Source organism: Panthera leo, chromosome B1 (genome assembly GCF_018350215.1).
Source record: "Panthera leo isolate Ple1 chromosome B1, P.leo_Ple1_pat1.1, whole genome shotgun sequence".
NCBI lineage: Eukaryota > Metazoa > Chordata > Mammalia > Carnivora > Felidae > Panthera > Panthera leo.
Window position 1 is genome coordinate 144,331,761 of NC_056682.1, and position 144,179 is coordinate 144,475,939.

Genomic DNA, 144,179 nt, shown 5'->3' on the forward strand with positions numbered 1-144,179 from the left:
GCCCTCCCAGCCTCCCCCACTGCCCCACCGCACGCTCACTCGCACACACGCTCCCCCTTTCTCTCCGATAACTAAACTCATGTCACAGCCCTCTCCCACGGAGAGCCTGGGGGCCGCGATCCCAGCCGCAGCCGACTAGAATGAGCATCCTTAGCAGAGATGGGTGGCCTGGAGGGGAGAACAGATAGAGGGCACGCTGAGCTCTGACAGCAACATGCTACTGTGCTTCGGCTTGCTGGCCTCCTCCAGGTCACCTTCTAGTTTCCTCTTCCATTAATGAGGCAGTGAAGAAGCCGGGATCCAGCTTGTAGAGCCAAGCAGGCATCCTGTCAGCTACAACTAGGTAAAAACAGATTAAAAAGGAATCCGAGCAGCCCCTGCTTCCTCACCTGCGGGGCGAAATCCTCCCAGTACTCATTTCCTTGCCCCTCACTGAGATTTAATAGAATTTCCTAAATAAAAGTATAAGAAACGCCACAAACAAAAAGTCCCTCCCAAAGTAACCCCCCCCCCCCCCCCCCAGACACAAAACAACTCAATCCCTGGCCCTCCGTCCCTCTTCCAGTGGATCCTGTGGTGGGTCCAGAAGCCTCCACCACGGTGGTCTGGCCTGTGGCTCCGGCTCCAGGCTGGCCCATTTTGGCTGCAGATAAGCCTCCACTCACCTTAAAACAAAGATTCTTTTTGTACCAGAAAGGGGAAGTTACAGCAGCCAGAGGAGAGGGAGGAAAACAAAACAACCAAACCAACAAAACAGGGCTTAAGATTGTCGCGCGATGCGCATCAGGTACTTGTATTAATTCTACTGGGAAAGCACTTATAAATAAAGAACAGTTATTTCTCATCCCAGCCACGTTCCTTCGTTAGGAGTCGTCGTACAGAGGGTTGTTGTAGTTTCCCCAGGATCCGTAGTCGTGATCATCCAGAAGCCTTCCGTAGGAGGAATGCCTGGTGGGAGGAGGAGAGGGCTGTGGTTATTTGGAGAAGTTGGCCGTCTGGGGCTAGCCGACGGCGGCCCGACAGCCTGAGCAGGGGAGGCCTCCAGGGCCCTCACGAGGGGGACAGGATGCTTGCACCCACCAGCCCTGGAAGCCTCAGTCCACAAAGCCCTGGAAGTTACCACCTGGGAACTGCTCACCTGGGAACCCAGCTGGCACCTTCCACTGAGACCAGCTGGGTCCTTGTCCCTCTCCTTGACCTCCAGTGCTAGAGAAGGAGGGGGACCCATTCCTATGGCTACTTAATAAGAAGTAATGGCAAAGGGAATGTTGCATTCGGGCATTTCACTTAAGTCCTGGACTCAGTTTCCCCGGAAATAATGACACCACTGTTCCTCTCTCCACCCCTCCTGACCAGCATATAGTGTTTTACAATCTACAAAATGCTTCTGTGTTCCATTAGTACTTGAGGGTCCTCAAAATAAGGCCAGGGACCAGGTATTGCTTATTTTTCTGCTGGGGAAAATTTCTCCCTCAGAGCTGTTGACTGACGTGCACAAAGTCACCCAACTGAGCTATGAATCAGATTCCTACCTCCTGGATCCCGAGCTCTGAGCTCAGCTTCCCAGAGTCCGATTAGCACCCCTCAGTTCAATGGCAATATGCGCTTAACAGGCTTTGATGAGTCATTCTGGGAACCTGTCTCACAATCAATATTATTTCTACAAGAAACTGAAATCAGATAGTGATCACTCATCTGTTTAAAACCTCAGAGTGGCGGGGCACCTGTGTGGCTAAATTGGTTAAGCTTCTGACTTTGGCTCAAGTCATGATCTTGAGGTTCACGAGTTCGAGCCCCGCATCAGGCTGTCTGCTGTCTGTTGTTGGCACAGAGCCTGCTTTGGATCCTCTGTCTCCCTCTCTCTCTGCCTCACTCTGTCCCTCCCCAGCTTGTGCTCTCAAACAAAAATAAATATTTAAAAAACAAAAAACCAACAACCTTGGAGTGGGTCCTCATCTCATAGAGTAAAAGCCAAAGTTATTACAACGGTGTTCAAAGCCCTTCGGGATCTGTCCCCTGTTACTTTTCTGACCACATCAGCTACTACTCCAGTCCTTCTCACTCTTTCTGCTCCAACCATGCCTCCCTGCTCCTTCCCATCATGTCTGGCACCCTCTTGCCTCAGGGCCTTTGCATGTACCATTCCCTCAGCTTGGAACAGCTGTCCTCCAGGTGTCCACACAGTTCATTCCTTCATCTCTATCAAGTCTTTGCACAAATGTCACCTTTCCAGTGAGGCCTTCCTTAAGAGCTCTATTTAACTTGCAATTCCCACCCCCCCAGCACCCCTGGCTTGATTTTCTCATAGGACTCATCACCTTCTCACACACTATATAATTTACTTGTTTATTTTGTTATTGCCGCCTCCCTTGACGAAACTGTAAATACGGATGATTTGCCTACTTTGTTTGTTCTTAGCACCGTCTCCAAAGCCTCGAAGAATATCCAGCACATAATAAGTCCTTAATAACTGTTTGTGGAAGAAACAGTGATTGGAAATAAACTACATCCCGAAAAGCCAATCTGTTCCCAAGACAGAAGCTTCCCAGGGAGGATTATCATCATTTTACGGCTAAAACTAATGTCAGGACTGGGAGAACAGCACAAAATGAAACATAGAGTGGTTCTGAGGTTCATGCTAGTGTGCGAATTATCACACCTGGCCACTGGAAATCATGTCTGCTATATACAGGACACACAAATGTGGCCCCCCCCCACCTCCCTCCCCCCAATTTTTTTCTCGGCTCAACATGAAAACTGAACAAAATGAAAATACAGTCTGAAAGGCACAGAAAGCGTGCATTACACTTAACATATCTGGCTACCATAATTGCTGTCGCTCTTCTATATGGTGTTTACATATACCAGGGATTTGAAAAGAGAAGATCAGCAGCAAAGAGCCAGGCCCTTGCTGAATTCGTTTTGAGATTCTTAGACCTCAAAATTCTGAGAGCTGGCTCAGCTCACCCAGCCGATGCACCTGGAAATTTGAGAATGTTCCACCATGTGCTTTGGTTTCCCCTAACGACCCACACTCATTTCTGTAGGTGTGAGAAGGAAAGAGACCAGAAATAACACACCGTTGGATCTGATGGACGGGGATTAAGGGAGGCCAGTTTTGGTAAACAAGGTCACAGGCCATGCATTGCCAACACCTCCCCCACACTTAACACCTCCAGCCTCAAACAAATCCTTCAATGGGACGGTTGAGAAATGGAAGCTATAGAATGAACTAGTAAAAACCTCAGGATTATAGGACTGGAGCTCAGCCTAGATTTCAGCATGACTTACTGTTGCACGCCTGGCCAACATCTACCTAATAAACTTGCTCTGATATTGATAGGGTACTCCTGCCTCGCCTTTGTATGGTAATATAACGTCTCGCAGCATTTTACATCTACCATATAATTTTATTCCCATAAAGTATCAGTTGGGTCAATAGATGCATGTCCTTGAATATGTTTTTAAACCCCTGTTTATTCATCTATAAAATGGAGAAACTTAAAATGTGTTCGAGCTGGTGGGAGGACTAAATGAGGTAATGCATATAAAAGGCCTGGCACATAGTAAATGCACAGTAAATGTTGGCCAGTATCGCTGTTTAATTTTTATTATAATGAAACTTACACAAGCACACGGCAAATAGTGGAAAAGGGCACTGAGTGAAAAGCAAGCTTCCTTCCCACCAAGAACTCCTGAAACTACACTCCAGGCATAGTTAAAAAACCCGTTTCTGGTATTATTGTTATTTGAATTAAAAAAAAAAAATATTGTGCTGGAGTGGGGCCAGAGGATTAAAACTCTCTCGGTCATCAGGTTTTACTGCTTATCGTTATTTTCAGGCAAGACTATTTGATCAGAGCCTCCCTGAATCTGCTGTTTTATAAGAGACATTCACGACATCAATACTAGGAAAATAAAAGCAAAAGACAGATCTTTACTTTCATTTTTCTTTGCTTTCTCATTTGAATGAACAGGGAGTTGAATAAATTACCAATAAATGAGGAAAGTGAAGCAAGAGATAGAGATAAGCCATAAGTGGGAATGTACTGAACTTGTAGCTTGTTTTAATATATTAACAAGGCTAAACAAGAAGAATTGGGTGTGCTGGGATCCCAGCCAGGTTTGGATAAATCGTATAATACTGTAGAGAGAGAAAGACAAACACATTTGTGTGTGTGTGTGTGTGAGAGAGAGACAGAGAGAGAGAGAGAGGGGAAAGAGGAGAACAATGACCCTTTTAAATTATCTCTCTAGGTCAGAACTTCTTAGATCATGCACATTTTAGATGGAAATCAGGAGGCTTCAGATCGGTACTCGTGGTGTCTAAGAGGTGAAAACAATCTCACTTTCAAGATTAGGAAGATGAGGCTTAAGAAACCTACGTGACTCTATCCACGTGATTTAATGGTAGAGCTGGTATTGAAACCTGGTCTCCTGGCCCTGTTCTGCAACACCGCTTCACCTAATTTCACTCCGAATAGCAGTCTGTACGAATGTCACCGCTGTCAGGTCGAGGCGGTTTTCTTTACTCAACTTCATGAGACTGGTACCATTCAACATAGCTGCATTTTCTAACTGCTGTGCCTTGGCTCCCTTAGATGGTAAACCTCTTGGGGGCAGCCTACGTCTTACCTTCCTTTGAATTTTCTGGACATCTAGTATGTTGCTCTTACTGTGGTGGCTCTTTCATAAATATTTGATGACGAGTGCTTACATCAGGTACAGATAAATAGTATATATGGAGTTTGTTTGGTCGATACCAGCGGGGATTAGTCTGGCCCGTGGCAATTCATCGTGCAGTGTAACCGCAGCAAACTGAAAATATTATTAAAGAATACAAAGGGTCAAAGCCATCACTTTGACCTTAATTGTAGGGAGAGGAAAGAGAAGTATAGCTAAATTTCTCTCATGCAGTGATGTGGCTTCAAAGCACCCAGCACCGTGCTCACAGGCCCTGTGAATCAACAGCACTCTGCTGTCAGTGCCCTTCTGCGGTACCGTATGGTTTAGGGAGCTAACAGCAGAACCCGGGGAGGACAAAACAGGGAGTGATTTATGTTAAGCCCTGGCTTCGTGGCTTCCTTCTCAAATGGCTTGGCTCTAACAGGAAGCAGCCCTTCCTACTCCCCTCCTCCCTAACTGCTGATGCCTTGTGACAACTGGTACCTGTGGTGGTGACGTTTGTGGTTTGAGGCCTTTTCCACAACTGCAAAATGGTACCTATTTTAAGACCACCGTAGCATCAGTACTTAACGGAACTCCATTGTCTTTGAAAATGAATGAGGTGTTTTACTTGTGCTGAAACAAACTTATTTTAGATCTACCCTATGACCCAGCAATAGCACTGCTAGGAATTTACCCAAGGGATACAGGAGTACTGATGCATAGGGGCACTTGCACCCCAATGTTTATAGAAGCACTTTCAACAAAAGTCAAATTATAGAAAGCCTAAATGTCCATCAACTGATGAATGGAAAAAGAAATTGTGGTTTATATACACAATGGAGTACTATGTGGCAATGAGAAAGAATGAAATATGGCCTTTTGTAGCAATGTGGATGGAACTGGAGAGTGTTATGCTAAGTGAAATAAGTCATACAGAGAAAGACAGATACTGTATGTTTTCACTTTTATGTGGATCCTGAGAAACTTAACAGAAGACTGTGGAAGAGGGGAAGGAAAAAAAAAAGAGAGGGAGGGAGGCAAACCATAACAGACTCTTAAAAACTGAGAACAAACTGAGGGTTGATGGGGGGTGGGAGGGAGGGGAGGGTGGGTGATGGGTATTGAGGAGGGCACCTGTTGGGATGAGCACTGGGTGCCGTATGGAAACCAATTTGACAATAAATTTCACATTAAAAAAAAAGGAAAGAAAACACCTTCCCCTTTGTAAGAATCAACCCCAGTTCTCAGTGAAGGCTCCAGCTTTGCTTATTGTGACACCTCCCAAAGTTCTCACCTCTTTAGTCGAGGAGTGAGTCTTGCCATTCAATTGTTAGCTCTTATTATGTGCTAAGAAGAAGAGATATAAAGATGAAAAAGATACGGCTTAGTGCTGGGAAAACACAGCCTAACCTGCAGCTCATTAGTCATTGGTAATTAAGCCTTCAGACTCTTATCGTCCATTTGCAAAGCCAGTTCGGTGGTGCAGCTGCCACTGTCTCCTTTGTTTCTGTTGGTGGCTTTCTCTGATTGTCATTTCCCTGGCTGGCTCCTTTGGTTTCAGTAGTCACTGAAACCTTACGATCTATTAGGCCCGATTCTGGAGCTGGGAGAATGGCCACGATCCCTGTCCTAAGGGACTTTACAATCTCCTGGGGGCCGACACAATAAATAAGACATGAAAAATAATAGGACGAATGGTAATATGTGCAACAGAAGACAACAAAGCAATGAAGGGGAATGAGGAGTTCCAAATGTGAGGTGGGGACTGTAACCACGAATATGGTTGGTGATCAGAAAAGGTCTCACTAAAATGACATTTGAAAGGATAGGTAAATCAGGTGTGGGATGGGCCATGTGAAGGCCCGCCAGGAACTGCACAGGCAGAGAGAACAGGAGTGCAGAGGCTCTGAGGAAGGAGCAAACAACACATCTGTGTGGTAGCTACTGAACTACGATTATTTCAAAATAAATTATTTATTGGAATGATTTTGGATTTATAGAAAAAATGCAAGGATGGTACAAAGAATTCACATATGGCCCCCACCCATCTTCCCTTGATATTGACCTCTTATTTAGCCATGGTGCATTTGTCGAAACTAGGGAATTAACATTGTCAGCTATAGTTTTGGAGCCGAGAAAAACTGTGACTCTTAGGGGTAGATTTATTTGCCCACAGTTCCTGAAGCAAGTTAGTGGCAGAATGAGTATTCTAATTTAGGAATCAGTTTCTGCCTTTCTACTAAAATCCCAATAATGGAAACATTCCAAACATTGATTTTCAAGGTGTTCTTCCCATGGTCTGGGTTTCTTTTAAAGAGCAGCTGTTTTAAATTTATCTTTAAGTAACGACCTCTACTGGGGCGCATGGGTGGCTCAGTCAGTTGAGTGTTCAACTCTGGTCATGAGCTCAGAGTAGTGGGATCCAGCCCCACATCGGGCTCCACACTGAGCGTGGAACCCACTTGGGATTCTCTCTCTCTCTCTCTCTCTCTCTCTCTCTCTCTCTCTGCCCCCACCACTTGCAAGTGCTCTCTCTAAGATAAATTTTTTTAAAAAATAACCTTTACTTTGAAGGAGTGGATGAAATTTATTTTTTATTTTAAAATTATCTGCCAGTATCATACTGGCAGGCTCTCATCACTTGTTTATTTGTAAACAAGTTCAGAGTCAGGAGGTCACTACCGAAAGTGTATGGTTTAATAGATTCCCAGAGCTTCCCCTCCTCTAAATTTAGTTTCCCTTTATTTGGAATAAATGAACACTGCCCACTGCACCCTAAACTTTCCTACCCAGAATTATTCACTCAGCCAGGAACTGTTTATAAAACAATTATTACATGTCAAGTACTGCCAGGGGCTTTCTATCCTTCTAGTGGAGGAGCCCAACCAAGAATACAATGATTCCAGGACAGGGAACAGAGTGGTACAAAGGAAAGGTGTGCAGCTAGGAACTCACCCTGGAGAGGGTGGGAGGGAGGCTTCCCAGAGAGGGTCTCTTTTGAGATAGACAACCTGGAATTAGGCAGATAAAAAAGAGGTGAGCCAAACACCTGTGACCGAGGGATCAACTTGTCCAAAGTAGCCAAGACATGAACCAGCGGGGGCACTGTATCTAGAATGTGTGTGTCTGGTGTGTTGGGAGATGGGGGTAGATCAGGGTCACTCAAAGTATGGTTCTCACACCCAGCGGCACTGGCCTCACCTGTGAGCTGCCACACGGAATCAGAACCTATGGGGACCAGCCCCAGGAAACCACGGTGGTGTTTTTTGTTTTTGTTTTGGGAGGCAATGTCTTGAAATTTATTTATTCTAAAGACCCATGAATAACAGATATAGGAACGGGGACAATGGTCACAAGGAAGACACTTGAAGAAGAAAAAGCGATGAAACGATTATATAAATGAGTTCAGATAGGAATACAAATTTTTCCAATCATAAACATTTTTATAGATTGGTAATTTCTTTTCTTTTTTTTTTAAGTTTATTTGTTTTGAGATAAAGAGAGACAGCAAGCATGAGTGGGGGAGGGACAGAGAGAGGAGAGAGAGAATCCCAAGGAGGCTCCACACTATCAGTGTGGAGTATCTAACTTTGCTTAGATAAGCCATGGACACATCCTGGGGATAAAATACAGGGTACTAAATTAATTTTCATTTTCATTTAAGACCCACTTCCTTCATGAAGAGTCTGTCTAGTATCACCTCTGAACATCTTCCCCTTTTTTGAACTTCCGTCAAATAAGGTTGAACATTACTAAACTGGGTTTAGGGGAACATTTAGGAGGTGTTGCTAACATTGCCGGGCGATCACATGAAAAGGAACCGTGTTTTTAATTACCCCCCTGCCCCCATTGATTCTTATGCACATTAAAGTCTCAGAACCACCGAAGTACAGAATCAAGTCAGTCAGACTTACGGAATGCCAAAAGCTGATCCGAAAAAAGTCAACTCGCAAGTAACAGATTCTAGAAGACCTTAGACTTTATGGCTGGGCCCTACTCTTCAAACCTACCAACATCCAAAAGGAATCCCGTTGTATAAAATATGGTCACTGAAAGACTTCAAGCAAGACAGGTGACTTCTAAGAGAATGCCCTGTCGTGTCTCTAAATCAAGATCACATTTATTTTTGTGACGGGAACAGCCCCTGTTGTCCGTGTGGGTTACCCACACCTAATTATAGCAGCATCCACATTGCTGGCGATAGCAGATACGGCCTCCTGCACAGGGGATTATCTCGTGGCAGAACAGCTTTGAGCCAATTTAAACACAGCAAACCCGACTTACCTCGTTCTTCAATCATCACTAATTAAAGCCACCCTTCTGCAAGAGGCAGGCAGGGCTCTTGCTTCCTTTTAAAGTTGCAAACAGGCCCTGAGATCAAGAGTGCTCAGAGATGGTTTCTGTTTATGAACATGTAACGTGGATGCAACCGCACGGGTGTTTAGAAGAAGCACAACTGAAACCGCCAAGTGGAACACGGAAGTCTGTACATCGGCGTGTAATTGGAAAACGGAGCTGCTGTGTCATCTTCCCCCCTCTCCTCTCCCCTCTCCTTTGAATCCCTGCCTACCCAACGGGACTGTTGGCCGCTACCGTTCTACCGAGCACCTAAGTAGTAAGCGCTGCGTTAACAACCATTACAGTGACAGGACGTCGTCCTTCCATCGTGCTCACCTTGAACCCGGTGCTGAAGGTTTCTCTCTGGTACAATTTAATCCTCATACCAATTCCGAGCTAGGTATTAGGTATTAGTAGTAGTTAGGTAGTTGTATTACCTAACCTGAGTTAGGTATTAGTACTATAATACTGATATAAATATAACTATATACAGTTATAGAACACAAAACTGATCACAAAGTGCATAATACATTTGCCCTAGAACACATGTTCTTAACCACCCTGCTGCACGGTCTTTGCAGGTGCCGTACGTTCATCACTCTATTTCATCTTCAAAAGAACCTTGAAAGAAGGGTGTTACCCACTCGATGTTTGCAGATGAAGAAATTCAGGATCAGGGAGGTTATCATTTGTCCAAGGCCACTTAAATAGTAAGTAAAAGGGTCAGTGCTGAACTTGACCGCAAAGCCCACGTTCCTCCCTCCGCATGATGCCACTGCAAGCTAAAATGCGGGGTCGGTAATAGAGGAGAGCCCTGGAAGGTTCAGGGCAGCTCATTTTTACGTCGCTTCCAAAAGTGGCTTAGATTACAGAAAGAGATGGTTCCCTAGGCGGGGGGTATTGTGACAAAACTAGAGGTCATGGGTCCCTGAAGAACAGGAGTGTGGAAAGAGATGGCTGAATTTACCAACGCCTTCAGAGAGAATTAAGATTTAGGAAAAGGGGCAACTACTGAGCCAGCACTGGCAGAGCTGACAGGACGTGTCCCTCGTCTGGTTGTGAGGCTGCCCTTTGAAGCAGACACTTCTTTTGCATTTGCAGGGACACTGGCTGAGCCAGGGTGATAGCCCGTGGTCACACGCCAGCAACTAATGGTTCCCTCACGGGCTGTGATTTCAGTCACTTTCTGCCCAAGCCAAGTGAGCTGAAAGACCACAGAAAACAGACCGCTTGTCATGTTCGATTTCTCAGAAATCGGGGATGATAGAAATGGAATAAACTTCCAGCCAAGGAAAAACCCGCCCTTAGGTATACACACACACATGCATGCACACAGGCAGGCCCCCATGCACACACGCACACGTACGTACACACACACATTTGTCGATTTAGCCAAATGTATTTTTGATGAATGATCAGTGGGGCTTTCCAAGAATCTGGCAAAAACAACACTTGAAGCGCTTTTAGCCCAGCCTTAAGATGCACGAGGGCTCTTTAACCTCCTTATGTTATCGTTTTGCCAAAATAATTAACAGAGCAGCAGAAAGGGGTTTTCCTTAGGGGGTTTCTAAAGAGGGGTCTGATCACTTTACCCATCCTTAAATGTGTAGTCCCAAAGATAAATAACAACCTCAAACCTATACCACTGGGGCCTTTCTACATTTAAGACGGAGGGCCTACATGGGGAGGGAAGCCATGACGAATTCAGTGTAATCATTCACTGAGTTCACCTCGTGTTGAGAATGCCCAGAGAAGATACACTTTAAATTTTTAAAATAAAACGTGATGCAATTTTAATCAGCACTCATTAGAACCAATTTTTATGACCTGCTAGCAAAATATTCCAAACACAGTACATTCTGCGATGGGAGCACTGTGTCTCATCACTGATGGGACCCCAGTGCTAGAAGGGTAACTGGCACACCGCTAATGCTCACGAACTAGAATGCACCTGTACTGCTGAGAGCCCTTCCCGCTTCCCGCTGACAACTTTGATGATGATGGTGATGATGATGGCAGTGCTAGGTACCTGGGAGGCAAGGTCCATTAATTTTCCCAACAATGCTACCAAGTAGTTAATACCGTGGCCCTTATTTTTATGGGGGAGGGAGAAGTGAGGGCTCATGAAGCTCCGTGACATTTTCAGGTCACACCAGAGCCTGCTCAGAAGTGGCAGAGTGTGGATTCAAACCGAGGTCTCCCTGCTTCTGGAGTCTGAATTTTTTTTTTAAGGTTATTTATTGATTTTGAGAGAGAGAGAGAGAGACAGAGGACATGAGTGGGGAAGGGGCAGAGAGAGAGAAAGAGAGAGATTCCCAAGCAGGCTGCACACTGTCAGCACAGAGGCCGATGTGGGGCTCGAACCCATGAACTGTGAAATCATGACCTGAGCCGAGGTCAAGAGTCAGACCCCTAACCGACTGAGCCACCCAGGAGCCCCTGGAGTCTAATTTTTAATCATGGTTCTAGACTGCCTGTCTGTAGTCAGTGGTTTGAGACAGTAATCTTGAATTCTCGCCTGGAGTCAAGATGAAGAGTCCTTAGATTCTTTCAAGATCCTTTTTGGCAAGTGCATGGCGAGAGGAGAGTGTTTTATTTCACTCCACATTCCAGTGGACGTCACACTTTTTGTGACACAGCCCTTAAGAAACTCACCACTGTGACAACAGAATGGTTCTCAAATTTACCCGTAAGTTCCTTTTCTGCCTCCTCCCACCCCAACACGGAGAAACTGGCTACAAAGAGGGAATGAGGTCCCCAGACTAGTTCATAAAAGCCAACTTAACTCAGAATTAAAATGGTGTATCTGCAGTGATAAACTAGTAAGGAAACCAGCTGGAAAAGAGTACCATTTAGGAAGATATAATTCATAAAATTAAGTTTTCTGGTCAAGGAAATACAAACTTAATGGAGAAAAAGATTTTTTAAACTACGAAGGAGACAAAGATGCTTTTATAAAGGCTTTTAGACACAGGTGACGCTGGCCCTTTAATTCCAATTTCTCTTTGAAACCTGGCTTTCCTGTGCTTTGTACCTTAGATACAGGTGATAGTACCAGGCGCTCTCATATTTAACACCATCGTTTGATTCATCCTGTGCACAATTTAGAACAAAAGATGGAGGGAGATAGCAGGGCAAGAGAAGCGGAAGGGCACCTGGGTGGCTCAGTCGGTTAAGTGTCCTGAGTTTGGCTCAGGTCACGATCTCAGTTTGTGAGTTTGAGCCCCACACTGGGCTCTGTGCTGACTGCGTGGAGCCTGCTTGGGATGCCGTCTCCCTCTCTCTCTCTCTGCCCCCCCCCCCCCCCATGCTCTCTCTTTCTCTCTCAAAAATGAATAAATTAACATTTAAAAAAAAAAGGGAAAGAGGCGGGAGAGTTGGTGAGTGTTGGTTTGGGCTGGGGTGGCCAGGGGAAATGAGACAGGGCAGCCACGGAGACGTGTGAAGTGTGATAGAGATGATAAATGAAGTCCGTGAGATCCACGGAGGCAAGCAGGCCAGGAGGGAAGCACCGGATGTGCACCTCTTGAGGAAGAAGCGCAGCTGAGGAGAAGAAAAACCAGTGAGGAGTGTACATGTGTGTGCACGGCAGTGCCTGAGTGACTAGGTATTCTTTTTTATTTTTTTTTAAATTTTTTAACATTTGTTTATTATTGAGAGACAGAGAGAGACAGAGCATGAGCATGGGAGGGGCGGAGAGAGGGGGAGACACAGGATCCGAAGCAGGCTCCAGGCTCTGAGCTGTCAGCACAGAGCCTGACGCGGGGCGTGAACTCACAAACTGCGAGATCGTGACCCGAGCCGAAGTCGGACGCTCAACAGTGCGTCTAGACAGTGATTAACAGCCAGGACAAAAGCAATGAGGCACTTAGATAGTAAAGAACAAGGGCACCAAACTGGAAAGGAAGCCTTCTGGAAGATGTGATGTGAAAGCTTTGCGTGAGAGGCAGCTAGAAGAAAAGCCTTCAGGGAGGGGGACCAGCCAGAGCCAAGGACCTGGAGAGAAAAAGAGCCTGGCATAGTCTATAAGAATTGGGCAGACAGCCAGCGAGCGCACCTGTGGCTCTGTGGTTAGGAGGGAGACGTGTGATGAGCGAGAAGAGGTAAGGCAGGCCCCGCGAATGACCTTGAAGGTCAAGCTGAAGGGTTAGAACTGAACTCTCAGGGCAGGGGGAAGCCACTGGGGGCTTTTAAGGGAGGGAGCACCAGGGCCACCATAAAGATGGCTCCAGCTGTTGAGAAGAGAATGGGTTGGAGGTCAGAGAGGGGCTGTTCTCACCATGGCCGCACATGCCCTTCTGTCCCTTATCGGAGGCACCGCACAGACTGGCATGGCGAATAAGACTGCTGCTTGCCATGAGGCATGTTTTCGCCGTGAGGACCCTCGGTGTAAGTCACGTGGTTTTGAGCCGTTGGGATTTCACAAAGCAGGAGACAACAAAAGTGGGCGCTCATAGTCTACTGCAAGTTTCTATTTGACTAGGGCAAGTAAAACCTCAGCTACCATCTGTGACCACCTTCATTTCATAAAAGAGGAGATATTTCGAAACCAAAGATAGAAAGGCATAATCTCAGAGGGGAAAACCCCATTTTGTAGAGAATACACTACACGTTCCGTGTATTTTCAACATTTTTGCTTTAGAACCCGTGAAAACCTCCTTATCGACCGGGTACACAGCCACACATCAGTGTTCCGTACGTCGGTATTCAGGAACCACTGAGCTCATGCCTCTACCCACTTCACAAGTGAGGAACCTGAGGTCCAGGAAGCAGGTGGCCTTCTCAGGGTAAAGGGGGTAGTTAAGGGCAGAGGGCCAAGGCTTCAGCCTCCTGACTACAGGTTCATTCTTGTCCCGTTACGTCATCGTGCCGCGTATTTATTCTGCTTATTTATTCTGCTTTGCCAACATTCAGATACTGTACCATCTATTCCGGTCCAATGTTTAGTGTACCAGCCGTTTTTACTTCCCTGCCAGGATTTCCAAGAACTAAGTACGTATCAGGAAACAAGCACTCAGCAATCCAGCTCTAATGGAATCCTTCTCTTCATAAAGAAGAAAGTGTGGTGCGTCTCACCTGATCTTCAGATACGCTGCGACTCCGAACACCAACAATACGACGGCAATGACAGTCACCGTAATGGCGGCGATGCTGCCTGTGGAGGAGGAGAGGCACAGAGAGAGATGAAGGAAGGGTATTCGTTTCAGATCAGTCTGCACAGAAGTCAGAGCTAGCATGAAACCCAGGATCTTAATTCTGTCACCAAAATGCTTCTCATTCTAGGAGAGATTTGTTAAATGACCAACAGTATTAAGACCTTTTGGCTGGTCCGGAGTTCCGGAAACAAGCCAACAGTAACATTTTTTGCTTTAAGGATGACACAACCTGTTGCTGTTGCTATTGGTGTTTGCGGGGATTTTCGGGGACTCTTGTCTCAAATCTCCTGACACCTTGTTTCCTTCTTCTATAGGCTCGGGCTCCTCTTTCTATCCCTTGTGAAATCTTGGGAGGCTTAGGATGTTTTATTCAAGGGTCACTACAAAGTAATGTGGTTGGTTTTTAAATAAACCAGACCCACACAGCCGGATCAGTAGTGTCTACTTCAAAAGGATCACCTTGGTAGGAGAAGCGCTCATTTTAACGATGCCATCAGATCATGTTTTAAAACTCCTTCTTGGAAAGTGTGTCGAACTTTCATCCTTGAAAGGTGAATTCGGTTTTGTGGAGAGTAAAGTCAAGTTTGGTGTAAAAATAAGGTCAAGTCTGATAGGTAACACCACTTTCTGTGTATAGAAATAACCAGGTGTAATTATAAAGTAACATGAACGTTTCATTGTGTAGTTTGAAATCTGGCTCCAAAGGCAACTATTAATGAGCAGCTAAAAAGCCCTTTGAGCACGTAGCCTTATGAGAATAGCCACACTGCTTCCAAGTATTACGACTTTGGAGCACAATGCTCTTTTTGTGTGAGCTTTGGATTGTGATGTATATACTTCAGTTTTGTTTCACCTGGGAAATGCCAAGAATCAATTGGGCTCTTGTCCCCTAATAATTAAAGTGACTTTTTTTCGATGCTAAAGCTGGTGCTAGGGAACCCATCAGTCCACTGAGAAACTATTTACCACTGCAACCAACGCACGGGGCCCTTCGTCACACTGGAAAGAGCATCAGGGATCTGGAGTCCGAATATGTAGATCCAAGCGTGGCTCCATCGCGGTTAGCTGCGTATGTAGCACGGGTTATTTAGGTAACACCGACTTGGCATGCCCGTCACCTGCAGCAACCGAGAGAGAAGAGCTGCTCCACCCCCCACACAACTTGAGGAGGGATGAAATGAGGAGCCATGCGCGGCAAGCCCAAGTCTTATCCGAAGCGTACCGTCCTGCACCGGTGCCCATCTGTTGTGTACTGGACCTCAAAGGTGATGGATCTGCCCCACGCTTTTGGAGATTTACCGTTTGTAGGTTATTTTGCCATTTCTCCTTTTATTCCTTTCCCTCTCTTATGAATGCCTTTTGTATATTGTTCTTATTAGACCTTTCCACCAAAGGAATTAGAGCAGAGCTAAGAGGCAAATCAGTCTACTTACTTATTAACTCTTTACTAACTCCCCAAAAGCTCTGGGTGAAAGAAGGCTACATCAAACATCCACGCGCTGCTGGTTATGTTTCTCAAAGGGAGCCAAGGAGGTCCGCTGCTAACCCTGAGGCTAAGACCAGAGCTTGACGGGTCTACACAGACTGACCACATTCCACCGTTTCAGAGTTGCCACACGTGTGGACGCTCACATGCCTACCTCCTTGCTCCTGGAATCCTTCAGAGCCAGCTTAGTACAATTTATCAGGTTAATCCTTTTCCCCTTGTTACTACTGTGAAGATAGAATTGTGGCACAGAATGGTCCAATGTACACATCGGATCAAGTAGAGAGAGTTCAAGGTCAGATCCCCTTATGGAAAACTTCCACTCCTCCTCTGAAAGGCTGCACTTGGCTTTGTGGCCTCCAAACTGTGCTGAAATTAGAACAATTCAAAGTTCATGGAAGCCTCTTAACAGCTCTTTTAAAAGAGCTTGTGAAATGAGGATTATGACTGCAAGGTAAGGTGCTGGGGGCCTTTCAAGACTCACAGAGATACAGTGGTTGCAATTAGGAGCAGTTGAAACACTGACCTTTAAATTTAATTTGCCCCTTTCAAAAAAATGGGAAAAGAGACAAAATAGAGTTGATTTCTTTCTGAGACGACTCTTTCTTGCTCCCGCAGAGTTTAATGCAGGAAACTGTAGGTTTGACCTTTTTCAAAGTTTCTTTCCTAACCTTAGGCAGTTGGATCTCCTCCAAATCCGTGATTTACTGGATATATTTATGTATCGCCTCTCTCCAGAGATAAATCAGGCAGTTCCCCAAGTCAAGTGCCGTTCACAAAAAAATGGCAAGCGATAGAGTGACCCGCTGCCCCTCTAAGTGGCTGCTGGCCGTCTAGCTCTCGATGAAGCCCCGATCCTCAAATGGGGCTCTCAAGGTCATCCTACCTTGTTCACAAGAGGGCAGCCCCTGCAACCAGAGCTGGGATTAGCAGGTGATATTCCCCCTGCTGGGCTCTTGAGGGCAGCTGGGCAAAAGGGCCCTTCTGAGGGTTGGTCCTGCTCCACATGAGGTAGAATAGGTCGTACTTAAATATCTGGACCACTTATGAACTATTCCGCCACCCGCTGGCTCTCCTCACAGGGTGCCAGCCAAGGGAGCAAGGGTCCTCTGGAAGTCGATCTCTATCAGGCCCCAAGCCTAGGAGGTCTTGTGTGGCAAGCCTGCTCTGCCCCCCACAGCAGCTACCTTCAGAAGCAGCAGGGGGGCGGCGGGGGGGGGAACCTCATCCTGGGAAGTTCCGCACCTCGGGGCATCATGGTTCCAGCATAATGGGTTGCTGAGCCAACATTAGCATAACTTTTATGGTAACTGAAAAGGCTTGATTTCCTCCTGGTGAAAACAAATGTCACTTCCCCCAGAGTTCTGTTTAAACTAAACTGGAATTTCCCTTCTCCTCCTACTTACTCTTTTTTCAAGGAGGGGCAGGGAGAGAGAAAAGGAGGAAGGTGTGGCCGGCCAGGGAAGGTTTTGCCCCGTGAGGAAGGTATGGACACTTGTGGGCAGGGTGCTGTGAGTGGGGGATGGGGAAGAGGCTGGCATTTCACTTCCTCCTTACTGGGGTTTGCCAGTTACTGACTGGGTGTGACTCATGCTGAAAAGCCCTGGAGCCAGAAGGAATTAGAATTGGAGGAAACTTATCTGTATATTTTACAAGCTGAGACGCAAGAATATTCCACTGTGCTAGCACATTCCACTGTGCCAACATGTTCGGCCTGACCGGAGGGTTGCTGAAGATCCACGCAAAGCCTCCTTGAAAACTGGGCCTCTCTGGAGGCTGGGATTTCTCAGGGTGCCATTTTGCCACTTTCACAACTCAGAACAAAAATAAACAAGCTAAAGGACAACCATAGTTGTCTCTGCACGCGGGTACTTTGGGCCAGTACATGCCCAGAGCCTTACGGCCATCAGGTCACTGAAGTCTCTTTAGGAGATGAGTGGAATTATCCCCACTTTATGGATGAGAAAGTTAGGGCTCAGGGAAATGAAGAGCTTGGTTCAGATCTTACAGTCTGATAAATGGTTACGCTAACATCTGAACCCGGACTATTTCATCGCACGCTTTGTATTTGTAATCACTAATACACATGTTACGTCCACTGGCCCTTCTCTTAGCTTGGCCAGCTCCTTCTCTTTCCTCATGACCTAACTAAATAACCCTTCCGAGCGGCTTTCTTGACACCCCCACACCAATTACCATGTTACTGTGGGTTCTCAACTCTTCGTGTCTGCTTCTTTCAAATGCTGTGTGTTGCGTTTATAAGCTTCCCCAGGCAGGTTCTAACCATATTCATCTCTTCCTCTTCTTCCTGCCCTCTCAACCCCAGATGCAGTCTCTAGTCCATAGTGGGTACTTGACTCATTTATTTAATGCTGAATGACAAAATGTAATGTTGGCAAAAAAAGAGAGAGAGAGAACTGGCAGTTTTGGAGCCCCATCACTGTGCTGAGAAAGTTCCCAAGCAGCAGGTTTTCCGTCTACCCATCTTGGAATCCCCTGCCCCAGGTCTTACCTGATTATCTACACGAATGACTCTATAGCCATGGTCCAACCCCTGCATCATGAGCTTGTGAGTGTCCATGGAGGACAGAGCTGGAGGAGTTATTTGGGGAACAGCCATCCAAACAGAGTCAGATGACATCCTTGAAGTAGGCAGAGCAAACTCCCAGAAGGCCATGCTCCTGGTCAGACCTGGCACTCCAGGAGGCAGGCTGTTCCGGAGGTCATCACTTGCCCTGCTTTGAGTCTGTTCTGTGCCCTGTGCTGTCCTGTTATAAACTATGGCATCATTTTAAGGGGTCTTTCTTCTCACACCTGATACTCATGCAACAGGCATGTCCCTTTCTTGATCACACTCCTACTGGTCCTTCACGGACATGGAAGTCTTCATACTCCAAAGGGACTCTGCTCCTATCCCAACTAACCCCTCGCCCCACTTGACCTGAAGAGGCCCGCCTGTCTTAAATGTTCCTCTGGGGACTTTTCTTGTTGAAGGATTTTCTCTTTTCCCCACTTTAAACGTGGAAGAAATGTTTCATATGAAATATTCAGCAGGATACTTGTCAATCCTATGGAGGATGGGAATATTAGGATATGGCAGGGCAAACCCGAACAACCTCTCGAAGAGCCTTCCCAGGCTCTTTAAAGGAGCTGCCATCGCTCTGAGAGCACAGGAGGTGACAACGGGCAGTTCCTGGGTGACGAAGGTGAGCTGTCCACAGGCGACTCCTGAACAATGTTTTCCTTGGAAATGCAACAACCGGCTTATTTAGAATGCACTCGTAAGTATTTTGACCAACTTCCTGGGTATGTGTGTGCACGTCTGATCTATTTTGAGAAGTCTGTAACAGACCTTTGGCTGTTTTTAAATATTCTTGCTCTTCTCTTTCCTTTTCCTGGTCCAGAGGGTAGGTAAGACATGGAGAAGAGGAGCAGGTGACCACTTCAGAGTGTGGCGGCCTCTCCAGTCAGGGTCACCAGAGGAAAGGAACATCTTTTCTCAAAGGAATTCTTCCTCTATAAACGCAGGTGTCTGCGCATGTGCTGGAGGAGGGGCGTGGGTAGTGAGTGGGGGAGAGGCTGCAGTGCAAGACCTCCGTGTGTGCCCGATTATACTAGGAAAAGTTCCTCCAGCAATAGTCTCCTATCACACCTCTATCCTCCCAACAACAACGATAACAGTAATAAACAACGCTAAAAATGATTGCGACTGACACTGTCTTGTTATTGGCTCTGGGCCGGGCACTGTTCTATGAGCTTCACTTACTCGAATTCATGTCATTCTCGTGAGAACTTCGTAAGGCAGGTGCTCTCATTATTTTCTTCTTACAGATGGGGAAACCAAGGCACAGAGAAACTAAGGGCGGGGAGGCGCAGAGTTGATCATTAAAATTGCTGGGACCCCAGCACAGGTTGCGGAGTCCATGTTGCTTGGGGCTGGGCTCTCCTGACACCCCGGGCTGCAGCAGTTAAGTGTGAGTCCACCTGGGGGTTAACTGGTGCCCCTGGCACCTCCTCTGCCCGCTGTCGCTGTCCGGGAACCAGGTCCTAACTCACGGCTGTGTGGCGTTTTGCGTCCTCCCGTAGGTACTGGTGAAGTTGGTCAAAGCTCTACAATTCAGAATACTTGTAGGCAGGACTAGTTAGAAGCAGACAGTAGTCACAGAACAGCGACCTAATAAGGCCATGTCCTTGGTTTCCAGCATGTGTCGGGGTCCAGAAGAATCGCCGAGATCACTGCCCAGTGCTATTCACCGCAGCATACCAAGTCACCAAGGGTAGCTGGCAACTGCAATTCACGCTGGTGTGTGTGTGTGTGTGTGTGTGTGTGTGTGTGGGCGCGCCTGTGTGTGTAGGATGTGCTATGGGGAAGAGAAGGGAAAAAGAAAATCTCAGTTTTTGGATACTCTCACCCCAGTGGGTCCTAACTTTACCATTACTGAAGGTCACTTGGACTTCGGACCTTGAGTCCTGCTTGGATTTCACTTCTGTTTTTTTCCCTCGTTCACTCTGTCCCACAACAAGGGAAGCTAAGCTTATCTCACTCTGATCCCAAATCAATCCCATGAGTTTCTCCTGAATGAGCTGCATGGGTTCCTCTGAGCTAAGGCAGTTGCCGGGTGTGGAGAAGCAACAGGCAAGGCTGTGAGGTTTCACTTCCCAGTTGCAGAGACATGTGTCAGGCTCGGGAACCACACTGGGAAGCGTAGGATTGGATGGATAGGCAGGTAGGTAGTTATGGGGGGAGGTGTATGGTACCGAGCTCTGTATTTCTGTCTCTAACTTGGGGACGTCTATAAAAATTGGAACCTTGGGGAGACACGGGAATGAGGCTGTTCTTTGAAGGATGGACAGGACTCGAATAGACAGCGATGAAGGTTTGAGTCTGGGGCCAGGTAGAGGGAGAATAGACACCTAACATTTCTAGGCTGAACATTTAGCACTGAGTCTGGAGACAGAAGCACCTCAACTGGTGTCCTTAAGTAAAAAATGGCATATTCCTTGTCTTGTCCATTTCATAGGAATATTGAGATGGGGGTGCTTTGTAAATCAGCACAAATGAAGGGGACTGTTGTGATCTTTGCAGAGCCCAGCCCCTTGACTTTAGGGTTCAGGAGTCCTAAGTACTGAGGGATTCACTGAGTAACTTACCCAAGGTCACCCAATTTACAGTGGTGACAAAACCAAAGTCACACTCTACGTAAAAGGATATAATGGAAATTAATAGGGATCATGAAATGGTTGGTATTTGGGACCAAATCATGGAGTATTCTCAAAGTCAGACATGGTATTTGGGGACACCGTGACAATATGGGGAATGGGGACCATGGAAGCGTTTTGGGCAGAGGGATGATTTGCAATAACCTTCTCAAAAATCCAGTCTTCTCTTAGAACTCATCCCCAATGACGTCTGTTCATCTTGAGCCCTCTTTTTCTAGATATTTGCCCTTTTACTTAGCATGGCACCATTTTTTAAAGTTTATTTATTTATTTTGAGAGAAAGAGAGAGCACAAGTGGGGGAGGAACAGAGAGAGAGGGAGAGAGAGAGAATCCCAAGCAAGCTCCACACTGTCAGTGCAGAGCCCAACGCGGGGCTCGAACCCACAAACCGTGAGATCATGACCTGAACCGAAATCAAGAGTTGGACGCTTCACCGACTGAGCCACCCAAGTGCCCCAGCATGGCACCATTTAATAAACTTATTCTAGTATATAGCTAATACTGACACGTGTGGTTACGGGTAGTTATGCACACACACACAAGATAAAGACGAGATATGGTATTATACTAATGGTTTTATGTGAGCACGTTCTTTCTGCTCTCTCTAGACTGAAAATCCCTTAAAGCCAGAGATACCAAATACATTTCGTTATTTGTCTAGGCCCAAAGTAAGAAATTCATAAAATATACAATTGCTTCTGAAAAGCGTAGCTGTTTTTAAAATTGGACTTTATTAGCAGCTATGATGCAAATATGGAGCTCCCTTATAAGGCATACAGCTTGCACATGAATATGCTACAGAACTGTTTTTAATTAGCAAAACCTAAATTTGCCTCCGTAAGTTAGTCCTGCTCCCCCATGCCCCATGCCCCCAAACCTTTAAGTCATTAAATTATTGCTTACTCATTTCTTCAGAATGGCAGGAGGTAAACTTTATCAAATTTAGTCAAATATGACCGCAACTGGCATCTTTTATTTCACATTTCTACTCTTATTTAAATGATAGTTAATGAGCAGAATTGCTTAATGGGCAGATGTGGGATTCAAATTTCGGGGCAGAATCCCGAATACCTATCTTTTTCTTCTTCTGGTAATCAGAAGACCTGGTTTGGGGCCTGGTTCCACTTTCATCTAAATATTTTACCTACGTGGGTAGCATATAGAGATGTATACTGGAAATACTAATCTCTTCAAAGATGTATATTGGAAATGTCAGTATCAGGCAAATGCTTATTTCCTCTTCCTCAGTTCCCTTTCATGTGAGCACATCAGCTGTACTTCAAGGATGCAGGGAGCACAGGTTTGCAATGAATACAAGTGGGCACGGTCCCTGGTTATCATGGTTTTAAGGTTTTGTCATTTCGGGGCACCAGGGTGGCTCCGTTGGTGAAGTGTCTGACTCTTGATTTTGTCTCAGGTCATGATCTCACGGTTCGTGAGTTCAAGCCCTGCACTGGGCTCCGTGCTGACTGGGCAGAGCCTGCTTGGGATTCTCTCTCCCTCTCTCTCTGCCCCTCCCCTGCTTGTGCTCTCTAAACAAACAAGCAAACAAACAACATGTAAAAATTCTCCATTTCATTTAACATTGACAGTCTTTCCCAACGCAAATGAAGCCTCTTTCCCACGAGGAATTTCTTCGGGCTATGTGTTCAGATCCCCTGATCCCAACTCTTCTTCGACACTTGTAATGTGAACTAGCTTGGGTTTCTACAAACAGCAAACAGTGCTCCCCAGCCCCTTTGTCCATGGCCAGTTTTGCAGCCTCCAGTCAACGTCAGGGGGCGTTCCTCTCACTCGGCACTCCCTAGACTAAAGGAGCCCTGGGGAATGAGAACGCCCTCCTGAAACGTGGGTGAGCCCTCCGTCTGAACTCTATTACAGAGTCTCCTCCAGGACTGCTCTGAGTTCAGTCTTGGCGTGGCAACCGTTCTCAGGGGACATCTGTAGTATTATGCTAAGAACAGTAATAACAACAGAAAGGAAAGCAAAGTCATAGCTGCCATCATTTACCGTGGCTACCCTGTGCCAGGCCCTGAGCTGGGCACAGCGGGGGAGTATCTCCACTTTGGTGGTTAGGAACTGGAGGCTCCAAAAGAAGTTACCAAAAACCTGCTCCACTGGTTAGTGGGAAGGAACGGGATTCAAGCTTTAAAGCTGCATCCCCCAAACCTATGCTCTTCTAGTTTGTCATCAGGAGACCCGGCATACAGACCTGCCTTACAGATGCACCCACGAGCTGAGTAACCATGGGCAAGCCACTTTACCCCTCCCTGTCTGTGTTCATGACCTCATTTGTGTCTCTGTCTCTACTTGTAAACTGAGGATTCTTTCAATCATTCACACAGCTGCTGTTTATTGTTTACGATGTGTCAAACTTTGATGAAACACACCCTGCCTCTCAGCGCCTCTCTACAAATTAAATCGTTCATTTCAAATGCTTTGTCCATCACGAAGTGCAACACAAAGGTCTCACGGGCTCTGGGCACCTTCTACCCATAAAACTCTAAAAAGCCAGTAAGGAACTTTGGTTCCATAGGAGATGTGAGCCAACCTGGGTATTTTAGAAATGACCACAGATCTCAAGTTCAGGTTTTGCTTCCAGTGAGGTCATGACCAAAGGAATAATGCAATTTTACCATTCAACGGAAATTCTAAGAAGGTTCACTGAATCTAACCTCTTCATTTTACAGAACGGAAGGTGATAGAAATTAAGGGATTTGGTCGAGATCAGACTCCATCAGTTGCAGAGCTGGGACGAGATACCTTTTGATTTCTGGTTTGCATTCTTTTAAATTCTCTAATTCTGGGACTCATCCCAAGTGAAGCCTTCAAGGACTGATAGCTGAGACAACAGATAGGGATAAGATCCTGGCCTCTACTTCACAGCCATGTTTCCAAAAATCATATGGAGTCATGAATTCAACATGCTGTTTTATTCTTTTCTCAAATTCAGATGAAGACAAAAACCAGTCTTTATTATGACAAAAAGGGTTCGCCACCTTGCATGCTATCCACCCAGAGTAGGGACCACACTCTGGGAACATAGCTCCCAGGAACATCAGTTTCTCAAAGGGGTTGGGAGAGGAGATGCTGGGCTGGGGGGGTGAGGCACCGGCCCTCAGGGCCCCGAAAGAGGCCAAAAAGAACAGAGGGCAGAGAGCTGGGGCCAGCAGCGTCTGCCCTGTCAACTCCTGTCCCTGCCCCTGGGAATGCAGCAGCTTTATGAATACTGCTTCTTAGTGAAGGCCCAAGTTGGTAGAAATGTGACGTAGGAGTGACAACTGTCTCACCCTGCCTCACCCACTCCCAGGAGCAGTGCAGACACGAGGGAGGACTTCACTTCTGGGTCCATCAAGCTAAGCCCTGTGTCTGCCCCTTCACATGCGCTATGCCAGTTTCTGCCCTTCTCAGCTCTCTCCTGCAGGACAAATTTGCAGTGCCTGGCTTTATAGCCTAGCATAATTAGTTTTAAATTACTTTATACAAGGTATATAATTCAGCCTAGACTGAATTATAACTTCTTTACAAAAATGTTTTTTAATGTTTATTTATTTTTAAGGAGTGGGGGGAGAGGCAGAGAGAGAGGGAGACATAGAATCCGAAGCAGGCTCTAGGCTCTGAGCTGTCAGCACAGAGCCCCATGCGAGGCTTGAACTCATAAACTGGGAGATCGTGACCTGAGCTGGAGTCGGACGCTTAACCCAGGCACCCCTGGACTGAGTTATAACTTCTAATGAGCTAAGAGAACTACAACTTGCCATGGGGTGAGGAGGGGGGGATTTCAGCTCAGATTCCTGGGGCAGAGGGAAGGCGGGCAGGGTCGGAGAACAGAGAATCCCCTCTATGGTTTGCCCGGATGAAGGAGAATTTTCTTTCCTCTTCTGAAAATTCTGATCTCTAAGTGTGAGCGGGTCAGCTGTGTCATGTCAGGTCACCTAATTCCTTGACTGGGGGACAGATATTTCTATTCACGAGTCAAGTCAGAAAGAGGAAAAGAAATCCCTAAATCACTCTGCTACCTGAGTATCCTTAATGCAATTCGCATTGAAATTATGGAAAAGAATTCCCTGGGGTTCTTTCAGGTGGGAATAACTAACTCCATGGCAGTGGGGAGGAGGAGGAGTGTGGGGGCTGAGAAGTCAGCCTTTTGTGGCCCCTGACTTTCAACAGTAAGGGACCAGGTTGAGAATCTCAACTTGGAAGTCATCCCTTTGTGAATTCCACGGAGGGGGTGAATAATGGATGGCACTGCTTGCTTAAAAGCTGTCACTGATCTCCATGGACTCCATGGACGGGGAGGTTTTTGTTATTGTTCCTTCAGTATTTCAATGAGGACAATGAGGCATGACCATGGATAAATCAATTCTGGGTAAAATAAACCAGAAAAGTTGGCCCAGGCTCTTTTTGAGACTCACCCAGTCTGCAAGGCAAGGCTCAGGGTCCTTTGGGGTTCACCAGCCTTAGCACGTGAAACCTTCCACACTGGTGTTCCCTTGAGAACATAAGCAAGAAGGAAGGGAGGAACCTCTCAGAGCCCGAGATAGAGACTTGACCCTATTTGCCAAGCGGTGTGCAAATGTATGACTTTTATCATGGAATATGGGTGGAGAGCAGAGAGTTTCAGGACACCTGTTCCAATACTTACCTTGGCCAATGGCAGTGACACTAGTGTAATTAATGCAGCCCAAGGACTCAGGGATCTCTGCAGAACCATTAATTAATTTAGCCTTGCCTCCATGTATTTAGTCACCTAGGCCAGGTAGAAATCTGCTTTTGGATATTATTATTTTACCAAATTTTAATTTTTCCCAGACTCAGGCCCCCAAGGTTTTAGCGTTAAAAACTTTGGAAAGAAAATAATTTCCAGGGCGCCTGGGTAGCTCAGTTGGTTAAGTGTCTGACTTTGGCTCAGGTCATGATCTCACGGTTCCTGAGTTCAAGCCCCGCAGCAGGTTCTGTGCTGACAGCTCAGAGCCTGGAGCCTGCTTCAAATTCTGTGTCTCCTCCTCTCTCTGCCCCTCCCCTGCTTGTGCTCTGTCTCTCTCTCTCAAAAATATATAAACATTAAAAAAATAAAGGAAAATAATTTCTAAACTTTGATGCCAGTAAAGAGGAGTGAAACCCTAGCTCCTAACTGGCCACACTCAGGGGCCAGTGGGTCCTTGGCAAAATCCTAGCTCGGCTTTTGTATCCCCGTCTCCCCACAAGATTTCTTTTCTCCCCACTAGAAATCTCCAGTTGTTGGAGATTTCTTTACCCTTTCCCTCTGCGTTTCCCAAGTTCCACAAAAGAGTTACTATTTCAAATGTGAACCTTTTTATTTCTCCTTTACACGCTCTTCTGATTATCCTTTTCTGTACTGTGTTACAGATGGGTACTTAAATGGATCCTTATTACCTAATATTTACAGTAATAATCCTTTTGGGAGTCTTAAAGTGTTTTACAAACATTCCATTTTTTTCAAGTTGAGAAAATCAAAGTCGAGAAGAGTCAGACTCTTGTTGGTATCCACACAGAGAGCTCGAAACCCACTGTAATAATAATAATAGCTAACATTTACTTGGTGTGAACTGTGCAAAAGACACTTTATATATACTTGTCTCAGTTAATGCTAATAAGCACCCTATAAGGCAAGTACTGCAATTCTGTTGTCCTTGTTTCATAGATGAGCAAAACGTGATACTCAACGACAAACAAACTTGTGCCCGTCTCCTCTCCAACGAGTGGCGTCGGTGGAATCTGAACCAGGCAGTCTCGTGCCAAAGTTTGTAATTCTTACCCCTCTTAGAGCCTGTCTTTAAAGTGACCCCACAATTTCTCCAAACAGAAATACGGCAAAGTGTTTTTGATGGCCCACCTCCATGGACTCACTGAGATTTTATGATTTTAACCTAAATTCACCTTCAGTTTTGAGATTGTGGTTCCCCCCCCCCCCCAAAGGTTGGGAGTCTGATGATAAAAGGAAGGTACCGTGACCTAAGATGCTGGTTCTTATTGGCCAATATTTTCCTTTCGTACGACCAGAGAAACAAGGCATGCTGAGGGCAATATCAATTAAGCATCCAGCATGCGTTCTAGAACACGCTGGGGTGGGATTTCTACATTCTTATCTGATAAAGATGATGGATTGGTGCTGATCCGTTTTCACTTTCCTGTTATTATTTTATGATGAAAAAGACATGATCTTTGCAGTGCAAAGATTACGGTAAAGGGTCTGGATATAGAACTGGTTCTATTCCAACCAGTTTCCCCAGTGAGACAGTAAGCCACAGATTCATTAATGATATCAGCTGTGCTTATAAGCTAAATCCCACTCTCTCAGTGAAGCATTTCCAGAATCACTTTAGTCATATACGACTGGTGAAATTATTTGAAACAGAAAGTAAGAAAGTGTTCCATGGAGACAGAAACTCTCCAAATGTAATGAAAGGTGACGCTAAGACTATTAAAATACGGGATGGAGTTGCACCCCTACCAGGTAACAACATAAATGGTAACTAGCTGGTTTCATTACCTTGACATGTATTTTTTAAAGGATATTTTGGAAATATCTCAAAACCAGATTAAGGTTTAGGTAGTAAAAGTAAACCAAAGGAGAAATAAAAGTCATAGAGACAAGACTGCAGAATAATTTTTACCCAAAATGAAATCTGATCTTTGGAGTTCCTTTGGGCAATTTACTTGGAGTTAACAAACTTTGAGGTTTAGCCTAAGCTTCAAAAATTAGGCACAAAATAAAAAAAAATAAATGTGAGTGAGGGTTTTACAGCAATCCATAATCTCATCAGCTCTGAAGTCCATTGGAACCAAAGGCAGGAGGCAGTCAGCAGGTTAGGAAGGAGGTGTGGTGGGAAGGGGCAGTGGGAACCCACAGTGGCAGCACAGAGCCCTTTAGGTCGTCTATAATGATCGCAATGTATTACAGGGGTATCTGTGTGCATGGGTGTTATGAACTAAATGTTTATGCCCAACCCCCAACTCATATGTTGAAATCCTACCCCCAGTATGATAGTATCTGGAGGTGGGGCCTTTGGGAAGTGACTAGGTCATGAGGTGGAGCCCTCATGAACGGGATTAGTGCCCTTATAAAAGAGTCCCCAGAGAGCTCCTATGCCCCTTCTGCCACGTGAGGACACAGTGAGAAGATAGCCATGTGTGAACCAAGAAGTAGGAGGTCTCATCAGACACTGAATCTGCAGGTGATTTGATTCTGGATATCCCAGCCTCCAGAACGGTGAGAAATAAATTGTTTAAGCCACCCAGCCTGTGGTATTTTTGTCGTACTAGCTTGAACTGATTAAGACAGTACGTGAAAGTGTTTTTCTTCATCCTCAATCCAAAGGTCAGGGTTTACGAGGCTAAGAAAACACGTGGACTTATTATGTGAAATTTGATATTTAGTCATTAAACTATACACTGTCGGGTGCTAGGAATTTCTTTGTGAGCCCAAACAGACAAGGCCCCACCCATAGTTACCTGGAAATGCAGGGTAAACGATGAACAAAGAGCCACAAGCATAAATGTGAAGAAGAGATACAACTGAACTGTGACAGTGTAACTGAAGACCAGAGCTAGACTGGGGGGCCCAAGAGAGACTTCCTGAACAGGTGATCTGAGCTGCTGAGACCCCAGGAATGAGTTAGAATTAACTGGTGAAGGGATGTGTTTTGGGTTCCCAGGAGAAGGTGTGTCAAGAGGGAGATCAGCATGTTCATGAAACGGACAGACGTCAGCGTGGGAGGGGCAGAGAGCAAGGAGTAGGGGGTGGGATGAGGCAGGGATGGCAGGGCTCTGTGGCCTTATGGATTCCATCCTAAGGGCAGTGGGATGTCCCAGAGGGGCTGGGATGCGGGGAGGAGCAAGGGGTGTGTGACCTGATCAGATCTGTGTGTGATCCTCACTCTGGCTGCTCTTTGGTGAATGGGCAGGATGGGGAGATGGGTGCAGGGGAGCACAAAGAGGGGCCATGGCGGTGGAATTATGGGAGCTCGGACATGAGAGCAAGAATGAAGTGAAGCGGATGCATTTGGCAGCTACGAAGATTTAGAAATCAACAGTGTTCGGTACTGAGAGGACACAGGGAGCAAAGAAGAACAACCTGAAAAGATGGTGGCACCTGTTATGGAAAGAGGCCAGGCTTGGGCATGCACAAAGATAGGACGTCTGTACCACTGAGCCTGAGACGGATATAATACACTTCAGGATTATCACTTCCTGACACATTGTGGGCATTCCAAAAGGATGTGATCGGCAAATTTGACATTCGTTTAGATGATGCTCTCACTATGTGTTCTTATTAAATCACCATTTTCTCCCTTTAACATATTTTTAATCATCTAAATATGATGGTAATTAACTTACTACAACACACATTTTTTATTCCTAAAAGTTTTCCATGTGTCCTTTAAAAAATATTCTTCCATAATTCGCCTATTTTTGAATGATATGGAAAATTTTAACACTTCAGTGTGACTGTCAACTATTCAAGATTACATAGACCTTGCAAAATAGTGATATTTTGGTTAAATAAGTAAGTAAATAAATATATTCTTCCATCTTTTTAAGGACTTAATTCTTTCTCAAATCTATACTCATCGTTATGAGTTAATCATGGAGTAAGGAGCTGTCGTGTAGAGCTAAAAGTCCCCTGCAGGTATGGATGTAGAGATGTCTAGATGCCCATGCCTGCCAAGTGCCCTTTATTTAAGGGTATTTATTAGCACAGTTTGTACTGAATAAAGACGGGGGTTCAGACAAGCAATTTAAAGTTCGAAGGCCTGCGGCACCTGGGTGGCTCAGTCGGTTAAGCTCCTGACTCTTGATTTAGGCTCAGGTCATGATCTCGTGGTTCATGAGCTCTAGCCCCGCGGCAGGCTCTGTGCCGACAGCGTGGAGCTTGCTTGGGATTCTTTGTCTCCCTCTCCCTCTCTGCCCTTCTCCTGCTCACTCTCTCTCTCTCTCTCTCAAAATAAATAAATGAACATTAAAAAAAAAAATAAAGTTCAAAGGCCTTCATCGATTTTCACAATATGTCCTCTTTGTAACAGGAAGTATAAGATAGCATAAAGAAGGCCAGTGGACGCTTGGATTTTATAGACAAAAGAGAATATCCCCTTTGCATCAAGCAAAGTGACTGTAATTTTAGTTTTCATTTGCATGAATTGAAGACATTTTGAATATAACTTGGAGCGCGATGTCAGTTTATCTCTCAAGCATTTGCTGAGCACCAAATCGTGCACGACACCGTTTAATTTAGTTTATGGGTCAAAACCTATCATAGTCATAGTTTCCGCCCTTTTAGAGTTCTGATTCAATAACACAAGAGGATCCAAATTTAACATATCGTGCATCTCTTTCTTTCTTAAAAACAAAACAGATACAAACATCAGAACTCATTTGCCCTGCAGAGCCGCTCTGGGATGGCCGTGACTACCACCTCCCTCTCCTTCCATCAGGCAGCCCCACCGCCCCTTGGACTTGGCTGGCCACACTCCATCCACGGGGCTTATTTCCACAGTGGTGCTGGAGGCCATCAGTCCTCCCCTGACTTTTCACTTCTGTGATTTCAGGTAGGATGGCTCTAGTGGAATAAACTCTTGACTCAGGGCCAGTTAGGAGAACTGAATGGCAATCCTGGTCTGGGTGCTCAAGTGAAAACTTGAGTAAGTTACTGAATCTCTTTGGTTGAACACATACCATCGAGATCACATCACTGGAATGTTCTGAACATCACACAAGGGGCTTACCTGTGTCAACTGCTAGCCTGACTCTTAGAACACGTATATTCTCAGTCAGCTTCATATGAATATGGATCTCATTCTTCTGCATCGGACAATTATAATACACAATTTCATGGCAGATAAGCCAAAAGGACCTGAAAGATTGTCTCTCTTATATTTAGTTTATAGCTAAGAGCCCTTAAAGTCAAAGTAGTTAAGTGACATGGTTTATCAGTGGCAACAGCAAACTGGAAACCACGTAGAAACTGGTCTTTGTGTTTCTAGCACTGAACTTCCTGCAACTTAACCATACGTGTTCCTGACAACTGAATATTCTTAAAATATAATTCTCAGCATTTTCTTCTCCTGATCAAAAGCTCTTGATGACTCTTAATGGTCTGGCAAGTAACGTAAACCACCTTATCCTGCTACTCAGGGTCCTCTAACACTTGCTCTGAAATCTTGTTTCCTGCTTCTTCGAGTTTCCTCTCCATGCAGTCTGGGATCCACTAAACTAGGTTACTTGCCATGTTGTGTTCATGCTACATTGTAAGCTCCATGAGAACAGTGATGTCTCATTCATGGCCAAATCCCCAGTACCTAGTCAGATGCCTGACTCATAGTTAAAGCTCAATGAAAGTTTGTTGAAAATGGTGGACATTCTTCATTACAATAAATGTAACAGCAACAGAAATAATAATAACAATAGTAAAATGGCAATAATAATGATGATAAATCATAGTAAAATAATAATCATAGATATTGACTGGGCCATTGATCAACAGTCACTAAGCTATAAATTTCTTTTTTTAAAGTTTATTTTATTTATTTGGGGGGGGGTGGGGCACAGAAAGAGGGAGAGAATCCCAAGCAGGCTCTGCATCCTCAGCGCAGAGCTGGGATGGGGGTCAATCCCACAGACCGTGAGATCGTGACCTGGGCTGAAATCAAGAGTTTGATGCTAAACTGACCGAGTCACCCAGGCGCCCCTAAGCTGTAACTTTCTTAATTAAACCTTATAATAATCCAGTCATGTAGATACTGTTCTTATCCAACTGATGACATGACCAATGCTCAGGGAGATGAAACAACTTCTCTGGTGTTGGTTGACTGACTCTTTCATTCACATGTTCAACAAATGTTACTGAGGGGCTACCCTGTGTCAGGCTCTGTTCTAGGGATTGGGGACACAGCCTACATATTCCTCTTCGTGAACAAGCTCTTTGCTTTCAGGAAGCTGACATTCTAATGGCAGAAGACACACACCCACTCACTAAATAAATGAGATAGAAAGTGGTAAGAGATCATGATGGGATGACGGTTTCATACAGGGCTAAGGTTAAAGGCTCTCTGAGGGGATGACCGCCGAAGTCTTGACTGATGGAAAGGAGTGAGCCGTGAAAGACCTAGAGGTTTTTAAAATATCTCAGGCAAAGGGAACAGCAAGTACAAAGGACCTGAGGTAAGAGTGTCTCTGGTATCTTCCAGAAAATGGTAGGCTGCCGGTGTGTCTGCAGGTGAAGGTGGAAGAGAGCAGAAAGACCGCACAGATTAGATCACATGAACACTGCAGGTGCCTCACAAACTTGGCTTTGGCTCTGATTCAGAAGGTAAGCAACAGGAGAGTCAGAGCCGGGGAGTGACAGGTTCTATCCTGGGTTCTAAAGGGATCTCTCTGGCAAGGATGTAGCTAGTGGGGATCAATTACAGGAATATTAAAATCGTATCTGTGACCGAAGTCAGAGGAGCCTGGGTTCTGATGGGCTGCATGAGGAGTCTCTGAGGAAAGGAGTCCAGGATTAGCCCAAGGTTTCTGGAAGGTGAGGGAGGAGCAGGTCAGGGGCTGAGGATTTCAGGACCTTACCACATACATATTCAGTGCAAGACGCCTACGAGCCACGCACGTGGAAATACGAGTTAGCTGACAGCTGGATGTACACGTCTTTAGTTCACTGAAATGAAACAGGGATAGAACTTTCTGTCTCAAAGTTATCAGCATGTGGATGGCATGGTGAGTCCTGTGGTGGGATGAGATCATCTCAGGAATGAGTGTGGAGAGGTCAGCAGAGAGGAGGGCAGGACTGGCCCTGGGTTGCTCTGGTGTGGGAGGGGGTGAGAGGCAGGGACTTTGGAGGAGTGGTCAGCGAGGCAGGTGAAGGAATGAGAGATGTGTCCTCGACGTCAGATGGAGACTGCGCTTTAAAGACCAGGGCAGTGACCATCCCTGTCAAATGCTGTGGAAAGGTCAGGTCAAGCCAGGCCTCAACCCCTAGACTCGGCAGACGTGGAGGGCATTGGAAAACTCACCAAGAGCAATTCTGGGGCTTGCAGCTGCTGGGTAGATTCTGAACTACTTTGCCACTGCTTCCCTACTTTGCACGCAGGTGCTTGGATCTCCTTTGCCCTGTCTCTCTTTAGGTCCAAATTCCCTTCCGCTCCTAGGACCCCGCTCCTGTGCCCCCTCCGTCACAGAACCTTCCCTGATCCCCTAGTCAAATTTCACTGCCGTGGCATTTACCTTGTTTTAGCATTATTCGTTGGTGACTGTATCTAGATATTTGTTGAATGGATGAGTCCCTGGGCCAATAAAAATATGCCATGTGAACTTCATGCAGAATAAGACAAAATGCTAAACAAAAGTGTGGTATTATTACTGCCACAATTAGGGCAGCTCACGCATCTGAACACGAACACCCCCAAACGGTAACCTGCCAGCACGGTCTCTGGGTGCTGCTGGGCCTGCGGGGCTGGGGGAGGAGGGAGCGCAGAGACACCGGCTGTTGAAAGAAGACTTGATTGTGGTTTTAAGGATCTGGGCTCTGGGCCCAGCTCTGCCACTGGGTGGTGTGACCTTGGGTGAGGCCCTCCAAACTTCTGGGACATAATTTCTTCACCTTTGAAACGAATGAACAGATTGTACCCCATCTGCTCAAAGATCCTTCCACACACTTCAGTTTATACTCAGGTTAGAAAGTAATGTGGTCACTCTAATGGTATTAAGAGTTACTTGCGCCCTTTCTCTCTACTCAAACTGCAAAGATTCAAAGACAGGTCTCCCACGTCTCTGCCTCAAGCACAGTATACTGGTGGATGCAGAGGAAATGTTTTTTGATTTAATAGATCACAAGAATAAATCCTTTCTGGTCTATGAAATGTACACTGGCCCGATCTCTCTTCACCCTGCCACCCATCTCTCTTCTCAAATCAGTCCCTCCTTCCTTCCTTAATTCACCTCGGAGTTGCTACTGGGTGTAATATTCCCTAGAGCTATAAAGGTTCATGACCCAGCTCTGTCACTAATTTTGCACCTCTTGACTCTGTTGGCTTAGAGTTGAGGACATCGAGACACAGGTTCTACAACACAGGCCAGAGCACTGGAACTGGACGGTCTCAGATAATCCAGCCCATGGAACTACGGTACTTGTAGAAAGTGGTAGGTTGTGTCTGATTCTGGAGATTTATGCATGGCAGGCTCAGAATCTGTGCTCAGGAATCTTAATCCACCATGTCTGAGTATCCCGGAGGGGACAGAACTCGGGAGAGAGGGCCATCAGCCAGAAAGCCGAAGACACGGCGTCACGGGGGTGGTGTCGTGGCCTGAACTAGGGAAGAGAGAAGAGATGAAGGCCACTTCAAGCCAGTACTCTGCTGGCACCTTTGACAGGGACAGTCCTTCAGACACTGAGTCAACACCCACCCTGTTCCAGGAACTGGGTCCGCGTTACAGAGGTCACCTGCAGGCTGGGAGCACAGCATCCTACAACACCACACCGAAAGGCACTGTGATGAGTGCTGGCCGGAGGTGTAAACAGGGTGCCAATGGGGACGGGGGCTGCACAGACGAATCAGCCTTTCAACTGGGTGTGCCACTCTCTACTGTACCCTTCTCCACTTTGCTCTCTGATGGGCCCTCCGGGAGGCTGACCTGTATGGACGACGTCCATGGGCTTCCCCGTTCTTGGCTTCTGGCTGTATATCTAAGGGAAGGGAGACGGGGAGGGCAGAAGGTTTATTTATTTCACTCTCAGGGTTAGCTGTGTCTCTCAACCAAGAGTTGGTGCTTCTGTCAAGGTGGTCTGTTCTACAAGACTCTCCTTGTGGGTTCTGGTGACTGTTCCCTCCTCCAAGGCCTGACTCACGATAGCTCTGCTATTATGCTCCCCTGTGGTTACCCTGGACCTTCGTAATTAATTCCTTTACCCCCGTTTGACTGCATCGCTGTCTCTTTTGGGACTCTCACGGATGTATTAGGCCTTCGGCATCAGAACGTGTAATTCTTCGGGACTTCATCCCCTAGTGAACTCATCTTCTGTGAGGAATCATGTCTTGTTAATCTTAGCCCTCTCTCCCCACCTCCACTGCTTACTGGAGTTTCTGTTCGTAGAGGTTTTCATCGTTAAACGGGAGTTCAATTCTCCTCGGTCACAGCCATTCCTTTGACTCCACCTGGTCATGTGTGGCTCTATTCTGAATACTCCCAGGGCAGCCCACAGCTCTGGCAGGACTGTCCCAGCGAAGGGGCCACAGAGCCATTTCCTCCTTCACCTTCTGGCTGCTCTCACCTTATTGTTTCTTGCTCAGGAGGCCAAACGCTCCCACTAAAGCCTATTCCTGCTCAATACCCTCAAGTTTACCATTTTTACGTCAATGTCACACACATGGGACCTTCGAAGAGACCCTAAATCTCCCTCCACTGTAATTTCCGAGATTGGAAAATCAAGATAAAAATAATACTGACTTCACAGGGCTGCTGGGAGAATAAAAACAAATCCAATGTCCTGTAAAATTTATTGTCTTTCCCATGAACTCTAGCAGTGACTATAAAGAATCAGCCAAGTTCTCGACACACACCCCCCACCCCCTCCCTACTTTGCTTTACTGGTTTCCATGAAGTAAGCACTTCGTTAATACACTGAGAAAAATACTAATAACTGACACGTCCTGAGCACTTACACAGGCATCTCATAGAATCTCCCCAAGGATCATGTACAATAGAACCCCTTGTGTCCCCATTTTACAGATAAGGAAAAATAAGGGCACAAAAAGATGAAGTCACTTGCCCAAGGTCAGGAGCCGGAACTAAAACCCAGGAAGCTGCCCAAAAGCCACACCCCCCTTTGCTTATACTGTCTCATTACCCCCTTTGCTTATACTGTCTCATCTGCTGCCATTGTCTGTGACATCTGTGAAGACAAATTGTAAAGACTGGTTGTAATAATGAGATATCCTGTAGAAATTATCACGTGACTAAAGGCAAAGTTTGCACTTCTGTGGACATTCTTGTGAATTCAGCTCAGGCACTGCACCCCCAAATTCAAATGTAACCTACTGTGCTGGGTTAGCGGAACCGCATTCTTAACATCTCCGTGGTCTAGTGACTGAGACTCACCTGAACTTAGAGCATGCTCCACTTCCTGCATGATCACCCCGGGGGAGGCAGTGGTCTCGACGTCGATCAGCATACAGGTCACTTTGGTCGGCACTGTCGCTTGGGGCGTCGTCTCCGTGGGCACGGGCTCTGCCGTGGCATGCGAAGTGGGTGTGTGGTCAGAGCTGTGCTCTTCTGCTGGGGACTCTGGTGTGGCTGGGGCTCCTGTGGGCTTGAGGCTGGTCTCAGCAGAGCTGTGGTTGGTGCTGGCAGAGGAGGCAGACGAAACCTCGGGGGGTGAGGTTGACAGGGGTGGAGGTGATGAGGCTGGAGCCTGAGGGGAGGTGAGTGCAGGAGACTCGGTGGGGGACTCAGCGGGGGACTGAGCTGGGGTCTCAGAGGGGGACTGCGACCCTGTGGGTGGCACGCTTGCCTTGGGAGTGCCTGAGCTGTGTTCTGAGGGCGTGGGTGTCAAGTGCTCCCCGCTTGTTGCAGAGGGGTCTGTGTTCTTGTGCTCCCAGTGAGAGGCCGGGAGGCTGGTGTCCTCCTCTCTGGGCTCTATGGAAACGTTCTTGGGGAGTGTAGGTGTTGGAGCCGAGGTCGTAACTGGGAAGACGGATGTGCCAGTGGTCGGGGAGGCAGGGGGGCTTTGCGGAGAGCTTGTCCAGATGCCGGTCGACGAGATGTTTGTCGGAAGAGAAAGAGGCAAGGGGCCTGATGTAGGCAGACTCTGGACCCTCAGCCCTGTGGAAAAGCCAGTACGAACGTGGTGAATGCGTGGAAACCCGGGAGGCAAGGCTGCTTTATAGCACGTTCACAGATCTTTCTCATTTTGCATTGCGCCTCCCCAGTTGTGCAGGTGACTTTTAAATGTTTTCTTCCCGCTAACCGCTCCCTCCTCCCTTTGTGACTTATCAGTAGGAACCAGCCCGAAGGCTCCGTAAGAATAATTAGTGGGTCAGGCAACACGAGCCCGGCCAACACACTGAATGAACCCATCTCGTCTCCTGCTTGCTTAGAAGTGTGCCCTTAAAATAGTGAGACTCTCTGAGGAACTGACCTTTATGGGGATTTGTCCAGACTGCTGAGAGGCTGGTTCCCCAATGCCTGCAGTGATACCCAGGGTATGTGCTGAGGGTGGGGAAGGCGTGGTTGGTGAGCGCACAGCTGGAGGAGCTTACTGATTGGCTGGTCCCTCTGAGGGGAGCTCACTGATTGGCTGTTCCCTGTCCCAGGATTGTGGGCTCTGCATTTATGCACAGGGATGCTGGCGCTATGGGCTTGTCGGCTGGCATGAGTCAAGATGTGGACACATCCCTTGTGAAGGAGGAAAGGGGGGGAAAATCCCAGAATAAAAGCTGAGAGGAGGAATTTGAGGTTTGGAAATATCATCTGAGACTGGAACCCAGTTCTTTCAAATTCTAGCTGGGGTCTTTACAATCGTACCATCTTGCAAAATGTTCTCCTTCACATTTTGTAAAACTTAGAATTAGTTTCTTTTCTTCCTTCCTTCCTTCCTCCCTCCATTTACACATTCCGTTTAATTAACTAATTAATTCTTTCATTCAAGTACTTAATAAATGGCTTCTATGTGCTATCACTCTGCTAGTACTGGGTTTTGATTTTTTTTTTAAATTTTAATGTTTATTTTTGAGAGAGAGAGAGAGAGACCATGAATAGAGGACGGGCAGAGAGAGAGGGAGACACAGAATCTGAAGCAGGCTCTAGGCTCTGAGCTGCCAGCACAGAGCCTGATGTGGGGCTCAAACTCAGGAACTGCAAGATTGTGACCTGAGCTGAAGTAGGTCGCTTAACTGACTGAACCACTCAGGCGCCCCTTGATTTCGCTTTTTATGTAAACCATCTTTTGATTGACTCCCATGCCCCTTATCATCCCCCCAACTAGCTTTTCCCCTAGTCGCTGGCACCCTCTCTCACTCAGCTGCTCACTTAAAAACCGAGTCAACCTTAAGTCAAAACCTTAAGTCATCTCTTTCCCTCATACTGCACATCAAATTCATTGGCAAATTATAATGGCCCAACCTTGAAAACATCCCAACTTAATCACTTTTCACCACCTCCCCCATTATCTCAACATCACCTGAGCCACCAGTCACTTGCTAGACTATTGCCATAGTCTCTTCATTGGTCTTCTGCTTTTCAGATTTTCTCCCTTTCAGTTACTTTTCACATAGCAGCCAGCATATTTTAAAGTGATCAGTCAGATCATGTTCGTCAACTGGTCAAAACCCTCCAAAGCCATCTATCTGCTGCACCTAGAACAAAATCCCAAACTAATCCCCCATTGTCTCCCCATGCTCTCTTCATCATTCCAGTTGGTCTCTACTCAAATGGCCACCTCCTTCTCAGAGGAGCCTTCCCAGATGATCCTAACTATAATCATTCCTACTCCAGCTAGCTCCTTGCTTATTTTTTTAAAAGATTACTTTTTTAATTGTTAAAATATACACAGCATTTACCATTTTCACCATCTTTAAGGGTACAGTTCAGTGGCATTAAGTACCTTCCCATTATTGTTCAACCATCACCACTAACCCATCTCCAGAACTTTCTTATCTTTCCAAACTGAAACTCTGCACCATTAAATAATAGTACTCTCCTTTCTTCCCTCTCCCCAGTCCTGGAAACCACTATTCTACTTTCTGTCTCTATGAATTTGATTGCTGCAGGTAATGCAAGCAAGTAGAATCATATTATAATTGTCCTTTTATGATTGGCTTATTTCACTTAGCATAATGTCTTCATGGGTCACTCATATTGCAGCAGGTGTCAGAATTTCCTTACTTTAAAAAAATGTTTATTTTTGAGAGAGAGGGAGAGAGAGAGAGAGAGCGCGCGTGCACAAGCAGGGGAGGGGCAGAGAGGGGGGACAGAAGATCTGCTGTGTTGACAGCAGAGACCCCCGATGAAGGGCTCCAACTCATGAACTGCAAGATCATGACCTGAGCCAAAGTCAGATGCTTAACCAACTGAGCCACCCAAGAGTTTCCTTCCCAGAAAATTCCACCCAGAATTTCCTTCCTTTTTAAGGTTGAATAATATTCCATTGTATATATAGACCACATTGTATTCATCCATGCATTCATTGATGGACTTCGATGGGTTGCTTCTACCTTTTGGCTACCGTGAATAATGCTACGAATCTGAATGTACAAATATCCATTTGAGACCCTGCCTTCAATTCGTCATATACCCAGAAGTGGACGTGGTGGGTCATATAGTAATTTTATGCTTGATTGCTTGAGGAACCACCATACCCTCTGGTCATTTTTGTGTTTCGTAAAATAAAATAGTTTCTTCCTGAAATCATTTTATTTATTTATTTATTTATTTATTTCTCTCTCTCTCTCTCTCTTCTATCAGAATATAAGTTCCATGAGGGTATAGGGACATGATCTTATTCATTGCTGTTTGCCTCAGACAGTGGCTAGGTATAGTAAGTGCTCAGTATGTACTTGCAGAAGGAAGGGAGGAAGGGAGGAAAATGAATTAACTTAAGAACTTCATTCAAAAATACCCCAGAATCTCTCTATTCTCTTCTATATATCCCTTAGTATGGCCACACCCATCATAGCTACCTCAGCAATGGCTGCCTACCGGGTGTAACATGAGGGAAGGAACCTTGCTTTGAAAGTCAGCCTCACTCTATGTCACTCTACCATGACATATACCTATCCCGGATGTCATGTTGGGTCTTCAGCTATTTAACCCTCCATACTCTGAGGAGATTTCCTTGGGGGTAGCATATAGGTAATGGTCAACCATGATCAAAATTCATAAGGAATAAAACATGGGCTAGATTCCAGCACAGAGGAAGGGGGGGAAAGATGTATATGGATGCATTCAGGCACTCGGGATAAAACTGCTTACTTCTTCATTCTTGTGCATAGTAGCCTCAGCAACTGATGAAAAGTTGTGCAACAGAATCTATCCTGAAAACATAATTTTCTCATGCTTAACCAAATTTAACATTTGGATTATTATCAAAGCACTTGGTTTTATCTTACAGAAAAGGAGTTGGTCAAGACCGTAAACCATACGAGGGCGACTGTCCTAGGAAACAGGAGGGCAGACCTCCTAAGTTAGCCACATAATAGTCCATGTTGCTAGGGCAGACTTTTGGCAGTTCTGAAGTGTCAATGGTTTCAGGATGGATACAGATCAAGAGATCTTTCAAATATAGACAAAACAACAGTTGGGAGAAAGATTATTAAAACACTAGACCTTCATATGTGATCTTTGGAGCTTACTAGCTCTGCCTCCTGGTAGCTCCCATGGCTCATTATTCTGTGGCCACAAAAAAAAAATGGTAATGTTTACTGTTGACAGTATCATTGAACAGACTGGCAGAGGGAGGGAGAAACAGTCTCAGTCTGGTAGCCGAGTCAGAATCTTTGGAAACCTGGGATAAACTAGGAATAAGTCATATACAAAGAAACACTCATTCATTCATTCATTCATTCTTTCATTGAGTAGCTTCTATGTCTATAGCTTTGTCCTCAGGGAGTTCAATATCCAGCAGGACGGAAATGACACCTGACTTCCTGAAATATGATGTGGTAACTGCCTCGCTGAAGCAAAAGCAGGTTAGAGTGGGACCCCTGAAGTACAATGAATCCAATCTGCATAGGGACCATGGAATGCAAAAATATACAAATGTCATTTTCAGAGGACATTTAGAGAAGTCACAGAAGAGATGACATTTGAGTTGGTTCTGAAAGGATGAGAACATACAAGATGCCACTTAAGGCATGTGATGTTCAGGGTGACACTTGCATTGTCATTTCCAGTGGAGCTAAAAGCTGTACCATGGAAATCGTTACAGTGCTAAAAATAACATGCTCCAGTAATGGTTTTGTTGCTAGAAATGTCCATTTTCTTGTTTAACCCTGACTAATGTACTTTAATAACCCCTACCCTTCCTGCTTCCAAAGAAGACTGGAGGCGGTCATTTCCCATGGCTACCTTCTGAATACTTATTTAAGGTTCTTTTAAATGTTTATTTTTTGAGAGACAGAGACAGAGAGGGAGAGAGAGAGAAAACATGAGTGGGGGAGGGACAGAGTTGGGGGGGCAGAGTGTAGGGAGGGACAGAGGATCTGTGCCCCATATCTTCTGAATACTTACTTAAAATACATTCCAGTCTAATTCAAGCAATTCCTACTCCTAACGAAATAACAATGCAGGAAGTTGTGACTGTGCTGGTTATCTTCCCTTGAACAAGGCATCAGAAGCCTCTGATTTGCCTTATTTGATGGTACACACACCATACTGCTCTGATTGCATGGTGGTGGGTATCTTCAGTGTGAAGATATCCAAGGTTTATTCTGACTGTCCTTGGGAGTGCCTGCTGTCTTCATCCGCTCAGGCTGCCAGAACAAAATACCATGTCGACTGGACGGCTCTAAGAACAGAAATCTATTTCTCACAGTTTGAAGCCTGGGAAGTCCAAGCAAGGTGTGGGCCTATGCAGTTTCTGGTGAGAGCTCTATTCCACACTTATAGATGGCCACCTTCTGTGTCCTCACAGGGTCTTGCCCCCTGGAGAGAGAGAGAGCTCCTTGCTATCTCTTCTCACAAAGGCACTAATCCCATCCTGAGGGCCCCACCCTCATGATCTCATCTAATCGTAATCACTTCCCCAAAGCCCCATCTCCAAATACCATTACATTGGGGTTAAGACTTCAATGTTCAGAACCACGGAGAGAGTCTGAGGAAGTATCATTTCTGCTTTCTTACATGTTGGCCTTGTGTTTCCCAAGGGCTACCAAACTGAGTAAGTCAAACAGATAAGGATGTATACTTTCTCAGATTAAAAAAAAATTTTTAGAGCTGAGAGGGCCTACGTGGTGAATGAGTACAGCTCCTCATTTGACAGACGGGGGGCAGACTCAGAGTGGAAGTGGTGTCAGTGACCTCAGACTTCTAGGAGGAGGATCTGGGCCACGTTGCCTGGAAAGAATCATTTAGGGACAGAATCGGAAGTAGACCTTCCATCCTCAGCTCCCCCTACTCCACACATACACACACACACACACACACACACACACACACACACACCACACACTGCCCTCGACATGAAAATAGTGGTAGAATGTACTGTAGTAACCGCCATTACAGAGTAAGCAAGGAGGCGTCCACAGGAGACGGGGCAGTTGAGTCAGTTAAAGTAATGCAGTGCCCCATACACCTTCCCACCCAAAGCAGAGTCCCTTTGCCTTGAGGAAAACAATTAGTTCTAATATTTCCTTGAGAAAATGGCAGAACAAACAGGATGAAGAAATCCAACCCATTAATCTCTAAATTAGAGGTGAATTGTGCATTGTTCCAAAAAACAGTGACCCACGTTGTCAGATACGATGTGCGCTGCTTGGGCAGTGACAGGCCTCCATGCCTGAAACAGACTGACTCAAGGATTGACTCTCTCAGACTTGGCCCGCATGAGAATACTAGGGGTATGATGACCAACCGAACGCGATCGGAGATTCCTCCTCATAGGCTAACAAACGGCAGTCTTTCCTGAAGTGTGGGCAGCTTGAGGCTTTTACGTTGCGAGAGCAGTTGGCAGGCTGATGCTCAGAAGAAAAGCAGATTCTCAGTTGGATCGAAAAGGACTCACGTCCACGTCCATTGGGCTGCATGGGAGAGACCGATATCCCAGTTTGTGTCACTTGGATGGATGAAAGAAAGGTGTCTGGCTCCAGCCCCGGTTTCTTGCCTTGCTAGGAGAAGGGACTTGGCAGCTGATAGCTGGGGCGGGTAGGTGAGTTCTCCCAGTGCCGAGAGGAGTCACAGGATATTCCGGGGAAGGGAGTCCGCACTGTGCACATGTGTTTGCGTCTCCCCGCCCGACTGGCCGTCAGCAGCAGTCGGGAGCATTGGCAGCCGGTGGACAACGAGTGCCCTGAACTGGCACCTTTTCCCGGGCTTCGTGAGCAGCAGCCTGGGTCAGTGCCAGAGTCCCAGGTAGCCTGATTACCTGTGCTGCTTGCCTATCCCCCACCCCCACCGCCGGCATGTCCTTTCCTGCCCTTGCCTCATCAAGTACCTGAGGAAACATGTGACAGAGCTTTGGCACAATCAGTGAAACTCGATCAAAACGCAGTCAGGCTCTTCCTCATTGCTGCCAAGTCAGCGTGAGCATTGCCTTTGACTGTGGTCTCGAGGATCACGCCAGGCCTGCCTGGCAGAGGCCCCGTGGCTGCTAAGTGATTGCTAAGGTTAGCCAGACAGCCACGACAGTGAGCTTCCTAAAAGGCCGACTGGACCCTATCACACAGCTCTGACGGTTGAGAGGAAGAAAGGAAGCCCGCACTGGCTTCTCCCTCCTGAGGATAAAACTTCAAATCCCCAGCAAGGCCTGGAAGGCTCTCCGTGATCCCAGTCTGCCCCTCCAGCCTTGCACCCAACAGGCCCTCAAAACACACCAGGCTTTTCCCTTAATTCTATTCCTTCTGCCTAAACAGTGCTCTCTCTTTTCTCTGCCTGACTTCCTCCTATTCATCATTCCAGTGTTAGCTTAAGGGCCTTCGCTGATTCTCCTGCTACATCTCTCCCTCGCCTGCTCCCAATCTCTCATGTGCTCCGAGCACCCAGTCCCTTAATGTCAGAGAACTGCGATCCACGTGTTAGCTATGTAATTGCTTACAAGAAGCTTGGTTTAATGCGTGCCTCCCTCTTTAGCCTCCAGAATGCACGTGGAACAGGAACTCTAGTGGATTTGCTCACCACGTATACCTCACTGCCTGGCCCATAATAGGAATTCAATCCCTAGAATGACAATATTTTGGCAATCTGAAATATTGCCTCCTGTCTACCTCTCTGCCTTTGCATTTGTTGTTCTTCCCACCCTGAATCCCCTCTTCCCATCCCAATTCCGAGAACTCCAGAGCCTCCCCTCCTCTGTGAAGTTGCCGCAGCACTTCACACAGATTTCAACTGAAGCACACTGAGCCATGATTTCTCTCCACGTTTGTCTTCCATCCGTTGGGAGCCCTAATAATAGAGACTGCGGCTTGTTTTGTGTGTGTGTGTGTGTGTGTGTGTGTCTTAGTGCCTGGCACAGAGAAGGGACTCAATAAATATTCATTGAGTACAAACATGGATCCTCTACCCTCTGAAAGACAGAAATGTTCTCTGGCTGATAGGCTGGGCCCTGATAGCTACAAATGCATTTTCCCTCTGATTTGTCTGTAAGTTCCATAAAAACCATTGGCTAATATGAAATTGTAGACGGGTCTTGAAACAGACGTTTGCTATTTTTGCTTGCTTGTTTCCACTTTGAAGACTGCAGGAATTTCCCCTCTGTGAGCATGATATAGACCAGAGTTACCAGCTCTTGAAATGCTGGCCATCGATCAGTTGGCCCAAACACAGGCCAGCCCTACCAACTCTTTACAGAATGGACTACCCTTCTGTTAAACAGACAGGAAAAGAGAGAATAAAACTCATCTTAACATGACATATAATTTTCAATATCAAAGCTAGGTCCTAGTGTCCTTTAGTTTGAGTGAAGTCACCATTAGGGACATTCACACTTACAAAAATTGCCCAACCGAGGGCACCCAACACTTCAGAACGTTCATCTAACATCTGCAAAACCATTACTAATCAGAGTCTGGTCCAACCATATGGTATTTGAAGGCTATCGTATGTCTAGACAGAATGTGTATGCCCCAAAGCCATCAAACTGTGCTAAGAAGACACTTGTTTGAAGTAGAAAAGCCATATTCTCCTGAGTGTTTTGTTTATGGAAATGAGATGCAATTCTAGTCCAAAAACAGGAAAAATGTTTCTGTTTTTCAGCCACCGAATCAGAACCTGCAAACCTGGAGTATGACTCAATTTCTCTATCCATAAAATCAGGACTAATGATATCACCAGGCTCCCCGTGGGTGCTATGAATGCCAACGAGGGAATAACACTTGTGAAGAATGTTGTACTTCCTGGAGAAAAAAAGTAACATTTTCTTCCTTTTCCCCAGAAGCCACATCTGTCTTTGGTCAGTCAGATGTCCCCCAAAACTCATTCTCTTTGGTTGAGTGGGGGTTGTGGTGGTCTGTCTCCAGGAGGAGGCTATGCTGAGCAAGGATGCCAACAGATACCCAAAATTCCAAAGTACCATATTGGGGTTTCTCAGGATAGAGCAATGGAGAGAAAGAGACAATGTAGGGAGGGAGAGAACCTTCTCATCAGCTGTTCTGTGGTTGAGGGGGATATGGGCGTGTACAGTGGGTGGTAATAGGATGGAAGAAGAAGAAAATCTAACACCTCCAAGGGGATGTCCAAAGGCTCAAACCCACGAACTGTGAGATCATGACCTGAGACAAAATCAGGAGTCAGACACTTAACTGAGGGCACCACCCAGGTGTCCCAGGGAATCTTCTTTTAGGTTTCAAATGGCCCCCGTGGCCAAGGCAGCCCTGGTGGAGGTCACCACTGTCTTTTCAGCCTAAATGCACTTGCCCACTTTTTCCCCCAGGTTGTGCCTAGTTCAGGGTGCCATCCATGACCCCTTGTTCCACACAAAGAGCTGGAGCTCTTTAGATGGCCAGCTCCACATCAGTCTGCCTTTGAAAGGACAGTTCTCAAGGGCATCCCAGACTGACGCATCCTGGCATTCTTCTTGGTGAATTAGTAGGCAATCTGGCTAATTACAGGATAATGCCCCAAAATGCAATCAGATATTGTATTCCTGTTTGACTCACCACTAAAGTTCACCAATGATCACCCAGAGGTCATGGCTCCAGTGCAAACATATTTCCATGACCGGGCTAATGACTCAGAGGAAGTTTCCTCTGAAGGGACAGGACAGCAGATCTTTCTGAGAGAAGACAAATAACCCTTGACATTGGTGGGCCCCCTTCTTCTTCCTACCACCAGTTTTTTTCTAAGAGTTTCCTCCAGAAATGGCAGTCAGCATAAATGGTACGCTTCATAGTTTCTTTCTTTTACTTTTTATGTACTTTTAAAATCAAAATATAACATACCTGTGGTATGATGTACACACCTTAAGGGTACAAATCAATGCATTTTTACACGTGTATTTCCTGGCATAACCACCACTCAGACAAAGATACCCTCTCCAGCGGCCCAGAACGTTCCCTCATCCCCTCTCACAGACTTAACTCTCCAACGGTAACTCTTACTCTGACTTATCACAAAATATTAGTTTTGTCTGCTTTTGAACTTCACATACATGGAATCAGTGTGTACTTTTATGTCTGGATCTTTCACTCACTGTAATAACACTGTCTTGTGTTTTATGTTTAATAACCCATCATTTTTCATTGCTGGACAGTATTCGATTGTATGAATACACCACAATCTATTTATCCCCTCTTCCAGTGGCAGACATTTGGGCTCTTTCCAGTTTAGGGCTGTTATAAATGAGCTGCTTGCTTCCTATCTTCTTAGTTAACACTTTTCTAGTGCTTACTCCAAGCCAAATTTTCTGGGGACTTTATAAGCATTAAGGTGAGCCATCTAAGGTGAAAAGAGGTTAAATAACCTCTCAAGACATATAACTCAAAGGTGGTGCAGCTTGGATTCAGTCTAGAAGGCAATCTATCTCAGCGACTTGCCTTCTTAGCCACCTTGCTAGATGGCTGCCTTCTATGGTGAAAGCTATAAGCCCAACCACTTATTAGCTGATCGATCTCGGGCAAGTCTCTTGATTATCGTCTTCTCATCTTCAGACTGGGGATAACTACAGTATTCCTTTTGTACATCTATCGTGAGGATGACATAAATAATATGTACAAGGCAGACACTGTTGCTTGACTAAGCTAACATCCATTCCAAATCCCCTCTTGCCTGCCTCCCTACGAGGCTGTGAAAGCTCGATGCACTTTTCCTAGTCTCCTCTGCAGCTAGAAGAACCTGTGGACCCCAGTTCTGCACAGTGAGATTGATGGGATGTAGGTTAACAGGCTCCTGGAAAAATTTTGCTTTCTAATGAAAGGCATATATAAGAAAGGGAAATTCCCTTCATACCTATTCTTTCCCCCTCCTTCCTGTCTTAATTTTTTTTAATGTTTATTTTATTTATTTTGAGAGAGAGAGAGAGAGAGCAGGGGAGGGGCAGAGAGAGAGGGAGAGAGAGGATTCCAAGCAGGCTCTGCACTGTCAGCACAGAGCCGGACACAGAGCTCGAACTCACAAACCATGAGACCACGACCTGAGCAGAAATCAAGAGTCGGTCGCTTCACTGACTGAGCCCCCAGGTGTCCCCACTCATCCCCTGCCTCCTTCCTGTCTTTAATGCAGATGTGATGTCTGGCACAGTGGTAGCCATCTTGTGAAGCTAAGAGTGAAAGTCAATCCACTAGGGAGGATGAAGGCGTAAGAGAGAAAGAGCCTTTTTCCTTGATAATACTGTTGATCTTGCCAAGCCAGGACTGGTTTGCCTTGTCTCCAGACTTCCTGTTAAATAAACAATAAATGCTGCTGGGGATTAAAGCACTATTGGTCAGGTTTCTCATGACTTGCAATTGAGATGAGAGACTATGTAAAAAAGCTCATCCCAATGCCTTGCACAAAGTAAGAGCTCAGTAAATATTAGGCCATTGTGTTGACCACTATCTAATCGGAAACTGAGCCCTATTGCCTTCACCTCCTTTAATCTGCTAATAATTTGCAGAAGGCACTTTTTAGGTACAATCAGAGAGAGACTATTACTCCCCATGGCATCAGCTGTGAGCCTCGGAGATGGAGTGCCCCCACATCCTTGAACGAAGCCACAGGCAACAAGGCCTGTCAGCGTTTCTGGGGGTGTTCACTAGGCTGATGCTTCTGGACGCTGAGCCACCTCACACACCCACAACATGCCTCAGAAAGGAAAAAAAAACAGCTAAAGGTGATTTGTATTTTTCCACTTTATTAAAAAAAAAAAACATTCAGAGAGTCCTGGGCGGTTTCATCATGAATCTTGATATGACATGAATGAGGCTGAGTGGCTTCAGTAGGCTGAGCAAGCTGAGGAAACAGCACTTAACTAACCACCAAGGACCTGCCTCTCATTATTCTCAGGCAAGAACACCCTCACGAGAATGGCATCCTCCCACTATTTTTAAATTTTAAGCTTTGCTTCGCAGCTTACTTTTTAAAAATTCAATTAGACTTTTGTTTGTTTAGGTCCAATGTGACCAATCCCTATTGCGCGCCTGCTATGGAAGAAGGCATACTGGGGGAGATAGATTTGTTTCATATTTCATATAGCCTTTCCACTCACCGCGGCAATTTGACTCTAGTTTCCCCCCGTGTATGTTGATGCTTTATGCCTTTTGCACCTGACGCTTCTGAGTAAAGACCTCTGACACTGGAGCAGTCATGACTCCTCCTCTCCCACTCTTCCCCCACACAAATCATCTGTTTTGTCAAGTGTGCTGAAAGGTGGGTGCTATAGTATGAATGTTTGTGCCCCCCCCGCAATTCATATGTTGAAGTACTAACCCCCAATGTGACAGCATTAGGAGGTGGGGCCTTTGGGAGGTACTTAGATCATGAGTGTGGAGCCTTCATGAACATGATTAGTGTTTATTTTTTTTAAGATAGAGGGAGAGAGGGAGAGAGCTGGGGAGAGGACCAGAGGGAGAGAGAGAGAATCTCAAGCAGGGGCAACACACAGCGTGGAGCCCTACTGGGGGCTCGATCCCACAACCCTGGGATCGTGATCTGTGCTGAAATCAAGAGTTGCACACTCAACACACTCAGCCACCCAGGTGCTCCGGATTTGTGCTTTTATAAAAGAGACCCCACAGGACTTCCAGCCCCTTCCACCTTGCGAGGATGCAGAGACGATACCAGCTATGCCGGGAAGAGGGCTTTCCACAGAACTCAACAGTGCTGGTGCCTTGATCTTGGACCCTCCAGCCTCCAGAACTGTGAGAAATAAATTTCTGTTGTTTCTAAGCTACCCGGTCTGCGGAATTTTGTTACAGCAGCCTGAACAGAGTAAGACAGAAGCAGATAAACAAGCAGATAAACAACCAGGTGAAAGGGATTGGTAGGCTATGAAATAACACACTGAATTAATTAATTATAATTTCTGTGCTTTTGCTCTCTTTCTGCCTTTTAAACTGTCTCCTAAATAACAGGTTTAAAAGCTCAGAGTGTTGGCATGAAAAGGTGCTTAACATCACTCATCGTCAGGGAAATGCAAATCAAAACCACAATGAGATACCACCTCACACCTGTCAGAATGGCTAAAATAAACAACTCAGGCAACAACAGATGTTGGTGAGGATTTGGAGAAAGAGGGTGTCTTTTGCATTGCTGGTGGGAATACAAACTGGTACAGCCACTCTGGAAAAACAGTATGGAAGTTCCTCAAAAAGTTAAAATTAGAACCACCCTAGGATCCAGCAACTGCTCTACTAGGTATTTACCCAAAGAATGCAAAAACACTAATTCAGAGGGATACATGCACTCCGATGTTTACAGCAGTGCTATCAACAATAGCCAAACTATGGAAACAGCCCAGTGTCCACTGACTGATGAATGGATAAAGAAAGGGTGATGTATATACATATATACATGTATGTGTGTGTGTGTGTGTATATATATATGCATATACATGCATGTATATATACATATATATATACATGCATGTATATGCATATATACATATATGCACATGTATATATGTATATATATACATGCATATATATGTATACATACATATATACGTATATGTGTATACATATATATACATGCATGTATATATGTATACATATATATACATGCATGTATATATGCGTATATATGCATATATATGCATGTATATATATGTATACATATATATGTATATATAAAAATATGGAATATTACTCAGCCATCAAAAAGAATGAAATCTTGCCATTTACAACAACATGGATGGAGCTAGATAGAGTATTATGGTAAGTGAAATAAATCTGTTGGAGAAAGACAAATACCATATGATTTCACTCATATGTGGAATTTAAGAAACAAAACAAAGAGGGGAAAAAAAAGAGGCAAACCAAGGGAAAAAAAAAGACAGAGACAGGCAAACCAAGAAACGGACTCTTCACTGTAGAGAAAAACTGATGGTTACCAGAGGGCAGGTGGGTGGGGGGTTGGGGCAAATAGGGGGTCGGCAGTGCATCTGTCGTGATGAGCACTGGGTAACGTATAGAAAGAAGTGTTGAATCACACTATATTGTGTACCTGAAACTAATGCTACATGGTGTGTTAATTCAAATAACAAGTTAAAAAAAAAAACACCTTCCAGTGTCAGGACATAGCCCTAGGATCGGAGGATCTCTCTCCTCTATAAACATCTGAGTGAGAATGCGGTCTGTTACTCATTTGAGTGTTCTAGGCGGGAAGCGCTTTGCGGGTGTCAAGGCCACGCACGGTGCCATGGACATGCTGCTTCTCCTCTCTGAGAGTCGAGTCTCCAGTCATTAACCCCTTTTCTGGTGAGGGGGCCTCAGTGCTGCACTTGGTCTCTCGGCTGAGAGGTGTCACTTTTCAGAACTAACCCTGGGTGGGGGCTGACAACTGTGTGGATGGAAACACCGCATGGGAAGACCTCATTCCTCACCAGACACTCCAGGAGAAGACTCTGTGTTTTATCTTCTCGTGGAATGTGGTCCGAGTCCTGCTATGTTGTCCAAGATAGGCACAGCATCCTACGGGAACAGAGAACCATGTACCCATTATTTCCCTGAATAAAGAGGGGGGGACTCGGTCTCTAGGCGCCTCCAGTCACATGTGCAGGCTCACAGCTCACACGAAGGGGTGAAGGGCAAAAGCTCAGTGGCGGCAAAGCTTATTTCCAGTTTATGTGCTATCAGGGTACCCGGTTAATTTCGGAGGAGTGACTCTTCTCCGCAGAAACGTTCCCTATAATGAACTAAATCAGTAGAAATCAGTATGAGGAACCACGCTTTATAGAGGAGATGTTGTGGGGTAATGAATTTTAATCAAATACGTTAAGTGATGAGGGGAACTGGCTGTGTGAAGAGATTCCATGGTGAATCCTCATTTGATGTGATTAATTACTTCCTAATTTGTCGCTTGTGGAAAGCAGCTTTCTGATTTCTAATTTGCCTAGAAACCCAGACTCTCTCATGCTCTTGCTCCTGAACGCATTCACCACTCCAGAAAGAATTAGCCTGCTCTCCCTAATCGCCGAGTTTACGTCGCTGCTTAAAACACCGTAAATCACTAGTTGGGTACACACAACCGCATAAACATCGTCTCCAGGGTTTCATTGGTTAACCACCACCCCCCCCCCCCCCGCCCCCGACTGGCGCTCCTCTCAGTGTCTCTGCCGCAAGGCCACCTCTGCTAGGAAAAGTGTCAGCAAAACCATCGGTGGGGATACTGGAGTACAGCGTATTCTGATGAAAATCTTCAGGATCCAAGAAAATGCTGCTCTGCAGCCCCTGCTGACGGATGCTATTAAACGCATCAATCTGGGAGGACAGAGGCCGGCGGCGTGAGCTAATTTGGATGGATTGACGGGAGAGATACAGAAATTGGTAGCTCAACTCGAAGAGTAATTTTTTTGCTTCGGTACACTTAGAGTAAATTGATAAGTGTTGCTCCTGAGAGAAAGTTTATGCAAAAAGTAACTCTGCCCATTTGATACCTTCTGAACCACTTCTTTAACATATTCCTAAATTCCCTCCGGTAACGCTGGGATGGATGACACAGTGACACCGAATGCACGTGTGCTTAATTTGAGGCCGAGGCAGGTTTAGCTCATGGCTGCATTTTAGGTTTTTATTTAGTTATTTGTTTGGTGTGGAGGGGCAAAGAGAGAGAGAGAAAGAGGAAGAGAGAGAGTGAGAGGGAGAGAATCCTAAGCAGACAGCTGTCAGTGCAGAGTCCATCACGGGGCTCAATTCCACGAAGTGTGAGATCGTGACCTCAGCTGACATCAAGAGCCAGATGCTTAACCGACTGAGCCACCCAGGCACCCCCTCATGGCTTTATTTTATTTTATTTTATTTTATTTTATTTTATTTTATTTTATTATTTTACTTTTTTAAAGTTGATTTATTTTGAGGTGCCTGGGTGCCTCAGTCGGTTAAGCGTCCGACTTCAGCTCAAGTCATGATCTCAGGGGTTGTTGAGTTCGAGCCCCGCGTCGGGCTCTGTGCTGACAGCTCAGAGCCTGGAACCTGCTTCAGATTCCGTGTCTCTCTCCCTCTCTCTCTGGCCCTCCCCTGCTCACACTCTGTCTCTGTCTCTCTCAAAAATACATAAACATTAAAAAATTTTTGGAATATATTTATTTTGAGAGAGAGAGAGAAAGAGAGAGAGAAAGTGTGAGTGGGGGAGGGTCAGAGAGAGAAAATACCAGGCAGGGTCTACACTGTCAGTGCAGAGACAGATGTGGACTTGAACCCGCAAACCGCGAGATCGTGACCTAAGCCTGAGTTAGATGCTTAGCTGACTGAGCCACCCAGGCACCCTACTCATGGCTTTAATTTAAAAGCAATTCCCAGGCCAACCTATCCAGCCTCCTGGGTTCCAGTGCTCTATCTCCAAATGCCATTTGGGCTTTGCACTCAAACTCAGTAAGTCCAGCAACTGGTCACCTTTCCTCCTCTCCATCTTCTCCACCAGCTCCTTCCCTTATTTCTGGCATTACCTTCCCTTATCCAAGTTCCTTTTATTTTATTTTTAATAAAGACTATATATTTAAGGAGTACAACATGATGATTATACATATACACATAAAGTGAAATGACTTATGTGAGTCAAGCTAACTCACATATCATCTCCTCACGTAAGTGCCCCTTTTTTGTGTGTGTGATGAGAGCACCTGAAATCTACTCTTAGCACACTTCCAGTATTCAGCACAGTATTATTCACGGCAGTCCCGGTGCCATACATTAGATCTCTAGACTTAGTCATCCTGTGTATCCGCAACTTTGTATCATTTGACCAGTCTCTCCCCATTTCCCCACCTCCAGCCCCTTGGTGACCACAGTTCTACTCTCTGCTTCTATGTATTCGACTTTTTAAAATTCTACATATGGGTGAGATCACAGTTTTGTTTTTTTTTTTTTTTTTTCCTTTCTGTGTTGGTTTGCTTCACTTAGCAGAATGTCCTCCAGGTTTATCCATGTTGTTGCAAATGGCAGGATCTCTTTGTTTTTTTAAGGCTGAATTAATATACATAGAGATAGAGATAGATATATAGATATAGATAGATATAGGTGCCATGATTTCTTCATCCGTCCATCCAAAGTCACCCAGCCCACAAGAGGCAAACCTGGGGTTTGTTTCAGATAAATCTAACTATTTCAGCAATTCTGCAAGTCCTTTTGTAAGGAGGATCTTATTCCTGTAGATATGGAAGCCATAAAGGCAAGTGTTTACACTATGGTTAAATATTAAGCTACAAATGAATGCACATGTGCACATGAGTGCGTGCACACACACACACACACACACACACACACACACACACACATATACACAGTCAAGCCAAACGTACAAATTCCTCATATATCCGGTCAGAAAGAAATGGGTGGGTCATTCTTTAGACTATAGGACAGGCACCCACATATCCTTTGGCAGGGATTATCTCCCAGCCAGACTACTGACACGCCTCTTGTCCAGCTCAGAGGCTATTTTTAGCATGACAGCATCACATCTCACCCTAAAAGCACTTATCAACTGTTAGTTGGGTCTCTGCAGACTGAAGCAGAAGGTCTCTGCTTGCTTGGTATGGCTATGGGGCTGGAATCGCATTCACAAGTCTTCATCCAGAAAATCTACCTTTTATTAAGTCCTTATCAAATAATGATACACAGAAAAGCCAAATTCTTTGCAAGATCAGGAATAGCATTTCTATTTGCTGTGTAATTGAATCAAGAGCATTTCGGCTTTGGCTTCTCTCTCTGAAATCCGTCCTTTCATTTATGACCTAAGCAAAGGACAGCAGAATAAAAAAGATACAAGCAACCTTTCCGAACCATTCAGACAAAATTAATTCTCCTTTCTATGTAAGGTTGCACACACACCCTGGAGAGGAATGTGTTTGATGATAACTTCAATTTCCGTTTCACTCTAATAAAGCTACACTTTATTAAAGTAAACACTACCGAGCGAAGAAAGGAAAGCAAGGTTCTCTTTAAAGAAAAAAAAGTTTGGGGCGCCTGGGTGGCTCAGTCGGTTAAGCGTCCGACTTCGGCTCAGGTCATGATCTCCCAGTCCGTGAGTTCGTGCCCCGCATCGGGCTCTGTGCTGACAGCTCAGAGCCTGGAGCCTGCTTCGGATTCTGTCTCTTCCTCTCTCTCTGCCCCTTCTCTGCTCGTGCTGTGTCTCTCTCGGTCTCAAAAATAAATACACATTAAAAAAAACTTTAAAAAAGGTGGTATAATTTTAAGAGGGTAACATTAGCAAGTCTGAATCTCCAGCTTCACAAATGAGCCCGCAGTTCCATCATTCCAGCGGCACACAGGGCATTCCTTAGATGACATTTCATCACCAAACTCAACAGGTCCCAATGTAACCTGAACAATTCCAAAACAGTTCTAAATGCTCCCTTGATGTTGCCCAATGGCACTAGCTAGTCCCAGTGAATTAGAAGGAAATTTGATTTCTTCCTCACTTTTGTTTTCTGTATCCCATCAAACTCAATCCTTGTTTATCCTTCAATTAAAACAACTATTTAGAGCCCACTCTGTGCTAGGTACCATGCTAAGTGTTGGGGACAGAATGATGAACAAGGTCACTGCCCTCGCAGAGCTTAATATTCAGTGGAGTGAGCCAATTAGCAAGTGTGAGGTTAGACTGCTGTGTAATTAGCGAGGGCACAGGGCACTGGGTAGGCACATCAGAGGGAGGGCTGCAGGCGTATGCAGGTCAGGGGGTCAGTGTGGAATTTCTGAGTGAAGTGACCTCTCAGATTGGATGTGAGGGATGTGTGGAAGTTAGTCCATGGAGAACAGGGAGGGTGGGAAGAAGGGGGAACAGTATTTTTTTTTAATTTTTTAACTTTTTAATGTGTATTTATTTTGAGTGAGAGACAGAGAGCAAGCAGAGGAAAGGCAGAGAGAGAGAGGGAGACACAGAATCTGAAGCAGGCTCCAGGCTCCGAGCTGTCCGCACGGAGCCTGATGCAGGGCTCGAACCCACGAACTGTGAGATTATGACTTGAGCCGAAATCAGATGCTTAACCACCTGAGCCACCCAGGGCCCTGGGGGAACCGTATTTTAAATAGAAAGAGCATCATGTATGGAATCCCAGAAATGAGACAGCATGAAGTCTCATGTCATGTCTGGAACCTAGAATGCCAGAAAATCTGGGACCAGACCAGGTAGGGCCTCAGAAAACACAGATGAGCTTTGGACTTCATCCCAGTAATTCTGAACAGGGGGTGATGTGATCAGCTTTCAGCTTCTGGAAGATCGCTCTGGGGAAGGTAGAGAACTGGCCAGAGCCTGGTGAGTCTGGAGCTGGGGAAGGCAGCTGGAGGCTGTTTCAGAGAGGAGAAGCTACTGTCCTGGATGAAGGCAGGGGCCATGGGCTCCTTTTATGTCACTTTCTGTACTCGCATGGGGGCCGCACAGAGAGAACACTCGTGGGTCTGCAGAGCAAACATACCACTCTGGGGCCAGAACAAGATCTTCAAACCCCGACGCTGCTCCTCATTAGCTCTGTGACCATGCAGAAGTTACTTAATCTCTTGGTGCCTCGGTTTTCTCAAATGTAAAATAGGGATAATAATAGTGTATACCCCGTAGTAAATACACAGTAGATGCAGAACTCCTACATCTAAGCACTTAGAAAAGTGCCAGGCACAGAGGAAGCAATCAATATTAATTATTATTATTAAATGTGTTTGGCATTACGCTGCCACCTGCTTTATTCATTCTCATCACGCTTTACTTGGTCTACCCCATGGTGACATGTCCAGCCCTCCCGCCTCACTCCTTCCTTGCTTAATTCTACTCTGCTCATGCCTTCTACGTCATTGTCAGCACACCTTTCATCACGTCCCTCTCCTTTTCCAGATAGCAGAGGCCTCCCAATCAAGCCCCACATCCTTAATCTAACAATAAAACCCTTCTTTAACCTGGTCCTATTCGCTCTTCTCCAAGCTTATTTCCCAGGTATACCCCAGAGTATGCCCTTCTGGCTTACAAGAATTTAAATTTGCAAGGAGTTTCATGTAATATCGGCTTTAGCTTATGATGATGCTTTTATTCACATTTATGAGAACTGCTTTGGTGTGTGCTTCCCAAGTATTCGAGTGCCAGGAAACAAGAGCCCCTATGAAGTCATCTTCCCAGTGGTGAAATATTCCCAGCGTTTTTTGGTTCATAAGTCTATAGCAGTGACAATCTGATGCTCCATTTACATTGCTTTTATTGATTTCTGTTGTCTTCTGTTGGCTAAAGCAGAATAGTAAGTGTTTAAATGTATGGTATGCAATAGCCATAAATAAGCTGAACAAAGGCATTCAGCCTTATCACAGAGTAATTAACGAAGGGAAATTGCCTTGGAAGGCCATGCCATGACAACTAATGCCATTTAGTTAAGTGACAGTGTCCGTTTGAAGGGGATTTGATGTTGTCTTAGAATAAGTAGATTAATTTCAGGGCTCAGGAAGTATCAACATCTCTTGAAATTAATAGTAATTATGTCTCAGACATACAGGAATTTGCCTTCTGGAGGTTTTCAGGAACAAATTACCCTTGAAAGACTGAAGAAGGCTGTTTTCTCAAAAGATACCTTCTGCTCAGTGTTGGGCACTGGCTTATTCTTCCTGTCCACACACCAATCCCAACTCCTGCTTCTTGGTCTTGACATTCTACCCTCTGCCTTAGTTCCCTCCCTGCTTTCCTTCTACCACTTTACCAAAGCCCGACTCTGTGGCTAGGTCCTCTGTCCTTTGTGAAGTCTTTTGTGATCATTACAATTTACAACCGCTTCTCCCCTCTCTAAACTATCGTTTATTTTTTATTCTTTTATTCCCATCTTTTTCGAGTATACAAATAATGTATAATTAATGCACAATGGGATTTAACCCAAGTATACTCCTATGAAACCATCACCACAGTCAAGAGAATGAATGTACGTATCACCTCCAAAAGTTTCCCTGTGCCCCCTTGAAATCCCATCCTTCGCCACACCTAGCCCTGTTTCTAAACCACTGATCTGCTTTCCGTCACCACTCAAAAAAATTCTCATGCATTTAACTTCTTCATTTGCTATAAAATCAGTTTTGCCTTAAACACTCAGTTATCTTATAGAGATACGTAACGAACAGGGCAAAAGTATTTTATATCTATCCCCATATATATTCCATTTCTCTTCTCCTGGCATACCAGTTGCTGCCTAACAAATTATTCCAAAAATGAGTAGCTTAAAACAACATGTATCATTTTGCAGTTCCTGTGGGACAGGAATTAGTATGCAACTTAATTGGGTCCCCTGTCTCCAGGTGTCTCACAAAGCTGCAAACAAGGTATCTAGAGCATCAGTCAGCTCAAGATTCAACTGGGGAAGGAGCTGCTTCTAAATTAATTCATGTGGTGGCAGGATTCAAGTCCTGGTGAGTTTTTGGATGGAACACTTCAATTTCATCATGGCTATTGGCTAGAGTTCACCCTCAGTTCTCTGCCACCTGGGCTTTTCTATAATACAGCACACAACATGGTGGTTTGCTTCATCTGAGTGGGCAAGCAAGAAGAAACAGAGAGAGAGTGTGAGCAAGATGGAAACCACAGCCTTTTATAACCTAATCTTGGAAGTGAGATTCCAGCACTCTTGCTAGATTCCATTCCCCAGAAGCAAGTCTTCAGATCTATCTCACACACAGGGAAGGGAATTAAACCTGGAAGTGGGGATCACTGGGAACTACTTTAGAATCAGACTACTGCTGTTTTGTTCTTGTTTTTGTTTTTGGTACATATATCATAAAGAGCACAACACACTGTTTTCATTTCTGCTTTAAAAAGATAATTCCTGGAGCTCTTCATTCTTTGGTTAGATCTAGATTTCCACCTGGCATCATTTTCCTTCTGGATTTCCTTTAATATTTCTTACACTGCTTGTCTGTTGAGACACAGTCTTTCAGCTTTTATATGTCTGAAAGAATCTTTACTTTGCCTTTGTAAAAGTTAGTTAGTTTAGTTTAATTCACTGACTTTTTTATTTTTGTGGGATACAGAATTCTTGACTGACAGTATTTTTTTCAAGTATTTTAATGCTGTCACTTCACTTTCTTATGACTTGTATTGTTTCCAATGAGGAATCTGCTATGATTTTTATATTTGTTCTTAATTGTCTTTTTTTTTTTCCTGGTTGCTTTAGAGACTTTCTCTTTTTCATTGGTATTAAAACAATTCGATTAACATGTGGCTTGATGTAGTTTTTCTCCATGTTTCTTTTGTTTGGAGTTAGTTAGAATTGCTTATATTTCTAAGTTTATAGTTTCCATCAAGTTTGGAAACATTTCAGCCATAAGGTCCTCAAATATTTTTTTCTGAACTCCCCATTTCCCTTGAAGACATGTATATGAGGCCACATGAAGTCATCCCACAACTCATTGCTGCCTTTTTCAATTATTTTTTAAATCTTTTTTTATCTTATTTCAGAAAATCGTCTTTAAATTTACTAACTTATCTTATGTTGCATGTAGGTCCTGTTAGTCCCATTCAATGTTTTTTTGTTTTGTTTTGAATTTGGGTCTTTTTGGTTTTGTTGATGTTTAAACATTGTAATTTTCTTCTTTATACCTTTGTTTTGGCTCTTTTAAAAATCTTCTACATCTCAGAGTGCCTAGGTGGCACAGTTGGTTAAGTGTCCAGCTCTTGGTTTCAGCTCAAGTCATGATCTCATGGTTTGTGAGTTCAAGCCCTGCATTGGGCTCTGTGCTGACAGCAGAGAGCCTGCTTGGGATTCTCTCTCTCCGTCTCTCCCTGTCTCTCCCTTGCTGTCTCTCAAAATAAAGAAACTTAAAAAAAACCTTCCACATCTCTCCTTAAAATGCTTTTCATTAATTTTTCTTTTCACTGTGAGTTGTATTTTATTGCTTCTTTACATGTCTGGTAATTTTTGATTAGGTGATAGGCAGTGTGTATTTTCATGTTGGGTTATTTATTTATTTATCTTTTTAGCTATCTATTTATTTTTGCATTACTTAAACTGTTTTTGAACTTTGTTTTAGGACATGGTTATTTGGAATCATTTTGATTCTTTCATGGCTTACATTTAGGCTTTGTTAAGTGGGACCACAGCAGGCTTTAGAATAAGGTTAATTTGGCCCCTGTACTTAGGCAATATCCTTCTGAGTACTAAACCTGATGCCCCATATATTATTAAATTTCTCTCTTGTTGCTGCTGGGAACTTGAATTACTCCCAGTCTTGAATGAATGTCAGAAATTTTTCTGTCAAATCATGTCTGATGATTCTTTCTTCAGCTCTAAGAAGTTTTCACACAAGCATGCACGAATCAGTACCCAGCTTAGGCCTTGAAAAGAAACTTCTTCAGGTTCCGGAGCTCTCTCTGTGTATAGTTCTGGTAGGGTACCTTAGGAATTTTAGCTTCTTTGTCCTCCTCTAAAATTCTCAATTCCATTTCTTCAACTCAGGGAGACTGCCTGGCTCTACCTAAATTCTTTTTCTCTGTACCCCAGACTGGCACTCTAAGTATCAGACTGAGACAACTGTAGGGCTCATCTTGATTGCTTCCCTTCTCTTAGAGATTACTCCCTATTGTCCAATATTGGAAAACCAATGATTCATATAGTTCGTCTGTTTTTTTTTTTTAGTTGTTTAAGGTTAAAAAAGTTAAAACTGGTCTCTGTTACTCCATTATGTTCAGAAGCAGAAATCTATTCCATATGCTTTAGTAAGCTATAACACAGTTTACCCTCCTCCCCTCAATTTTCATATATCCCTTATGCTCATGAAAAAGTGCTCCTGGAGGGAGACACGTATCATTTTCCTTCTTTTTCACCTAACACAGTGCTGTACATATATTGAAAAATATATGTTTCTTTTTACATGGTCTCTTAGAAGGGCTGGCTGTGAACTATCTTCTGTTTGCTCTGTAATAGTGTTCTTTCTCTTATCTCTGTTTTCTCCATATTTAGTTCTTCTTGTCACCCCCTGAATATAAGAGCTTTTTTGCACAATGTCACCAAATCTGATGGCTTCAGCTCTCATCTTTGTTAAATCCTGGGTGGCAACTTTACTACACCAGAGGACTTCAAAGTGGAATTTATGTGTCAAATATTTTAAAGAGGAACACAGGCAAAAAAACAAAAAAACAAAAAACAAAAAAATCCAAAACCTGCCATTTGGAAAAATTAGTCTAATGATCTTAATTATTATACTTGGTTGAATCCCATTAGTTTAGTTATCTTCCCGCCTTCTGATCCCGAGCTCCAGCTCTCTGTTGTGATTTTCAATGTCTTCTCAACTCAGATGGCAGCATCCTACCTGTGACTTACCAAGACTTTCCCTGGATGATCCTAAGTCCCTGTCTCTTGGATCACAGACAGAACCTAAGCTCCATTTGCTGTTTCTGGTACTGTCCTAAATTTCATCTTTCGCTAGATCTGTGTTGTTCTGAGGCCAACAGTATTCTGGAGGAGCTCAATAATCCCTATTTATACTACAGTTGCAAAATTCTTCTTCCTCCAGCTGGAAAAACTGGTTTTGTAGATGAAGATATCAATGAAATTACTATCTCATAGGTGAAATTCATTGCCTTAAGCACCTACTGCAGTGGCTCCAAGGCCTTGCTTGCTTGAATTAAAAAGCCTGCCAACTATGCGCACACTCTGTTCTTACCTCGAGTCCAGTATATCCACAATTTATCTTATCATCTCTCTTGCCTTTCTGATCCTTCCTCCGTGGTTCCCATGTTCATTAATGGTGCCTTCAGTCTCCCATTTAGGTAAGCTTGAAGCGCAGGAGTCATATTGGACACCTCAGTCTCTTCCTGTTTTCACCTGATCTGTTTTCCAGTTCCAACAGTTTTATATTTATGATGTCTCCTGTATGTTACAGATTCTAACCCTCCAATGTGTTCTCTTATTCATTTTTTTCTCTATATTCCCATCATCATTCCGTTCCTGCAAGGCCTCATCCCTGGACCCCTGACTCTGGTATCACCAATCCATCCCACGTGGTCTTTCTAGATAAGTCTCCCTCAGAGGCAGCCCACTTATGTGACTTCCCTCCTCAAAAGTTTCAACAGCTGCCCACTGTCTACAAAACGAAGTCCAAACAAATCCTCCAGCACTGGAGGCTCTTTCCTCAGTGACTTTGGCTTATACTACCATCGTGATCTTACCCATCATGACTCCCCCCACAGCTGCCATCTCCATCCGAACTGCACTTTTCTTTTCTCTCGGAATTCTCTGAGGCTCAGTGACGCCTGTTTAAACCTACACGTGTGAACGTTAAGGTCCAGCACACATGCCAACCCCTTCATGTCATTTTCTCAAAGTTTCTAGCCACAAGTAATAGCCACGTGCTTATGCTTAGAACACTGCCTGGCACACAGAAGACACAAATGAAGTATTTATTTGATCAATAAATGACTCTTTCTCTTCCATGCTTTCACAACATTTTTTTTACTTGTCCAATAGCACTTTTATCATCATCCTGCCTTGATGCACTAATTAGTTTATTCATTCAACAAGAAATGATTGAGCACCGATGAGGTGCAAGGTTCCATGCTATAGAGTTAAATGAGTAATGTTCCATCTGTCCCATAGCAGTACGAATGTGTCCACTGTATACACACTTATCTTTCCCATGGCAGTATGAATGTGTCCACTGTATACATGGCTGTCTCTCTCATGGCAGTGTGAATGTGTCCACTGTATACACAGCTATCTCTTCCACAGCAATGTGAATGTGTCCACTGTATACACACCTGTCTTTCCCACGGTGGTATGAACGTGCCCATTGTATACACAGCTGTCTCTCTCATGGCAATGTGAATGTGTCCACTGTATACACACTTGTCTTTTCCATGGTGGTACGAATGTGTCCGCTGTATACATGGGTGTCTCTCTTATGGCAGTGTGAATGTATCCACTGTATACACAGCTATCTGTCTCCCACAGCAGTGTGAATGTGTCCATGCGTACCTGGCTATCTTTCCCATGGTCATGTACGGTCATGTATGGTCATGTCGAAGTATATCTGGCCATCTCTCCCATGGCACTGTGAATGTGTCCACTGCATACACGGCCATTTCTCCCCTAGTGAGGTTCCCAAAGGAACAGACCACATCTTATTCCTCCTGACTTCATTCATGGAGCCTAGCACAGGGCCTTGAATGACTTGAATGACTTCCGAAATAATGAAATAAATGCAGCTCAAACAAGAGTCAGGATGCTGACAACCTGTTTATGTCTCAAATAATGGAAAGGAGGACAAAGGTCACTTAGTACCCCCAGAGGAAGGAGGTGCTGACTTACTTCTTTTTATTTGACTTTAATCCCTTTCAAAACGGAACAGAATTCTGTCCTTCGAGATCAACCGTAAGAGAATACCACAACCAACACAAAATCTCTCAAGTTTAGTTTCTTCAAAAGGTAATCAAGCTAATGGAGTGGCAAACTTTAAAACTGCACAGTTTCAAATAGGGTTTGCTTTTGCACACCTTTCCTTAATATAATTGTTGTTTATAGATAGGGCTACTAGAATATTCACTGCCTCTAACTTTTAATGATGAATATTTATAGTGAATACAAAAAAATGTCATCAAAATGTTAGTGTCTTCCCTTCTAACAATGAATAACGGAATGGGCCCCTGTCACACCCAAACACACTCCAATGACAGCTGACTGGACCGGGGGTGTCGTCACCTGACCCAAGTTGGACCAATCAAATCCTTTCCTCTGGAAAATTGCATTTGGGACCGAGACATTAGGTGATTTGTCAGAATTAATGTTTAAATTGGGATGGCATCATCCTGTATGCATAAAGAAGGGGAAACCAATTTACAAATGAAAAAGAATGAAGCAAACATAAAAGACAAGCACAAATAATATTGAACATTTAATGTGTCCAGGTACTATGTCGTTGAATTCTCACAGAACTCCACTAAACTCAAGTATTTACAGTTAAGGAAACTGAGGCAGAGAGAGATTAATGGGAATGGCAGGGCCGCGATGTGAACCCTGTCAGACTCCAGAGCCCAGCTTGTTAGCATGACCTTACACTGCCCTGGACCAGCAGAGCTGGGTGAGGGACCTCGAGACCCCAGGGAGCAGAGTTGGCTGGCTTCTTTATCAGATTTCCTGATCTCGCCTGAGACTACTCTGAACTTTCTGCCTTTGGATGTTATACGGAAGACCAATTTCTTTTATGAAATTCTCCCACTTCTGCTTAAACCATGGCAGAGGGTTCTGTTACCTGCAATCTAAAAGTCCCATACAACAGCCCCGGCCCCTTCATTCACACTCAAAGTCAGACCTTGCTTTGTCATTGAACTTCACGTGCCTGTGCTCATATCCCCATTCCCAGCAACCTCTGGTGCTGTTGTATTAGTCTCTGTACATAGGCAACACCCATGTGCCTCAGGTCTTTGCACCTGCTTCTCTGCTGTACAAACAAATCCGTTACTTGTCGTGGAAACGTACAGAGAATAACACAAAGGGCAGGAGATGCCTGGGACTTTGCTTAATTGATGGGCCTGGTTAAATTATGAGAAAATATTTTATTGTGAGCTGGTGTCTGTAATGTCTGCAATTAACGTCTTTAGTATAATTAGGCAGTTCCAACATTAGCTAGAGAAGGGTAATTAAATCTGTGTTTTGCCTTTCATACCACAAAAGAAACCTTTCAAAACAACCGAGAAAGGTAAAACCTAGCTAAATACATTTTTTTTTTAACCAGGAAAGTTTGCGGCAAACTTTTGTTGGCATCAAAACACATGTAAATCTTCAAGCTGGTTATTCGTGGCAGGCCCTGTGCATTGTAAAAATGCCACCTCTCAGCATTATCGTTATTAAAGCAAGAAGGCAAGCATCGAATTATTTTATCAAGCATATAATGGAAGTCTAGCCCTTGTGGTTCTTGGCTTCCGGCTGAAGAAAATGAAGAAACTGTATTCAGGGCTCTGCATTCAGACGGGTCAGGGCTAAATCACTGCTCACCGCCTCTGAGCTGTGCCACCTTGGGTAAGTCACTGTGTCGTTCTCCTTCCTCTAAGCCTCGGTGTCTTCATCTGTAAAATGGGAGATTCATTGTATTTATTTACTTCACAGGATTGTGGCGAGGATGAATCGGATGATCCCCTGCTGGGAAAGGCCGTGTGCCCCAGGCCCCAGCATCTGTAAACTTCCTTGCTGAGGGTGCCAAACTCAAGGCCCAACTGTCCTCTGACACTGAGCCATTTCTGGAGCCAGTCACGTAGCCAGCGAAGGAAGGTCCCCAGGGGGGACCTGGCTTGTTCACTCCTTGCTATTAAAAGGTGCTGAGCCCCTCGTCCTGGATTCCTCAGCTTTGCACAACTGCCTGCATGGGTGACATCTGGGCCACAGTGTCGGGTGGGATTTAGTGGGAGAAGTGTTACCATGTGACGCTCCTAATGTCTGCCGTGCTGTAAGGAAAAATGGGCCTCGCTGCAATCCACTGAGTCTCACTGTCTTCTTTCAGCGACTGTGGGGTTTTGGCAAGCCAGTCTTCCTGCTTGCTTGCTCACGCTCTTTGGGTCTTTTGGGGTCTTTTTTTTTTTTTATCCCTTGCCATCGTCTATGACAGGAGTTGGCAAACCTTTTTCTACAGGGGCCAGATAGTAAATACTTCAGGTTTTCGGGCCACGTACAATTTATATGGCAGATTTTTTTCTTTGTGAATTTCTTTTCTTGAACAACCCTTTCAAAAATGTAAAAAACCACTTCTAATTCACAAGCTGAACAAAAATAGGCTGAGGGCTGGACAGGGCTCTCACTTTCATGAGGCTGGGGTCCTTCCCTGCTATCCACACATAGCACTTAAAACAATATGTAGTAGATTAGTGAAAATTCAGAAAACGTTAGCTCTTTTTATACTTCCTGCTTTTTGTTTGTTAATGTCTAAACCTAAGGAAGCCCTGTTAGTACTCAAAATCAGGGTCCCAAATGACGGAGAACTTTCTGGTACACATCATAATGCACCGTGACTAGTTTTTCCTACTCCTGCAAGTGAGTTCTGCCTCTTTGGTTACAGGACAATTCTTTACTATCAGGCTTCCCACTGCCATGCCAGGAAGAGATTACAGGTTAAAAACAAAAAGAATAGATTACAGGTGTGTGTGTGGAGACAGTGAACCCCTCAGCTTTCAGGGCAGCTGGGCAACTGGGCTGGGACACTCGCCTCTGTTTACCCCAGTGTGCTGGGTAAATGTTACCATTTTTAACATGATAAAGGTTGTTAAGCTCTGCTTCAAGCCATTAAGTTATTGTTTCCTTAAGTCCAGCTTTGGGCTATATGGGGTTTTACATGTTCAAATCACTCTTTTCAACTAGAGTATGGAGGGTGTGGAACTCCGAGTCTCTTTACTGATCCCGGGTGACTGTGGGATGGCTTCTCCGACAGGACAGGCGATGATACAAGTCACATTAACTGGTGAACTCTTAATGGTCTAGACAGCCTCTGAGGAGAAAGATGAACTAAAGCAGCTAGGAAGACATCAAGGCCGTAGAAAAAATAAAGACAAAGTAAATCTTAGAAGACCGCAAGACTGAAAAGTGAAGGGTTAGTGGGGAAAAGGAGGCCAGAGGGAAGTAATCATTCAGTGCCCATGAATTTCCAGGCACCGATTCTCGTGAAACAGGCAAACTCTCTGGGGCCTGACATAAAAAAGAGACGAGAGGAAAAGTAGTAGGAGAGAGAAGTAAATGGGAGGAAGAGGGAAGAAGCTAGGGTAAAGTGCTGTGGGCTGCAGAAGCTGTTCATAGGAACAGATGCACAACAGGTGATGCCGTGTCTCGGGTCCAGCATGGCCACCAGCCCATGGGAGGACAGACTCCCCCTGGTGCCTCATGGTCGGACATGCCCACATCCCACGGCATCACTGTATCACGGCGCCTTGCAAGAGTGACCGTGTATCACCCAGAGATGTTAACAATGAGTTATATACAGTCTGCTTTGTTTTCTGAGTCAGGAAAGCATTTCAGAAAGATTTCCCTCGAAAAACAGTTGCGAGTTATGGTTTCAAAAACACCTTCCATAAAAGGATAGAGATTTTAGTTTTCCGAACAGCCTCATTCCCAGACCATCGTCAGTAACAAAAGCCACACTCTGCTATGACTCTCACGGCACGTGAGTGGCGGTGCAGGTCCCCCTCGACGGACCTGTCCTGGTGCCCCCTGTAGTCGGCTCCTCTAATTTTTCCTCTGAGTATAAGATTCTGAGCTGTCATTATAGAAATACGACAATATCTGGTCCCTGGAATAATTTCTTATGATATCAGGGGTGAGCTAGGGCAGTGGGGATCTGATTTTTTTTTTCCTGTTAAAGTGTTAGCAGAAAAGTAGGCAAATATGCACGAGGCTAACAAGCATCCTTTATGGGGTCAGAGCCCAGAATCCTCTGAATAGTGAGCTGATTGACTCCAGAGGTGACAATGATTTTCTGTATAAAAAGAATTAGAACTAAACTGTACATGTCCTGGAATAATGGCATCTTAATTCAGGCATATCATTGGGGAAATTGCTTTAGAATTTTTTTTCTGTTAAAGCTTGACTGAACTTCTCAGAAAATGTTCCTGGAGGAAGTATTTCTGAAAGGCACCCTAAACCCTGGATGTGGAGGGCCACTGCCTCGGGACTAAGTTCCCATTCACCAATGGTGGCCAGGCTTGAAACCTTAATCCCCAGTGGCAGCGACTTTATTTGAAAAATGCATGCATTTCACTAAGGTGGAACACAGGTGTTCTTTGTGTGGTTGGAAGAAGAAGTTGTTATTTTTTTTAAAAAAACGTTTGCTCATTTGAATTTCCTAATTTTCTACCAAACATACATATTGCAACTGTAATAATGCAGAGCTTATTTATTTATTTTTTAAAACTTAAAAAAAAATGTTTTAATTTTTTTTGAGGGACAGAGAGAGACAGAACATGAGCAGGGGAGGGGCAGAGAGAGATAGGAGACAGAGACTCTGAAGCAGGTTCCAGGCTCTGAGCTGTCAGCACAGAGCCTGACATGGGGCTTGAACCCACGAACCATGAGGTTGTGATGTAAGCCAAAGTCAGACGTTTAACCAACTGAGCCACCCAGGTGCCCCAATGCAAAGCCCATTAAAAAAAAAAAGGAAAGAAAAGAAAAGAAAAGAAAAGGGGAAAGGAAAGGAAAGGAAAGGAAAGGAAAGGAAAGGAAAGAAAAGAAAAGAAAAGGAAAAGGAAAAGGAAAGGAAAGAAAAAAAACTATACCCAAGCCATTGTAGGAGGGTTGATTATACAGGGGTCGGTAAATTACCAATTTACCTGTCTCTCCTAACTCTATTAATCTAATCAATACAATGAACGGAGTCAAAGGCGACTCAATACCAGTGTTTCACAAACCTCTTCAGTACACAGACACCTGTAAATGTCTGGGAAGTGTCAAAAACTAGTAAGGGATATCCCTCCCTTTGTATTCATAGGCATGCTTGCGTCTTTCAACTCTCCCAAAACTCACAAAGTGGATCAAGGAAATTGAGATCAGTGATCTATTGCTGGTTGGAGCCTCCCATCCCATATTGTTGTTTTGTTTTGTTTTGCTTTCCAGAAACAAAAATAAAATCATAATCTAGCCTGACTGGGAAGGGCAAAACTCTCATTAACTACATTGTCTGGTTATGTCTCATTACAGCCCAGTTAACTGTAACACTAGGCTCAAGATGCCTTAAAAAAAAAAAACCGATACATCTGAATTTAATGCATCTAATAGAAGCTGTAATCTTTCAAAAACTGGATGGTGTGGCCCACCTGTTCTAGCTTTTCAGAGGCTGTGCTGACAACCAAAGGTGGGGGTTGGGTCAGTTGGAAATGTGCAAACTGTCCCCTGAGCTGATAGCACCAGCTTTCAGAGTAAGCTCGTGCTGGACAGAGTCTGAATGAACCATGCAGTGGGGTGGCAGGATCGTTGCTGTGTCTGGTACTCTACTGTGGATGCAACCACCTCCACATTCTATGCTGATAAACCAAAATGGGGAAGGAAGGCTAGTGTGGCCAATAAAAGTCTTATATGTCTCCCTGTCTCCTGAAATGGAACGAACAGCGCCATACTGGCAGAGATATGGAAGTCTAAAAAGCAGGACAAAGCCTCTCTCGGATGCTATTCCACAGTCCTCAGTGGTGGTCTTTCCCCCAGCACATCTGTGTTAGGTAGAGAGGGAGCTGGGAGGTGCCAGAGTCCTGACACCTGAGAGAGGTGGCCTGGGCTCCCTTGCTCCAGGACAGAGGAGACAGCCAGAATCTGCAGCGTGTGGACAGTATGGGTTTTCTACATCTGAAAAATGTATGTTCAACTCAATGGCCAGCTCGAGGCTTATGCCACTGCAAGAGGGGGGAGGATCTGAGGTTATCTAGAACCCACGGCAGGACTTTGTCTTCAACTTATACTGTCTTCCAGGACCCAGATGCAGATGAGGACACCTGACCCGCCAGTGGCCTCCAGAAGAGACAATGTCCCCAGCTCTCCGCCGGGGCTGTGAATATGAATACTGGAAAAAGTGCACTGAGTGCTTTCAGGATGCTGAGAATTTTCAGGGGGAAATAAAAGTATTTTACATGCTGAGATCATTTATTCTTTTATACTCTTTGTAAGTCTGTTCACATTTATTTGAAAAATGTTAGTTTCTTCCACGTATACTCTCCAGCACTGTCTAAATAGCAGCTCTTGCTAATTATCCTATTTCAAGTGTATGTTGCATACATGTGTCCCACTGTGAAAACAACCTGAAATACAAAACCAAAACCAACATTCAAACCAAAATACTGAACAAAGTTTCTGAAAGCACTGTGGAAATGGGAAGGGAGGAGTAAATTTAAATATCTAATGTGTGATGGGATTGTAGTGTGTACATTTGCATACTATTCATTTACTCTTAAGAATAACACTGGGGGGCCTGGTGGCTTAGTGGGTTGAGCACCCGACTCTTGGTTTTGGCACAGATCATGATCTCACTGGTTCGTGGAACAGAGCCCAGTTTGGGATTCGCTCTCTCTCTCTGCCCCTCCCCTGCTTGCCTGTGCATGCTCTCCATCTCTCAGAATAAATAAATAAAACTTAAAAAAATTTTCTAAAAGAGTAACACTCTAAAGTATTACTGTCTCATCCTTTACAAATGAGGAAAATGAGGCTGGGAGAAATAAAGACCATTTAGCCGATAATGGGAAGGGCCAAGGTTTTCAACTGTCACCTGCTTGAAAGCAAAAACCATGCTTTCTCAGCTATATTGGACCAGCTCCCAGATGTCCCTCAACTCTCCTATGCCAAAATTGTAAACTTTCATTTCATCTCACTGCCTGGAAACCCAGTGCATCATCAAGATTACATCATCCAGGACTTTATGTTTAAAATGAAATAATCCAGGGGTGCCTGAGTGGCTCATTTGGTTAAGCGGCTGACTCTTGATTTCGGCTCAGGTCATGATCTCATGGTTCTTGAGTTCGGCTCCACACCGGGATCTGTGCTGACAGTGCAGAGCCTGCTTGGAAGTCTCTCTCTCTCCCTCTCTCGCTGCCCCTTGCTGCCTCTCTCTCTCTCCAAATAAATAAACTTAACAAATTATAAAATGAAATAATCCAGAGAACACAGAAGCACCCATTACTAGGCTCAGATTCAATCTGCCTTACTCTCTTAGAGTCTCGGCCGATCAGAATAAGAAATCGTGGGGTACTACTTTGAATGTCTACAGAACATGTTTTCACATGGGTGTTTAAGTAAAATATAAGTCCCTCAAATATACCTCTTGATTCTAAGAAGCCATTTACAGCACAATGTCAGCGCTCAAGTAACACTACTGAAGAGAAACACTAAGAGACAGAATTTTGAGAACACTCAGATTCAGCTATGATGTTTAGGAAGGCAAAGATTTCAAAAAGGTTTTAACTTAGTTTTGTGCTTCTTTCTGAAGTTACCTTATTGTTCTAAAACATACAAGCATACAGCTCAACGATAAACAGAGGAGTTCTGAAAGAAACGGAGAGGTTTCAAAAAACAAGTGGACAGAAAGGGTTGAGAGGGAAGTATTGTCACAGGCATTTTTGTTAACACTGTAAAACACACACACACACACACACACACACACACACACACACACACACACAGTATTTAGAGCAAAAAGCAGGGATCCCTAACGCGGCACAAGAGGCTGTGGATGATTGAGAGATTCCAGAGCAGTGTGGCACTGACTTAGCTCATCCTTCTTGGCTCTCTAGTCCCTCAGGAAGGTGATTCAGGCAGCCTTGCTCCACCAGGCAGGACTCAGGAATTTCGACGTTTCCACCCCCTGCCCTGCTCAGAGACAGGGACATGCATGTTATCTAGACTCCTGCTCACCCTTGCTCACCTTTGTACATGCCAGCCCGGCCCCTACTACCTGTGACCTCAAGGAGCTGTATGCGAATAAAGAACGATCTGCGACAAGAAGTCATTAGGCTGGTGGCTGTCCTCTGGTCCTGGGGCAGATGAGCACCAGGCAGCTAACTGGTGTTGCAGGGAGAATGTGTTCTGATACTCTGGACTTCTCAGAAACCTTTGGGACTTTCTCCCGAAAAGAAGAGTGTAGACCAGACTGGGAGAAAATTAGGATGAGGCATAAGGTCATTAAACAGTTCCACCAGTGGAAGAAGGCGATGGAATGAACAATTCAGCAAAGTGGAACTCAGGACCTCAGAGCTGGCCTCCCCAACCTCTTCATTTTTGGGTAAGCAAATGTAGCCCAGAACCATGACTGTACTTTTATGAAGCCTAAAACGTAATGATGATCAGATGCACCATTATTTCACGTACCATGAAGAGAGAGCAAAAGTGCTGCCCACAAACCACGACAGGCCACCAATTTGGAGACGCATCCAGGTTCAGGGGTGGTAAATGTAAGACAAAAAAGCGGTGTCTTAGAACTGATGAGCTGTAGGAAGCAACTTGCCCCCAAACGCCCCAATCTCCGCCCTTGGGTGTCTTTTGTCTGTGCTGTACCATGCGGCTTCACCTTACAGATGAGGGAGCTGGGGTCCAGAGGTTGGGTGACTCACTGAGCCACTGAGCTGATGAAGAACAGAAGTGGGGCTCCGACTAGACCCTGACCCCTACACGTGGCCTCTACTTCAAGGTATCCATCTTTGGCTCTGGAAAACAGAACTAAAAATGTGTCTGCAGAACATCTGCTTCCTGACTAGGTTTTGCTTATGATAATACAAAAATTAGATTGCTGTCCTGAACCCAGGGAGCAGGTTGGAAGCAGTCAGGGTAAAGGTTTGCCAGTGCGGGAGACAGTGCCTCTGGACTTATAAATGCACTCGGGAAACCTATGAAGTAGGTAATTCACACGCCTGGCAATTGAGGAACTACTTATGGCGGATTTGATGTTTCACTCGACCTAGACTTACCGGAATGTGGAAGGGGGTGAAAGCCACTTTCTTTTCCATAGGCCTGGCCCTTCCCTCCCCAAAGTTACCCATGATTCTTCCACCAGTCCTGTCCCACCACGTAAATAGTGGAAGCTTGCCCTGTTTGTCACTACACGCTTTGGTAGCTGACCAGCTCCAGGTGGCCCAGAGCACCCCCAGACTTGAGAAGAGGGCCAAAGCCACACAGGAAGATGGCCCCCTCCTCAGTGCCTCCTCTGGTCAGGCTGGCATCAGAACACAAAAGAGGCTTGGAAAAGAATGATCTGGAATGTCTCATCTGGCTGGTGCCCCAGGAACCCCAGACACCGTGTACCTCTTGTCCACATACTGTCACTTCTAAGTTTAGCTCAGGGAGGCGTGGCCTCTAAGTCCTCGTGTGGGGACAAGCTTCCAGAGCATTCCAATACCTGGATTAAAGGTGAATGCATTTAATGTCCCCCTCACTCTTCCCGCCCCGCCGCCCCCTCCCCCCTGCCCCAGGGCCCAGGGCCCAGGGCTGGTCACCTGGCTGTGAACAGCCTTGGTTTCCTGAACATGCCGATGTCTTAGACAATAAATTAAAAAGGTCGTGCCCAGATTCACTTGGCCCCTGTTAGGAGCCCTGGGAGCTCAGCCCACAGATCTTCTCGAGATGAGAGTGTGATCTCAAAAGCAGTGGGAAACAAAACCCCGCTGCTCCCCGGCCACTCTCTTGTTGCCTGGCTTGACAGCAAGGTGTGGAAAGGCTCCCCAAAAGGGGAGCGGCCAGGCTGCCCGTGCTGGGACAGGAACAAAGGCATCGCGTCCTCTCCAGGTATCCGCTTCCATCATGCCCCCACTAGGTCTTTTGGCCTTTGTTTTCCTTGCACTCCGGGCCACAAGAAGAAAAGGAACATTCTCAGAGCTGTGCCTTCAGACCCAGTTGCTGGAGAAAATGTATCATCCCTCTCGAGACACTGTTTTCAGGAGCATGACAGGCACTTCAGCCCTTGGGATGAAACGTGAGGCCATCTGCCTTCCCTGTCTTCCTCTGCAGGACCACTGTGGGACTCAGGGAGGCAAGACATAGGCCTGCACTGAAGAAAATGGGAGTGGCCAGAGCATTCAGGTTCGGTGTTTGCATGTCAGCAGCTTGGGTAACACAACTTCTGGAAGCCGTGCTGTGCTCTCTGCATTTAAGTGCCTCCTCGTATGTTAAGCGGAGTTTAGGTTTGTGCTTTCTTCCCAACGCCTACAGACCCTTTTTAAGCCACTTAACCGCCAGGAAGGGCCCTGGACCCCCAAGGTGACCACAAGCGGCCTGCGAGCTGGGCTCCCTCTGGGGGGTCTCCCAAGTAAGCCTGACCAGGAACGGCCGGAGGATATCAGCTGCTCCTTCCCACCCTACCTTGTCATCAGGAGAAGCCCCACATGCACACGCCAGGGCCACCTTAAAATAGCCACCTGCAAGGAGAGACCGCAGCCAAACGTGGTTTACCTCAGGCCTGAATTCAGTTTAGTCTGGTTCTCTGTCCGGAAGGTTATTTCTGGTTTTGAACACGAACAGCTTTGGCAAGCTATAGCTCACCATCTACTCTAGTCCCTCACGGCATTTCTTTGGTCTTCTTTTACAAAGAAGTATTCTTCCAATTGTGGTTTTTCACTTGAGTTATACATTGGAAGCAGGCGGTGATGTTGCAAAATTACCAACATCCAAGCTCCGTCCCCCGAGTTTCGGGTTTGAATGCTCTGGTGTGGGGCCGTGACAGTGGAACGACACAGGTGTCAAAGCTCCTGACACTAATCACGTAGTTGGAGACGTTCTCCCCTTTACCCCACAGCATCGCTTAAATACGGGAAAGCACCGTTATTCTCAGAATGAGCAGAAACCCAAATCCTGCTGGTCTGCCTCTATTTCTAGGATACGAGTTTGAGACCCTCCCAAACTTAACGCTCGGTTTAATTCAGCCTGATGACAGCACATCAGGGATTTTGCTACCTTTAAGTAACAGGGAGACAGAAGTACATGATCAAAAGGAAAAGTTGCTTTTTTTTTTGTTCAGGGGAACAAAGAAAGAAAGTGGATGCAAAACTGGCCAAGGAAAGCACGGCAGACAACTGACCCTAAACTGCCTTTTCTCCCTACATACGGTTAACAGGACCATGTCAGCGGGAGGGAAGTTGATTTCACACTGTTTAAAAGTTTTTTTTCTTTAGTTTAAATTTATTCATTCTGAGAGACAGAGAGGGAGAGAGAGACAGACAGACAGAGGGAGAGAATAAGTGGGGTAGGGGCAGAGAGAGAGGGAAAGAGAATCCCAAGCAGGCTCTGTGCTGTCAGCACAGAGCCCGATGCAGGGCTTGAACTCATGAACCATGAGATCATGACCTGGGCCGAGATCAAGAGTCAGTCGCTTAACCAACTGAGCCACCCAGGCGCCCCATGATTTTACAATTAATTACGGTTTCAGTTCATTTAAGTGTCAGTATTATACTTCCCTCCTTTTCCTTCTTCAGTGCACCCTGGCAAATAATCAGGGTATGACATGAGAAAATTTCAACTCTCCTTTCGGGTTAATATGGTATAGAATTCAGGATGCATGAAAGTCTTCTTACAGAACACAGAACCCACATAAAGGGTGAAGCATAAAACCAGAATAAATCAACTTTCTTATTTCCTGACCTGTACAAACTTCATTATCTAGACCTGATGTTTTGGTAACCTGATTTCCAAATGATGCAATGTCCCTTTCCTTTAATTTTTCTTGAGACAAATGCTCTAATTTTATTTGTAGGATTTGGGAGGAAGGAAAGTACAATGTCTAATTTTTCTGATATATTTAGAGCTATTTTCCTCTGCTTTCTAGGAGACCAAACAGAGAAACAGAAATGGGACCAAATTCTATAAATCGATTATGGTTGGCTTATCCTTAAATATCATAAACTGCTGAAAAGAAACGAAGTCAAATAGACATGTATTAGTTTTATTTTGAAAGCTGCCTCAGAGAGGGTGTTAAAAGTAAAGAGTGCTGCAAGAACGAAAATGAAAGGAGGGGGAAAAAATCCTGGGAAGACTTCAGAAATAATGAACTATTTCTTACCAGCCTCTTCTAAGCCATCAGAATCCTGTGCCTGCCACTTTACCCACTGTGCTGGTCTGGATACGTAAGCAATCCAACGTGGTGGGGTTAACAGCTGACAATCTGTCACTGTGTTGCCTAATAATGGGTACATTTTGCCCAATATTCTAGCCACTGCTTCACCTTCTTGGCATATTAAAATATCCCCCAAGGAAAAACCACAAGTTAAATAACAGCAGAGCAAGAGGACCTTACAGGTAGACGTGGATTGGGTTGGATTTTGTGTCCTGCTTTCATGCCCTTTCAGAATTTATTTAAGGAGTTGGGAGAGTCAGAATGTGTTAGCTTATGAAGTTTTTTTGGAACTGAAACCAAGAAGAAAGAAAGAAAGAAAGAAAGAAAGAAAGAAAGAAAGAAAGAAGAAAGAAAGAAGGAAGAAAGAAGAAAGAAAGAAAGAAAGAAAGAAAGAAGAAAGGAAGGAAGGAAGGAAGAAAGAAAGAAAAAAAGAAAGAAGGAAGAAAGAAAGAAAGAAGAAAGAAAGAAAGAAAGAAAGAAAGAAAGAAAGAAAGAAGGAAGAAAGAAGAAAGAAAGAAAGAAAGAAAGAAAGAAGAAAGAAAGGAAGGAAGGAAGGAAGGAAGAAAGAAAAAAAGAAAGAAGGAAGAAAGAAAGAAAGAAGAAAGGAAGGAAGGAAGGAAGGAAGAAGGAAGGAAGGAAGGAAGGAAGGAAGGAAGGAAGGAAGAAAGAAAGAAAAGAAACAACTTTGAACTTAAGCTTTCACCAGCTCAGCCTGTGTGCCAATGTCAACCTCTGCTGGTTTCCCCGACAAGCCCCCCCCCCCCGCCACCGCCCCTTCTAGTGCGCCCCATGGCAGTCTGTCTCTGCAGGCCGAGCCCTAAGGTGTTCCCACAGCCAAAGCCAGATGGAGAAGTGGGACCACCGTGAAGATCATTTTAGGTCAGAATACAGGCCAGACCCCCAAACTGGTTCTGCCCAAAACTGCCTGGCTGTCCTTATTTTATCACTTGGCTTTACATGGAGAGACACGGTTCCAGGACTCACCACACGACAAACAACTGTGACATTCTACCCCAAGACTTAATGCGAAGTGGAGACTGAGCTGATCAGTGTTTGCAAAGCCTTGCACACCTGGATATGTTAATGTGAACGAATGTGCTGGCTGGCACAGGGGGAAACAAAGCCCTCCCGCAGTTCATCTTCTTGACCTAAACTGGCAGATTTAGGGGATTTGTGTTTGCACTACGTCCAAAGTTCTTACATCTGCGTAAGGATTTCTGACTGGAAAAAGGACTTCTGCTCTGGGAAAGAACTGCCTGGTGGATTCGAGGTACCAAGCCATCTGCAAAATTCCACGCCAAATCCTCAAAGCTTGCTGTTTCCAGACCCCAAAGCTAATCAATTTGGGAGGAAATTGGCTCATACAATACCAACCCAGGAATGCCAGCAGCCAAGATCCAGATGCTGGATGTGAAATCACAGGTGGAATCCGCTCCCAGTCTGCAACACGCCAAAATTACAGATGTAACCAAATCATCTGGATAGGAGTCAAGAGGGCGGATACTGAGAGTATGGGCGCCACTCAAATTGGAATCAGACGGCATCAGCGAGACTGGTGGCGATAAAGACTCTCCTTGACCAAACTGTAGCCAGGTTCCTCTGGGTCTTCTTCTCCCCTAGGCCTTGACCCTGGGGTCCCTCCTCCCCCTCCGCATCCTGTCTTTGGCTTTCCTAGCCCAGTCTCAGCAAGAATCCTGCTAAGTCAGTTTACTGAGACTCCCCCCACCTTTGAAATCTGATCACCTTTGGTACCTGCTAAGGAGCCTCCTTCCTCTCCTTTGATGTTTTATACATTTACTTGCAGGTGTCTTTGGCCTACCTTCAACATAGTTCCCGGTGAGGTCAGTTTAGCAAGAATCCCCCAACCGTTGATGTGTCCTCTTAGTGATTTTCCATCCACTGCCCCCTCACCCTGTTCCTTGGCTGTAAGTCCCCACTTGTCCTTGCTGTATTTGGAGTGGAGCCTGGGCTCTCTCCTCTAACTCCAGAGTCTTGGCACCTACTGCAACCGTCTCGAATAAAGTCTTCTTTACCATTTTAATACATGTTGGAATAATTTTTTCATTAACAGTAATGACTGTACTGCAACAGGACCCAAAGGTCAAGGCATTTTGGTGACAACAAATGTCACCGTCTGCTTAGCAGGGAGCTTATGTTTTCCTTTGTGTGATTGTTTTGTTTAAATAAACTTAAAAAAAAAAGAAAAAAAACCCTTAGTTATTTATTTTATTTGCTTCCCCTACTAGTTTAACAAAGAGCCGACACTGAGTATTTTAGCTTTAAGGCTTTATCTTTAAATAAACTGTTTATTTTGGAATAATTTTAGATTTATATAAAACACTGGCTATTTCAGTTATGAGGCTTTACCTTTAAATCAACTGTTTATTTTGGAATAATTTTAGGTCTACAGAAAAATTGCAGCGGGAATACAGAGAGTTGCCACATAGCCCTACCCAGTTTTCCCCATTGTTAATATCTTACTTTTGTCAAAACTAAGAAATTCTCATTACATTACTATTAATGAAAAATTTAAATTTAATTAAAATTATTGTTAATTAGACTTTCTTCAGATTTTATCAGGTGTTCCAATAATGGCCTCTTTCTCTTCCAGGATCTAGCCCAGGTACACACTGCATTTAATTTTCATGACTCCCTAGTCTCCTGGGGTCTGGGACAGCTTCTCAGCCTTTCCTTGTTCTCATCCCCTTGGCCTTCAGGAATGCTGGTCAGGCATCCAGTGGGATGTCCCCCAATCTGAGCTGATCTGATGTTTTTCTCATTGAACTGCAGTGATGGGGTTGTAGAAAGGATATCACGGAGTGAAGTGTCCTTTTCATCACGTGGTCATGTTTTTGTGATTATTTGGAGTGTTACAAAGATGGCAGGTTTTGCCCCTTAATTTCAGAGCATGAGTCTTCACATTGCAAAGGTATCCAAGGGGAAACCCACTACTCAAGACATTGGTGAGAAATTTTACTGGAGGGTTCACGGCGGAGGAGGAAAACGTTGTCTGGCATGTGACAGAGAACAAGTTAATGGAAATCCTCTCTAACGTCAGTGTTCCCTCTTACACAGGAAGGTCAGCTCATGCGGCCTCTTATGTGTGCCCAGGTAGCCTCTGGAGCCACCAACCCAATCCATCTGCACCCCAAGAACCCCCTCAAACTCCCATCTTAAACATCTGTACACCCATCTTCTGGCATAGCAAAGGCCATTCTGTAGACCCATCTGCACAAAAGTCACCTAGGGATAATAAACTAAATCATTTTGTCAATCACAATTTTTGTTTTTTACATAAGGAAAGTTTATTAAATTCTTTTCTACTCATAATCTAGTAGGCAAAAAAAAAAAAATGACTTCAATATAGAGTCCACCCATGCCAGATGAACTGGAGAGTTCAGTGGGACCTGGTGTGGAGGGGCAGGCTGGGTGAGTAGAAACTTAATTTGCCTAAAGTTTCAAAATTGCCCTTCTTCACAGTCACGCACACAAGGAAATCCCAAAGTCACTCAGTTCGCTTCAGTTGTTGGCCACTCACCCCTCCCTCTCTATGTCCCAGATAATCTTCAGGCAAGACCACCCCTAAATTCCAGGAGAAGGGAACATGAGATGAGGAGGGCAGGCCATTGAGTCATTCATTCCATCACTCAACAAAAAATTATTCCTTATGTTTAGCTGTTAAATCAGGCAGTCCCTGCCCTTAATGTAGCTTTTATTTCTTTAGGTTTTAATTCAACAGATGTTTTTTAAGCTCCTACAAAATATCTGGGAATGGACTAGACCCTAGAAACACATAGTAAATAAAACAGATACAATCCTTACCTTCACAGAATCTATAGTCTAAGGAGAGATCAAAGAATCATAAAAATAAACTCATTTTGGGGCACCCAGGTGGCTCCATCGATTAAGCATTCAATTCTTGACTTTGGCTCAGGTCACAATCTCACCATCATGAGATAGAGTCCCATGTCATGTTCCGTGCTGGGCAGGGAGCCTGCTTCAGATTCTCTCTCTGCCCTTACCCTCCCACCTCTCTCTCTCTCTCAAAATAAGTAAATAAATATTGAAAAATAAACTCATTTCAAGCTATGACAAGAATCATAGTGAAAGCATCAAGAAAAGATGTAATAAGATCTACTCTGTGTGTGTGGGTGAGAGGAAGAGAGAGAGAGAGAGACAGAGGGAGAGAGGGAGAGAGGGAGAGAAGAGAGAGAGAGAGATTTGCAGGGTGGGGGAGCAGGAGATTTACTTTTTGGAAGTAGGGGTCAGGGGATGCCTCTCTGGAGGAGTAACATTTATAGGGGAGGGACTTGGGGAATGAGTCAAATTAGTTAAGCTATGAAAAGCACAGTTTGGGCTGAAAGGAGGGCCTTCTGGAATGTTCCAGGAACTGCAGAGGACAGTGTGTCTGGAGTATAGCAACCCTTATGACCTTGGCAATCATTCAGGGCCAGGTTAAGACCATGTTCAGGGTTGTGAGTGCTGCCCTCCCTGTAGGAGGCATGGGAGGTGCTCGGGAAGGCAGGAATTAAGCACCGCCTTCACTTCATAGAAGAGCCCTGTGCAAACTGTGAATAAATGCTAACCGACCTGTCCCCACCTCCGTTAGCCAACCACCCTGCTTCTTCTACACCCACACCCACATCTCAGGAAGGAGAGCAAGGCAGCAAACCCCTAACCAGGGTCTGATACAGATAAAAGCTGAAGCTCCTCTCTCATGAGAAGGAAAGAGCTACATTTGTATACTGGGTACCTTGCTAGTCCCCTGGGCATGCCTGCCTCTGAATTCAAGGATGACAAACTACATTGGTGGTTGCAAAGACTTGTGTCTACACCCCAGCATCCCTCCTTAAGCAATGACTCTGCTACATGGTTCAATAGCGTCAATTTTCCAACGGTAATTTGGGCTCACGTTTTGTAAATAGGGTAAGAAGGTCCGTATTTTTGTTGACAGTTTGGTTAACAACCAGGCAAAGCCACAAAAAAACAACAGTAGTAGCACAATGACAACGAAAGCCCTAGTTACAAAGACAATGGTGTTCAGCGTTTTGTACCAAATGAGCGGCCGCAGACGCGTAATGCTCCCATTAGCATTTGCCAAAACCAGGGACTAAAATATCTGTCAGTGAATTATGGATTATTGGCGATCTACTGGGTGCAGCATGTGTCTGAGAAACAAAAGGGACAGAAATGTTTACGATGGGGGAAGGAGAGGTGGCCCAACGGGACATCAGAACCCACAATGCTTATGCAACAGGAACTTTCTAGAGTGAAAAGGATAATCCAGACAAACTGCAGGATAATAAGAGCCTTGCCCAGGGAGCCAGAAGACTTGCTGGGTTCTAGCACTAAGTTTGTCATTGACTATCCGCGTGACCCTGGGCAAGTCAATTTCCCTCTCTGAGGCTCTATCGCCACATTTATATCATGGTGCGGGGAAGGAGGAGTCTGAAGAATGTTTATACCAATCTCTAAGGTCCTTATCATCTGAACCTTCTATGATTCCATGATGCTAGATCTCCACCGTCAACTCTAGAAGCCACCAGATGCGTGTGGCCATTTGAATTCGATACAACGAAATGAAAATTCTAGTTTCCTGTTGCACTGGTCACACTACAAATGTTCAATAGCCACGGGCAGCTAGTGGCTGGTGCCAAAAGAGAACATTTCCATCATGACAGAAAGTTTTATTGGACAGCGCTGTTCTAGACCTTCTTCTTTAAAAGAGACTCTTGAAGAGTCTAATGTGAACACTACTCATGATCTTAGTTATTGAGTTTATTGTAAAATTAACTACTGCTATCACAAACACTACTAAGAGTTGACATTCATTGAGCACTACTTTGCTAGAATTGTGCTATGGGCTCCTTTTGATTTAATTCTCACAAAAACCCTTAGAGATAGGGGCTGTTATTTTCCTTACTTATAAATGAGGAAAACAAGGTTCAGAGTGATTATGTCGGCTGTTCAGAGCCACATCCTAAAAGTGGCAAGGATAAGACTTGAGCCCACTGACTGTCATCATCCAGAGCCCCCGATGTTTGTTCTAAACTTGTTCTCTGGTCTCACTGTCTTATGACCAAGCCTCTTGGACTTCTCAGTCTCTCCTGTGGTGGACGCTGGACCTTTGCACATGCTGTGTGTAGGATGCCCTCCTTCTCCTTTTCTCCTTTGCCTGGCAACTTATTTGTCTTTTAAAAACTAACTCAGATATGGGACGTCTGGGTGGCTCAGTCGGTTAAGTGTCTGACTTCAGCTCAGGTCACGATCTCGTGGTTTGTGAGCTCAAGTCCCGTGTCAGGCTCTGTGCTGATGAGCCTGCTTCAGATTCTGTGTCTCCCTCTCTGTCTGCCGCTTCCCCACTTGTGCTTTGTCTCTGTCTCTCACAAATAAATAAAAACATTAAAAAATTAAAAAAAAAAACCTAACTCAGGTATCACTTCTCCATCAGGCAAAACAGTTGCCCTGTCTGCTTTGGGTTTCCACTACGCTCCATTCATGCCTCAAGAGAGCCCACAAGCCTCCGTTATGGTATCTGTCTGCAAGTCAGGTCTCCTAGCAGACTGTTCTTGCATTCAAGATTAAGTCTATATAATTTTTATATATCCTCAGTTCGCAAAAGGTGCTGAGTCCATGTTTGCTGAACAAAAATACCAAATATCTTTCTCAGATTACGAGTCACCACCTTTTCCAACCACTGCCGCTCATCTAGATGCTTTCCATTTTCCCTGGAACTTGCAATTTAGATGCATCCATTGCCTGCAAGCAGACGGTTCTGGGTTCTGGGTTCTGGAGCCTCCTTCAGATTCTGTGTCTCCCTCTCTGTCTGCCCCTTCCCCACTTGTGCTCTGTGGCTCCAAGTCTCTCTACAAGCAGGCTGTCATTCATAAGCAAGGAAATGTTGCCACTTCCTACCAAGTCTGGTAAAGTTCTGTCCGCATTTTCTGCCATGCACCAGGCCTGGGCAGCACTCTGGCCTAACTGCCTACAGTGTTCAGAGGCTGTCCAGAAACACTTCCGTCCCATCAGGGTGCAGCTTGGCCAGTGTCTTGCTTCAGTCCCTCCCCGCAGCAACAGGACTTCCCGCAGCTGCTTTATGAAGGACGTTGAAGTTGTTCACAAGGGTCTTGGTGCACAGTTAACAAGATACCCGGTAACCCCCACACATTCTCCCCAGGAGGAGAACGGCATTACCCCGCTCCCCACCTTGTAGCTCTTCACGGCACTTCTGTAGCTCTCAGAGAAAACAGGAGAACAAAAAGTTCTTCCTGCCTGCCCTCCCTGTCCTCTAAAGTCATACAGGCACCTGTATTCAGAGTTACCTTTTGGCTTCTGCATTTTCAAGAGCTGAGGTAGGTCCAAGTCTTAAAAACAAAACAAAACAAAACAAAACAAAACAAAACAAAACAAAACAAAACAAAACCCCTAATTGACCAACCTAACAAACAAAAACAGAATCAGAAATATCAATAGAACAAAGCGTAGGAAGAGAAATGCTATTTCGGGTACCTGGGTGGCTCAGTCGGTTGAGCGTCTGATGTCGGCTCAGGTCATGATCTCAAGGTTTGGTGGGTTTGAGCCCCGTGTTGGGCTTTGTGCTGACAGCTCAGAGCCTGGAGCCTGCATCGGATTCTGTGCCTCTCTCTTTCTCAGCCCCTCCCCTGCTCACGCTGTCTGTCTCTCTCTCAATAATAAATAAACATTAAAAAAAAAAAAAGAAATGCTATTTATGAAGACCTTCTGTGTAACAGGATTGTTCTGGGTAAGCTCATCTCTTGTTATCCAACAGTGCAAGAAGGTATACTGAATGATCACATTTTACAGATGGGGATACTGAAGCCCAGAAAGCACTGAATAATTGAAAGAGCAAGGGCTTACTGGCAGAGAGAGCTGGGTTTAAACTTGAACATCACTAGTTCTTTGGTTTTGGACAAATGTTTGGATCTCAAGTCTCTTTTTCCTCATTTGGAAATAGAGACCAGTAGTACCAACCTTCCAGGGTTGCCGCAGAGCTGGACAAGAAAACGTCTGTAAAGTGCCTAACATGACATCTGGCACTTTATTAGGTGTAATGTTAGTTCCCCCTTCCCTTGCCTGCTACGTGCCTGAGATGGGAGTTCAAAAGCAGGGTCATGGGCTCCAAACCCAAGTTCTTTGCAGATCTGGAGTGAGAACGTATCTCACCTGCCCTTCTACCGCAAGCTGAACTTGAGCGGTTCTGGCAAACGGTCTCCATTATTTTATGTATCTATGCCCAGCTTTAACTCTTTTAGAAACCAAAATCAAAATACGTAAGTCATGTATCTCCCAGTGCATTTTAATGCACCTTCAGCGCAGCCTGGTCATGAAAATATCTCTGCCAGCCACTTAATGTCATAGAACCACTTAGGATAAAGGTTTAACGTTGGCAAAAGATAAGAGAACAATCATTGGGTTTCAGTTCCTATGGAATTTGCAAAAAGCCCATAAGATACTGGGAGCAACCATAGTCTTTCCTGTCCTAAATCTTTATTGTAGTCCCCTTCCTTTGAAGGACGCTAGGTATTCTTGCGGAAAGAAAAAAAAAAATCTTTTTGTATAAAGTGTGGGCTGCATTTAGAACTGGGGAGGATTTCAGTTTCAGTAGTTTTCTTGCTGGCCAGAGATATATTTGTTCTTTGCTTGGTATATGGTAGAAGATTCTGAGCTTCTAGAAAAACTCTTCAAATCTAGACTCCAGGCAATGCACTGTTGATCCTCCCATGGAATTTCTTTCTCCTTCTCCAATGCACGGGTCTATGCAAATGTGGTCTCACATGTTTACGTACGTTGTCACATGACCACGTATTTCCCAGCCTATGCACCCCTTCCCTACTTTCAATGCCCTAAGAGCATTGTAGAGACAGCTGTGGTACAACGAGAAGGTGCAAAGTTGGAGTGGTGAGAGTAGCACTGAGTTCTGGCTCTGCCCCTTTCAATGCGACTTTGGACATGTTGCCTCACTTCTGTGAGTCTCGTTTTTTCTCATCTGACAATGGGGGTACGAGCCAACTGCCAAAAGCTTGTGAGGATCCAGTGTCATTTTGCATCTGAAAGCTCTGTGGAAACTACCAGGTGCTATTCAAATGTTTTCATTAGAATTTAAGGAGCAAGAGCCTGAAGAACTACATGCTTAGGGTAGTCTTTTCCATTTGTAAAGTTTTTTTTTAATGCTTATTTATTATTTTTGAGAGAGAGCAAGGACAAGTGGGGGAGGGGCAAAGAGAGAAGGGGCAGAGGCTCCATGTTGATAGCAGCGAGCCCCACGTTAGGATCGAACTCATGAACTGTGAGATCATGACCTGAGCTGAAGTCAGACGCTAAATCAACGGAGCCACCCAGGCACCTCAGTATTTTCCATTTTTAATTTTTTAAAATTGTTTTATTTATTATTTTTGAGAGAGACAGAGACAGAATGTGAGTGGGTTAGGGGCAGAGAGAGAGGGAGACACAGAATCTGAAGCAGGCTCCAGCCTCCGAACTATCAGCACTGAGCCCACTGTGGGGCTCGGACCCACGAGCTGTGAGATCATGACCTGAGCTGAAGGCGGACGTTCAACCGATTTGTGCCACCCAGGCACCCCTCCATTTTTAAATTGAAATTCACCGTTGCCAGTAGTCTGATTAATTTTGGATCAGGTATTGGAAAGCTTAGAGATTAAAGACTTTAACTAACATACGTGATTTCCAAAATACGAAATTGTGCATTAAAATGTGGCTTTTATGGCATTCTACCAAACAGACTGTAACGGAAAGAGCAAAGTTAAAACACCCATGACTCGCTCCCAGGGCTCTCACTGACCCACCACCTCAGTGACACATCTCTGAACCATTCTGCCCCCCCACCTACAATGATTTCCTTATCTGTAACTACAAGGACAATCTCTGCCTTTGTGGGTGATCAGAGGGTGACGAGGATGCATCCAAGAGCAATCTGCACATTGGAAGCTATAACCCACGTAAACTTGAGCCAGGACTACCCCTAGTATGAGGACATCCTCTAGCACCAGACCATCCTGAGGAGCCATATGTATTTTCAAAGCAAGAATGAACGTCAGATGTTCTTAACCTTATTAGGGACCCAGAGTTCAAGTACTGGATGCAATCTATGGATCTTCTCCCCACCCGTCCCCGCAAAAGGACACATAAGTACATATATGCAATGTTGGGTACAACTTTAGGAGTTTCATAGAGTTCCTGGTGGTCATTTATGGATCGGCCAGGTTTTCGTAGACTTCAGGTGAAGAATCTGTTGCAGATCATAAAGAGCAGATGCCAGAGGTCCTCGCATTTGAGACTTTTACTTAACAGATGATACACGGAGGCAGGGCACTTATCAGTGACCTTGCCACAAGTGTTAAATATAGTTTTAACAATGTTGTTCTTCCATTTTAAAAATCTGACCACTCATATTCTATAGAGAAAGCTCAGTTATTTGGAATATTTTATTGGTAAATAAACATTTAATTTGTCATCCCTGTTAAATCAAGACAAGTTTATGCATATCTTATCCATTTTCCATACCACAAATTGAATTTATACCTTGAAATGATGCTGTGTAGTAAGGAAGTATAGACTGAATTAATCCAATGTCCCATTTGAAGCCAAACTGCTAATGCTTTTAGAAGGATACTTTATCCACCAGGGCTTAAACCTAAATTCTTAGATGCATTTTGATCTACCTATTAATCATGCTTCCTGAATTTATATACTAGCTAACTGCCAGTACCCCATCCAAAAGAAAAATCAAGTGTTGGTTAAGTCTGATGCTAAAAAAGTGGATCTTTATAAAAATAAAATCAAGAAAAGTTGTGAACAATATAATTTGCACATTAAGGAGTCCAGGTGGTAAGGGTTACCGCTTCCCTTGCAGATGGGGATTTAGTGCCTGTTACTTATTCACGGTCATCACAACCAGTAGAAATTTCTTTCTTGCAGTGCAGTGGGGTTGGTTCATGTTTTCTCAACATGTTAGAACATATCATCAGTGCCACAAGTGAACAGCAAATTAGCTGGTTTGTAGCACTGAGTTTATAGCAAAGTCCAATCTATACGTTGCTTGCTATGTAGTTTCAAAATAGCAGCATTTTTTGGCCAGACATTATGAATCAGAACACAGGTCAAATTTGGGATGTTAAAAACCTTGTAGTGTATAAAAGACAACCTACTGAGTGGAAGAAGGTATTTGCAAATGACATCTCTGATAAATGGTTAGCATTCAAAACATATAAAGAACATATACACCTTAACACACACACAAAAAGACAAAACACAAAAAACCAAAAACCAAATAATCTAATTAAAATGGGCAGAAGACATGAACAGACATCTCTCACAAGAAGATATACAGATGACCAACAGACACGTGAAAAGATGCTCAACATCACTCACTCTCAGGGAAATGCAAATCAAAACCACAGGGAGATATTACGTCACACTGTCAGAATGGCTAAAATATAAAATACACGAAACAAGTGTTGGCGAGGATGTGGAGAAAAAGGAACCCGCGTGTACTATGGGTGGGAATGCAAACTGGTGCAACCACTGTGGGAAACAATATAGACGTTCCTCAAAAAGTTAACAATAGTGTTACCATATGATCCAGTAATTCCACTACTGGGGATTTACCCAAAGAAACTGAAAACACTAATTCAAAAAGTTATATGCACCCCCATGTTTATAGCAGCATTATCTGCAATAGCCAAATTATGGAAGCAGTTCAAGTGTCCATTGACTGATGAATGGATAAAGATGTGGTATATATATATATATATATATATATATATATATATACACACACACACACACACACACACACATATATATGTGTGTATATATATGTATACACACACACACACACACACACACACACACACACACTGGAATATTACTCAGCCATAAAAAAGAATGAAATCTTGCCATTTGCAACCACATGGATTATTTAGAGCATATAATGCCAAGTGAAATAAACCAGTCAGAGAAAGACAAACACCGTATGATTTCACTCATATATGGAATTGAAGAAACAAAGGAGCACGGGGAAAAAGGAAAGCCAAGAAACAGACTCTTAACTATAGAGAACAGACTGATGGTTACCAGAGGGGAGGCTGGTGGGGGGATGGGCGAAATAGGGGATGGGGATTAAAGAACACAGATATTGTGATGAACACTGAATAATGTACAGGATTACTGAATCACTATATTGTACACCTGACACTAATATAACATTGCATATTACCTACACTGGAATTTTAAAAAAATTAGAAGGAAAAAAAAAGCCCTTTTCAGGAAGTAAAGAACATAGATGTTCTCTTAAATCCAAGCTGCTATTGTTGATAGTTCGACCAGAAGAGACACAGCTTCAGACAGAAGATAAATGAAGTCACCTTGGCTAGCACAGACCTGGTGAAGTACCACCTGGCTCATGTCAGTGAACTTTGTGCCTCTAGTTCAAGTTTTCTGTGTCTTCCTAGAAACCCAACAATAATGACGTCAAAGAGAAATTGGGTCCTTTTCTCCAGAACTCCCTTCCCTTCATACACCATCTCAGCAGGCTTTTAATTTTTCCGGGGTAGTTCTTGCATCAGTAGTCAATGACCTCTTCCCACCAATTCTGAGAAGAATTTATCATGGAGATTGAGGCTTAGAGCTTCGGAGGTTATATTCCAGATCTGCTTCTAGCTTCTGCCTCATGTGCCGTGTAGTCTCAGGCAGCTGCCATTCCAAGTTTGGAGAGGAGGTGGAGAGGTGGCCAGGCGGGTCATGACAAAACTGGTAGCCTCCAAACTGGCCAGCTTGACTTGCCAAGGGAGACAAGCTATTTCACCAGACCTGACCCACTTTCCTTCCTCTTCCCATCAGGCCCCTCAGGGTTTGAGCCCAGCTGGCTCATCTGCTTTCTTCGGTCTCATGTCTCTGGAGAGGCCAGGATGTTCTCAGATGTCAGTGGTGGGGATCGCTTTTCAGACTTTAATGGTTCTTGTCACTCCTTTCATTCTGGAAGAATTATCATAAAGAACAATCTTCCATGCAAAAGATTGGTCATCCCAAGCATGTGCCCCAAAACAGATACATGAGCTGGTTGACTTGCTCAACCCTTATATAACCTCAGATTTCCTGATTAACTCCTTTAATCTTAATTGTTTTAGAAAAAAAAATTCAAAGCTTCTAAAGCTCTTTACTCCTAGTCTCCTGGGCACTGATGTTGGGTCCCAAGCTGTTTGACCACATTGCTTTGGCAAAACAATGGCTCTCCCTGGGATTTTAAAAATATAATGAGGCTGTTCTCTTGCTTTGTAACTATTTATCTCAGCATGGACTCAGTTCTCATCAAGGAGCTTTGTTTATAGCTTTACATTTTTTTACTCCTTTGAGAATAACCCAAATCAATAAAGACTTTAGACAGTAGACCTCTCACTTTTCTTAGAATATTTCTCTTGCCTATATAAGCAAAACTATCTAGGTAATTACATCTCCTATAAGAGAAATTATACTTTTTCCGGGGAAAAGAATTTCAAATATTGATTTTCACTCTGCCCTATCAGGAAAGCTGTAATTCCAAAACAACATTGACTAGGTAGAACCAAACAAATGTCCGTGTCCTACCTAATCAGAAGATGTGGATGTATATGAGTATAGCTATTGAATATACAGATTATCCAGCTTTTTATGGAGACGAAGAGTTGAGTTTTAGATATTACAAAAAATGCATGAATCCATTGAATATTAATTTTCCCTGAAAAAAACATCCTTTCTCACGTTACCTGGTCTCCTCCTTTCTAAATTCTTCTAATTATTTTGGTAAGGAAGGATGCAAGTAAGAAAGGAGGAAAACACACATCCCACCCACAAATACACTGGCAGAGAAGTGAAACAACGCCCTCAAATTTGCCCCATGCCTCCCAAACAGCATACATGCTACAAGCCATGCCAATATTACAATGTTCCTGAAGCATCTAGAGTATTCTCGAAGTTAAGCTGGCTGCATAAGCAGAATTGCTATTGCTTAGTGCAACCCATTCTGTGATCTAAGGAGAGTCATTAAAAATCTCATTAATTTAGACCATTGGTTTTCAATGAGGCTGATAAGTTTAGAAATATGTGAAGGCATTTCCTTCCCTCCCTTCTTTTTTTTTTTCCTGTCTCTCTGCTTTTCTTTTATCTTCCTTGTCACACTGTCTGTAGGTGCTACTGTTTATGTAGTGGTCAGGGACCAGGGATGCTGTCTTTTTATGCTATGTCCCCTCCAAAAGCCCACAGCACTCTGATTAAGAAATACCCGATTTAAACGGTCTCAACCAGCCCTCTACAATCAAGGGAAATAGAAATTAAAAAGTTAACAAGTAAAATAAAATATACCTGACGCGACTGCAGCTGCTATCTTGAATAAAAAGTTAACTTACAGTTGATTAAATTATTGCCTGCTTCTTTTATCAGTGGGGGGAGTGCCTCTCATGAACATGGCTTAGTAGTGAAAATAATACAGCTAGCATCGGTTAAAACCATGTGCCGGCAAAAAGATATGTGGAAACCCTAACCCCTAGGCACCTGTGAATGTTACCTTAGTTGGAAATCTGGTCTTGGAAGATATAATCAAATTAAGATGAGGCCATACTGGATTAGGGTTGGCCCTGATGCAATATGACTGAGTGACCGGTGTCCTCGTAAAGGGAATCTGGACACAGACACAGAGGATGAAGGTCACGTGAAGACGGAGGAAGAGACTGAAGTTAATGCTTCCACAAGCCAAGGAATGCCTGGGGTTACCAGGAGCTGGAAGAAGCGAGGAAGAGTCCTCCCCTTGAGGCTCTGGAGGGAGGGAGCATGGCCCTGCTGAAACCTTAATTTCCAACTTCCAGCTTCCACAACAGTGAGAGAATACATTTCTGTTGTTTTAAGCCATTCAAGTTTGGGGTAATTTGTTATGACAGCCCTAGGAAACTAAGACAATAGCTAATCTATATTTATCCCAAACTTGGCAGTTTGGCACAGTCCAAGGGAGCATGCAGTTTGCAGCGGAATGGGGGGAGTGCTGTTTGGGTACAGGCCACTTACTGGCATCTTCTGCTGCCGGGTGACAGAGAAGGCAGGAGCCGGTGTCCCCTCCTACCCGGGAGAGCACACTTTCCTTTGAATACCTCTACCTATGAATCCTTTAAAGGACAATCTTTACTGGATTCTCTTAGCTAAAGTGAAATTTTATTGCAAAAGTATGTGCCGCTAAGGGTGGTTGTCCAAAGACAGCACGCTTGTTTGGAAAGCGATTACAATTCCTTTCCAAATTTCACGAGCTGCTGTGTGATCCTGTGAAGCAGGCTAACAGGATCTCCTCTCCTTTCTGTGCTTCCCCTGGGACCTTCTGATGTCCCTTGCATTCGTGGAGCCTCTCACCATGCAGCTCCTTACCCAGGAGCTGTCCCAGCTCCCAGGGCACTCTCCACTCCCAAAATGTTTTCGTCCTACAGGCTACTAGAGGCTCTCTGCCCTTCTATGTGCCAGTCCATGGCAATAAATAAATTACTCTCAGCTACTCTAATGCATTACTTCTTTTTTTTTTTTTAAAGCTTATTTTTTTTTATTTTGAGAAAGATAGAGCATGAGCAGGGGAGGGCAGAGAAGAGAGAGGGAGAGAGAGAATCCCAGTCTCCACACTGTCAGCACAGAGCCCCACACAGGGCTTGAGTTCACGAACCCCAAGATCATGACCTGAGCTGAAACCAAGAGTCAGACATTTAACGGACTGAGTCATCCAGACACCCCAATGGTTTACTTCTTTCAGAGATCATGAAGCCTTTAATCCTAACTCTAAGTGGAGGAGTGCTAGGGAACAATGAAGAAGGGGCTTTGGAGTCTTTAAAGTCGGGGCACTCCTATTCCTATAAACATGAGATTTGTAGTCTAAGTTCAGCCGCTAAGGAGCTGTGAGATCTTGGGTCTCCATCTTTGAGCTTCAGATTCGTCAGTTCAACCCAGTAAGTCCTGAGCACCTACTGTGTATACACTCACACCTGGGCAAGGGATTTGAAGCTAAGACAGCATTCTTCCTCTCCAAAGGCCGGAAGTCTAAAGGGGTAACGTATGCAAACAGCTGAAGGGGAACTCTGAGCTTACAGGATGAAGAGAATTTTGGCTGCCAGCCAATGGAGTACAGCATTCTAGAATGAGGAACTGGCAGAGCGAAGGCCTGAAGGTAGTGGCGTGTGCTTCCATCCTGGGGAAGACTTCCCAAACAAGAATCATCTATTTGTTTCTATAGCCTCTCATACCACGAGTACCCGCACTATCTCTCTTTCGTTCTGCCTCTAACTCAGATCTTAAGCCACTTGCTAAGGAGTTTGGACTTGTTTCTGTAAGAAATGGGGGGTTTCTGGAAAATTCTTTATAAAAACTTTGAATAATGGGAAAATTTAATCATCTACAAAAAATGGGAGAGAAGAGTGCAATGGACCCTTATGTACCCTTTGCCCAGTTTCAAGAATTATCAACCCAAAATCATTTTTTTTCTGTTAACCCCCCCCCCACACACACACAAAACTATTTTCTCTAGGATTTTGAAGCAAATACTAGGCACAGTGGCACTTCTTATGTAAATATAACAGTGTGTATTTCTAAAAGATAAGGGCTGTGGGGCACCTGGGTGGCTCAGTCGGTTAAGCGTCCAACTTTGGCTCAGGTTGTGATCTCAAGGTTCATGAGTTCGAGCCCCATGTCAGGCTCTGTGCTGACAGAGCTTAAAGCCTGCTTCGGATTCTGTGTCTCCCTCTCTCTCTGCCCCTCCTCAACTCATGCTCTCTCTCTCTCAAAAACAAATGAACATTTAAAAGGGCTATTGCTAAAAACATATGGCTATGTCATTGTCATACTGAAACGATAATAATTAATATCATCAAATGTCTAGGCAATGATTAAATTCCCAATTGTCTCAGAAATATCATAATTTATTCTTACAGTTTTGGTTTGATCCAAGTAAGGCCCACAATTGTGACTGGTCACTGTGTCTCTCTTAAAGTCTCTTTTTCATCGATAAATCCTGCCTCCCCATCTTTCTCTCAATCTCCCTTTTTTCCTTGCAATTTATTTACTGAAGAAACCAAGGATGTCTGTCCTGTAGAGTTGTCTGTGGTCAGAAGTTTGTTGATTCCACTTCTGTGGTGTTACTTAACACCCTCTTTGGGCCTCTGTATTTCCTGTGACTTCACAGTTGGATGTGGAGGCTTGATCAGATGTGGGTTCCCTTCAGTGTGGGAAGCCTATTTCACAGGGGATGGTGTACCTTTCCATCAGGAGATATAGTATCTGGCTATGCCACCCTTCACGGTGTTGTCAGCCAGTGAGGGTCAGTGCCAAGATTCACTAACTCATTAGGTGATACAATATGGTGCTATTCTATTTCTACCATGACATCTTCATTTATTAGCTAGGATACCTATATAAAGACAGTCATCCCATTATCTAGTATGTGGTCACCCCGTGGGACACAGCACAAAATAAAGGCAAAAATAAGATCAATCAATCAAGAATTTTAATTCTATTTATGTCTTATTTCCCCAAATAACAGCCTCCTCCAAGGGAGACCAATGAAGCTGTGTGCTGTTACTGTTTTGTTCTGGTATCACAATTAACTCGTGAGTTTGAACAATGTGATCCAATCCACTGCATTTATCCTTACTGACGTTCAATTTGTCCCATCTTTGGCCAGCGGGAGCCTCATTAAGTGGTTCTGAGTCTTTCTGACAGGAGCCTGGTAGCCTTTGACAGCATTCTTACTACGTGGTAGAACAAGATATTCTAGGCTCATCTTATGTATTTTCTAACACAGACGTGGAATTCGCCACTTCTCTAAGAAGCCTTCGTTCTTTTTAAAATTTTATTTATTTATTTTTGAGAGAGAGAGACAGACAAGAGTGAGAGAGCATGTGTGAGAGGAGGAGGGCCAGAGACAGAGGGAGAGAGAGAATCCCAAGCAGGCTCTGTGCTGTCATCACAGAGCCCAAGTCGGGGCTTGATCTTCTGAACTGTGAGATCACAACCTGAGCTGAGATCAGGAGTTGGACACTTAACCGACTAAGTCAGCCAGGCACTCCTCCTTTGGTGGAAATGGGGTTTAGGAGCCACAATCAGAGCACCTAGAAGACTCTTAAGTAGATCTAGGGTTGCTTCTCCTCCTTTGGTGGGGAGGAGGCAGTTTGGCCTGAATGATTTCCAAAAGAGTGGTGAGAGACTGTGAGAAGGGAAAGGGTGGCCAGTGACCATTTAGGAGTTACTGTGACAGTCTAGGAAAAGATGACAAAGTCCTCGGTCAAGTCCGTAGATGCGGGGATGGGGAAGAGGACCAGAGTCGAGAGAGAAACTTCCGAGACCAAATTTACATAGTCTGATTTGGCCATTCAAGACAGTAGGGGCTAAGGTGGGTAAAAGAGGACAGACCGGGTTCAAAGCCTAGCTCTGTCACTTATCAGCTGTGTGATTACTTAACTTCTGAGACTCAGTGACCTGAACTACAACATGGGATTGGTACTGTCTCTCCCATGGGATTAGATGAAGTGGCAAAGGAAATCAACATCATAGTATAGTGCGATACCTACTAAAACTAAAAATTACAAATGCGAAATCTCTGCCTTATACTAGCATGTTTATGAGCCTTATTTGGAATACAAAGGGGTTGACCTATATGCTCATGGGGTGTTAGTAATGGATGCTTTCACATTTGTTTAAACCACATTTTATTGATTATTTTATCAAAAAGATGATATAACAAATTTAATGTTGCTGAAGAAAAACAAATCCTATATTCTTTGCAGACTGTTTTTCTTATTTGATGTCTAAGATGACAGATTTCATTTTAGAGAAGCTTAGAATAATGTTTTAATTTAAAATTGCTCCCATAAGTGACAAAAAAATCAAAATCAAGATATTAAAAATGAATGAAGTATCTGAAATACTGATCAGTTAAGTCAGAGTTTCTTAAAATACTGAGACAGTTGTTCTGATCAATGATTTATGTAGCGCTCTGGTTTTACAAAATATAATATTACTTTAAGTCAATTCCTTCCCAGAACCTTCCCTGCCCGTTACGTCAGTGATATCCTGTAAACCTTCCTGAGGTTTTTGCTTTTCTAAGATATAGTTTTTGAAGGCTCCATCAGAAGGATTTCTGAATCAAGATTTTGAGGATAAAAATAGCTATCCAGCAGTTACTATAGCCACATTAAATGTTGATAAAGAGGAATTGAATTATTGATACTATCTTTACTTTTTTAATTGTGAAGGTAATACAAACTATTAAAAAAATTTCAGACACAACAAAAGAGCATAAAAAGCAATACTGATCCAAAGCCCACCTGCCAGAAATAACCACTAGATTCTTCTGAATCATTTTCTGTGCAGGCACAGATATAAAAATAATGCTTTCAATATTTCATCACAATGTACATTTATTCTGTAACTTGCTTTTCTGATACAATTGTGAAATATAAAGTGACAATTATTATTTCAACAGATCATAACCTATTTAATGTGTTAGTACATAAATAAACTAACCGCCTCATTCATCCAAACGCTTGGTATTATGTGATTGAATGAACCTTGAATGTATGCTAGTTTACTGGATTAGTGCTTTATACCTAGACATTTACGTTATTTCCAATGTACTAACATTTTAATTATTTTTGCCAACATATTAATATTTTTACAAGTTCTTCACCAAGGGTTGCCTGGGTAGCTCCGTTAAACAGGTGACTCTTGGTTTCAGCTCAGGTCTTGGTCTTGGGGTCATGAGTTCAGCCCCATGTTGGGCTCTGCAATGGGTGTGAAACCTACTTAAAAAAACTACTTAAAAAAAAAAGTTCTTAACCAAAACAAACAGACTCTGAATCAGGTCTGGGCCAGTAAGAGACACATTCTTGTCAATTTCTGTGTCTATTTATAGTTTCCATAATAAGAAAAAAAAAAACAGTGGGGGGGGGGCAGCTTTTAAAAACTGTTACCAAACAAGAGACAATAATCCCTTACTGACATTTCATTTTTTTTAACAAAAACTTGGCTGTAAATTTCCTAATCTCAAAAATCACATCTCTCCCTCTTTCTGATAACCCTCCAAACTGGAACGGTTCTCAGTGATGTAATAATTTTTGCTCCTTCAGCAGCCACATTTGTCTTCGAGATTTGGGGAAACTTGTCTTGTGGATGCATGTTCCTTTCCCTTCCTTTATTTAAAAAAAATTCACTTGAGGGGCGCCTGGATGGTTCCGGGGGGGTAAGCATCCAACTCTTGATATTGGCTCTGGTCATCATCTCACGGTTGTGGGATTGAGCCCCGTGTTGGGCTCTGCACTAACAGCATGGAGCCTGCTTGGGATTCTCTCTCAAAAGAAATAAATAAAAACTTTAAAAAATGTTACTTGAATAGCTTTATTGAGATGGACTACACAAATATAAAATGATGCAGCTACTTTCGAAAACAGTCTGACAGTTCTTCAAAAATTAAGCCTAGAATTACCATAGGCCCTGCTTTCCATCTCAGTCGGGGACACGGTCTTTCCCAGGGCCGGGAGGTGGGGGAATGGTCACCTGTTGTCCAGAGTCACGCCCACACCCCCAGAGACAGTTCCCTGCTGGTCCTCCAGCATCGGGGCAGACTCACTGTCCTTTGCCCCCTCCCAGTTTACAGTCAATGTTGCTACACTTCAAGATGCCTGGGCGCCTTCCCGCCTCAAGAATGGGCAATGGACCTCACTGGTCAAGCAAGGCAGGTGTTATTAATGCAAAATGTCATCTTTTCTATTCTTTGGTTTGTTTATAGGTTGCACTTCAAGTACAATCTTAAATTTTACCATTGCCCCTGAGGCTTCCAGACAAGTATGTGGTTATATCCTAAGCTCCTGTTCTTTTTGGCAGCTGCTATATAATGAAATGTTTCTATGTGAGCCGGAGAGTTCCATGAACATTTGTTGGATAATGAAGCTGAGGGATATGCCAGCCTGGGTGATTTTAACACCAGCCCTGTCAGGGGGTGTCAGCCCCGCAGGTCGGTAACACGTGCTCTCGGGATGCAGGTTTGATTTAGTCAAGGCTTTAATCACTTCCATCCATTGCTTGTACTAAAACACAATTCATATTTCAGAATGACCAGTGAAGGCAGAATGCAGAGTCTTTAAGGTCAAGAAAACTCCCCATTCTGTTCAAGTTTATTAGTAAATAACTTATGCTCTCAACACTCAGCATCTGAATTTACTTAACTTTCTCAAACATCACTGGGAAACCGCCAGTCATGCTTCCTTCAGACTCAAATTATTTTTCACCATCGGGTTGTTTTTAGTTATTCAGAAAATTCTCAAAAATGTTCAAATAGTGGAGGTATCTTTATCTTTCTAGCTGAGCTCAAAGGTGACATTTTCTTTCTTTCTTTTTTTAATGTTTATTTATTTTGAGAGAGCAAGCATGTGCACGTGCAGGGGAGAGGCAGAGAGAGGGGGAGAGAGAGAGAGCGCAGAGCCGGATGGATGCAGGGCTCCATCCCACAAACCATGAGATCATGACCTGAGCCGAAATCAGGAGCTGGATGCTCAACTGACTAAGCCACCCAGGTGCCCTAAAGGTGACATTTTGGTTTTTTCTTTAAAGTTTATTTGTTTTTTGTTGAGTTAAAGGGAGAGAGAGCATGAATGGGAGGTGCGGAGAGAGAGGGTGAATCCTAAGCAGGCTTTGTACCATTAGCATAGAACCTGACATGGGGCTCAAACTCATGAACCAGGAGATCATGACCTGAGCTGAAATCAAGAGTCATATGCTCAACCCACTGAGCCACCCAGGTGTCCCAAGGTGACATTCTCTCTCTCTCTCTGTTAGTTGGGGAGGGAGAGAGAGAGATAGACAGAGAGAGAGAGAGAGTGGGAAGGGACAGAGAGAGAGGGAGAGAATCCCAAGCAGACTCTGTGCTGTCGGCATGGAGCCCAACCTGGGGCTTGATCTCAGGAACAGTGAGATCATGACCTGAGTCGAAAACAGGTCAGATGCTTAACCGACTGGGCCACCCAGGTGCCCCCCAAGGTGACATTTTCTTAATTGGCCAGAGAACTTAAGACATTTCAGCTATTTTAAACTGACATCCATGGGGGGTGGGGGGAGGGAAGGCTTACATTTTTAAAAGAAGTGTTTTGTATGTGCATAGCTAAAAAAAAAAAAAAAGCTGATTTTAAAGCTTAGCTTTTGTAACCCTCAATGAAAACTAAAGGCTGACTCATATTTTTTAAAAAAACTAACTGGAAACACTAGACATAAGCACCTGATAGTAAGTGAGTTTGCCAAGGTCTCATTTTTGGGTGATCTAAGGTAAAATTTGAATTAAGTCTTCATTTTGGCCACCCTCAAAAATGTATTTTAATCATTCAGTTCAACAAATATATTTTGGGCACACCCTAAGTGCCACATAGTATTTAGCACTGGGGATCCTACAGAAAACAACCGACAAAATCCCAGGGGGGCAGGGATGGGTAAGGGATGGAGGGAGATAGACATTAAAGAAAAAGCAGAGGGAAAGGCAGTTAAGGGGCACTGGTAATATGGTATTGTGAGGTGCAACAGGCTGTAATTTTAAAGTGCTGGTCAGGAGAAGTCTCATTGAGAAGGTGCCATTTGAGCGAAGATTTTCGTGAGGTGAGGGAATTAGCCATCTGGAGAAAGGATGTGCTAGACAGAGGAACCAGCCATCGAGTGCTTTAAGAAAGCCAGTGTGGCTAGCGTGGGATGAGCGAAGAAGATGCAGAGGCCCAGGTCCAAGGATGAATGTGGTGGTGGCTCATGGTGGTCTTAATGGCCACGGTAAGGACTTGGGATTTCACTCTGGGTGCAATGGGAAGCCACTGTAAAGCTGTGAATAGAATGATGACGTCATCTGATACATTTCTATTGGATCAACTGTTGCTATGTAGAGAAAAGACTTTAGGAAGGCAAGGGCAAAAGTTGGTTGACCTACGAGCCGGCCACCACAATATTCCAGGAGAAAGAGATGGTAGTTCACCCAGAGTGAGAGCAGTAGAGGTGGCAAAGCGTGTTTGAATTCTGTATCTATTTTAAAGGTAGGGCAAAGAGATCCTGAAGGATCGGATGAGGGGCATTGAGAGAAAAAGACTCAAAAGATTTTCAACCTGACTCAAAGAGGACTCGTGATTTTCAACCTGAGCAGCTAGAAAGTTGAGTTGCCATGCAACATTTCCTAGAATGTAAATGATGAATGATCATTTATCCTTCAAAACTGATAATTCCCTCTCTTGCTCAGGCCTGTCTGAACAGCTCTTCAAAAAGGAGAATTCCAGAGCTCTCGCCTCCTGAATGCTGTCCCCATTACCCCTGTAATTTTTAAGACAAACATCCAGGGTTCCGTTCCTCATCAGCTGGGTGATGGCTGTATTCATCTTGATGTTGCCTCTCAGGCAGCATCCATCGATAGCAAGAGTGTGCCCGCCGATAACTTGCCTCTTTTCCCCAGCCAACAAAGAGGTGTTAGGGCCACCAGATCCTTTAGGACCTTCTGATGAACAGATGGGCATCTAGATTCCCTTGTGTTCTCATTCTCAGATGTGTTGAAATCCTTTCATAATCTAATATAACTTGACATGTTCCATGAACTCAGTAGAATGATGGTGTCTTAAACATTTCCCTAAACACGTAGTGACAAGGCATTGTAGTGAATAAAGAGAGCATTCGTTATTTGCATAGTGAATAAAGAGGGCCTCCTTTTATCCTTACAATGATTGTCATTGTTCTTCCTAAAGAATCCGAGTTATAGTACAAAGCAAGAATCATATAGCATGGAGTGTTTAACAGTCAAATAAATGTTCAACACCAGTATAATGGTATCTGTCTGTTGCCCATATGCGGGATCACAAAAGCTTTTCTAACAGAAACTGAAAAGATTTTCTAAGAAGCGGATAGCACCGGTAATAATCCGATGTCACAGATACAATAGTAAGTGAGCAAACTCTGTCAGTAATGAGGTTATGCTTCTGGACAACACAAAACTGGCAAGAATATCGTAATTTAAAAGGTAACATATATTTTCATCACCCCATTCAACCATGGCCAAAAAACAAAACAAAACAAAAAAATCAAACAAAATCTTCTCCCCTCCAATTCTTTTCATGTTCAACACCTGCACTAGAGTTCCTCTGTCCTTATTTTCTCCCTCATAAAAAAGTAAATCAGGTGTCAGAATTTGGAAGATGTTATCATCAAAGTATTCTACCATTCATCTTATTTTGTATCCTATAGACATGTTTTCTAAATACCACACTGGTAACTTCCCACAATGGTTTTCCACGAACAGTTACCTATTCACAGATTTTGCCTTAGGTATAAAAGGTGCAAATTCCCACCACAGTCCAATTGCTTCAGGTTGTTTTTTTTTTTTTTTTTTTTTTCCAATTTGCCTTGAAATTCTAATATGCTGCTTGAGGCTCCATACCTACAGATTTCAAGTATTCCAATAGACCTATACAGCAAGAATTATGTAAACCTTATATAATTAATATTTGTGAGATATACGAAGATCCTGGCACAGAAGAAAGCATTGAAATCCAAAGCTATTCTCTAACTTTCTTTTTTAATCAGTTGCCAGCTGGATTCTAGAAGGCTTCTAGTTCCAGCTCTCAGGCAAGAACATTGCTACCATTTAAAATACGTATACTGTTGTGTGTGTTTTTTTTTTTAAAGGAACGGTACAGGAGGCTAAGGTAATAGAGCCTCAGGAAGGCTACGGAAATCCCAATTGTTCAAAACCACATAACAATGCTATCCTAGAGACAGCTGCTCTTAAATTTGTCTTCCCAAGAACAGACTGAAAAGGTACAGGACAACTAATGCTAGGTGAGGTGGGGTTCAAAATAGAGCTAATCCTGTATCAAACCCCTTGTTTAGGTGAACCGCAGATGAAAGGCCAAAGGTAGGGGTTCTAGATAAAATACGGGATGCCCAGTTAAATCTGAATTCGAGATAAACCACGAAGAATTGTTTAGTTTAAGTGTCCCAACTATTATGAGGGACATACTTAGAATACACTGTTTATTTGAAATTCAAATTAGACTGGGCAACCTGCGTTTTTATTTGCTAAATCTGGCAGCGCTAGCCAAAAGAAAACTAAAACAGCTTATTTTCAGTTGACATTATACCACCCTGTACCAAGGAAAAACATAGATGGAAAGAATTATGTAATTGTCTGTTTTGTTGTAACGATTTCTACATCACTGAGACCTTGGCAAAGGTCTCAAGGTTTATAAACGACATTAAAACAGGTAAAAGACAGGTGAAAGAAACGGGCTACTTTGGCATAAGGATTATGACGAGCCCTTAATGATCTACACATCAGAAAATCTGATGTTATGTGAATTCTGTCATTTAAATAATTGAAGCTGTGCCTAAAAATATAAGCAATGCCACACATAAATCCGTTTTATTTTATAGTCACCCCACTTGCACATTCACTGGACGACAACCTATTAGCCCTGCATTTCCAAGTAAAAAGCAATCATTGCCTAAGGCATGCACTCACTACCTGCCTACCTCTTTTCAGAATTGCCACTGTCTTCTAAATGAAACATTATTTTTTCCCAAATAACTGTTTCATTCAGTATCTTATTAGCAAAGCAAATATTTGATTCCGAAACTAACATGTCCAACTTAAGTGACAGATACTTGCAAAAGAAAGCAAACTGTTGTAAAGGCTATGGGTGTTAAGACAGCCAATCCCTTTTGAAAGTATTTTTAAAATGTCCATTGTTTCCAAATTCTGTGGCCACCTCCTCACCTACCCACCCCTGCAGAGAAAACTCTTGCTTAAGAATGTCTGATCAAACATCAGACATTGGCCAATATTTTCCTTATGAAAACACACAATTAAACCTGGCCCAAATGCTCAAGGTAAATTAGAGATCTGACCATTACTGATGATTTTGGGCTTGAGAGACAGAGACAGAGAGAGAGAGAATGAAAGAGAGCCATTCTGGATCATTCAGATAACCATGAGCTGCCTATTCCTAAGTTCTTGGATCTGAATCATCCAAAATTTATGGCTCTAGGAATCTGACTTTAAGGTTTAGCTGAGTTGGGCTTCTGAAACACACACAGTTTGCAAAAGGCTTTGTGGAAGAAATAAAGTTCTTCATGAGACTTGACTTCTATTCGTTACAGAGCATTTTTTGGACTGTTATGCTAAAGCTGAGAGGACACATTATTAACCTTTTCAAATTAGGCATTTAGTAGGCTCAGTTGAATATTTTCTTAATTTGCACATTAAGGTTTGCCAGAACAGCTGGCACTGTGCTAGGATATTAGTTGAGATCTTTGATTTACATAGTCTAAGCACAAGCACAGAAACTCTATTTCCGAGAGGGGGACGTGATGGGTAGCAATTGCTACTAAACTTTATTTACAAGAGTAATAAAAACAACAGTGGCTAACACTTATTGAGTGCTTACCACGTCCCGGGCACTGTAGGTATATTCAGTCACTTAACAGTTTCAACAACCTTATGAGGTTTTACTTTCCCAATTTTGTTTCTTGTCCTAAATTATACACTTAGTACCTAGTAAAACTTAGCTTTGTACCTAGGCAATCTAGAATCTTCCCGCTTACCACTTTGCAACACTGCCTCGGTAAAGGTATCAGATAACAATGAAGAGCTTCCTCCTTCTCAGGTCAGGTTTCATGGGAAGGAGGTGTCACTTCTTTGTGCTACTGACTTCAGGGAACAGGAGATAACCAGGCTAGAGGACCTTGAGCAACCCGTCACCCCCACTCCCAGACAACCACGGATAACCTCACTGTTCTTAAATGTGTGTGCATTTTTGGTTTATTTTTAATAGGTTTATGATATGATTTATGGTGAGGCTTTCCTATGCTTATGATAAGCTCTTGACCTATATATCAGGATCGGCAGTGAGAACACAGCCATAAATGTGTAGGGTGGGGTTGCCCTTCCATGATAAGGACATTCTAGATGTTAGTCACCTGGAGAAGAGCTACCTCATAAGCCCAGAGCACAAACAGGATCTCTAGCTGGTGGCCGACTGCAGTCTAGCTCTCTTGGTCTTGATCACCAAAGGGCAACCAGTCGTTGCCTAGGGCAACCTAAGTACTGGGGTAAGATATGATAGTTTCTTCGTGGAGAGAGCAGGGATAGACAAGGCAGACTCTCCAGGACAGGAAAGTAGGATCATGGGGTTTGTGTTTCTTTTACCTGTGTTTGCTTCCCTTTTGTCCCCCTTGAGTGTTGGAAAAGGGCTTTATCTCAGATGTCTCAGTGAGGAAGTTTTTTTTTTGCAGGGGTGGGGGAGAGCGCAAGCAGAGGAAGGGCAGAGAGAGAGGGACAGAGGATCTGAAGCGGGCTCTGCACTGACAGGCTGATGATAGCAGAACGCCCAGTTTGGGGCTGGAACTCACGAACCACAAAATCATGACCTGAGCAGACGCTCAACCAACTGAGCCACCCAGGTACCCTTGAGTGAAGAAGTTTTTAAACAATTCAGCCATAGAACACCAAGAGGTGGCAATGATGGTGGTGGGCAAGGAGAAGAGAATCCAGAAGGGAGAGGGAAAGGAATGAAGATGGAAACTTCCTGCACCCTGCCATCCTCCCTCCCTCCCTCCCTCCTCAGTTCTGCAGCCAAAATGTGATGGTGCCGGCTTGTATTTCAATTTGGAGGCAGGACTCCCGTGTGCCTTGTACAGAGAGATGTTTGAGAATGGTCTGTAAAATACCCTTAACAGTTTATGCCACAGTCAACTTTGAAAGAACTGAAGATGGTTCAAGCTTTCTCTCTTCCTTCTTTTTAAAATACAAGTGAGTAAGTGTCAAGATTACTTTTGTTGACAATGCCCACATATTTGCAAGTGTCCAAGTGTCCGTTATTCAGGCAGGAGTAAGTGCTATGAATATACCTAGTGGATTTACTAAGCTACAAAATGTCCCCTGCCAAACCCCATTTCTGGCTCAAGAAGGTATCACCTGAAGAATTTTACTGGAGGGGTGAAAAAGAAGGAAGAGGAAAAGGTAGAAGAAGAGGAGGAGAAGTTGGAGGAGGAGGAGGAAGAGGAGAGGAGGAGGAAGATTACAGGAGAACACAAAAGTAGCAACTACTGGGTGAAACTAACCAGAGCTTCACCAGAGGAGCTGGGAGTCACTGAAACATACATGCCACACTCATTTCAGGAACCCTCACCCCTCTCTCCTTTACTGACACCTCTATTGTTTTTCCCAGAAAAATGTTATTTTGGTTTCTGAAAACACCCTACTTTGGGATGCAAAGAATCACATGAGGTATTTATGCCAATTTTTATATTATTTTCCTGACAACTAACTGCAAGTAGCCTCCCCTAAAGAGATTCCTTCAGATGGAAGGTTGAAAGACATGCAGAAACGTTAACTATGTTTCCAGGGTCAGGAGAGCCCCCAAACTGGGAGGCTGTGGCTTTCTCCCTTCAGAACCACCCCCCACCATGTGTACATGGATGGGGATGAGGCTACTCTGTGTGTCCACCAGCCCTCTCTCTCCACTGATGGACAAGGGCAATAGTCTCACCTCCAGAAGAGCTGGGCTAAACTCTAAAACTGACCAAGAAAAAAAAATGTTGAGTTCCTTAGAAAAAAAAAAAGCTACAATACACTGCCTAGTAGGGTTAATACAGGTAGTGCCAACTGCCAGAGCTATCAATAAAAATTAAAAAAGACAATGGAGCCCCTGGGTGGCTCAGTCATTGAGCCTGACTTCAGCTCAGGTCATGATCTCAGGGTTCTTGGTTCCAGTCCCCCTTCCGGCTGGGTGTTGACAGCTCAGAGCCTGGAGCCTGCTTCGGATTCTGTGTCTCCCTCTCTCTCTGCCCCTCCCCTGGTCACATTCTGTCTCTCTCTCTCAAAAATAAATAAACATTAAAAAAACTGAAAAAAAAAAAAAAAAAGACAAGCCACAAGATCAAATTGGGAAACAAACCTATCTATAGGCTCTACTGGCTCACTCAAGTTTTTCTGAGCTTTGAGCTTCATGAAAAGATTCCTAGCGAGGAGAAAAGTAAAGGCACCTTTCATGTCATTTCGTAAACACCTCTTGCCTGGAGTGGGGCTGGAATTGCCTCACATGGCAACCCCGTGGTTCGGGATGGCGGCTGTTACACCTGCTAGGATCCTGGCGCTCCCCGCTGAGGCGGTGTAGCCAAAGCGCCCAGAGTGTTCCGGAACCTCCGCAGACGCGATTGCTAACCGTGCGGATACCAAAACGAAAGGTTTTCTCAGGCTTTCAGCAAGTCGAGAAAAACAAAAACAAAAATGAAACAAAACACGCTATACTCTCAAGTCTGGAAACTTTTCCTGAAAATTGCACTCTCTTTTGTGAGCTGTCAGGAAACTCCTGGCTTCTTTTCCAAGGATTGTAACGACCGCTGCCCACAATTACAGGAGCCCAAGCGATTCAGGAGGAAAAGAATTCACGGACTATATAGGCAGCAGTCAAATCGGCGTGTGCCATATGGCTTTGGAACATTCTTATCGAAACATGCCGGTGTCCGCGTACTCCGCTGCTTGTTCCCCTGCCACCTTATCCAGAGTCAGCTGTCCCTTGTCCGGCTGCATTTTCTGGAAAAGCTGGGTACCCAGCACCAGACTGAAAGCGTTGTTTGAATGTCTCCCGGCCCCCACTAAGCCGAGCTCAGTCCTGATCCTCTCTCCACAGCCCCTGCCAGAGGCCGCGGTCGGTGGTCCCGAGACCCGCGACACGCGCGCGGCGAAGACTTCCTGAATTGGTGTCGGGGGCGGGGGGTAGTTTTAGCCAACTTAACGGGTTGTGCCACGGTCTCTCCCCTTTTGGGGAGGCTCCGGGTCACGGGGTAGAATTGCAACCCCAGGTTTGATCGCGAGTCAGGCAGCTGCCGGTGGGGCTGTTAGTGCCGCAACATCCCCAAGCGCACCTCCTCACAGACGCGGGAGACCGGAGAGCAGAGACCGCCAAGTCTCAGGGACCGCAACCAGACCCGCCGCGCGCGCAGCCACCGTTTAGAGCCATCCAGATGCCATCGCCCCGCTCCCCCGCCGCTTCTCCCGCTTTCTCTTCCCTCCCAGGGTCCAACCTCCTCAAGAAGTCGGCTGCCCGACTCTGGCAGGGTGTGCTCGGAGACCCGAAAAGCCTCAAGTCGCCATCAGTATCGCCCACCAGGGTTCGAACGCGTCGCGCAGCCACCTGTTCCACAAAGCCCCGAGTTTGTGCGGGCGCGGGCTGCGACAGGAAGGACCCCGTCACCCCCTCGGTCTCGCACAGCCCAGGCTCTCCACAGGCTCACACCACCCCAAATTCAAGTGCGCACATACCTTCACGCAACTCCGGAGGCTCGCGCCACTCGGGCCGCCCGCGCGCGGTGACTTACTTCCCGGTGTCCCCGCTCCAGCCCCAGCTCCAGCCCCGGCCGCCGGAGCCCCTCCCGCGCCCGGCCGCTCGGGGAGGACGGCGCCCCCAAATACCTGCCGTGAAGATGCAGAGAGCGAAGAGAGTCGTGCAGACCATGGTACCCGGGTGTTCGGTGCCGAGCTCCGGGAATGACCGAGCGCTCCGGGCGCGTAAGGCTCCTCCTCTGCCCGGCTGGCTGCCGCGGGAGCCGGGAGGCGAGGGCGGCTCTGCGCGCTCAGCCCCGGCGGCTCGGGCTGTTCCTGCGGCTGACGGAGAAGCCAGGCAAACGCGGTGCGGCTCCGTCAGCTGCGTGTGCTCCCGCGCCGGGCGCGTTTCTGCTCCATCCCAGCCGCCCGAGCCGGGGCCGCCTCTGCCGCCGCGCCTGCCCCCGCCAAACCCCTCCCACCCGGGCCCCGCGGCGCTGACAAGGCCACCCCCTGGCCTCCCCTCTCCCGGCGCGCTCGGGTCCCGGGAGCCCCGGCCCAGGGCGGCCTCTGCTGGACAGACTCGAGTTTTGAAAAGGTTTAAGAGTCTAGCACGGTGCTGGGAACTAAACGGATGCTGAGTGTGAGCAGATCTCTGCCCTGGGGAGTTCATCTCAGCTTTTCTCATGAATGCTTACAACAGGTGACCATATGCCACCTTAGGCGTCAACCCGAGGAGCCAAGACCCCGCTATTGCGTAAGAGAATACACATTACTTTCCTGCGTGCAGGTTACACCCTCATGCGCATTCAACCCCACTGCACTTCCTGCTGCCTGAGCCAGGATGTCTTTTATCCTATTCAGCTTCTTACCAGAGGAAATAACACTAAGGTCAGGTAACAGTGATCATGGGATCACTGAGCCAGGCAACCTCCTAGGTGTGGTATCATGACTCCTTCCAACAATCTTGTGACATAAGATTGCTGCTATTCCATTTACCAGATGAGAAAACTAAGGCCTAGAGAAGAGAAGTAATGCACTCAAGGTCACATAGCTGGTAAGGGCTGGGACCCCATAATTGAACAGTTTGTGCACCGGGGTTATAAAAACAAAGGCTGACATTTCCTGAGTGATTGCTGTGTGCTGGGCAACTGTGCTGCACAGATATTAACTGTGTGAATTCTCACAACAGTCCCTTGAGGTGGGCACTATTATATCTTCGTTTTCAGGGGAGGAAGTGGAAGTACAGGGAGGTTTAAGTACTTGTCCAAGACCACACAACTAGCTAATGGTATGGGTAGGATGCACCCGCACCCTCATCCTCTGTACTAAACTTGGTTTTCAAACCCCAAGGTTTCTGTATGTTCTGTATGATCAAAGCTGACCTTGCACTTAATCTTCCCCACCACCTTAGACTTGCTTGTTTCTCACACCTCTATCAGACCAGATGCCAGATCATCTCTAATATCTCTGTTGTTATGAGCCTGCTGGTCCCCTAGTCACCAGAGCTGGAAAGCGGCTGGAATTAATGAGCCTTCCTAAAGAATTAATTTGCTCAGGACCATTAGTAGCTCTGGGGAGCAGCTTTCTTTTCCTGTGGCTTCTTTTTCCTGTACTCAGGTTTCATTTTCTCACTTGTTTGGGTCTTATCACGGTATCTGTGATGACGTGCATTCCTCTGCCTGACCCCACCGGTTACCACTCGTGCAGCTGGTCACGCCTTCCACAACCAGATGAAACTGGGCTCAGAGGTTTGATGGTTTGTTTTGTTTTACTGGGATCTTTTTTCTTGGTTAATTGATTGATCCTTGTTGGAATGAGAAGTAGAAGATACCACAACCAGGTGCCTATCCTCTTTCCTCCTCCCTAGCCAGAGAACCTGTAAATTCAATTTGTTAAACATGTTTTCTGAGTGCTTTTGACCTTGAGGTTTTTCCAGTTTCTGGTGCTCTCTACATGATTATGAAAAATTTCTGCATCTGCGCTGTGGTTGTCTTGGGGGCAAGGATCATACACAGGTGAATTTTATATGTAAAATAAAACGTGTATATTTGTATATACATATTTCTTCTTTATCTTATTTACATATAAAATTTATATAAGGCAATGATGCCTTTCAAGGAGGGCCATTTCAGTAACTAACTCTATGATAGAAATAAATGTTTTTCAAAATCCCTGTACAGAGAAAAATATTCGATTGGATTTCAGCAAAACTTTAACGGAAACCCTCTGGGGCACAAAGCATGTGTGACTCCAGCTTTGATATCTAAGATGATGGTTTGGTACCCAAAGGATGGTGATTCCCACGTCTGAATCAGTTAAAATTTCCAAAGCTTTTCATTGTATACGGAATAGAGTTGAAAATGGTTTCGTTCACTAAAATCAGTCATTTTTATTAATGGTTAAAACTTGTAATTTATTAATTTGGTGAAAACATATTTGATCACTTACTAGATGCCAGACCTCATGCAAGGCTGTGGGAATGTAATAGGTTGTAAGAGTCAGGGTAGGCCAGGTTATGCTGCTGTAATAACCCACCCTAAAGTCTCAGAGGCTTAAGCAATAATGATTTATTTCATGCTCATCAACGTCTGCTATAAATCCAGGTCGTTTCCCAGAGTAGCTATCCTCTACATCGGGGAACTCAGTGCTATACCTCCATGTCAAATCCTGCTTCCACAGTCACCGAGATAGAGAAAGGGAGAAGCGGAGACTTAAGTGAAGCCTTTCCATCTTCTACCTGGAAGTCGCATGCACTTCTGCTCCTATTTCGTTGGTTAAAGCAAGTCATTGGCCATGTTCAACTTCAGGAAAGCAAGAAAGCACAATCTTCTTCTTTGCCCAGATGGAGAGGAGAGCTAGAGAGCAGGGGACAGTTGTGATGTGTGCCACAGTGCTTCATTGTCTCTGCCATCAGGAGCTTATGTTCTGGTAGTGGAAAGTCAAACATTGAATGAACAATCATAAAAATACATGCAATAACTTATTGTATTAAAAATGGGGAGACAGAAATGGGTGAAATGTTTTTAAATTTTTTCTTTAAATAAATAGAATTTTTAAAGAGTTTTGAAATATATGCAGTAGCTTATTATATTAAATTCTATAAATAATAATACCCACTAACATTTATGGAACTTCTGCTATGTATTAGGAATTGTTCCAGGCGTTTTATGTACTACGTTTAAACTTTGTATTGCATAAGGTTATATGAACTTTACAAATAAAGAGACTGAGAGATACTAAAAGAGACTGTAAGTGTGAAGGAAACCAAAAGATGCTATGAGATATTCCACCAGGGGGATGTGGACTCCTCAGTGGGTCCAGGAATGGAATTTGCATGCAACTCTTTAGTCACGTCTTATAGCAAAAGCCAGTTTCCTCATAGAATTCTCTTAGTCCCTTTATAATACTCCAGTGGGATAAAATCTAAGATAAATCTGCCTTTTACTGACTTCCACTATTTTTTGATCACTGTTAAAATGAATTTCTAAGGTTGTAGGCTTTCAACATCTTATGAAAAATTGCCCTTGGTTGACTGAGTTTTTGACATCCTGAATTTATTATAATTTACAGATAATATCAAATAATATAGTTAGGTAATACAGAAGTGTTAGCTTTGGGCCCTTGGATTCTTCCCGGCCTGGGAGAGACAGAATAACTTGGTTGAGAGAGCGGGGTGAGGCAGTACGTGCAATGGTTCGAGGCTGGGTTCTGATGTCTATCTAGCCCATGGTCCCCGAAGGCTGGATTCTCATCTGCTTTCTACCATCTACTAACTGAGTGACTCTAATTACTTGGCACCGCTATATCTCAGTTTCCTCCTGGCATTATTGGGAAAAGGAAATGGATTATATAGGTAAAAAGGTCTGCATGTTCTCAGTGCGGATCAATGTTATCTATTATTAGAGGAGAAACTTTGGGGGGGGGGTGCATTAAAAAACATTTGTGGATCTAAAGTGCAAGAGCAAAACGTTACCGCCTGCTACATTTATTTCTTCACACATTCAGCTGTGGACTGGGCTTCTGCCTTCAGTAATCCCACGCTGCTACAACTGGGTTGCAGGGGAAAGGCTCTTAACCTTCTGTGACAGCCCCTCCCCACCTCACCCTCTTCCCCAAAGGCAGGAATGCAGCAGCCTCCAGACACTGATAGCTTTTGTCCTGGTTTTATTTCTTTTCTCAAATTGCATTGCAAAAAACGTCTCCATGGGCTCTGCTACGTTTCCTCACATCGCTTTGCTTTTCTCTTCTCAACTCCCGATTTTCTCTTTTTAAATATTAATGACAGAAAAGAGTAAAAGCAGTTATGCAATATGTGTAAAAGTGTAAATTTGGAACTTTGCCAAGAAATATTTGCTTGAACAAGAGCCATTTTAAAAGGGCGAGATGAAACATGATTACTTCCCTCATTTAAATACAATTGTTTGAAGCCACTTGGGCTCTTTGAGGACACAAAACCACATGTCAGTAATTTTTATTTTAATTAAGGAGGAAGCCCTTAAAATATTTCAGGAAGACACTGGCTTCTTGGAGGTGATGCACATAATGAGACCGCTTATTTAAACAAGTCTAAAACGTGATTGAGTTGATGCTGGAGACCTGAATTATTAAATAGAAGTAAAAGATAAGTCACATATGTAGTTTAAAAATTTCTAGAAGTCTGATTTTAAAAAAGGAGAAAGAGGTGAAATTAATTTATTAAATGTGTTTAATAATATGCTTTATTTAACTTAATATCTCTAAAATATCATTTTACACGTAATGAATATAAACATGTTAATGAGATATTTTACATTCTTTTTTTCGTCCTAAGCCTTCAAAACCCAGTGTGTATTTTATACATACATAACATCTCAATTCAGACTGGGTGCACTTTGAAAATTCAATAACCTGGCGTGGCTAGCAGTTATCATAATGGGCAGTGTGGTATAGAACATCGATTGGCCCTGCGCATTACCTCATGATATATCCTGTGAAAGTACGAAGCAGTGCTTGTGGGACTTTCTTAACTGACAGTGGAGTAGTTAGAAGTCTAGGATTTGCTTATTGCATGGCCTCTAACCCTCATTAACCTCTCGACTCTCAGTTTCCCCTTCTGTGAAATGGAGATTATGCAGGGTGCCTGGATGGCTCAGTTGGTTAAGCATCCAGCTCTTGCTTTAGACCTCACAGTTCATGGTTGTTGTTGTTTTTTTCTCAATGTTTATTCATTTTTGAGAGAGAGAAAGATGGAGTGCAAGCAGGGGAGGTGCAGAGAAAGAGGGAGACACAGAATCCGAAGCAGGCTCCAGGCTCCAGGCTCCAAGCTGTCAGCACAGAGCCTGAGGTGGGGCTCGAACTCACGGTCGGCGAGATCATGACCTGAGCCCAAGTCCAATGCTCAACCGACTGGGCCACCCAGGCGCCCCCACAGTTCGTGGTTTTAAGCCCTGCATCGAACTTGGGATTCTGCTTGGGGATTCTCTCTCCCTCTCTGTCTGCCCTTCCTTGGCACATGCACTCTCTCTCTCAAAATACATACATACATACATACTTATAAAGAAATGGAGATGATGATAATAATAATGATATCTTGCTTCAGAGGATTGTTGTAAGGATTAAATGCACAGAGGGCATTTAGAACAGACCCTAACAGAGGAGAGCCTCAATAAATGTTAACTGTTACAGTTGGTAGGAATGGTTATGATGATAATGATGAGAAATGATTATTAATAGTAAAATCTTTTCAATTGTTATTGCAGTATTTGCAATAGTAAGTTCCTTACTATTCAGAGGCATTGACCTTGTCGTTTCTGCCTAGAAGTTTATGTACGCATTCAAAGTTTAGAACGACATTTCTCAAACATTTTGGTTTCAGGAACCCCTTACATTCTTAAAATGGATCAAGAACTCCAAAAACTATTTGTTTATGTGGTGGGGGCCTTTTCAGGACCCTTTCAGATAATTGTAGCTTGTTTTCTTTTACATTGCACCAAAACCCAATCAGCGGTCTTTTCTTAAAAGTTAGCAGCAGTGTGGAATCTGAAAGCGTCTCAGTGAAAATTTCATATTCTGTTCCATAAAAATCTGTTGGTCTAGGAGTGCCTGTGGGGCTCTGTGGTTAAGCATCTGACTTTGGCTCAGGTCATTATCTCACAGTTCCTGAGTTCAAGCCCCGTGTTGGGCTCTGTGCTGACAGCTCAGAGCCTGGAGCCTGCTGCTAATTCTGTGTTTCCCTCTCTCTGCCCCTCCCCCTCTTGTGCTCTTCTCTCTCTCTCTCTCTCAAAAATAAATAAACGCGAAAGAAAGAAAGAAAGAAAGAAAGAAAGAAAGAAAGAAAGAAAGAAAGAAAAAATCTGCTGGTCTATTTTGCACATTATATCTTTTACCCATGTATAATTTTGTTACATCATGCATTGGTCATATAGAAAATATTGGTTCACTGAGTTATGAAGATCTTCCAAATCTTAACACGCTTTGTCATACAACATCAAGAAGATTACATTCGTTAATATCTCCACCTATATCATCAGAAAAATCTTTAAATATTAGGAAGCTGTCAAGTTAATGGTGGAGGATACAAGTTTGGCCAAATTCTAATTTTCACTTGACAGCTTGAATCTTACCATTGGCGCTAATAATCACTGTCAACTGCATTCCTTGAAGTGACAGCCTCGTGTATGGGGAAGATGGCATACAAATATCCAAGTCTGAATAACCGTAGTTTGTCTGAGTCATTTTTTCAACTAAAACTTGTGTTCCACCAAAACGCGGTTAGTACAGCTTGCAACTTGAATCATCACATGAGTACGTTTCCTTGGGACAATCATCTCATTTTGGTATACGGCAAGCATGCCTTGTGCATACGTCCCACTTATTTACATAGACTAGAAAAAAAGATGTGTACTTAAGATGATGATTTGATAATGATTTTTGCTGCTTATTGAAGGACATTTCTAAGCGAAACATGTTTTTTTCCCCTTTACACTGAGCACGCATGGTGGTGAAGAATATAACGGCTGCAAGTATAACGTGCTGCCACTGCCTTCTGTGACGCTAAGACTCTAAAGTTTTACCTACAATTGCTCTGACATTATCAAGGCCTAAGTCAACATCCAGAAAGATTAAATAAAATTAAAAAGGTAAATAGCATCTTCATGTTATTGTGAGGATAGTTTTGACTTTGCAGACCTGACAGAATCTTGGGAACTCCAGGAATTAGTGGACCACACTTTGAGAACTGCTGGTGTGGGGAAATACCTTCAAAATTTGTTAAGGATGTCGACTGTTTTATCTGTCCAAGGAAGACCTTTTTTTTTTTTTCCTTTTCCTTTTTTTTTCTTTTTTCCAGAGAGATGTTTATTCCCCTTTTGTAAGCAAGTGGCTCGAACGATGATCGCAACTTCCTATAAAGCCTGCCTCTTTTGCAACAGTGATTGGTATAGGGTGGACATCAGACTCTGATTTACTGAGTGCACTTTCCAGGATTTTAATACTTGCTACACCAGAAAACGCCACTAAGGGTTGCTCTCTGGAGATGAAATTATGGGGCTCTGGTATTCTGGTAGCCACTGCAGCATGTGGAAAAAAGCTAGTCTGAAGTAGGATACAGAAACCTGACTCTCAGAGAGAAGGAGGAATGGGAGAAAAGAGGTCCGATGGCTTTCCGGTCCCTAGTCACACTTGTCTCTGAGATGTAACCACACCTTTGCCCTTCTTGCCACTCTGAGCATTTCAATAAATTGCCCCTTCCGGTCATGCTAGTTCAAGCTGTGTTTCTGTCATCTGAAACCAAAAGAAATTAGCTCACGCCGAGGGCAGCAAAAGCTAACTTCCAAAGTCATTAAGTGAATGTTCAGTAATAGAGATTGAGGATTGTCTTTTCATTCAGGAAAATTCCAGTCTAAGCTATGAGCAAAAAAAAAACCCAAAAAACAAAAAACAAACAAAAAAACAAAACAAAAATCACAGCAAAACCACACCACTACTAAGTTATTGGATCAGTATATGGTGAAACAAGTCAGGATATTCAGCTTCTATTAAAAAAATATGCATGGAACTGAAAGTGGTGAATTCATAAAAGTAAATAAAGTTCACCAATGACACTACAGGCTTAATAATACATTATAAATTCCAATTCTTTCCACAAATAGTTGTAATGAAAAACATAATGAATAACCTTGGTTTTAAATACCTTACATTCTCATAATATTTGTAAATTTATCCAACGAAGCCTTTTTTTTTTTTTTTTTTCTGTTCTACACATGTTTTTGCCACCATCAGTTGTAACAAATCTTAATAGATTCTACTTCGGATTGTACTGAGTTCGTGTTTTTTTCATCTTTAAAAATATTCTTGGGGTGCCTGGGTGGCTCAGTTTGTTAAGTGTCCGACTTTGGCTCAGGTCATTATCTAATGGTTCATGAGTTCAGGCCCTGCATTGGGCTCTGTGCTGATGGCTCAGAGCCTGAAGCCTGCTTCAGATTCTGTCTCTCCCCCTCTCTCTCTTGCCCCTGCCCTGCTTATGCTCTGTCTCTCTAAAATGAACAAACGTTAAAAAAATTAAAGAAAAATATTCTTGACTTTAGTTTTCCTCAGACATCCCTAGATGCTGATTTTCCAGTCATTTCAAATTCAGTCAAATAACTACAACTGAGCAGCGTTGATAACGTCTACTGACCCATTAAGAGTCAAGGAAAACCATTAGAAACATTTTCCTAGTTTTTAAGTTGACTAGTGCTGTCACTCCTGATGTCCTCAACTCTATGAGCAGTAGAAAGGCTAGCAGTCCAAACCAGTTTATTTTTTCTGGACACTTATTTTTTGCTGCTGCAATCAAATACAATTTAATTAACTCGCCATTGGTAAACAATTTTTCTTCCCTGGCTAACAAATGAGCTACTTAGAAAGTTCCTTTGGTTGCAGCTTCATTTTGATTTTTCATTTTCATGGAAAAATTCCATTCTAATGATGTATTTGTTTTAAATCTTATAATCTTTCTAACTGGGGAATAGTATGTATTGGTAACAACGTGGTGATTTTTAGTCTGGTTATGTTGACTTCTTTTAGTACAGCAATAGCATAATGCTTTGCAGTTTCGTTAGATAACAAAAGAATCCACACCTCCTTGTGCTTAAAACGTGTGATACTTAGGGACTACTTTTCATTTTTTGTAATTAAAGTTTTTTTAGTTAATTTATTTATTTTGAGACAGAGCTAACAGCAGGGGCAGAGACACAGAGGGAGAGAAAGAGAGAGAGAGAATCCCAAGCAGGCTTCCACACTGTCATAGAGCAGACCCTGATGTGGGGCTCCAACTCTCGAACCGCGAGATCATGGCCTGAACCAAAATCGAGAGTCGGACGCTCAACCGACTGAGCCACCCAGGCACCCGTACTTTTCACTTTTTACATTTGTTTTGACACGATGGGTACGCGATAACAATACAAAGAAAATACACGTGGCGGTATAGTGATGTGCGTGACACTCCAAATGCTGCCTGGTTGCGACTTCATCCCTGTGATTTGTAGCAGCAGCGTGAAGCCCCGAGAACGCCACGCAGCTTGTCACCACCGCTCCACCAGGCACTGCAGCTGGAGTGTGAAAGAGCTGTAGGCAGCACGTCAGCACACAAGTACAGCTGTGTCCCAATAAAACTTCAGTTACGGTAAACGCTGAAATGTGAATTTCATACGATTTTCTTATGTTATGAAATATTTTTGTTTTGATCCCCCCCCCCCGCCCCCCGCTATTCTGACGTCACAGGCAATACAAAAACAGATCTGGCCTCCTGGCCATAGTTGCCGACCTCTGCTGTAGCAAGGCTTTGCGTTGGATTCTGCTAGGTCTCTGGGATTCATTCCAACCTAAAACAACTTCAGATTATCAGCCTGGAGTGTCTTGAACTTGATAACGTATATTCATACTCCAAATCCATGTGAGGTTAGGGCTAGGGTTCTGATTTATGAGGGAGACTATTTTCCTTATTATTGTTTTTTCTCTTTTTTCACATGGAGCTGAGCAGAGTCTCTGACAGACAAGTTACCTTTTGTGTTTCTCTTTACCAACAGGTATATTTTCTTCTAGCCTATTTCTTTTTCTTTTTTTAACATTTATTTATGTTTTGAGAGAGAGAGACAGAACGTGAGCAGGGGAGGGGCAGAGAGAGAGGGAGACACAGAATCTGAAGCAGGCTCCAGGCTCTGAGCTGTCAGCCCAGAACCTGCTGCGGGGCTCCAACTCGCGGACCATGAGATCATGACCTGAGCTGAAGTCAGACGCTTAACCCACTGAGCCACCCAGGCACTCCTATTCTAGCCTATTTCTTTATTAAAATTGTAGTCATCCTTCAAGGGCCCTTGCAATATGTCAGAAATCTAATCCCATTACTCATGCAAGAAATCTAATCCCCAATTTATGCAAGTCAAGCTCTTATCTCTTGGTCCCCATTTGATCATCAAACCTAGGGCCTCTATGGCTTTAAGAACTGCAGACTGCTCTCCTTGCATACAGATCTATTGTCTTTTGGGAGAAGGATCTTTGCTTTCTTTTGAGTCCAGAAATATATTTATGAAAAGTTTGCAGTATTTTATCCAGAGTTTTATAAATTGTTTGCCTCAGGAAGTGTTTTTTTTTTTTTTTCAGAATAACTAGACTTACACATTTATAGATATGAAAGTCTCTTATATTTTCTTAGCCCCCACTCCCATTTTCTAGTTTTAATTCCCTTTACTTTGTCTAACTCGATTTCTATTTTAAGCCTTATATCCCATTAAGCTGGTGGAAAACCTTAACCCTAGTCGTTGTGATTTACCCCCAACTTTCTGGATTGTTCCAGGATCTTATGCAATGCTAACATTTAGAGTGGGATGACAGCATCTGGTTGTTGGGTCATCTGTTTTGAAATCCAGTCATTCTCTTCAGCATAGCTGTTCAAATCCAGGGGCTCTCTGTCGGGGTGGGGATGTAGGAGATTTTGCAAAGCTGCCTAGATTCTTATTAAGGTAGTCTTTTCATTACTGAAGTCTTTTCACTCCTCTAGTGGCTTTGCCTAGGACATGCCCTCTGTATTTAGACCTTTGGACCTCTCTGTTCTCATTATGCAAATTACGCTCTAAAGTCCTGGGAATTTCTTTCCTGTTTTAGGGAAATCATTTTTCTTTCATGATTCTGGCCTAGATACTTTGCGCTCTATCTAATCTTCTAGTTTTAGGGATTACTCCGTTGGAAAAAAGGCCTGGGAGATTACCAAACTATTTCTAATTTTTGCTCTGCTGTAGTCTCTTTGTCTCCGTCCCTTCCTACCCAGCTGGCAACAAAAACTGGATTGATTATTTGAATTGGGGCAAAGGAAGAAAAAAAGTACAGCAATAATTTTATTTTATTTTAAATTTTTTTAATGTTTATTCATTATTGAGAGAGAGATAGAGAGAGAGAGAGTGAGAGCACACGTGCGAGCACACGGGCAGGGAGAGAGGGAGACACAGAATCCAAAGCAGGCTCCAAGCTCTTAGCAGAGCCTGAAGCAGGACTCAAATCCACGAACCGCGAGATCAGGACCTGAGCAGAGGTTGGACTCTTAACCGACTGAGCCACCTAGGCATCCCTACAGCAATAAATTTAAAAGTAGATTAATAGTTTAAAATAGTTTCCTGACACATGTTTTAAAGGCGATAGTAGATGAAAATAGTTCTGATAAAAGCTAATGACGCTTAGAAGAGAGCTGGGGCAGTCAGGATGGAGGGGTAAATACAGACTTGACATATATTTTGGAGGCAGAAAGAACAGGACTACTAACTGATAATGTGATGAGGCTGAAGACGAGGTTGGAATCAAGTGTGACCCCCAGATTTCTGTTGGACTATCACTTTGTGGATATTGACCAGTTTGGCCAATCTTGCATCCGTTTGTAAATTCACTTCAGCGCTCCTTACCTACCTAGAAATACATGGTTTTGGAGTTGAGTCAGTTGTAACATCTTACTGGTCCCCTCATTTACTAAGGAGTTAAGTAAAACCTTTGATATGCATTCATTTTATGAGTCATGACTTTTCCTTTTAAAAATGTTTTTAAAGAATTAATCACAACTTATGATATTATAATGTTTTTAGTCTAAATTCGTTTTTAAAAATGTTTACTTATTTACTTTTGAGGGAGAGAGAGAGAAAGTGAGGGAGGGACAGAGAAAGAGAGAGAGAGAGAATGCCAAGAAGGCTCTGTGTTATCAGCCCTGACTTGGGGCTCTAACTCACAAACCATGAGGTCGTGACCTGAGCCGAAATCAAGGGTCCGTTGTCCAACCAACTGAGCCACCCAGATGCTCTGTCTATATTCTTGTTAGAATAATTATAATTATAGGGATGCCTGGATGGCTCAGTCCACTGGGCGTCAGACTTTGGTTCAGGTCATGATCTCACGGTTCATGTGTTCCAGCCCCACATCGGGCTCTGTGCTGACAGCTCGGAGCCTGGAGCCTGCTTCAGATTCTGTGTCTCCCTTTCTCTCTGTCTCTCCCCTGCTTGCACCGACTCTCTCTCTCAAAAATAAACATTAAAAAAAATTTTTTAAAAGGAATAACTATAATTATCATTAGTGTAATGAATTAATAATTAATAATCTATCAAGGGTGGCAAAAATCTTGACAGCTTTATTGTCCACTGTATTCATTTCACAGATGAGTAAACTATAGAACAGAGAAGTGAAGTGATGTTACCAAAATTGTAATCGGTTTCAGAGAAAGACCCTCTCCAGCAACTTTTAGTCCAGTGCTTTTTTCATTCTACCCTTTAACTGAGCGTACTTTCTTCACCTTCTTGTTTTTGTGAATGTGGGCAATTCATGAAGCTTGAGACGGGTTGCTTCAGAATGATAAATTTAAGCTCTAACCACTTTCTGTGTGTCTTCAGAAAAACAAACAAACAAATAACAAAACAAAACAAAACAAAACAAAAAACAAACATGTATCTGGAAAACAGAGGGGAAATTTAACTCTGAGGCTGAGAGGGAAAAAAAAAAGGTGATTCGATATATTTTCATGATATGTAACACTGTTACCACGGCTAACCCAACTGGCTTGGAAACTTATGTCCTTCCCTCTACCACCTTTCCCTTTGGGTTCTATCATTGCGACTTTTTTGGTTGTTTTGAGCCTAAAAATATTCTATTTATTAAAGCTAAAAATGCTGAACCTTTTATATTCAACTTACAATTTTATTCTGTTTGTTAATTCTATAGACCTACGTAGACTATATGGCATTTTGAAAGTTTTTAGGTAATAGCCTCTTATGCAGAACAAGTTAAATATCTTAAGACATTAAATTCCATGGTGAATTTAATGTTTGTATTTCCCTTTTAGGCATTTCTGATGTCAGGCTCCATGAACAAAACCTCTCTGAATTCTTGGATAATTCTTTTAAGACTAACAAGGTAAGTTTGCAAATAGTGACTCTTTAGTTCCTTTAGATATTCAGATAATATGTAAACTCGAAAACTTTCTATTTAAAATCACCAATTATTTATTTATTTATTTATTTATTTATCTGTAAGTTTATTTATTTATTTTTAAGTTTATTTATTTTGAGAGAGACAGAGTGGGGCAGGGACAGAGAGAGAAGAGGAGACAGAGAATCCCAAGTAGGCTCCATGCTGACAGCTGAGGAGCTGGAGGTGGGGCTCATACTCAGGAACAGTGAGATCACGACCTGAGCCTAAATAAAGAGTCAGATGCTTGACCAACTGAGCCACCCAGGTGCCCCTAAAATCACCAATTTAAATGACCGATTTGTGTATTTTGAAAGAGAATTACAAAATGACTATGCTAATAGGCCAAATTCTCTAAAGCAGTAGAAGTACACAAAATACAAAATATGTGGAGATTCCTAAGCCACAAATATTATTATTATTGTTGTTATTATTATTATTAGTTCATGATAAATATAATTCTCTGACACATGTTTTTATACTTACCTTTAAATCTTCCTGGGATTAAAATATGTTTACCCACTACAGAAACATTTATCAAATCCTAAGGCATTTTAGGGATACCTTCTCACACATATGATGACTGAAGATATTAGCCAAGGTGATGACTGGATTCTTCTGTCAACACCAATTATTAGAAGGACTTCATAATGTAAAGTATTTAGGCTCCCAGTCCATGAAATCCACTTCCCTGCTCTGCTCATGAAAGCCTTCATTCCCATCCAGGTGGCTTGGCTGAACCTGGTGTTTCCTTGACTGTTGACATAGTTGTAAATTCTTTAAACTTGACAGACCTTCTTTCAAATGTTTCTGTTTTGTGGAACCGTTCAACTCTTAAAGCTGTAAAAATGACATCCAGTTGAATCTTGGAAATCTGGTGCCTTTGGGTGACTATTTGATCACAAATTTTAAAGTCTAAAGCAATAAATGAGTTTGTTTGAAGGATATAGGCCATCCAAAATTGAAGGAACATTTAAAGGTCAGGCCTCTGGAACCAGGAATCCTCCTGTGAACAGAAGGAACAAAAGGAATGGCTTTTGGCAAGGACAAAGGAGATTCAAGAAGACTTTTCTTCATCCATTTTCAGTTAAGACTACCCACACGGGATTAAAAATCTTAGGTGAATGAGTTCATTGGCCTGCTCTGTGTCAAATGCCGTCCCTTAGCCAGCGAGGTCCCAGAAGGAAAACATACCCTGGGACCTGAGAAAAAAATCTGAAACTTGAGAGGCTAATGAAGATGGCCCTACCAGCTTCTGGGGATAACGATTGTTTGGACAGCTCTGATTTCTTTCAAGCCAATGACAATAGTCCCTTTTGGGTAATTGTTGGAATGCCAGTGCTAGTGTAAAACTAATCTCAATATTTAACCAATTTCGATGTTATTACCATTCTAACGGAACTCATGCTAGAAAGCAAACTTGGAGCAGTATAACTTTTCCCCCCAAATTCACTCCCATATCACTTAATCCTTAAAACAGTAGCAAGTAATCTTTCCGGAAGAAGAGTAAGGTCACATAAATAATAAGGTCAACCCAACTGCCTTTGGTCAAAGAGCATAATAAATTGACTCCTTGAGGCCGAGAGGGTGTCGCAGATCATCAGTGACCACATGAGTAACTGCTTCATCACCGCATCAGCAACCATTGGATGGGAGCATCTTGAGAATTCAGAAGAGCAGAAACGGTCCTCTTGGTAGCCACCGCCATAGAATCAGCATCACCTACTTTTGATGGTAAGCACTGCACATTTAACTTTTTTAAAATAATTTTTTAAAAATTTATTTTTGAGAGAGATACAGAGAACAAGCAGAGGAGGGTCAGAGAGAGAGGGAGAGAGAGCATCCCAAGCAGGCTCCATGCTGTCAGCACAAAGCCCAATGTAGGGCTCGACTCACGAGTTACGAGATCATGACCTGAGCCAAAACCAAGAGTCAGATGCTTAACTGACTGAGCCACTCAGGCACCCCACAGTTAACTTTTAAATCAACTTTTTTAATCAACTTTTTTTTTAATCAACTTTTTTAAATCAACGTGACCTCACAAGAATATTCTCCTTTGGTATTTGCATTAGAATAGGAATCCATTTTTCTATAGTAAATCCAAGGAAAGACTATGATCCTCAACTAATTTGTTTTGACTATTACTTGCAATATTATTTTCTGTTTATTGCACTTGACATTGGGGATACACTTGCTATTATTTAAGTGACATTTTGTGCCTGTAAAACATCCAAAGACATTAACTAGTAATTCTTGGCTTTAGATGTGGCAAGAGTTCACGAAAATCAATTAGAGATCCCTGTATTAGTTCTTCTCCTTGATGCTAAAAAAAACCATACTGAGCTATAGTTTAAAGCCCAGTGCCATCCAATTTTAAATTATTTACACTTTTTTATATTATTGCAAACTGTTTCTGGGTATACAGCCATGCTACATTAGGTTATACTACTGATAATTAAATAAGGGTAGGCTTGGTGATTAGAAGAGAACTTTGGCCAAGGAAGTGTTGAAAACACTTAGGTAGTTTTTTGCTGTATGTAAAATTTGACACCCCATTAAATAAAGCTATAACAATAACCCAATAAAGCTGAAATAGCTTCAAGGAGCATAAAGAGAGCTTTCAGGACTTTACTGTTAACAATGCAAAATGTCAGTATGAGAAAGGCCTTAATAGGGCCATGATTTCACATGCAAGATTGACTAGCAATGTGCGGATCGAAGGATTTGGGCTTCTGTGTTTTTGGTAGGGAGGGTTGTTTCGGCTTGAACTATCTGGGTTGGCCTGATCGTATGTTTGTGCTAGTTACATTTTAGACATCCACTAAGAATCTGGACTCTCTTTTTCACATGTCGTACTGTCACTGCAGGGAGGATGCCGAGACAAGGACTCCATTTCCCAGCACCTCTGCCTCCAGGTACAGCAGATGATTAATCCCTGTGAATGGAGTGTGATCAGAAGTGATCTGTGTTCCTTCCAAGCTGAGACTTTTAAAACATAGACGAGGCGGCTCTAACGCTCCCTTTTCTCCCTTCCCAGGACAGAGGGAGCCTGGGTTCTGACTCGCCATGGAAGAGAACCCCTCTCCCCAGCTAGGAATACCTACATTAAAGTATTATGTGAGAAAGTCAAGAACTTCTATTGTATTAAGCTGTTATGATTTTGATGTTTTTGTTATCAAAGCTAGTGTTGCTTTGATTAAATATAGTATCTTTAGCAGGATACTTGTGCAACCGTCTCCTTTAATTGGTCCTATCCATCTGTTCATTCGACAAATATTTATTGAGTGTCTATTATGTGCTAGGCAGTATACTGGGCATACGTAATGAAGAGATAGGCTGGATATTCTGTTGTTTGTAGTGTAAGGGGTGGATTCCTTGGAATGGATTGGGGGAAGAAAGAGGAGAAGACAGGTCTTTAGAAAAAGTCAGTTGTGGGAAGAGTGCAAGGAGAACTACAGCTGCTAGGAGAGCATGTATGCAGGGGAACCTCATCTAATTAGGGAGTCAGGAAGGCCTTTCCATCAAAGTGGCCTCGGAACTTAAGTTAGAAATGTGGGTAGGAATGAACCTGACAAAGGCTGGCAAGTAAGGGATGGAGGCACAGGTGGGAAGCCGAGAGAGCGTTCTAAGCAAAGACAGCACTTTGTGTGAGATCCTTTCGAGTAAGGAAAAAGGCGTGGCATTTAACAACCAAAAGGAGATAATGGCTAATCTATTATTTTATGTGTAGTGTTTTTAAATAGACAAACAAATTACAGCACTAGCATTTTCCAAGGTGTTTCACAGGATGACCCATTCTCGTCAAACATCGGTAACCTAATCAGAGTAGTTGGTATGGCCTGATTAGCTGTGTCTTTCTTTTGTAAACTGTACTATTACTGTGTCAGACTAGGAACAAGGCAGCTAATTATGAGCAGACTTTCAGCAGCTGTCTTTTATTGGTGTGGCAAAGATGCATCTCTGATTCTCCAGCAGCGTCTGTTTTAAATATTTTGTCTTGGGGCACCTGGGTGGCTCAGTCAGTTGGGCGTCCGACTTCGGCTCAGGTCACGATCTCGCGGTCCATGAGTTCGAGCCCCGCATCGGGCTCTGGGCTGATGGCTCAGAGCCTGGAGCCTGCTTTCGATTCTGTGTCTCCCTCTCTCTCTGCCCCTCCCCCGTTCATGCTCTGTCTCTCTCTGTCTCAAAAATAAATAAAACGTTAAAAAAAATTTTTAAATATTTTGTCTTGTTATTTTTTCATAGACATGCACCTTTAAGTCAGAACCCAAATTGGTGAGGCCATGTTGATTCCACCTTATTATTTTTCCTCTGGCCTCCTCCTTTCCTATTCTTTCTCCTCCTCTTCCTTCCTTCCTTGTTCTCTTCAGTTATTATATTCCTCTGAGTAAAAATTATAGGCAAACACCAAAAGTACCGCGTTGTGTATCTGTAGGAACTCATGAAGAACAAAAAACAGTTAACAGTGATCCACGGAAGCCCCTGTCTCACCTAGTGGCTAGTATCCGGGAGCCTTGGATAATTGTGTACTAGAAATATTTATCATATCAAAAATACTTCTTGAAATGCCCCCTGCCACCGCCTCCCCAGACATTGATTTCCTCCTGTAGAAAACAGGCACAGAATCCAAGGGGGAAGCAAATCAATTCGGCAAACATCGGCACTGATTCATACTATAGCTTTCAAACCTATAAAAGCACAAAGCAGCTGAAAGATTTGTCTCTCAGAGGAGAGTCAAGATGAATGTTATTAGACCTGGATTAGGTTGAGTTAACCCGAGAGAAACCAGTTGAATACCTATCGGCCCAAGAGAATTACTCACTAGAGAGGTCTCCCCATTTCCCCCGGTCCTTTGTGGATCATAAACCCACCACTTAAAACAGCTACCAGTGATCACATTCCCATGACTTTTGGGTTTCTGTTAAATTTCTTTTCTCCAACAACACAGGTTGGTTACCTAGCACTGAACGGGTCTGGCTAGTTTCTCGCTGCAGCCTTGGTCAAGAACAGGCTGAGGGTCAGTGACAGGATGAGGACATCTGTTGCTGTAATTACTACTTTCAGACAATGAAATTATTTTAGGTTGGATAAAAAATGACCTGTTTGGTTGTTATTATTTCAGGCTTATAGATGAAGAAATTTAGAGCTCGGAGAGTTTAAATGGCTTTCCCCAGTCACACATCTAATGAGTGACAGAACTCAGAAATTTCCTAAGCCCCTCTCCTCCACTTAAGCACTGCTGCTTCCTAAAGCTGCCATTCACCAAGGGCCCCATGTCACTGTCAAGTGCTTTAGACATCTGCAACCTGGTTGAATTCCTCCTCACCTGGCCTTGCAAGAACCGATATAAGCCGAGGCAGCTGGTCCCCTGCCAGCTTTGGAGTAACTTCCCTCTCCAGCAGGTCCGTTTGCTGCATTCCATGACCCAAACCAGCCTGGCTTTTTAACCGAATAACTTTTTTTTCAATTTGGATATTTTAGGTTTCTCCTGCTGAGATTTGGCAACTCAGCTTTTGCTTCAGCTTCTTGGTTCCCAAACCTCATGGTGTGGCTGATCTGGTTTTGGTTCTGGATTCCTTACTTGTGGGTTGGGCAGCCCAAACTCACCCCATAACGTGGAGACAAGACCCCTGGTTCTGGCTTTCCAGCCCTGCAGTTCTTTTTTTTTTTTTTTTTTTTTTTAATTTTTTAAAATGTTTATTTTTTAGAGAGAGAGAGAAAGAGAGAGACAGAGAGAGACAGAGTGAGAGTGGGGGAGGGGCAGAAAGAGAGGGAGACACAGAATCCCAAGCAGGCTCCAGGCTCTGAGCTGTCCGCACAGAGCCCCATGCGGGGCTCAAACTCGCTAACAGTGAGATCATGACCTGAGCCCACGTCGGACACTTAACCGACTGAGTCACCCAGGCATCCCTCCAACCCTGCAGTTCTACTTGGTCCCTTCCCTGCAAGAGAGCAACAGCATGTTGGCACAATAGAGGAGGAATAAGCTAGGAGTCAAGGTGCTTAATCTTTCCAGGGATCCACTTGTTATTTGTAAAAAGAGAATAATGGTAATAATAATAATAGCCACTTTATAAGATCATTTGGAGGGTTAAAGAGGTGATAATTTTAAGTGGGTCCAGCACACAGCAGGCACTCAATAAATATTATTAGAATCACATAAAGAAGTTTACCTTTTCAAAGCGCTTGGAACATAGTAAACTTTACACAAACGTGAGCTATTAGTCAAACTTTGGGGCCCAAAAGAGACCTTTGAGGTTACCAAGTTCATTTCTGTTTTGTTATACTGGGAAATATTGTTTAAATATAGTGACACCTTGTACTTCCTTGTTTTATTTCGTAATTACAGTAAGAACATGCCTATATTGTTGAAGAGTGTGCATATTATAGGACAAAAAATCCTACCAACTTGTAAACGTCTATTTACAATAAATGCACCAGGAATCAGCCACCTTATTAGGAACTATCCCTTTGCTCACATCTTTGATGATCAAAATCACATGGAATTTCACACTGTCATGCTATTTTGCTTTAAGCACAGCACGTCATATTGATAGTAAGTCCTCTTTTATTTAGGCTAGTGAGATTTGGAGAACTGCTCAATATTAGTAAAAATTCTAATGAATGGCTCAGAAAAGCAGGTATTTTGGCAACGATGCGATCAAGATGGCAGCATAAGTTGTTTCTGACTTCTGTCCCTGCAGTGGGCAGCGACCAGCCATTGACAAGACACCGCTGTGAAAATCTCAGAACGTGGGTGAGGCTGGAGCACCCCCCTGGACCCTAGGGACCAGAGACAATATTAGAAGGGTAAGAGGAATGCTGCACTCTGAGCACATCACCCTCCCCCAGGATGGCACATCTCCATGCTGAGAGGGCCTGCGGGGAACTATGGTTTCTCTGGTGGGAAAAAGAGAACCCAGGGTGGACATGCTGCTCCCCTAGCATTGTGGCTTGCTTCCCTGGAGGCCAGTCAGGTGTGGCTTCATGGGGATCACGGGGAATCCGGCTTGACCACCAGAGGTTAGATTGGTTACAGAGAAAGGGGACGGGGTTATACAGTAAAGTATGCTAAGTCCAGAGCTAACATCATAATCAGTGATGGAAGGTTGAAAGCTTTGCATCTAAGATCAGGAACAAGACAAGGGTACTCACTCTCACCGTTCTTTTTCTTTTTCTTTAAAAAAATGTTTTGTTTTTTTTTTTTAATGTTTATTCATTTTTGAGACAGAGAGAGACAGAGCATGAACAGGGGAAGGTCAGAGAGGGAGGGAGACACGGAATCTGAAACAGGCTCCAGGCTCTGAGCTGTCAGCACAGAGCCCGACGCGGGGCTGGAACTCATGGACCGCGAGATCATGACCTGAGCCGAAGTCGGACGCCCAACCGACTGAGCCACCCAGGCACCCCAATTCTTTTTCTTTGTTTTGCTAGAGAGATAGAGAGCAAGTGGAGGAGGGGCAGAGAGAAAGGGAGACAGAATCCCAAGCAGGGTCTGTGCTGTCAGCCCAGACCCCAACCCAGGCTGGAATTAAAAAACTGTGAGATCGTGACCTGAGCTGAAATCAAGAGTCTGTTGCTTAACCGACTGAGCAACCCGGGTGCCTCCTCCCCCTCCCTGCTCCCACTCTCACAGTTCCTATTCAGTATAGCATTGGAAGTTCTAGTCAGGGCAATAAGAAAAAGAAATAAAAGGAATCAATCAGAAAGGAAGTGAAATTGTTTCTATTTTAAGGTGACATGAGGGGAACCTGGGTGGTTCAGTTGGTTAAGCCTCCGACTTCAGCTCAGGACATGATCTTATGGTTCGTGAGTTCCAGCCCTGAATAGGGCTCTGTGCTGACAGTTCGGAGCGTGGAACCTGCTTTGGGTTCTGTGTCTCCCTCTCTCTCTGCCCTCCCCTGCTTGTGCTCTGTCTCTCTCTCAAAAATAAACCTAAAACAAATTTAAAAAAAATAAAGATGACATGATTTTATATATGGAAAGTTCTAAAGACTGAACCAAAAACCTGTTAGGTATAATTAATTAATTCAGTAGTTGCATAATACAAAATGAACATAGAAAAATCAGTACCATTTCTATATATTTGTAGCAAATTACCTGAAAAAGACACAAAGAAAATCCCATTTACAACAGCATCATAAACAATAAAATATTTAGTAATAAATTAAACCAAGGAGGTGAAAGATCTCTATACTAAAAACTATAAGACATTGGTAAAAGAACTTGGAAGAGGTACAAGTAAATGGAAAAATATTCTGTGTTCATAGATTGGAAGAATTAATATTGTTACAATGTCTGTAATGCCTAAGGCCATTTATAGATTCAATGTAATCTCTATCAAGATTCCAATGAAATTTTTTAATAGAAATAAAAAAACTGTCCTAAAATTGGTTTGGAACCACAAAAGAGCCCCAAATCTAAAACAATATTGATAAAGGAGAACAAAGTTGGAAGCATTACACTTCTTGATTTCAAACTATAGTATAAATCTATAGCAATCAAAACAGTATGGTATTGGCATAAAAACAGACATATAGACCAATGGAACAGAACTGAGAGCCTAGTTTAGTACTAAACCCACACATATGTGGCCAGCTAATATTTGACAAGGAAGCTAAGAATACTCAAAGAGAAAAGATAAGTCTTTTCTTTAAATGGTGTTGGGAAAAGCTCCTTGACAATGGTCTCGGCAATTTGTTTTAGATACGGCACTTAAAGCACAAGCAACAAGATAAAAAATAAATATGTGCAACTACATCAAACTAAAAAGCTCTGCACAATCTCAAAAATGATGAACGTAACGAAAAGGCAACCCATGAAATGGGAGAAAATATTTGCAAAACATGTATCTGATAAGGGGTTAGTATCCAAAATACATAAAGCACTCATACAACTCAATAGCAACAAGCCAAATAATCCAATGAATAAATGGGCAAATGACCTGAATAAACACTTTCCCAAAGCAGATATTCAAATGGCCAACAGGTACTGGAAAGGATGTTCAGCATCAGTCATCATCAGAGGAGTGCAAATCAGAACCAGAATGGGATATTATCTCCCACCTGTTAGGATACTGTCATCAAAATGTCAAGAGATAACAAATGCTGAGGGGCATGTGGAGAAATGGGACCTTTGTGTACCGTTAGTGGGAATGTAAATTGTGGAGTTACTATGGAAAACAACGTGGGGGTTCCTCAAAAAATTAAAAATAAGACTACCATATGATCCAGCAATTTCACTCCTGGGTATATATAGAAAGAAAATGAAACTGCTACATCAGAGATATTGGGACCCTCAAATGTATTGCAGCATTATTTACAACAATCAAGATGTGAAAACCATCTATGTGTCCACTGACAATGAATCAATAAAGAAAATGTGATACATATATATCACATGGATGGACTTTGAGGGTATTATGCTAGGTGAGACAAGTAAGACAGAGAAAGGCAAATACTATATGATCCTAGTTATACGTGATATCTAAAAAGCTTGAGAAGTACGTGGGTGACTCGGTTAAGTTTCCAGCTATTGATTTTGGCTCGGGTCATGATCTCATGATTCCTGGGATTGAGCCTTGTGTCCGCTCTGTGCTGATAGCACGGAGCCCACTTGGGACTCTCTCTCCCTCTCTCTCTGTCCCTCCCCTGCTGTCTCTCTCTCTCTCTCTCTCTCTCTCTCTCAAAATAAATAAACATTTAAGAAAACATTAAAAAAAACTTGAACTCATAGAAATAGAGAACAGGTTGGTGGTTTCTAGACAAGGGGAAGTAAAGGGTGGGAGAGATGGATGAAGGGGGTCAGAGGGTATAAGGTAAATAGATTCTGGGGATGTGATATGCAGCATGGTGGCTATAGTTAATAATACTGTAGAGTATATTTGAAAGTTGCTAAGAGAGGAGATCTTAAAAATTCTCAGGATAAGAAAAACAATTATAACTATGAAAGATGATGGATGTTAACTAATTGCAGTAATCATTTGGCAATACATATGTATATCAAGTCATTGTGTTATACACTTTTAACTTATATAATGTTACATGTCAGTTATATTCCAATAAAACTTGAAAACGTATAAAAAAAGGAAAGTAGGTTTTTAAACTTTCAGATATACACAATAATTTACTTAGCAAAATACTTCTTTGTGGGTAAATAGCTTCAGTATTTTCCTTATATGAATTATCAAGTATTCTGAATTTAAGAAACCAGTTAATGAAGTTTTATTATATATTTTCAAATTTCTTTTTGCTGTGACTTCCCCCAGGCAAGCATAACAAGAGATTTAAAAATCAAGACTTAGATTTAATGAATATCATGTTGGATGAACATAATTACTTATAGCCTTAAGGGCCAACCAATCTGGTTTTTATTGCAGTAACTAGAAAAGAACATCTCAAAGATGAAGATCATCCTTAAAAAAACTTCATCTTATCTTGCTCTAACAAATGCTCTTTACAAAATGCTTTCTCTGCTTAAATGTTATGTCTGTGTGCTATAGACAGAATGTTTGTGTCCCTCCAAAATTCATATGTTAAATCCTTATGCCCAGTGTAATGGTTTTAAAAGGTAAGGCCTATGAGAAGTGATTAGGTCATGGGATGAAGCCTTGATGATAGGGATTAATAGCCTTATAAAAGAGACCTTAAGGCTCTCTCCTTCCTTTTGCCATATGAGAACACAGAGAGAAGACGGCCATCTATTAACCAGGAAGCAGCCCTCACCAGAAGTCAAATCCGTTGACATTTTGATCCAGGACTTCCCAGACTCCAGAACTGTGAGAAAGAAATTTCTGTTGTTTATAAGGCATCAGCCTATGTTATTCTGTTATAACAGCTTGAACAGACAAAGACACTGTTTTACAATAAAATACTTTTTATGAAGGGGTAAAAAAATAGATCTTTAGGCTTTGAGAAGCTATACAGATGGACAGTGACCAAACCATATATGACAACAGAACTTTGACCCACAACCTTGGCATCAACCAGTCCAGAATGGTCAGGATTTGGTCAATTACTGACAATTTCTCTATTTTTTTGCCTTGCTTCCACCTCAGGACCAACTAAGAAAAGCCAATATGCTCCCCAAACCAATTACATATGATGCCTTCCTTCTGGTGAGCCTCTTTCCAGTTTCCCCATATGGACACCTTCCCAACATATCATACGTGAAGCCACGCCTTTTTATTTTCACTATAAAACTTTCGCATTCCCTTGCCTGTTTTTAAGTCTTTCCCAAACACAAGTGATGGTGTTGACTCATTTGCTATATGGCAAACTTTGAATAAATAGCCTATGTTGCTTCCATTGGATGGGCTTTGCTTATTTGTGTTTTCTTTGTGGGTTTTTTTTGTGGTTTTCTTGTGGTTTTCTTCGTGTATGTTGCTCAATGCTGTGGATCCCCACCTTCAACCTGTCACAGTACCCGCAGAGTCCCCTCATGTCTTGCTGCTCATGGCTTGTCAAGTCCACGACAGGATGTTAAGTCAGGACCTGGTCTGAGCTCTGCTTTCTTTGCCTCGGTTATTTATTTACAGATCGGTACACGGGTTTTGTTATTGGTTTCCATTTGTTTGGCATCCTTGGGAGAATCAAGTCCTTTCTTTTCATCCTGTTTTGCTCCCTCCGTGATCTGTTTTGCGTTGTGCTATCTAATAGTGTTATTTGTCATAGATGGAGAACAAAAGTGTGGAACAAAGGCACAGGAATTCCAGCTAACCTCGTGACTGGGTAAAATTTGAAGTTGTCACTGGCCTGGTGTCCATTTAGATAGATTTTGGCATCAGACACCAATGAAACTTGCTAAGTTTCTCTTTTTGTCTTGACTTTTGGCCAGGAAACTTGGCTTTGATTCAGAGAGAGCCCTGTCTCTAGTTTTCTATCTGCTAGTAGTGGGTGGGAGAAACGCAAATTTTGGGGTCTGCATTCAAAGGTAGACAGCCACAGTAGGTTAGAGACCGAAGACACAAAGAGCATAAGTGTTGTTTGTTTGTTTGTTTGTTTGTTTGTTTTGTATACTGTTGGCAGCTCTCATTGGACCCTCTAAGTCTAAATCCTCCGCTCTTCCAGGGAAAATTCCTGCATCTTATATGCACTCTCCTTATCTTCATTATTCAGGCTACTGTATTTCTAAATAGCATAACTTCACCAAGGATAATTTGAGCCTTCAATGACCCCTCTGGGGAGCATTTGTCATAGACAAAATTGTTCATTGAGAGGCACCTCAGGAAGGAAAGGAAATAAGATTTCTCAAGGCTGATGGGCAGTATTCTTCATTTTAATGCAGAAGCTTCCAAATCAAATGATCTCTGAAACAAAATAAAGCCTTTATTTAATAAATTGTCCCAGAGGTAATTCATGGAAGTGTAACCCTAAAATCCACAAATTAGACAGAGCCTTGAACCCTCTAAGACTCAATTTACATTCCCTCCCCCATGTTCACGTACAAGTCACAGAGGCAATCTCTAAAATCCTTGCTGAAGACTGATAAAGGTTCATTCCTCCTTTCCCTCAACAGAGACTTCAGAGCAAAACACTAGATTCTGATGTTGTAGATAAAAATATGTAGTGATGCAGAGCAACATTGTAACTAAAACAAAGCAAGTTATAGGGATTCATATTTCAACAAAATACATCAAAAGTAGTATTTGTAGATGTTGAATATTTCATGAATAAATTCCGAACTCCATTATCAGAAATGGTAATTGTTCTGACATTGTATTTAAATTTAATTACCATTTCATTTTCCTTTATTGTAGTAAGAAAACTTGAGATCTACCCTCTTAACAAGTCTTTTAAGTGCATAGTACAGTATTTTTATGTATTTCTAATCAAATTCTAATTCTTTTTTTTTTAAATCAAATTCTAATTAGAAATTGTTTTTCCAAAAGATTCTTTGGCCAAAGCTAGTGAGCCATTTGACAAACTTAAGCAACAACCAATTAAACCCATTTTTCTAATTTTTAAAAATGTTTATTTATTTATTTTGAGAGAGAGAGAGAGAGAGAGAGAGCCAGGGAGGGGCAGAGAGAGAGAGGGAGAGAGAATCCCAAGCAGGCCCCGTGCCATCAGCACAGAGCTTGACGCAGGGCTTGATGTCACCAACCATGAGATTATGACCTGAACTGAAATCAAGAGTCGAACACGTAACTGGCTGAGACACCCATGTGCCCCTAAACTCATTTTTCTAATGAACACTCCCCTTTCTCCACCTGTTGCCTCCCTATATAGGGCATGCCCTACCTGAGAAGAAAAAATGTTCTCTCCTGATAAAGACCTGCAAACTTATCCTAGATCCCTCACAAAATGACACTTGGGAGGATTTCTAGGTTTAATTGGATATTGCAGACAGTGGACACCACCTTTTCTGCATTATTACACCTCTTTATGAATTCAGAGTCCTCAGTAAGAGACTCTTCCTTCAGGGAGACCACACCTGAGCAGGTCTTCTGGAACCTAAAGAAGGCTCTTCAACAACCTCCTTTCTTTGGAATCTCTACTAGTTTCCTGGGGTTGCTGTAGCAAAGTAGCACAAATGGGGCTGCTTATAATAACAGAAATTTATTTTCTCACTTCTAAAGGCTAGAAATCTGGGGCACTTGGGTGGTTCAGTGGGTTAAGCATCTGACTCTTGATACTGGTTCAAGTTGTGATCTCACAGTCCTGAGATCAAGCTGAGCGTGGAGCCTGCTTAGGATTCTCTCTCTATCCCTCCCCCCCTCCCCTCCCCCTTTGGCCCCTCTCCCACTCGCTCTCCCTCTCTCTCTCTCACTCAAAATAAATAAGCATAAAAAAAGGCTAGAAATCCGAAATCAAGGTGTTGTCAGGTTCAAGTTCCCAATGAAACCTGTAGGAGAAAGTACTTCTTTTCATGTTCCTAGATTCTCGTGTTTGCCCTCAATCCTTGACATTCCTTGGCTTGTTGATGAATCACTCCAATCTTTGCCTCTCTCATCACATGGTGGTCCTCTCATCAGTCATATTGTATTAAGGACCGTATCTACTCCAGTGTGACTTCATATTAACTAATACATCTCCAACAATCCTGTGTTAAATTAAGGTCACATTCTAAGAAGATTAAGAATTCAGCACATCTTTGGGGGGGATGGTGAGGGGGACAGTTTAACCCATAACAGCATTCCCAAATCCAGACAGTCTTTTTGTCTATTTGTGTGCGGACAATGTGGACAAGCATTTGTAGTTTTTAATTCAGCTTCCTGGGAACCATCACTTATTACAGCCTCAATATTGACCCAGTTGCAAGGACCCTTTTGTCTTAAGGTAGTAGGTACCACTGCAAAATTTGTTTCAACTTCTGCTGATGTAGTCCTAGGTTCCCTATTTGACTCCTCACACAGCATCGACATTACTACTACTGCCTGAAAATACATAATACTTTTTAACCAGCCTATTAACCGCTTATGAGGTTTCATAACTTTCACCCCTGCACATTACTATTGACTGCTGTAGCACCCTGAATCCTGCCTCTACTGGAAGAAGGGGAATCTCACGATTGCTTGACATCTTTTCTCTGCCTCATTCAGATTTATTAGAGATTCTCACTGAGAACCCTAACCTAATACATTATTTGTCGATGGATCTTACCTTAAAACTGAAACTGGAGGTTAACAAATAGGATATGCTATTATTAATTTAGACTTTTCTTTAGAACATAGTCCTCTGTCTGAGGTAAAATTAGATCAGATGACAGAACTTTCTGCAATTCCCGGAGCTTGTTAAGCTAGCCAAAGACCAGAGAGTAAACATATATACAAATGACAGATAATATTTTGGAATAGGGCATGCCTTTGGGAATCTTTGGAAACAAAGGGAATTTCTTCTGCTGGAACCTTAATCAAAACTGAATAGCAATTAAGGAACTTTGAATGTACCCCTGCCTCCTGGAAAGGTGGCTATTATAAAAGTTGAGGCCCATGTTAAAAGGCATAATAGAGGAGGGGAAAGAAATGATCTAACAGATTATTATGCCAAACCAGCAGTCTTAACTAAACTTGTGATTTTAACTAAACACCCTAAGGATTAATATTTGGAGGAATTTAAAAAGACCATTATAAAACATTTACACTTAGCTCCTGATTTGAGAAAGAATAGAAAATTCTCCCTTTCACTCCGATCATCTCTGGCACTGTTAAGTTAGCTACTTGGTAACATCAGATGATTTCAAATGGATATTATTTAAATTGCTTCATAAAACTACTTACCATGATACAGACACATTGGCCATGTGTTATTAATTAATAATAAAATCTTGGGAAAACTGTAAAGATGGGGCATGGCCAGGAATTGACACTTTTAAGGACCCTCTTGGAACACCTTCAGATGGATTTTAGCCAGCTTCCTTTCTCCTTAGGATTTGAATGTGCTGTAGTTTTTACATATCTGTTCTCAGGATGGATTGAAGCATTTCCTTGCCAAACAGTTACAGACAGCCCTTATCGTTGCTGAAAAGCTGCTGGATTTTGTGTTTTAACCTGAGGTATACCAATTTTTATATCAAGGGACCAAGGGATACACTCCATGGGAATTATTATAAAATAACTCAGTAAGGCGTTACCTCTTACTCAGGAATTACAGTGCCTTTACCACCCACAATCTTCCAGAAATGTTGAAAGAACCAATGTTATTTGCAAATTAAAATTAAGAGCTTTCAGAAACCTTTGAGCCCCCCATGGCCAAAAGTGCTCTCCGCAGCCATTATGGCCATATGGTCCACTTCCTTGGGAACACATTGGTAATCCTTCTATGAATCAGTTACTGATTCAGTATGGGAAAGCCCATACATTTACGAATTTCACCTCTGCTACTAGACTTCCTCCTGCTGTAAACACACATGGCAAAATATTACAAAGGACTCAAATACTATACTCAGTCTCATCACCAACAGGTTAAGGCTACCTTCTTATGGCTTCTTCCCAAAGATCCCCTTCATGATTTTCAACCAGAATTTGTCTGTTGGAAGAGACATCAGAGAAAAACTGTTCTCTAACCTCATTAGACAGAACCTTATCAGGTCTTATTAACGACAAATGTAGCAGTGAAACAGATGCAAGTCAATCCTTGGGTTCCACATTTAACAACTAAAGAAGCAATCGGAAGTCCACATAATTAAAAGATTACTCCGACAAGAAACCTCAATCTGAAGATTTTCAGAGATCATCTAGAAACAGGTGATCTTCAGTAGTGGACTGCTGACCCAAGGCCTTTGGAAGAAGCTGATGAGTTCAGAGAGTGGACAGATTCACTCAAGATGTTGGACCAGAGAACCTGGATAATTCTTGTTTTGCTTTCCATTGCTTCCTTATAATCATCCTCATTTTCTATAGATCTATAAGATCTAAAAGGCATAATAGAGATCTATAGATCCCTGGTTGTCACCCACCCATAATGGTCCCTTTTCTCTTTTTCTTTATGATAATTGTTAAATCAAAACAGAGCCATTCTAATGCCATTACTGACGAATGGATAAAGAAATTGTGGTTTGTATACACAATGGAATACTACATGGCAACGAGAAAGAATGAAATATGGCCTTTTGTAGCAACGTGGATGGAACTGGAGAGTGTTATGCTAAGTGAAATAAGCCATACAGAGAAAGACAGACACCATATGTGTTCACTCTTATGTGGATCCTGAGAAACTTAACAGAAACCCATGGGGGAGGGGAAGAAAAAAAAAAAAAAAGAGGTTAGAGTGGGAGAGAGCCAAAGCATAAGAGACTCTTAAAAACTGAGAACAAACTGAGGGTTGATGGGGGGTGGGAGGGAGGGGAGGGTAGGTGATGGGTATTGAGAAGGGCACCTTTTGCGATGAGCACTGGGTGTTGTATGGAAACCAATTTGACAATGAATTTCATATTTAAAAAAAAGTAGTCAGTTCTTTACATCTTATTGACTGCTGGACATTCATTCCATCGATCATTCTGTCACCATGACAACTGATAAATTCTGGTTTCATCAAATGGGATCATAGGGAATTATAACCAATAACATTTCTACTTCACCTTAAATATGGGCAAATGACCTTAAACAAATCTACCTATGACCTTGCCATGTCCCTCTCTTCTAGAAAAAAAAAAGTATTACAATCTACTGATAAAAACTAAGGTTATTCTAAATTTGAACTCAAACAACATTCATCGGGTGGTGTACTGAATACTTGCCATGGCAGGAAAATAATTGAGATCCAAACATGTAACACAACTAATGTAAGGTCTTGGTTCTGACCTTCTGTCATGAACCATTTCTTTTTTCCCCCCACGTCTCCATGTACCCCTACTGGATACTATTTCCTTTTTGTCCAGGATGCCTGGTCCTGTTTGCCTCAGTTGGCATCTTATACACTTGAGGAATAATACTCTGAGACCTGACTGTACAGAGAGGCCCTGATTCAATAAATCATCAAGGCTAGAAATTTTGATTCAGATACAAGCTCCAAAACAACGCCACCCTTAATTATTCAGGTATTCTACCTGGGAGAATTACTGAGTCATAGTTTGTGCAAACAATCAGATCAGTGTTCCCACCTGTGGCAATCATAAAAATGGAAAAGACTGTGAGAAACTTATCATTAACTTTGGCAGAAGTGATTAATGATACCATCTCTGCTTTCAATGGAATACAGAGCAGTCTCCACTCAACCTGCTCATACAGAGCAGGTGCAAGTACTGACGGACAGCCACAGTGCTCTAGATTTCTTGTGGGCTAGTCATGGTGGCATCTGTGCCGTTGTTAATTCTTTTTTTTTTTTTAATTTTTATTAACATTTTTTATTTATTTTTTAGACAGAGAGAGGCAGAGCATGAACGGGGGAGGGGCAGAGAGAGAGGGAGACACAGAATCGGAAGCAGGCTCCAGGCTCTGAGCCATCAGCCCAGAGCCCGAAGCGGGGCTCGAACTCACAGACCGCGAGATCGTGACCTAAGCTGAAGTCGGACGCTTAACCGACTGAGCCACCCAGGCGCCCCAATGCCGTTGTTAATTCTTGCTCTACTTGTATCAATGGTTGGACATGGCAGAATAGGTGATACATCACCATAATAGAAAAGCTACTTGTCTCTCTGAGGTTGGTCCTCATGAAATTGGTTCTTGGCCTGGGTTGGGCAATTGGAATTCTCGGTTCCATGCATTTCATAGGAACTATTAATTGTCCTTGTTTTTGTCATGATGGTCATCATGTTGCTCAATTGCATTCTGCCCAGAACAGCCAATCCCTCATTGGATGACTGCACTGACAATAGAACAGAAGGGTCAAGACTATCTTGCCATGCAGTTGAATATGAAGGTGACTTAACAATCCCTGAGCATTGAAGGTTGGGTCTCTAGGCTTCCATGAATTGGTTAACCTTTCACAGGTGAGATACTGACCGAAAAGGGAGATGAGAGACTGACTATACAGAGAGTGGCCAGACCAGACCATATGTGACAATAGAACTCTGATCCACAATCTGCAGCAAACAGGCTGGGAAGCCAAACCACAACCTCTGTAACAACCATTCCAGGGAGAGAAAATACAGCTGCTCCAGCAAGTGTTCCTTAGCGGGCTGGGCATGCTCAGTGGCTGCTTGCGTCCCTATTTTTTTGCTTCTGCTTCCAGCTCAGGACCAATCAGAGACAGCCACACATGCTCCCCGCCAAACTTACGTTTGATGCCCGGCTTTTAGTTTTCCCCTTTCCGGCTTCCCAGTGCCACCAGCTTCCAATCAGATCATACCTGAAGTCTTCCCTTTTGTTTTTTACTATCAAGTTTTTTCACTTCCCTGTTCAGTTTTGAGTTTCTGCAAGTGATGGCTGACTTCCTTAGTACGGTAAACTCTGAATAAATGACCTCGTTTGTTCGGATTTCAGCAAGTCTTCACTTATTTTTACGGTTTTCAATCCACGGCAGCTTTGTTTTAGGATATCTATTACAATGGGCATAAAGGTAGTAAGATTATAAAGTCGGTCTCAGACACACAGGGCAACTGTGAGGGCAGGAGGGAAGGTTCTTTTGTGACAATGAAGGAAAAGTGCTTTCTGAAAAATTGCCCGGAAATCTTCTGGAAAACATGAAGGGGAAGAAAATAAGTGATTTGTTTGGCTTTGTAAAGTGACTTGATGGGCTGGATGGAGTCCTTATTCTTTACAGCAAGAAAAGAAAGGGAAAAAAATGTTCAGTGCTTTGTATTTGAGAACAAGCTCTTTACCCAGGTTCTAAAAGCACTTTGCAAAAATAGTCTGGTGCTAAGTATTATAAATCCTTTTTCAAAAATGAGAAGTGCGAGCATTGTTGATTTTTCCGGGAGAGTAGAATAGAGATTTTGTACTTTTCGATTAAATGTCCTAATAATTATGCCAGTAACATATTATTCCATAAACTAGTCTGTATGGCAGGGTTCTATATATTATGTATGCTGTGTAAACCCCTAACAATTAAAAAAATAAACAGTTTTTGACTTTTAAATTAGTCTGTTTCTCCTTACTATGTTCAGTGAGCTGGCACCAAAATTACATATTTAAACAGAGTGATTTCATGGCTTGAAGTAATCCTCACACTTCATATCTACTCTGTCGACAGCACTTTCTATCATCTTGAATTTACTCTCTTTGCCTTGAGTCTATAAATAAGAAAAAAACCCATTGCTTTAATTTTCATTTTTTTCTGCTTTAGTCTGAAGGAGTGCTTTAATATTATAAATGTGGCTTATAAATCTAAGTCTTTGAAGCAAGGTTTATCGCCTTAGATTCCATCAAAATGGCATGGAAAAATGATTTAGGTGTATAAAATGCAAGTTCCTATCTATTATTTTAAAATTACAATTTACTACTAAAACAGTGATTCTTCATTTTCTTTTCTTTCTTTTTTTTATGTTTATTTATTTTTGAGACAGAGAAAGACAGAACATGAACAGGGGAGGGTCAGAGAGAGGGAGACACAGAATCTGAAGCAGGCTCCAGGCTCCGAGCTATCAGCACAGAGCCCAACTCGGGGCTCGAACTCACGGACTGTGAGATCATGACCTGAGCCGAAGTCAGACGCTCAACCGACTGAACCACCCAGGCGTCCCAGTGACTCTTCATTTTCTAGAGGGACTCCAGTGTTATCTGAAAATGTCCAAAAGGTGTTAAGCACAACAGAAAGGATATAACAAGGTTGTTGTTGTTGTTGTTGTTGTTGTTGTTTAGCAGAGAGATGGGTAGTGAAATAAAATACCAACAAAGCTTTGTAATTCCAACAGGGTTGGCAGAGAATCTCTTGAATTTTGAAAGTGGTCTTTCCTTTACAGTATTGGTTTCCTCACTACCAATGTTAGAGTAGGATACTGGGTTTTGGACACTACTACTGACTTGCTGAATATTATATACCAGTTCAATCTGATTTTTTTTTTTTTTTGGCTTCTGGTTTCCTGTTTGTTATATATGTTGCTGCTATCTGCCTTGCAGAGATGATGTCAGAATTAATTACCTAAGTAACACTGTACTGTTGAGGCTAAGCTTATCAACTTGGTCATTATTTTTTTTTTCATATAATCTGTGCATACTCCTATATTCTTTCATAAGGATTTCTTTTCCCTTTATATTTTACCTGCTCTCAGTGTTACCCTCCCAGCTTTATTATTCATACTTTTCAGAAGTGGAACATTACATGTAAATATATGAGACTCTTTTCTGTTATAGGTCTTTGAATATGAAATATAAGACACGATCTCCCGCTTTTTGATACTTTCTCACACCAGCAAGAAACTACCTAACCTTCTAGCCCTAATAAAATTGAACTGTTTTTTTATCCATGTATTTTTATCTATTTATTTAACAAATGCTTATTGACCACTTCCTATATGTCATACATATGTCAGTGCATGACATATAGTAAGTGGAACGTATATATAATCATACATACATCCGAGATGGCAGCTGGAATACCCTTTCCTCAGACTTTTAAAAAAATTGTCCAAACACTTATCGTACATCAGAGGAAAGGCCCATTACTCTTAAGATTTCATTGCTGTTTTTTTAGATTCCATAGGCTCATATTCTCATGTTGTCTTCACTACAATTTCTGGATGACTTCAACCACTTAATTTTCCTTGTGTCTCTCAGCTTCCATGGCTGTTCTGTTTTCTATGCCTTCAACAGATCCAGATGTGGAGTTCAGCCCCCTTTCCTTGACTTCTTGCAAAACACAGGCATTCATGCGTTGGTATACTTTATTAAAGATTTGGGGTCATATAGTGACAAAGAACCACATACAAGGTAATTAAATGTCAATGTTACCCTACTCTCTTTTAGAATCTCTTATGCCACCTTCATTACTGGCGGCTGGCTGATTTGGCTCCATTGGTCCCTGCGTGTTTTGGTCCTTTGCTCTCTCAGTAGTCTCCTTGCATTTCTCCATTGATCTCCTTCCAATCCCCCCAATTCCTACCCATTTTAAATACAAACGATTTTGTTCTCTTAGTTTCACTGGACCACTCCAGGTCATACTCTCGCGGTCACCGCCACGGTGGACTGAGAATCTATTTTGTTAAATAGAAGACTCTGTGGAGAATTTTTGCCACTCCCTCAGGACAGAGGTGTCTGCAATTGATTTTGGTTTTAAAAAGCAGCGTGGTTTTCGGTTCCTTTGTATGTGTGGACAATCTACTGTAATGTGATGGGATTTGCTATAGAGGTCTGGACAGAGCATGGTAAAATTGTTCAGGAGAGATAACTGGGAAATGCAGAAAAGCTTCACAGATATGGGATCAGAACTGGTTTTAAAGCCTGAGAATGAATTTACCAGTCTGAAAATTGGTGGAGAGGACAAGAGAATCATTTATCCTAGGTTACTCTATAAATATTTGTATAATTAGGGGAATCTATTACCTATAATTAGTAAGTGTGAGAAGTTATTTTTTCACCCCTCACATTTGAAAATATGTTGTTACCCTTTCTCAGCTCATCCCGCTATCATGTGACTTTTTCAAACCTTACTCTCATAGACTCTGATATTTCTTATTTCAACCTCTGCTCTTTTTTTCTTCTTTGGACTCTTTTCTGTCTTGGCCCGCCTTCCTACCCTGTGCTCTGCTATTTCAGCTATGTTCTCTTCAACAGGCTTGACTCTGTCACCATCTTCACCAGTTACATGACACAACTTGTCCGTTCTTAATTCTGAGTAATCCCACGTTTTTCCTTTTACTCCTGGTCCTTTCTTGCTGTCTCCAGAGAAAATTATAAAAAGAGGGCTGAAACCAAACAATTTCCTGTTCCTATGTTAACAGTAACTGGGTACAATTTCCTGTCCCTATGGTCAATAATTCTGAGAATAAGCACAGAATGCCCTAGCTCCTTGTTCTGGGAAATATTTGCTTCTGAGAAAGAAGACTGACAGGTTGACCATAAAGAGTTGCTTCAAGATGCTTGCCTCGCTGAGCACATAATTCCCAAGCTATTATGTCATAGCTCTGTATAATCCCAACCTGCCTAAAAATCACCCAGCCTGGTTCTAAATCCTATAGATATTCTCCGCTGCCTCTTCTCCACTGTCCAGCAATGCTTTCATTCATCTATTATTCTCTTTTAAGCTTTCTCCCCCTAGATGTCAATAGCAGTCCTATATCCCTCAATCTCAGCAAGTGACCTAATTCCATCTTCTCTGTCCTTACGAAGATACGAAATGAACCATGAGAACAGTTTCAGTGTGGTTTTCTTTCTTAGAACTCTCTTCTCCATTGGTTTCTATGGCTCCTGTGGGCTTCACCTCACTGCTACTCTTTATTGTCTTATTTACTCATCTTTCGCCATTTGCCCTTTACATAAAAGTGTCCCACAAGGTTACTTTTTCTTTTAATCCTCTCTTTGAGGCCAATTTCGTTCAGTTTCATAGCTTTGACAATGATCTCTCGGCAGATAGTTTCACTAATCTGCTTTTCTATTCTAACCTTTTATATGAGCTTTAGACACAAAACTGTGACAAGAAGGAACCTCCGTCTCAACACAACTCACAATCCTTCTCTCTCCTACCTCTGCTGTTTCTCTTGTATTTCCCATCTCAGTTAATGACCATCCTAATGACCATTCTCTGACCAGGAAAACAAACCAAGAACAAAATAATGGAATATCTAGTTGTGAGAGGAGTTTTGGTTAAGTGGAGCCCAATTTACTTTTCTTGGCAAACATAAAATGAATCCATGGATTTTTTTTTTTTTTTTTTTTTTTTTTTTTGCTCTACCATTCAGGTGTGCAAAGAAAATAGAGTTTCTTTATTTTCTATTTTGGATCACAGGGAGTGAGAGCTAACACTTAGATGTATGTGCCTAAACCTTATCAGGAGCCTTAAAAGCCAATGTGTTTCTGTTCACAGAGTCACAGATGTCTACCTGTCTTCTTCCTACAGAGTCCCTTCCTCAGTCTCCTCACTGATGAAGTACAGAAAAGAGCCACAAGAGATTAATATGGTGATAACCCCACCCAGGAAGACCAACTGCCCAGTCTCCTGTTGGAAGGATTAAGTAAAGAGTCAATCTTATGCTGTTTTCAGCCTTCTACTACAAATGACAATTTTGGTGGATGGATAAAGTAGACATGGAGGGAAACCATGTTGGAAAGCTACCATGAATGGTCTCTTGGCAGTGGGGAAGAGCTGTCCCTCAATTCAACAATGGCTCTGAGGCTGTATGGTGCAGCTGGGCTGCTGAGTTTTATTTTAGTCCCCCCTGCTACATGAGAACCTAAGACTCTGGGGTGCTGGCTTAGACCCTTTCTCTATCTCTGCAAGTGCTTTGTGCTAACATTTTTTACTCTGCCCTGTTGGTATCATGTTACTCTTACCATGAGGCCATGCTATAGTTTGGTCTTCTCCAGAATTCAGAACAGAACATGGTACAAGATCCTTGAGAGCTCACCTTTCCTATAAATTACACACTTTAACTACCAGGTTTTCTGCCTGAGGTGTTATAGGGCCACCACAGAGCATACAAGGCTGACTTCTGCTTCCTTTCTGTCCATTCTTCTCACAGACCCCTGGACTGGGGCTGTTCTGGCTTTCTCTTTCTTCCCTTACCATCTTGATGCCTATTTCTATTCATTTTCTTTTCTTCTTCTTCTTCTTCTTCTTCTTCTTCTTCTTCTTCTTCTTCTCCTCCTCCTCCTCCTCCTCCTCCTCTTCCTCCTCCTCCTCCTTATTTCTTCTCCTTCTTCTCCTTATTTCTTCTTCTTCTTTTCTTTTCTCTTCTTCTTCTTCTTCTTCTTCTTCTTCTTCTTCTTCTTCTTCTCCCTCTCCCTCTCCTTCTCCTCCTCCTTCTCCTCCTCCTCCTCCTCCTCCTCCTCCTCCTCCTCCTCCTCCTTTAAATTTTAGTTAACATACAGTGCAATATCAATTTCAGGAATAGAATTCAGTGATTCACCACTTACATACAGCACCCAGGGCTCTTCACAGTAAGTGCTCTCCTTATACCCATCACCCATCCAGCCCATCTCCCACCTACCTCCTGCCATCAATCCTCCGTTGATGCTCTATTGTTAAGAGTCTTTGGTGGCTTGTTTCCCTTTCTTCTCTTCTCCCCTTTCCATATGTTCATCTTTTTGTTTCTTAAACTCCACATATGAATGAAATCTTATGGTATTTGCCTTTCTCTGATTGACTTATTTCACTTAGCATAATACATTCTAGCTCCATCCACGTCAATGTAAATGGCAAGATTTCATTCTTTTTGATGGCTGAGTAATATTCCGTTGGAGATATATATATATATATATATATATATATATATATATATATATATATTCTTTATCCATTCATCATTCAATTGACATTTTGACATTTTCTCCATACTTTGCTGATAATGCTGCTATAAACATTGGGGTGCATGTACCCCTTTGAATCTCTATTTTTGTATCCTTTGGGTAAATACCTAATAGTGCAAGTGCTGGGTCTATTTTCAGGTTTTTAAAAATGTTTATTTATTTTGAGAGAGACTGAGAGCATGAACAGGGGAGGGGGAGAGAGAGAGAGAGAGAGAGAGAGAGAGAGAGAGAGAGAATCCCATGTAGGCTCCACACTCAGCGCAGAGCCCGATTTGGGGCTCAATTTCACAACCGTGAGATCATGAACTCAGCCAAAATCAAGAACTGGACACTTAACCTGTTGAGCCACCCTGGCACCCCTCTATTCATTTTCAAAGAGGAACACACTCTTCCCACCCTTCCTGAAAGATATAATGATCGAATGGTTACTAGAAAACATGATCTATGGAGGAGATAAAATCCACACCAGTTTAACACATTCAGAGTACTATCCCTCCTAACACAAAGTTATAGATGTTATTTTTAAAAAAATTCAAGGACACTCGTTTAAAATGGTAAGGCGCACTTTATTCAGGACCATTACAATAGGTATGGAGACCACATAATGGGTTTTTATAGTGGAAGAGAGGGATCGTGCTGAACCTCACCACAGCATGGGCCAATGGGAATTTATAGCCAAGGAACCGTGTGGTGGGAGTCAGTGAATGGAAAATCACTAAGAGGAAACATCAGTGGTAAAAGGGGATTTCTGGCTAAACAGACGGTTGGGACTCCTGCTAAAGGCAGGCCAGGGGGATCATACCTCACCTGAGGATGGTAGAGGATGAGGAATCTGATCAGAAAATCTGATCCAGAGGGGGGAGTTCTGGTAGAATTGAATTAGCAGGGTTCTTGCTGAAACTAGATTTTACAAGGAAGTGC

The 144,179-nt window shown here is 43.4% G+C and overlaps 1 protein-coding gene and 1 long non-coding RNA gene across 2 annotated transcripts; one reads left to right on the top strand and one right to left on the bottom strand.

Annotated features, from left to right (window-relative positions):
* Positions 1-515: 515 nt before the first annotated feature.
* On the bottom strand, positions 516-105,449 carry PARM1 (prostate androgen-regulated mucin-like protein 1). Its single transcript, XM_042936191.1, has 4 exons — positions 105,170-105,449; positions 35,978-36,700; positions 14,083-14,161; positions 516-948 (listed from the first exon to the last, which is right to left on the bottom strand). The coding sequence occupies exons 1-4, from the start codon at positions 105,210-105,212 to the stop codon at positions 864-866; spliced, it is 930 nt and encodes a 309-aa protein (XP_042792125.1). The 5' UTR covers positions 105,213-105,449; the 3' UTR covers positions 516-863.
* A 13,764-nt stretch (positions 105,450-119,213) lies between these two features.
* LOC122217107 lies at positions 119,214-121,699 on the top strand. The gene is made up of 3 exons (XR_006201292.1): positions 119,214-120,211; positions 121,345-121,392; positions 121,515-121,699. It is a non-coding gene; the product is annotated as an uncharacterized LOC122217107 (long non-coding RNA).
* Positions 121,700-144,179: the final 22,480 nt, after the last annotated feature.

What these genes read in the sequence shown, in the direction of transcription:
- PARM1 (XM_042936191.1), bottom strand. Translation starts at nt 105,212, where the DNA reads ATGGTCTGCACGACTCTCTTCGCTCTCTGCATCTTCACGGCAG. An exon ending in TCTCTGCATCTTCACGGCAG is followed by an intron (nt 36,701 to 105,169) that starts GTATTTGGGGGC and finishes GCTTTTCCACAG; the next exon opens with GGCTGAGGGTCCAGAGTCTG. An exon ending in GCAGCGTATCTGAAGATCAG is followed by an intron (nt 949 to 14,082) that starts GTGAGACGCACC and finishes TCCTCCCACCAG; the next exon opens with GCATTCCTCCTACGGAAGGC.